Genomic DNA, 143,870 nt, shown 5'->3' with positions numbered 1-143,870 from the left:
ATGTAGCAAACATGGGCTTGCCCTAGAGGCACTTGAGGCCACTTGGATGCCTGCATACTTACAGAGTCCCTGATGGGGGTTTCTGCTCAGCATGGCTCTGAAAGGAGAAGACTCAGAAGCAGCATTCAGCAGGGCTGTGTTGGCTCAGGGCTGGTCTTTTTTGTTTTAAGGTGCATCAGCCTATAGTAGAAGCATCATCCTAAGCCAGCTGGATATGAAGTGTGGTCCCTGACCATGCAGGATCCTCAATGACAGCCTAGGTATCGCCACAGAAAGCACAGTCCCAACTAGCCACACCTATACTTTCAAAACAGGTCTTAGGATCTGGGGCCTTGGCACAGCACCAATTTCTGGAAGTTTCCAGCCACCCAACACAGACTTTCTGGGAGGTGCTTAACAAGGACAGAATTCCTTCGGGCCCAGGCTCCCTGCTATCTCCCACTAGCTACCAAGGTTTCTCAAGTAGATTAGACCTAACAAAAGATTTAATCCTGTACCAGACAGTTGGGTGGGCTAAGGAGGGAATGCCTGGCTTCTGACACAGCCTTGTCCAGAGGTAGGGTCCTAGACTGAATTTCTGTCACTCCCTCGCTGAAACTTGATGGAAATAATACTCAAAAGACACCCTGAGAGGTAGCCTGGGCCTCACCATAGAGTGTGGACACAGGCCCATGGCAAGACTCTAGACTTTCCCTATGAGTGGATAGGTGAAGCTGTGCTTAGGACAGGGAGAAATGGGGTCTTGGGTCTGTGCTGGGGTTCTGAATGACTGAGTATCAGCTATGGGCCAACAAAGGAAACCCAGCAGGTTTCCTCTTCAAAGAAGGAAGAGAATTAGCACCCCCCACTTTTGTTTTGACATGACCTCATGTATCCCAGGCTGTCCTTAAACTCTAACTTGATATGTAGCTAAAGATGACCTTGAATTTCCAATTCTCCTGCCTCTACTTCTCAAAGTGCTGGAATTGTAGGCATGTACCATCATGCCCAGTTTATAGGTGCTAGGAAATGAACATTTAAAAACAGAACTTAAGCTAGGTCATTCTACAGCAGTCAGCTCTCTGATATGCCTGAATCAATCAGAAAAGACTAAAGTTGTTTATACAAGAGTCCTAAAGGAAATCTCTTAAATCACAGTGGAGTCAGTGAGTCCTGGGCCTTGGCAGCTCAACAACTTACCGTTTTACTGTTTCGTCAAGGTTTGTCCTTTGTAGACTCTTACAAAATCAAAACACTATATGTTCGTTATAAAAAAAAAGAAAGGAAGAAAATACTAGATGCCATCCAAAAGAAAATAACCTCATATCTCCATGCACTTAGACAAATGGCTTAGTGTCAAGTATTTGCTGCTCATCTTGGGTCCCAGACTAAGCTAGTCCTGAGACGTGTGTGTGTGTGTGTGTGTGTGTGTGTGTGTGTGTATGTGTGTATGTGTGTGTGTGTGTGTGTGTGTATGTGTGTGTGTGTGTGTGTGTGTGTGTGTGTGTGTGTGTGTGTGTTGGCTAGACTGGCTGGCTAGTGAGGCCCTGGAACCCTTCTGTCTCTGCTTCCCCAGTGTGTGTGTGTGTGTGTGTGTGTGTGTGTGTGTGTGTGTGTGCTGGCTAGACTGGCTGGCTAGTGAGGCCCTGGGACCCTTCTGTCTCTGCTTCCCCAGTGCTCAGATTACAGATATATGTCACTGTGTCTGGCTGTTTAGTGGCTAATTTCATTTGATGTTTTTAGTTTTAGCATTTTAATTTAAGTAAAAAGTTATTTCAATGCTCCTGTTGTTTTGTTATATAGTGTATAAACACAACAATTTAAAATCATGTTTGGAACATCCAAACTCTGTCTTTATTCAATTTTACATCTGGAAGCTAATTTCCTCTTACTGTTTGGCCATTTGGTCTGTGACCTCACTGGAAAGTCTGTATGTTGGGTCTCTACACAAAAACATCAGTTCCAGATGATGTAGCCCCCTCCAAAGGTGATCTAATCCACTTATAGGACAAGACAATCTCTTAGTCAAGGAAACTGCATCAAGAAATTCAAACACCATACAAGAAACCGTCACAAACTAGAAGCCAGTGACAGGTGAAGTGACTATTCAGATGGAGGGACATAGAGTCCAGACAAAGTACAGCACAGTCCTCAGATCAAGGGAAGAATTAACAACATGAAAAGAAAAACACTCTGAAAAGAGAACAACGTAGAAATAGAGTGAGTAGAAATATTAGGGTTGAAAGAAAGAACTATCTTAAGACACAATAAAAATATTCCCACAAGGCTTCAGAAGATCTGCCAGCAGAACCCACAATGAAGTCTCCAAATAAAAAGAAAAATGAATGCAGGAAAGCTGTAAGACACGAGAAGAGAGGGAGAAAGATTAAAACAATATGAAGTTTGTTGTTGACTTTGAAGAAGCCAAAACCACACACACGCAAACAAGGGTCCCAGCCAGACTAATAAGTGGGTGGCAGGGAGTGGATAGGAGAGTGGCCAAAAGTGGGTCTGGACAGGGGTGCCTCACAGTCATGTCAGCCAAAGAAGGAACACAAGAACAGGGAAGCAGGAAAGGCAGAGCCAACCAGAATTATCAAGGTGCTGAGAAAGTCCAGAGGCATTTGGCTTAGGGCTGATGCTGACTCTGGAGGCCCCACAGGGGCCACCTTAGCAGGGAGGGGTACCAGTGTAGGACAGGGCCTTTGTGGGGTTTGCAAGATCCCCTTCATGTGTTTCCCATTTGCCCAACTTCCCCCTATGCTCTCAAGTCTTAGAACTTGCCCTGCAGTGTGGGTGTGGCTCAGAGGGAAGGCACTGCCCAGTCAGCTGAGGGCCTTGTATTCCAACACTGACATTCCTGCCTTCTGTAGCCCTGGCTGTCTCCCTGGCACCCCGAATTAAACGCCCAACTTATGCTTACACAGTGTTACAGAAAGTACCTCCTGTCCTCCGCCTCAAGGGCTCAGTCCTTCTTCGGAACCATCAGACGCCTCTAGGAGGGGATCCAAAACAGCCCATCTGTTACCCCTGCTGTGTTCTACACTCCACACTGTGAGCCACTGTCTCCAAATCCATGACCCTACCAGTGCCCCTGGAGGGTCACTGTAGCTGCACCACAGAGCACATATCCTTTACCTCTGAGCGGGAAAGAAACCCTTCACAGAGCAGAGACTTCTGAACAAGTATGAGGTCTTAACCAGAAGGCCAAACTAGACCACTTCCTGCCCAAGATCTTGGAGCCTTCAGTCTCTCCCAGTAAGAGCTAGAGTCCTCCAGATTCCCCCAGCCTCACTCCTGGCCCAGGTCACCATAAAGCCACTCAGTGTATGCTGTGTGTGAAGTCCCTACTCTGGGCCTTGGCATGTGCTTCACTCCTCGGAGAACTTTTCCTGAGATCTAGACTTAGACCCTTGGTTCCTTCTCAGAGGACTCTCCCATCACCAGACTCCTGGTCCCATTAGCATCATAGAACTAACTGTTCACAGTTACCACACAGCAGTATCTAGTACCATGGAAGTGTGCTCAGTGCTCAGCAAGGTGCCGAGTAGAAGTAAGTGTAACATTCTCCTATTTCAGTATATTGGGAAACGTTTCAGAAGCCCCTCCCCATTTCACTTTCTCTTTCCTTCCTGTCTGTTCCCAGGCCCACCTTCCCAGATCTATTCAGAAGCTAAGTCCTTGTCCTGGGGTCAGTTAAGGATAGTCCTGTCTCTCTGACCTGCATCCACAGGTCAGCAATCCCATTCCTTTTCCCATAGGAACAGGGCCTCTTGGGGCTGGGCCATCATCTCACTCACTTCTAAAGGCTGGAGGGGCTGAGAAAGACTGCCTGCACACAAGGCATCCTGGAGAGCAATGGAAAGCGAGGGAAGCAAGAACAGCGAAGAGATGGAGGAGGATTCAGGGATGGGTTATGGGTTCTCTGATTTAGTGAAAGGCCAGGTGGAAATCAGGCCATGGTGGAGCCTGAGGCCATGGTCCTGTCTGCTGCTGCTGGGGTGGCTGGGGCTCCTGTTGCTGTGGCTACTGGACACACTTGGAGGGAGGGTTTTCAGTTTGTGTCCTGGCCCTAAGGTACCAGAAACCCCAGGCCTCTGGCTGGCTTTTAGCTGACCAAAGACACAGGGTTGTGGAAACTTGTACCTAGGATCTCACAGAAGGGCCCACACCCGGGAGACTGGGGCTAAATGGCTCCCAGCATGTCAACTCAACCCCAGAGGCTCTTTTGTTTCTTTGCCCTCATATGGAAATGATATTGGCCTCATAAAAGATCCAGGTTCTTATTTCAAATTATGAAACAAACATTCTCCTTAGATAATACCATGTGGAGCCACGGTGAAGTTTTGAATTCCAGCTTCAAGGGGAACCTAAAATTAGTTCTAAGCCATAGCGTGTAAGTTTGTAATAAATCGGGGGCCATGCTCTGCTGCCAATTAAAAGTAACTGTTGGATACATTTCTTCAAATTATTTGAATTTATGCTGATGGGATGCCCTTCAGAAACTCTTAAGTTGTGAACAAAAGTATAAGCTTCAAAAATAATTAATGCAATTTAGTGACAATAAATAAACTTCAAAGTCCTGAAAAAAAAAGCACTTCTTCATCAAAGCAGAAAAAACAACCATGCTTCCAGCTCCGATTTGGAGCCGGCAAACGCCTGGTGATTTTGTCTCGAGGGAAGGGATTGCGAAAGACTGTGGAATGCGGTTGTGTGGGCCTTGTTCAATGTCACTTTTTCCTGTGGACAATGAAACGTTGTCATCTGAAGACACCATGTCCCATGAAGTGTCCATGGCTCTAGTTTCTTCTAGACGTCCACCCTTGGACCTCCCAACATTTAACAAACAGCTGTTTAAACTTTTGTTTTAACTGTTGCTGCTTTTAAAGCAATCAACTTCTCTGCTTTTAGAACTTTCTAGCAAACTTCAGCCCAGAGCCTTTTGATTGACAGCTGTGCCTCCCTTGGCCGCCTTTGGCAACTAAAACCAAAGGATTCTCCGACCTGAGGAGTTTGTCAAAACACACAAAGATTAGTGTCAGATGTTTATTGGCTTGATCTTCATAAGGATGGCAACCTCTTCATCCTATTTTGTAGCTTTCCGCTATTGTAGAGATAATTTTATGTGTATAAATAAGAGCATTGTCCTACTTTTTTTTTTTTTTGTGACATCTGGCGCCAAAACCACCCAGCTTTCAGGCCCTCAGGATGTCTGTCTTCCCAACTTCTTTTTCTGGCCACAAATATGACTGCCCAAAGCTGACCAAATATCCTCCATGGAGTCTCCAGAGAGGAGAATAATGGAGTCTTTCTTGGAAATTCTTGTTTGACTGGAGGCTGTTCTCTGTGTGTGTCTCCATGACACCAACACATGAAGTCAACTGAGGCAAAACTTGAATCATTGCCCCCATTGTGTGTCTGTGAGGGGCTGAATGACTGGAGAGCTTGCACTGGTGGGATGTGACATCACTGTGGCTCAGTTATGTCTGGATAGGCATTCCCTTGACAGAGTGTTGACCAGCTTTGCTTCTTCATCTTCACTGGAGCTCAGGCACCCTGAACCTGGGAGCCTTGGTACCCTACTCCAGGGAGGCTGTGCTCCAAGTCACTCAAGAAGATGGACATCCAAGAAGCTCTCAGTATACATGCCTGGACCCTGAATGCCCATACTCACTGTTACATTATTCTTGCCAGGCAAGGATGTGCTGTGGTCCTGTGATGGTCAGAAGACCCAGTTCCAGCTCACAACGACTGGGATGTTCCAACAAGGTCATAAATCTCCCATTCTCTGCCTCTTTTCCTTGCCATTCATCTATCCATCTCCATCCATTCATCTATTGATCCATCCACACCACCAGCACTTAAGAGTCCCTACAATGTGTAGGCACCATGGACTGAGAATCTCAGTTTGCCTGTTTTTGCAAGAGACCCAGAAGCTGAGAAAAGAAGGAAGTGACAGGATGGTAGGGCCCTTCACAGCATCCATTGTCCTATGACCATCTTCCCCCATCTTCTTGGATTGGACCACCAGGAGAAAGACTGTCACTACCCAGATCCCAGCATGATTGCTGGCCCTTACAGCCTCTTCTACAGACACCAGATGGAGCAGACCTGCTGAGTAGACAAGAGAACCAAAACTTGATCCCTTTATAGACACACTCTTTATACCAAGGAGACCTGAATGATTCTCTGCCGGCCAATTTTATTTACAAATTGGAAGAACTTAAAAGTTGACAAAAGGAGGCAAGGTATGCACAGGCATGCCTATGTGTACATGTTTGTGTATACACAGACATACAGTAGGAGGGTGAGTGCATGTGTGCATGTTTTTGTGTATGCATGTGTAAGTTTGTGTCTGCACATGTGCACAGTTTTATAGCAAACTTGTTGTGTTGTCTTCATGAGACTTTCACTTAAGGCCTACTTGTAGGATAATCTTTTTGTACACTGTGAATATATGTCTCTGCCAAGGCACCTTCTGATTTGTTTAATAAAGAGCTGAATGGCCAATACCTGGACAGAAGAGGATAGGTGGGACTTCTGGGCAGAGATAGGCACTCTGGGAACAAGAGAGGGAGATTCCATCAACCAGACACAGAGGAAACAAGATATACAGCACCGAGGAGAGGTAACAAGCCACATGGCAGAATGTAGATTAATATAAATGGATTAATTTAAGTCTTAAGAACTAGTTGGGAACAAGACTAAGCTAAGGCCAAGCTTTCATAATTAACAAGAAATCTTCATGTCATTATTTGGGAGCTGACAGTCCAAAGTAAGTCCAACTACACCTACTTGATAAAGTTCTTGCCTTAAAAGTACAAGGACCTGTGTTTGATACCCATCACACACACAAATACTTTCATATAGACTTCAGGGCAGTGAATGTAATGGTGAAGTGTTCTGGACTCTGGTTTTCTTGGCTCCTGGTAACATTAACTGCTTGGGGACAGTTCCTTGATGGCCCATGACTGACGCCACAGGCCCTATTACTCACCTGGACTTATGGAGCCTTTGGGACTCCTTAGCCTCTGTACTATCTGACTTTAGGGACTTCCTTTGAAACCCTGGATGCCCTGGGTCTCCATTCACTGCTGCCCATCAGTATGAGCTCCTCTGCTTTCATTTCTCTGGGATCATGGAAGATTATTGGTGCTCTGGAGGCAGAGGGCTTACTGGCATTTAGGGAACATGGGGAGCTTACAACAGAGCCAGAGCAGAATCTGGGGTCTCAGGCTCTTATGCAGAATCATCTCCCATCTATGTGACAGCCCTGCCCCTTCCTGTCCTGCTTTTATATGGGGGCACTTGAATCCAGTGGAGATCCACTCTCTTCCACATTCTCCTTCTAGTCTTGGCAGGCAGGGGTTCCCTTTTCATCTAGGAGACCCATGAGAACTTCCCCTGGAGTCTTAGGTCAGTGTTCTGGCAATGACAGGCAAATCCCCATGGCATCACTTGGCCTCACTCGAGAGAGTAACTCCCCTCTCCATTAAGCCCCAGAATTTAGTTGATCTCAGACAATGGTCATCTACTTCCTGCTTTCAGTTTCCACACTGAGTCTATAATTCAAGGGTGTGAACCAGATAGGTAAAAAGGAATAGGGAAAGAAGGACCAATACCATAGTCATTGTCAGAGCAGCAGCAGCAGCAGCCAACATAAGATGTCTCACAATGCACTTCCTGAATAAAGAACACATGTGCAGATCTTACCAAACAGACTTATTCATACTCAGGATGATCTTGAAGGAGAGGCGGGCTGTGGAGTGGAACAGAGGGCTCAATATTCTGGAGGCCACAATTCCTCCTTCCTCCTGAGAAAGGAGGAGAGACGTGTCTGTTTTGCTGGTAAGATGCTCCTGCAGATATAAGCAAACTCTCAGGCACATGATCTGTACAAATGGGAGAGAGTAGGTACTTCATTGGGAATGAATACATGGGCCTGTGGAGATGCCCCACATCCACAAAGACCCCTAGAGCTTCTCAGGAGCCTGCACCTTGACGTTTCTGATATTAGACTCCTGAATAACTGTGGCTCCTGTGAGGCAGCTGAGGAAAGACTGTGAGTATCCTAAAATAAAAATTAAAAAAAAAACCCCTCCCTGAATGGAAGCATACAGATGTCAGTAACATTCAGTGTTAGACTTATGTTTAAGACCTGGGGAAGTGGACTCATGCAAAACAATGTGGGATTTTATCCAATAACCCTTTAAGACAGTCTCCAAAACCACAGGATGACTTTGTGCTGAATCTGAAGGGAGCAGCAGGGAAGGGTGGAGCCAGTCTGCTGACTGCCCAGCCTTTGGGGTATATCCTGGCTCTGGGCCTGGTCTCCCAGCAACTAGTGACTATCTGGAGTCACATAGGTGCCATTCTTCCCGCTATGCATACTACAAGGTGACTTTTAGCTCCAGTACCACAAATCCCAAACCATCTGCTCAAACTTGAGGTCTTCAGGCCTCTGTGAGCTTCAAATTGATGGACTTTCCAACCTGGCAAGCACATCCATCCTGGAGAATAGAAGATGGGGAGTAGAGAAGGGAGCCACCATCATGAGTCATTGGCATCTGCATCCAGTTGTAAGGTATTTTCTAATTTAGTGATCAATGGGGGAGAGCCCAGCCCATTGTGGGTGGTGCCATCCCTGGGCTGCTGGTTCGAGGTTCTATAAGAAAGTGGGCTGAGCAAGCCATGGGAAGCAAGCTAGTAAGTATCTCCACTCCATGGCCTTTGCATCAGCTCCTGCCTCTGGGATCCTACCCTGTTTGAATTCCTGTCTGAATTCAGCGATGAATAGCAATGCTGAAGTGAAAGCCTAATAAACCCTTTCCTCCTGCTTTTTGGTTATGGTATTTTATTGTAGCAATAGAAACCCTAAGACATGAGAAAAGAAGGGTGGGCATTCTATCCATATCCTCTGGTCATAGACAAGCCCTGCTTAAAAGTCCAGCCCTAGCTGGACATGGTGCATGCCTTTACTCTCAGCATTCAGGAGGCAGAGGCAGGTGGATCGCTATAAGGTCCAGGACAGCCAGGGCTACAAACAGGCCAAACCCCACACAGAGGACACTGACAGAGTTGGCAAGGCTCTTAGCAGACCTCAGCACCCTATGCTGCAGCTGCCCTGTGTGAATCAGCAGAATTTGAAACTAGAAGGGTCTGACAGGTGTTAACAGTCCCTTGTTCCCTTTTACCCCTCCCTGCATTCCTCTTCCCTTCCTTCCTCCATGGCTTCCTCCTTCTCTCTCTCACTTCCTGTGACTGGGCACCCTCTAGGCCAGGCAACTTGCCAGGAGGAGATACTTCTGTATCTCAAAGTGCCTTGGCTTGACTTGCTTCCCATGGCTTGCTCAGCCCACCTTCTTATAGAACCTAGGACCAGCAGCCCAGGGATGGCACCACTACCAGCAGCCAATAGCAGCAACATTATGGAGGGAGCTGGGAGTGGGGATTCCCTGGTCCAAGTGGAGTAATAGCAGACAACACAGTCCTTCAATGACTGTGAAGTCTGGGTCAGAACCCCATTAGCTGAGCTGCTCTTGAGCCCTGAGCTAGCAAATTGGCACTTGGTAGCTGAAGAAAGTGCCCATGTGCATTAATAAATAAGAATTAAACTCAACGCCGGGCGGCGGTGGCGCACGCCTTTAATCCCAGCACTCGGGAGGCAGAGCCAGGCGGATCTCTGTGAGTTCGAGGCCAGCCTGGGCTACCAAGTGAGTTCCAGGAAAAGGCACAAAGCTACACAGAGAAACCCTGTCTCAAAAAACAAAAAAAAAAACAAAAAAACAAAAAAAAAAACAAAAAAAAAAAGAATTAAACTCAACTGCTCCAAGAAGCCCAGCCAGAAGTCCCACCTGCATGACCCAATCCAATAGCTTTGCCGTGGCAGCTCACCCTGCTCCTTGTTCACAGGTGGGAGACATGAGGCTTGGAAATATGCGCATAGTCATGTGACTGGGATTGGGGTCCTGCCCTTCCACCCTAAAGCTGAGTTTGTGTGACTGTGCCACTGGGAGGGGTAGGCAGACAGCCCCCCTTGTCTTGCTCAGTGGCCTTTTGTAACCCACCCTGTATTGCAGCATATTCCCTCGAGTGTGGTAATGGTTGCTCTTTTACACATGAGCCCAATCTTCTGAGAAGGATGCCTCTTGCTGTGCCCACATGCACTGCCATTGTGGTACAGTCTTGTCTGGTATGCAATGTACAGGGTGACCATGGGTGGCATCCACACTCATCCAGTGTTCCAAGGCTCTAGCAGTTCTTTGCAAGCCGTCTGGACTGCTGTATACTTCCCCTACTCACAAGCTGACTGGAGCTCCCTGATTTGTTCTTCCTCATTCCACCCTGTTCTCTAGGGCTTGCTAAGCTCTGCGAGTATGCAGTGTGTGTGTGTGTCGGGGGAGAGGAGGGAAGGGAGCTCACTGTCCTGAGCCTGAGCAGCCATAGGATCCTCACTAGTGTGTCAGTAGTCATTCACAGGTACTTTGCAAGCCTGGTGGGCTGTGGGGACCCACAGAAGCTACCTAGTGAGACCTTCCTCAGGGTCAGAGAATCTGGGCTTGATTTACCCAGCAGGGCTGCATAATGGGATGATTTGACCACAGACGTGTTTACCAGGTATTTTGAAGGATCTACACTTAGCTGTACATTGTGATTTCATCTTCAAGGGGAGGTCTTTTTCCTCTCCCCTTGGCATATTATAAAAAGCCCTTTTGAATAAAGGACTGGGCAACTGGGTATTTACTCAGGGCCCTCCTGAGGCTGTCCTGTGTCTCTGTCTTTTTCCTTGTTTCTGTATATCTGATATTTCCTTATTCCTCTCTTCTCCACCCAAGAACCCTTCAAAAGGTCGAAGCTGGTCCTCCCACAGACTACCACAGTGGGCCTGCACCACATAAGCCAAAGTCTGCCTAGACAAGGCTGACAGATGAGGAGAGGGAGAAGCTGGCCCAAACCACAGTCTGGAAGGTGCAGGATTCTCACAGCTGTAGCCTATTGGCCTGCTTGCTTCTCAGTGGCTGTATTGCTCATGTAGGTATTCTTTTCAGCTGTCAAATACCAAAAATCACCCTGGTGAGTCTTTATCACCTCTTATGTATTTCTTTTCATGATTATTTATATTATTATTTGTTCTAATTGCTTTATTTGCCTCTTGCATAGAACCCTGAGACCCGAATTGCAGTGAGTTGAGGCCCTCGTAGTATAGAACAGTGGGAGTTGGTAGGTGCAAATACAATATTCATAAAATCAGCTGCACATGGACACAAGTAAAGTTTGCAATTTGGTTGATCTACTGACAGAGCCAGCCAAGGCAGTATAATATGCTCACTGAACTGGAGGGGAACAGGCTTGTAGGGTAATACCATTCCCAAAGCAGAGGGTCCCAGCTCCTCCAGAGCCTCCTGGATGTACAGTACCACCCACTGTCATTCCATGGGCGGGGAAGAGAGGCTAGGTTGGTAGGTTGGTTGGTAGGTTGGTAGGTTGGTTGGTTGGTAGGTTGGTTGGTTGGTTGGTAGGTTGGTAGGTTGGTTGGTAGGTTGGTTGGTTGGTAGTTTGGTTGGCTGGTAGGCTGGTAGGTTGGTTGGTAGGTTGGTTGGTTGGTATCAAATACTGTGACCACTTGAGCCCTAGGAGACCAGGCATGTCCACTTTGAGTGTGTTGCAGATGTTCTGAGCTGGTCTGTGGCCATTGTTTGGGGGCGTACTCTGTCCCACATCCATTGTTACCTTAGCTGGTGCAACAACAGGGTCAGATCTGTAGAGCAGCTGGCACCTGTAGGGTCCAAGAAGGCAAAGTTGATTGTCCTATCAGAAAGAGCTGAGAGGACCCACAAGGAGATTAGGAGTGCCCGCTCATACCATGAAACATGCTGACGTCTCTTTTTTATCAAACACCTGCGTAAAGATGGGTGGAGTCACCTGCCAAGCTGTCCGAGGTCAGCTCTCTGGACTCCAAAGCTACACGAAGGAGACACTAGGTCAGCTCAGGGCACAGGCCTGGGGCCCGGGAGCTGCCACAATCCAGGTTCTGCTTTTGTTCTTATACCTCACTTTGCATGAACTGGAGCTCCCTAAAAAGGCCCCTTCACAGCACAGGCTGCTTTGAAGGAGATAAACTCAGGTGGTCTCTGGTTTTATTGGGAGTATAGAACAGAGCCTGAGCTCTGCTTTCAGCTTTTTCCAAAAGGGAAACGTTTACATCTGCTTTGTTCTTGCTGCAGTGTGTAATGAGAACCTCATGTCTAGCTGGCTGGGCTGCATTCGTCTGGACACTGGTCAGGGAGTAGCCATCTCCAGAAGGGCCTTACTTGGGGACAGGCCAGAGCTGCTGCATCTGGACTTCTTCCTATATCATGACAACCCTTTTCCCTGTGGGAGTTTAGAAGCGGGGAAGCTCAGAGAACAGCCACCCTCCATCCAGGCAGGGATGTCAAGCTGCTGGTCCACGTTGTTGGGCGTGGAATATGTGGCAAGAGAGCAGGACACTGGCTGAATGGAGTGACCAGTGGACTGTATGGAGTCAGGGGCAACTCTGGAGATGGACTATGTTCAAAAGCAACTAGCCACCATGGCCCAGACTGGAAGGAGGACTGTGAGTCACCCCCACAACAGGTCAGGTAACCACTGTCTCCATGAGATGTGGATGTCAAGAGAGATTTCTTCTGGTTTGATCAGGTGGGTAGCCGCTCTGAAGGCGTTCTCACATTCTGACACTATTAGAAAATAAGGGGGAAGTACAAATGTTGACTGTCTCTAGAAGCTGTGTTAGAGCTGCATAGAAAGCTGCCTGGAGACTAACTCCTCACACAGAGTAGTGCTGGCACAGGGTAGGACTTCATGGTCTGGTTCTTAACATCTCAGATAAGGATAAGAACAAGGATCCAGGGGAGGAGGTGACATTGAAGTGACTATGAGTGGGCTTACCACAACTTCTTGGAACAGAGAGGTCTCTGTCAGGCTCCATGAAATGAAGCAGCAACAACCACACTGTTCAGTTATTTAAAAATGACACGAGACAATACTCACAGGCAGTATACCCAAAGTACTCACCTCTCTGATCTGGGGGCAAATCAGAACCTGAGGGCAGTTGCAGATCCAGACAGATGTTGAGGGGTAGGGGTGCATAGCTGACACTTCAGCTGCCACCTGCTCCCCTATAAGGACAAAGGGGCCTTGGCAGTTTACCCTTTCAGCTGCAGGAGGGGTATGAAATGAACCCAGCTTGCCATGGAGGTCTGAATTTAAGTGAGCTCAGATGAGACTGGAAATCCTCCTTGCTTGAGGATGGCAGAAAGGAGAACCCCAAGACAGAGAGTACTAGGACACTCCAGTTCTATGCTGTGTCCAGGCCTGTGGAGAAGAGGGAGCATCAGAGACTTATGCAAAACCCTGGACCTACAAGTGGGCTGGCCAAGGTGGTGCATGAGATGTGAGTACCAAGAAGGCCTAGGGACTGTGGTAGCCAGCAGCCTACCAGGTGGAAAGAAGCCCTTAGACCTAGGTGTGACCTACACACAGCCCACAGTCACATCCTGTCCTGGGGACTTTATCAGGAAGTTGGTGGTAGATGGTCTGGTACTGAAGGAGAAGGGCCTTACCCATGTGATGGACCCATACAGTAGTCCTGCTCTGAATGGCAGCAGAGGCTAGAAGGAAGGGCAAGGTGATCAACCCAATAGAGATCCATATACCCCATGCCTACCTGACTTGGAGCCCCAGGGGGACTCCTGGTCCTTCCTGTTATATTGGTGCATGCTTCCAGCACCTGTGGCCTGGTGGCTCAGTGGTCCTTATGACCACTGTCCTAGTGATTACCTCCAATCTTATTTAATCACCCAATACTCATAATGTCCCCATTTGCCTGATATGAGAAACTAAGGTCAGAGAAATCTGCTTTATAAGCAGAGGCCCTAAAGCCAGGGCCGGCCATCCGATGTCCTAACCTCACACTGGGGAAGAATTTTTCTGCTTCCAGCTCTGGGCACGTGATGGATGAACAGAACTTGGTTACCTGAGGTGTGGTACTAGCTAGACGGCTAAGTGCTGCCCTTGGCTGGATACTCCAGGGCACTATTCCCTCCCCAGCACCCAATTTCTTTGTCCACTAATTACATTTATCTCAATAAATTTAGTCTCCCTGAGTTGGGTCACCTGCTCATGAAGAAGGGTGGGGTGTAGTCCTTGTATACTTAACACAGTACCCTTCAGAGAGCAACACTGTATGGGAAGCAGGGGAACCAAGGTTACACTGGTCATGACAAACCGATGGCTCAAGTTGCAGTGAGCTGCTTGGCAGCATGATCTGGCCACTGACCCCCAGCAAGCTTCATTGTGGGCACAAGCCAGAGCCATGTCGCCACGGCCAGCACAACCCAAGTCATAACTGGAATTGCCCAGACCTCAGCTACAGAGCTAAGTGTGTACTTCCATGTATTTGGTTTATTTCATCATGAGTTTGGCTTTGGATTAAAGGGCATGTGACACCATCCTTGGCTCTGTAGTCTTCACATGCATAGGATCATGCATGTCTGATGGAGAGCAAGCTCCTGAGTTCCAGCAGCTGGGGAGTCTCCTCTATGTCAGTAAAGCCAGCTGTTGAGGACAGCAAGTGGAAAATGCTTTATTAAGAAGGTTCAAGCAAACACAGAATAGTTGTTTTACTATTGTACAATGTCCTCCCACACAAAAAAGAAACTGTGTAGCCCACAGGAAGATATTGAGCCCTAAGACCGTGGATGGCTGGGATGCAAAGAACTTTTGTGGCCTCCAAGGGATACCACCATGGTGCCACCCAGGTTAAGCCAGTTTGCCTGCCAAAGAAAGGCTCAGAGAAAGCCAAACAGGTGACCCTGCTCCAAACTATGGGAAGCCTCAACAGAGATTTGTATAAATGTAACAATCTTATTAAATAAGAGACACAGAGCCAAATGCAGAGTTAAAAGACCAAGAGATCAGAGGAGTAGCTAAGATCTGATACTAAAAACCCTTTCTTACTCTTCCTGCCACTGCCGTCCTTCCCCTCAGAAAGAGACCTACTTCCTGTGTGTCTGTCTTTATATTGACTTTCTGTTCTGCCTTCTTATTGGTTGTAAACCCAACCGCATGATCTCCTCATCACTGCCTGTCTGTATAGACCTCTAGGTCTCTATGGTTGGTATTGAGATTAAAGGTGTATGTCTCCATGCTGGCTGTATCCTTGAACACACAGAGATCTGCCTGCCATGTGATCAGGATTAAAGGTGTGTGCCACCACCATCCGGCTTCCGCTATGGCTTGCTATTAGCTCTGACCCCCAGGCAACTTTATTTATTAACATACAAATAAAATCACATTTCAGCACAAATAAAATATCACCATAGATTTGGTAATTCATTGCCATCCACCTCCATACTATTGGCTTCTTCATGAGCCTGGGCCTGCAGACCATGGCTTATATCACAGTCCTTACCTAAGAAACTCACTGCAAGAAGAGTGTCAAGGAGTCTCTGGAAATACATCACCATGCAGCTGTATTACAAATGGGGGTTCCCTTCTTTGACCCACACCTTCAGTTCTGGTTAGGGCTAAAGCCACCATACAGAGCTGTGGTCTGCCATTTGTGAGCTGGGCCCTGCTTTGTTGCCCTTCAGAGATGAGGCAGAGGCTGACAGAAAGGGATGGGATAAATAGACTTGGTGAACCATCTTGGAAATGCCTAGCATAAATGTGCCTGAACATGGAAGGTGTAGGTAGCAGAGAAGTCTGCTAGCCACTGCAGCACCCATGCCACAGCCCCTTTGAGACAAGGGCAGAATCCAAACAGTTGTTTGATCCTAAAGTTTGTGATGAGAAATCAGACCAGCAAAGTCACCAAGCCAGGTTAAGACAGGGTGACTGTCAAAGCCTCAGAGAAAGACAAACAGATGAGTCCACCCTAAACTGTAGTATTAATAACAGGGAGTATTGATACCTCCAGAACAAGCAGAGGTGATATCCATCACCTTAAAGCCATCCTTTGAGGGGTAAGAGACTGGCTGAGAGATCCCAGGGAAGTACTCTAGGGGTCTCTTGGCCTGAGGTGAGATCAGCCCCAGGCCCCTGTGGAGCTGCCCCAAGAGTGGGCATCTTAGGATCAAGAAGCTTGTCCTCATTCGGGAGGATCTAACAGGCACCACAACTGTTCCATCATTTCATTATGATACCACAGAAAAGAGGCCTCTGCCGAGCCCCAGTGGGGATTGTGCAGCCCCAAATAAATGGAAAACATTCTAAGAATCTCAGCATCGCAGTTATGTTTTCTATTGGCTTTGCAAAAGTTTAAGGAATGTGTAATTATTTATGAAATGCCATTGCACTGGCTGTGGGGGTACTTTTTGAAGGGATGGCAAGGTACAATGGAGCCCCTCATGCTCCGGGGTCATAGTGCTGTGCATTTCTGCCTCACTGGCCACAGGTATCAACATCTTCAAAATAGGCAGAGCTGGATCCATGTACTTGGTGCTTGCTAAGAACAGGCTGATGATGGCTCTCTCCCATGATGCCCCACCTGTGTCCTCCAGGGTACCTCACACCATTACATTACCTGCAGTCCTGAGCTAAGACTGGCAGAGCTTAGCACTACTGAGTTTCAGGTGAGGCGGGCAGAGCTTGTTCCAAAAAATCTTGGGTATTTACATGCAAGTCCAGAGACTGGGTCTTTCCTGCTGAGCTCTGGAAGGCTCCTTCAGAAGCAGCTTCTCTGGTTTGTGACCCTGAGCTTCTGGAGGGACCATCCTGAGAATGAGCCAAGGGTGAGGCTAGGTGAGAAGCTCCTCAGCCAGTCTATCTCTTACTCCTCCCAAGCCCTGGCATCATTTTACCTTGACACAACAGGAGCAGGCTTGAGACACAGGTTTCCATCCATAGTCACTAAGAGGGACCCATTTTTCAGATGGGAAAGTGAAGATGCAGAAAAGAAGGCACTTTGTAACCATGTCCATCTGGGTGGTGAGAGCTGCCGTGAGGTCACAGACAGACCTACTTCCTTGGGGCCCACATTCACAAAAGGAAGAAGGAAAGCATATGACCACCCTAATAGACACAGGCTCACATCTGGGAACACTCAGCTTTCATTCATGAAAAAAACCCTCAGCAGACTAAGAATAGAAAGGAATTTCCTTAGTTGAATATGAGTCTCTTGAAAAGACCCTCAGCAAACACAGTATTAAGCGGGGAAGCAGCAAACATTCCCATGTGACCAGGGCATGGTCAGGGTGGCTTCCTTCTGACATTTCAGGAAAGGCTGCTGTGATTGTCATGTTAGTAGGAGAGGTTGTGGGGAATTCCCAGGAGGACCTTGATGTCACTCTTGGAAAAGACAAAAAGAAAAATATTGTTTGAAAGTGAAGAAGAATGAGAGGAAATAATGAATATAAGAAAAAATAGATTATATGGTAGAAAATCTAAATGAATTTATAACCCAGTTGTACTTGGATCCAGCTCTGTCTCCCTTGAAGATTGCTGAAACACACACACACACACACACACACACACACACACACACACACACACACACCATGGAGTCTTTCTGACAGTGACCAGTAGCAGAAGTCCCCAGTACTGTGGCCAGGAAGCATGAGGGACTCAAGGACCCTCTTGAGGCAATACACACATACAGAGGCAACAAGGAGCAGGAAATGGGCTGGGAAGATGGCTTAGCAGGTAAAGGGACTTGCTACGAAAATCTGGAGACTAGAGTTTGTTCAACAGGACCACATAAGGGTGTAAGTAGAGAACCAACTCCATAAAATTGTCCTTTGACCTACATTTATACACACCATGGCATGTATATGTCCCTTCCCCACATAATATATACACAATGATTTTATATCTATCTATCTATCTATCTATCTATCTATCTATCTATCTATCTATCTATCTATCTATATATATATATATATATAATTTAAAAGGAGCAGTAGCTGGGTGTGGTAGTACACACCTTTGAATTTTAGTACTTGGGAGGCAGGCAGGTGGATTTTTGTGAGTTTAAGGCGAGGAGAAGGAGAAGGAAGAAGAGGAGAATTCTGAATGAAAATCCAGCATACAGAGTCAACTGAAGTTCTATATCCCAGGAAAAATGTTTTGAAATTTAAAAATTTAATGCAAATAACAATATCAAAGGCAAACCTGTATGAACTCACTGTATTTAAGACTTAAATTCAAGAGGAGCCTGTGCCATGGCACAAATCTCAGTGTTCCAAAGACAGTCACACAACTCTCACCCTGATAATCATTGTTGTAAAACTTGACAAATGACTGTAATGTCCATGTGGATAAGCTAAGGTGAGGGTAAACACCAGGGGGAAAGCATCAGTGACTGACAGGAGACTGGGCTACCTCAAAAGGATAGGGCCAAGAGACCCAAACAAGCAACTGAGCAGAAGGAGTGAGGGAGACAGACGTGTTCCCCCAGACAGAGACAGATGATGGTCATGCTGTGGACAGAGCTTGCAGTGACACTGTGACAAAGTTAGGCATGTGTTAAGAAAAAATTAAGTTGTGTTTCTACTTCTTACCATGGGTATACTAAAGACCCAAATGATACACAAGAAATTAAACAAATTAGAGATGGCATGGGGTAAAATATTATGCCCTCTAGACAGAGGAATTTTTTAACTAAAAAAAAAAAAAGCACAGAACACCAAAGAAGAATTGATACATTCAGTCTCATTAAAATTAAGGCAGTATGTACATCCAAAGACATCACAGGAGCTGAGGAGGTAGCTCAAGCAAGTATGAAGGCCTGAGTTCAATTCCCAGCACTTGTATTTTAAAAAATAAATAAATAAAAAGCTGAGCATAGTGTCCTGTGCTTATAATCCTAAGTACCAGGGAGGCAGAAATAGGCAGGAGGATCCCTGAGCCTTATTGGCCAGCTTATCACCTCAAAACAGTGTGGCAGTTTAAATGAAAGTAGCCCTGATAGGCTCATAAATTTGAATGTTTGGCTACTAGTTGGTGGACTGTTTGGGAAGGACTAAGAAGTGTGGCCTTGTTGGAAGAGGTGGGAGGTGATTTCAAAAGCCCATGCCAGGCCCATTCTCTCTCTCTCTCTCTCTCTCTCTCTCTCTCTCTCTCTCTCTCTCTCTCCCTCCCTCCTGCTTATGGATCAGATAGATGTAAGCTACTGCTCCAGCGCCATGCCTGCCTACCTGCTGTCATGCTATCCACCATGAGGGTCATGGACTCACCCTCTGAAACAGTAAGCCCCAATAAACTCTTCTATAAGTTGCCTTGGTAATGGTGTCTCTTTACAACAATAGAAAAGTAACTATGCCAAAATTAAGTCCCATGTTCCAGTGAGAGACTATTTTAAAAGAAAGAGGGATAGAGCAGGTTGGAGAGATTGCTCAGTGGTTAAGAGCACTGGCTGCTCATCCTGAAGACCCAGGTTCGATTCCCAGCACCCTCATGTCAGCTCATGCTGTATCCTATGCATTTTGGTCCTGGAAACCTGATTGGTGTGACAAGGGAATGAAGAAAGAACAGATACACATACAGAAAAGCCAGGATCCAGTGGGTTGTGCTCACTCTCATGGAGCAGCACTAACTACAGAATAATATCCCCCACCTCGTTACTAACCACACAACACCATCACCACCTCATCACTAACTACATAATACCACTTCACCTCATCACTAACTACACAACACCCCCACCTCATCACTAACTACACAACACCCCCACCTCATCACTTACTACACAACACCCCCACCTCATCATTAACCACAACACCCTCTACCTCATCACTAACCACACAATACCTCCTACCTCATCACTACACAACAACACCCTCCACCTCATGACTAACTATCCAACACCCCCACCTCATCACTTACTACACAACACCCCCACCTCATCACTAACTATACAATAACCCTACCTCATTACTAACTACACAACACCCTTCACCTCATCACTAACTACACAACAATCTCCACCTCATCACTAACTACACAATACTCCTTCCCAAACCTCAGCCCTGTTATTACGTATAGTATAGGAAGGAGGGCTTAGGTAGTATCAGGTGGAGATCTCTGTAGGTGAGAGCAGTCTCAGGTTGCAGTCAATCAGGAGAAGGAAGCTCCTGGTTGATTATTTTTGCACACACTACCAACATTTGTGCTCACACAAGAAGAAGACTTTGTTATCCCTCTGAACCTCACCCAGAGGAAGGCTTTTCTGCTCCCACAGGTTTAATGTCTTTGACATGGTCATGCTCATGTCAAACAATACAGTCATTTAGGACATCTTCCCTTTACACAGTCACTCAGGGTTTACTTGGCTCCCCAGAAGCTTGCAACCATCTGTAACTCCAGTTCTAGGGAATCCAACGCCCTCTTCTGGCCTCCATGGGCACTAGACATGCAAGTGGACACAGACATACATGTAGACAAAATACCCACACACATAAAATTGAATAAAATAAAATCAAGAAGGAAGGCTCCAGAGGAATAAGACTTTAAGTTGACTTCTGGCCTCCTTCAATAAGCATCTGCACACACGCACACACACACACACACACACACACACACACACACACACACACACACCTGCACATTAACAAGCACACAAAGATATCACAGAAAGAAAAGAGGCAGCCATAAGATTAAAAAGGAGAGACCTATAATGCTTCCTACACAGTCCAAATATTCAGAATATGATAAGATGCCCAGCAAAAAGGACAAGCAACTGAGAGCACGTAAGATCTTCAACCTTATTAACAGTAACCAACTGAAGGGATTAGATCATTCTATACGAGCTACTTTTGTAAAAACAAAGAGGTCATGCAATCCCAAGTGCTCAAGGGGAGGTGGACCAGGACGAGATTTAAACTCTTACAGGTGCTTCACAAAACACCTTGACATTGTGGGGCTGAGTTTGGTACGCGATGTGACCATGGTCCACCTGACCAGAATACCACAGAGCCTGCCTGTGATGTAGGAACAAGCCACTGTGTGGGGCAGGGAAGACCTGTTACAACAGGGCTGAATCTACCACAAGCTACACACATACCATCACACTTCTGTGGATGGGTCTCAAAATCACGGTTGAAGTCACCACAGGGTATAATTTCGCACATAGAACAAAGTAAAGTGACACCTAGCTACTCTGTCTGAGGGGGTTTTACTATTCCTTTGAACCTCACCTGGAGGAAGGTTTTTCTACTCCCATGGGTCTAAGGCATGGTCATGCCCATGTCAAACAATGCAGTCATGTAGGACTTATATGGTCTTTACGTACTCACTCAGGTATTCCTTGGCTCTCTTAAAAATGTGCCATCTTGGCCGGGCGGTGGTGGCGCACGCCTTTAATCCCAGCACTCGGGAGGCAGAGCCAGGCGAATCTCTGTGAGTTCGAGGCCAGCCTGGGCTACCAAGTGAGTTCCAGGAGAGGCGCAAAGCTACACAGAGAAACCCTGTCTTGAAAAAACCAAAAAAAAAAAAAAAATTGTGCCATCCAGCCAGGTGGTAGTGGCACATGTCTTTAATCCCAGCACTCAGGAGGCAGAGCCAGGCAGATCTCTGTGAGTTCAAGGCCAGCCTGGGCTACAGAGTGAGTTCCAGGAGAGTCACAAAGCTACACAGAGAAACCTTGTCTTAAAAAAAAAATGTGCCATTCAAATGGTGTTTACTTTTACATGAAGACAGAGAAGTTCATGGAGCAGACCCTGGTGATTCTAGGTGTGGCCCCAGGGCCTTAGATACTGCCACTCTCTAAATTGTATAAGTACTTCTACACAGCTTTGTTAGAACGTTTTGCTCCATAATTGTAAAACCTCTAAGAGAACCTGGGACTCTGGCACCTGTTCCTGAACTGGCTCAGCTCTCTAGTCACTCTCCTTGGCCTCCAGTGGGCTAGCGTGCACCCCCAAGTGTGAGGATTTAATGTCCCAAAGAAGTCTCATTTCCCTTGTAACTAAGTTTTCTGGGGTATCCCACTACCACCACCAGCCTACTCCCCCAGGACATGGTTCCCATCACCCTGGGATTCTGCTGGAAGCACAAGTCCATTACTCCTCTCTGAGAACATGCAGGTCCAGGCCAGATACAAAGCCTGATCCCAGCTCCAAGCTGCTGCCTGACTCCCCTTTCCATTCCAATGGTGAGTGAATCTGGACAGAGCTGTGTTGCAAGGATCATACCATTTAACACATGAGCTAGCCACACTGCTGTGGCACTACTTGACCTGCATTGGGAACTGTTCTAAGTCTGTCCAGCACACTGCCCTGGCAGGAGGGGGCATTTTCACCTTGATCTGAGTATCCCCTTCTGTGTAGGCAGTTTTCATGGCTTTTCTCCCCAGGCTCTTGTTGAGTTTGTGGTCCTCTGACATCCTCATATCTTCTCCCAGACACCATCAATCTTGTCCTTCTTGCTCTTCAACTTGTCACCTGAATGTGTGGCTGGTGATTTCTCCCCACTATGTCTATCTTGTTAACCTAAGCCTTGCACTCCGGGACAGACCTTATTTAGACTTGATTTCACATGTCCATCAGTTCTTGCTCACAGCTTCAGCTCATTTCATGCGTAGTTAGTAGGATTTTTGGATCTTTATCCAAGTAGGAATAAGTGGGACCAAGCCCTTTATTATGGGTTTCCTAAGGCCTCACTTGGGAAGCAGTGGCCATGTGGGACTGGGAGCCAGGCTGCTAGGTTTCAACCTTATAGATTCCAAGCTGCTGTGCTGGTGATACCTGGGAGTCAGGGGTGAGGGATGGCACTAGTGAGGGGCACCCCCAGGGGAAGGCCAATTCTCACAATTAAGAGTAAGGCAAGGGTATCTACTCCTACCGAGCTGTCCAATAGAACAAGGAGGACCTGGGGGTGGGGAGAGCAATTAGGCAACAAAAAGGAATTACATGCTTCTGTATTAGAGAGAAGAAATGAAACTTTTCAGATGACATGCTCTTATAGGTGGAACACACGACGGAACCCAATGACTCTGGTAGAACTAGTAAATGTGTTGAGCAAATGTGATATAAAATCAACACAGGAAAAATATCAAGTCTGCTTCTCTGGGCTGGCAATGACAGTCCAGAAGTAATACTAATGGAGCAGGCTGTGTTCTAATGCCATAAAAATACTTAAGAATAAAGTTAACAAAATAAGTATAAGGTTTGTACACTGAAAACTAAAATATTTTTCAAAGAAATGATAAAAATGTATTTCATGTTCATGGGTTGGAATGCTTAATACTTTAGGGACAGCAGACAGGCATGGTAGTGGATTGGGTTGACAGTGGAGGCAGGAAGGTGATGGAAACGTTTGGAACTCACTATGGCAATGGCTAGGGTTATCCGTGAGTGTGAAAATCCATTTAATCCTTTGCTTTAAATGAACAAACATGTATGTGAACTATTTATCAGTAACTTCATTAAATCCAAGTGTTCTGGACTGGCAAGATGACTCTGTGGGTAGGAGCAATTGCTATTAAGGCTAACGATGTAAGTTCAGTCTCTGAGACTCACATGATGGAAAGAGAATCAACTCATGAAAGTTGTCATCTGACCTCTGCACATGCACCATAGCATGCATTTACTCAACCCCCCACACAACAAATAAATATACTGGCTGCCTGGCCCAAAATGTCTAGTGTCCTGGGCCACTGACTGCCTGGCTGTTGGTAGCACCCACATGGCTTGGGCAGGTCAAGGGTCATGTGCAGGTAGGTACTCCTGAGCTTGGAGTGACTTGGAGCCTCTGGTGACCATGGGTGTCTCCAGAATTCTAAGGTGATCTAGGGTGGACCCCACTGATGAGAACTGCAGAGCTTCAGGTTATCCAAGTCTCTTTGCTCACCAAGGTGAGGGGACTTTAGGGAGTTTGATGATTTTAATGAGGATGTCCCTGAGAGTCTTTGGCATTTGAATACTTGGTCCCCCGTTGGTGGTACTGCTTAGGTAGGTTTAGGAAGGGTTGCCTTGATGGTGGGAATATGTATGTCCGTATGTCACTGAGGGTGAAGAAGGGTTGCCTTGATGGTGGGAGTGTGTCTGTAAGTCACTGAGGGTGAGAAAGGGTTGCCTTGATGGTGGGAGTGTATCTGTACGTCACTGAGGGTGGGGAAGGGTTGCTTTGATGGTGGGAGTGTGTCCGTACGTCACTGAGGGTGGGATTTGAGATTTGGAACCCATTCCTAGTTCTCTCTGTTTGGTGCTTGCAGCTCAGGATGCCAGCCTTCAGCTTCCGCTCCAGCCTCACTGCCTGCCCCCATAGCCTCTGCTCTGCCTTCGTGGACCTAACCCTCTGGGACCATAAGCCCCAATAAACTATTTCTTCTTTAAGTTGCCTTGGTCATGGTGTTTTATCACAGCAACAGGAGAGCAACCAATACAGACAGTATCAGGTAGATTTCATCAATCAGCCATTGTCCTGAACTGCTATGCTGGCCCAAGAACAGATGTAGAAATCAGTGCTTACTTTAATTAACTGAAAATATTTGGAAGTAATTTTTACTTGTTTTTCAGCCACATCTTCATGCTATAGTCTTGCCATCCATGTGGATATTATTTCTTTTTCTTATTATAATGATGGTCATGGGATTAAGTTGTAGTCTGTATGTGGGGTATATGTTGTATGTATATGTGAATATATTTAGAATCTTCAATACAAAAGAAGAGTAGTGGAACATAACAATATTTATAATAATAATTCAGGAATAATTTATAGACATAACAGAATATGAGTAAGACATACAGTACAAATGAACTAGAAAATCATCCCTGAATACTCAGCATTAAAACAGAGCCTAGAAATGGCTGGAGTTTATACAGATGAGGAAAAAAAAAACTATTCAGATAGTGTGATGGTTTGAATAGGAATGGTCCCCATATGCTCGTGTATTTGAATGCTTGGTCATTAGAGAGTGGTACTATTAGGGAGTGTGTCCTTGTTGGAATAGGTGTGGCCTTGCTGGAGGAAGTGTGTCACTGGGGGATAGGCTTTGAGGTTTCAAATGCTCAAACCAGGCCCAGTGTCTCTCTATGCCTGCTGCCTACAGATACAGATCTTAGAACTCTCAGCTCCTTCCCCAGTACCATGACTTCCCACATATGACAATGCTTTCTGCTACGCAGACAATGGACTAAACTTCTAAACTGTAAGACAGCCCCAATGAAAGGCTTTCCTTTATAAGAGTTGCTGCGGTCATGATGTCTCTTCACAGCAATAGAACCCTAACTAAGACAGATAGTAAAGGAAAATATGTCTAATTTATTTACAAAGGAAAAAACATAAGATTGGCTCCAAATATTTTAACAATAATCTTTTACTAGAAAACAGTAGAGAAACAACTTAGAGACTCCAGGGAAGAAACTGTGAGCCAAGAATATTGTGTGCAACTAAGCCATTCATCAAGAACAAAGTCAAAAGCAGTTGTAAATATGCAACCACTCAGGGAATACTGCCCCTACAAGTCCTTCTTGAAGAATTTACTAAAATCTAAACTTTTACCAACCACAAAATAACCAGAAAAGCAAGAGGACTTTCTCTGGGGAATGGCCCAGGATATATTTAGTTGTAGGACTGACACCAGTGACTATGCATTGGATGACAAAAATAAAACATAAATGATACATGCTTTGAAATGTAGAGCCAATGCAGTGAACAAGTAGCAAGTTAATCATTGCAGTCACCATATGAGTATGACTCCAGAGTAGAGTTCACTTAACGGCACATCTGAGGTAGATGTTCGAGTTGCTTTAAGGGTTACACCGAATACCAGTGAAAATGGTAGTGCCTGAAAGTAGTTAAACTGAAGTGAACCGCTCGCTACACGCCACGGTTTGGATTGGCATCCTGTGTGAATTTCCAGGGAGTTGTTAAAGAAATGCCTACCTCCAAATTGGTACAGCACCAACAGACCAAAGAATGACTCAAACCAGTCCAGCTTTGTGAGTAACTGAGTTTGTCAGAGGTTACTTACAGAGCACTGGCTGCCTGGCAGGCAGCTGCACTCACCAAAGCTGCTTTCCTTTCCTAGTTTACACAGCTCCAAGTTTATGTCGTACTCAGCATAGGGCACAAGTAAACAAGACCTGTGGAGGAACTGTATTTAGGTGTACTCTATCCATATCCTTAGGAGAATGTCCAAGGTCTCAGAAACACTGTCAGATGGTGGGAAGGATGGCTTTGTTTTATTGAAGTCTGGCACACAGCCTTAGTGTACAGAACAACTAAATGGAGGCTTCTGAAAAATGAAATTGTATGGATAGGATTTGGAGGACCATTTTCCTACCCACCTTCAAAGGTCCCATGTGAGCAGTGCTGGTAGAAGGTGGTAGAACCTTTCAGAGGTGAGGCCTGGTGGATGGTCTTTAAGTCACTTGGGCATGTTCTTGAAAGGGATTGTGGAGTCCTGGGTCCCTTATTCTTTTTTCCTTCCTGGACACATCATGAGCAATTTGATGCACCATAAGTACCCTGTCTTTGCCATCTGACATCCCCACTAGGGTCCTAAAAGTCTGCTGATCTTGAGCTAGAAATTCCAAGGCTGTGAGCCAAAATAAACCTTTTTCTTTATATGTTAACTATCTGAAGTATTTTATTATAGAGATGGGAAGCTTATTAACACCATAGGAAATGATTAAATCCACAAGGAGGTGGGAAATGAGAAGCAAGGGGATGAAAAATAAAGGGAAAAACAAAGACCAAATAACAAAATGGTGTCCTCTATCCTAGTGTATGAACAATTAAGTCAAATGTAGATTCTCTTAAAAATCCAATGCATAGCAGAAGTGCTGAAAATGGATTTTTAAAAATTACCCAATACATGCTATGTCAAAAAAAACTGACTTGAAATAACAGTAATAGAGGAGATTTAAAATTATTGAAGAGATATATACTGGAAATCAAATAAATGCTGGAGTAAATATGTTAAAGTCAAAGTGGATTTCAGAACAAAGAAAATTTCTAAAAATAAGGATAGATATTATATAGTGACTAACAAAAAAAGGGAAGAAAAATAAATTCAGCAAGAAGACATAATCCTAGGCAAGAGAGATTCAAAGCACATGAGGCAAAAATGAATAAGCTGAAAAGACAAAAAGACAAAGCCACAACTTTAGGATGACATGTCAATACCACATTCTCAAACATTGGTAGAAACAGTAAAAACAAAGCTACCCAACATGTATAGAATAATGAACATCATTGACAAACTGGACCAACTGGCACTTGTAGCACACTCCATGCCACAACTGCAGAAAGCGTGTTCCTGAGGCACATCAAGTCTTGTGTCATAGGAAAATCTTAATGGCACAAAACTGACAGCAGACAGCTGTGTCTGAGTTCAACTGGAAGTCGGTAACAGAAAGATAACAACCACATTTCCTAATACTTAAAAACCAGGCAGCATCATACCACATCACCCATGGGACAGTGGAGTAGTGTCAAAGGGGACTGTGTGGTGGGTGTGCATGTGCATGTATATGCATGTGCAAGCCAATATTTTCTGTGCCCTGAATTAGTCCAGGGTCAGATAACAAATTACCAGAGACCACTGTCCTTGTCTCCAGACTTACTCTTAGTTCTGCTGTGGCTTACCCACAGGAGCTCCTCATCCATCCCCTAGGAATTCTGTACCTTGGTGTGGACCAAGAGTTCCCCTAGCTCTTTCCCACTACCCCTTTCAGCCTTTTCTTCTAGCTCATCTCTAATCCTTTGTGATTTCCACTGACCCACAGAATCACTCTCTATCAGGTACCCTACATCCACCATACTTTTCTAAGACCCTGAGTGGGCAACAGCAATGGAATATTCACCCTACAAAAACAAGACCAAATATCTACACTAAACAACATTTTAAATATCATAACTCCAGATACCTATATCTCAGTGCAAAAACACAATATGAACAGCCAAGAAAATATACCTCCTCCAAAGCCAGTAACCCTACTGTATCAGGCCTTAATAAAAGCAGTTTAGCTGAATTACAAGACAAAAACTTCAAAATAGCAATTATGGCTGGGCAGTGGTAGCCTCAGTACTTGGAAGGCACAGGGAGGCAGATCTCTGTGAGTTCAAGGCCAGCCTGGTCTACAGAACTAGTTCCAGGACAACCAAGGTTATGCAGAGAAGCCTTGTCTTGAAAAAAACAAAAATAAAAAAAATTGTGGATTTTTCAAGGAGAATCCCTAAGGTGTGAAGAAGGGCTGGAAGGACAGACTCCTGTGAGCTGGCTGCAGGAGAACTAGAATAAGTCTGGAGAGACTAGAATGGAAGGCAGGAAGGACAATGGTCTCCGGTCATTTGCTCTTTCAAGGTCTGGTCTTCGTTGGGTGGATGTTCCATTATTATTGCCCATTCAAGGTTCTAGCCAAGTGTGGTGATGTAGGGTCCTTGATAGAGAGGATATGGATAAATGTCCTAAGGAAGATCATGAAAACATAAATAGTTGAATGAAATAATAAAAATAACTCAAGATATAAACGTAGAATTTAACAAACAAAATAGAATCACTAAAGAAAACCAAAACTGAAATAAAACTGGAAATTAAAAACTTAGATGTCAAACAAAAGTCTCAAGGCCACACCTAGTCTTTCCTAAACATTCCACCAACTGGAGACCAAATATTCAAACACATAAGCCTATGGGGCCATTCTCATTCAAACTACCATGGTGGGTGACTTCAACACTCTTGCAGGTCATCCAGATAAAAGCTAAAAAGAGAAATGCTGGAGTTAAATAATACCATGAATCAAATGGACTTAACAGACATCTACAGAACATTCAACCCAAACACCAAAGATTATACATATATATTTTCTTTTCAGTGGCTCATGGAACTTTCTCCAAAATTGACCACTTATTAAGTCACAAAGTAAGTCTCAACAGATATAAGAAAACTGAAATAACACCTTGCAGCCTATCTGACCACCATGGATTAAAGCTGTATATCAACAGCAATAGAAACAGCAGAAAGTACACAAACTCATGAAAGCTCAACTACTCACTACCGAATGAAAATTCAGTCAAGACAGAAATCAGGAAGGAAATTAAAAACTTTTTAGAGCTGAATAAAAAAGAAAACACACACACACACACACACACACACACACACACACACACACACGCACAATGAAAACACAACATATCCAAACATATGGGACACAATGAAGGCAGTTCTAAGAGGCAAGTTCATAGTATTAAGTGCCTACATCAAAAAAACTGGAGAAATTGCATATTAATAACTTAATGATACACTTGAAAGTTCTAGAAAACAAGAAAAAATGATACCCAAGAAGAGTAGGCAGAAAGAAACAACTCAGGACTGCAATCAACGAAAACTAAACAAACAAACAAAAACCCATATACACAATACAAAGAATGAAATGAAGTTTTGGTTCTTTGAGAAAATCAAGATTGACAAACCCTTAACCAAATTAATCAAAAGACAAAGAGAGAAGACTCAAATTAATACAATTAAAGATGAAAATGTACACTTTACAACAGACACTGAGAAAATTCAGACAATCATAAGGACATACTTTAAAAATCTGTATTCTTTCTTAGGGTCCTCTTTACTAGGTATTTACAACTTTACTGTCCTCTTTACTGCTATTCACAACTCCCTGGAGTTGTGAATAGCAGTCTAGTTATCCTTTGTTTTACATCTAGTATCCACCTATGAGTGAGTACATACCATGTTTGTCTTTCTGAGTCTGGGTTACCTCACTCAGGATGATTTTTTTTCTAGATCCATCCATTTGCCTGCAAACCTCATGATGTCATTGTTTTTCTCTGCTGAGTAGTACTCCATTGTGTATATGTACCACATTTTATTTATCCATTCTTCAGTTGAAGGGCATCTAGGTTGTTTACAGGTTCTGGCTATTACAAACAATGCTGCTATGAACATAGCTGAGACACAGGGATCGCCCAAAGACAGAGAAATGGATGAGATCTACATGAGCAAACTGGACGGGGGGGGATAATGAAGGGCAAGGGTTGGGGGAAAGAGATCTTAGAGGAGCGGGAGATCCCAGCTGGATCAAGAACAGAGAGGGAGAACAAGGAAAGAGAGACCATGATAAATGAAGACCCCATGGGAATAGGAAGAAACAAAGTGCTAGAGAGGTCCCCAGAAATCCACAAAGATACCCCCACAACAGACTGCTGGCAATAGTTGAGAGAAAGCCAGAACTGACCTACTCTGGTGATAGGATGGCCAAACACCCTAACTGTCGTGGTAGAACTCTCATACAATGACTGGTGGAAGCAGATGCAGAGATCCACGGCCAGGCCCCAGATGGAGCTTCAGAAGTCCAATCGGCCAGAAAGAGGAGGGATTGTATGAGCGAGAGATGTTGAGACCATGATTGGAAAAAGCACAGGGACAAATAGCCAAACTAGTGGAAACACATGAACTATGAACCAATAGCTGAGGAGCCCCCAACTGGATCAGGCCCTCTGGATAAGTGAGACAGTTGATTAGCTTGAACTGTTTGGGAGGCCCCCAGGGAGTGGGACCAGGACTTGTCCTTAGTGTATGAGCTGGCTTTTTGGAGCCTGGGGCCTATGCAGGGACACTTTGCTCAGCCTTGGTGAAGGGAGGAGGGGACTGGACCTGCCTCGACTGAATCTACCAGGCTGAGCTGAATCCCCAGAGGAGTCCTTGCCCTGGAAGAGATGGGAACGGGGTGGGGGGATGGGGGGAGGATGGGGTGGGGGGGATGGGGTGGGGTGGGGGTGGGGGTGGATTGGGGGGAGGAGGGAGGACAGGGGAATCTGTGGCTGATATGTAAAATTAAATTAATTATAAAATTAAAAAAAATTAAAAAATGTTAAAAAAATCTGTAATCTCCTAAGCTGGAAAACCTAAAAGAAATGGATTAATGTCTTGATATATATGACCTACCAAAGTTAAATCAAGGTAAAATAAACAATTTAACAGTGAAATAGAAGCAGTAATTAAAATTTTCCCAATCAAAAAACACCCAGGGCCAAATGTATTCATAGCAAAGCCTTCCAAGAATAACACCAATACTCCTCAAATTACTCCCCAAAATAGAAACTGAAGGAACATTTCCTCATACTTTTTATGAAGCTACTATTATCCTGATACCCAAACAACACAAAGACCCAACAACAAAAGATTATAGACCAATATCCTTTATGAACACGGATGCAAAAATTCTTAATAAATACTTGTAAACCAATTTTTAAAAAAAAAAAACACATCAAAAAGTTTATCCACCAGGATCAAGTTGACTTCATCCCAGAGATGCAGGGATTGCTCAACATATGTAAATAAATAAATGTAGTCCACCACATAAACAGAATGAAAGACAAAAAATAAAAAAAAAATAAAACCCACATGGTCATCTCAGTAGAAGCGGAAAATTCCTTTAACAAAATCCAACATTCATTCATAATAAAAGCCCTGGAGAGAGCTGGGCATGGTGGCACACACCTTTAATCTCAATTTTCTGGAGGCAGAGGCAGAAGCAGGCAGATTTCTGTGAGTTTGAGCCAGCCTAGTCTACATAGTGAGTTCTAGGACAGCCAGGGCTATGTAGAGGGACTCTGTCTCAAAAAAAGAAAAAGAAATTACCCAAACCCACAGCCAACATCATCCTAAATGGAGAAAAACTCAAATCATTTCCACTAAAATCAGAAACAACGTAAGGATATCCACTCTCCCCATACATATTCAATATAGAACTTTAAGCCTTAACTAGAGCAATAAGACAACTGAAGATCAAGGAGATACAAAAAAAAAGAAGTCAAAGTATCTTTATTTGCAGATAATATGATTTTATACATAAAAGACCCTAAAAACTCCAGCAAGAAACTTCTATAGCTGATAAACACTTTCATTAAAGTGGAGGATACAAAATTAACACATAAAAATCAATAGCCTTCATATATATAAATGACAAGAATACCAAGAAAAAAATCAGAAAAACAATACCTTTCATAAAGCCTCAACAAATATTGGGGTAACTAACCAAGCAAATAAAAGACATATATAATAAAAACTTTAAGGCATTAAGAAGACACCAGAAGATGGAAAGATCTCCTATGCTCATGGATTGGTAGGATTAATATTATGAAAATGGTCATCTTACCAAAAATAATCTACAGATTCAGTCCAATCCTCATTAAATTTCCTATACAATTCTTTACAGAAAATGAAAAAAAAAAAAACACCTTCAAGCTTATGTGGGAACACAAAAAACTTCAGGATAGCTAAAACAATCCCGAGTAATAAAAGAACTGCTGGAGGTATCACCACCCCAGGTTTCAAGTTGTACTAGTAATAAAAAGAGCATTGTAAAAAAAAAAAAAAAGGTTTTGGCATAGAAACAGGTATGTTAATCAATGTAATAAATTAAATATACAGACATAAGTCCACACACCTACACACATCTGATTTTTGACAAGCCAAAAATACACACTGTAGAAAAGACAGCATCTTCAACTAATGGTGCTGGTCAAACTGGATAGCTACATGTAGAAGAAAGAAAATAGATCCATACCTAACACCTTGCACAAAATCCAATTCCAAATGGATCAAGAACTTAGACATAAGACAAGATACCCTGAATCTGATAGAAAAGAAAGTAAGGAAGAGGCTTAAACTCATAGATGTAGACTTTCTGAACAAGACTCCAATAACATAGGCATTAAAACCGACAAGACACGGGACCTCATGAAGCTAAAAGGCTTCTGTACGGCAAAGGACACCATCATTTGAGCAAAGCTGAAGCCTATGAAATGGGAGGAAAAATCTTTATCAGTTGTAAATCTAACAGAGGGTTGGTATCTAGAATACATATAGAATTGAAAAACACTGAACATCAAGAAAACAAATAACCCAATGGGGGGGATGTGGTTTAAAACTAAACAGAAAGCTCTCATAAGATGAAGTACAAATGGCTTTGAGAAATGCTTTAAAATGTTCAGCATCCTTAGCCATTAGGGAATGCAAATTCATGATACAAGGAAGAGCACAGGAGAAGCCCCACTTGAAAAAGAGAGACAGCCGGGCGGTGGTGGCGCACGCCTTTAGTCCCAGCACTCGGGAGGCAGAGCCAGGCGGATCTCTGTGAGTTCGAGGCCAGCCTGGACTACCAAGTGAGTTCCAGGAAAGGTGCAAAGCTACACAGAGAAACCCTGTCTCGAAAAACCAAAAAAAAAAAAACCAAAAAAAAAAAAAGAAAAAGAGAGACAAAAGCATGGACACCAAGGGAAGCCAAGGTCTCTAGCACTTGGAGCTACAAAGAACATCGAATGCAGCCTGACTTGGCTGGATTAAAGTAAAACCTCATTCTAAAGGCCTGTTTACCTCACCTTCTGTGACCTAGTATATCAGATTGGGATGTCAATAAACAAGACAAGGCAGGCCTAAGGCAAAAAAACCCGTCACGTGAACAGATTCAGGCATCAGAAAAGAGTCATGTATGGCTAAGGTTCTGAAACTATTCCACTGTGAATATAGAGTAACTGCTGGAGATACTAAAATCGGGTTCTAATGTGAAAAGTGGACAGCAGCAAGCAGAGCCAGGCATGTTCTCAGAGGTAAGAACTCAGGAAGAAGCTAAGGGATGGCTGCATCAGTGGAAGCTAATGAATGAACACAACTAAGGGAAGAACCAGTGGAAGACGGGTCAGGAAGATCCTTCTCAGCTGAAATGCAGAGGGATTGCATAAGAATCAATAGATGGCATTGGAAAATACAGCATATACACAACTGGATACCAGAAGAAGAAATAGTTGAAATATAGTGGCCGAGAAAGTTCCAAAATTATTAAAGACAACAAACCAGGAAGCCCAGAGGAAAAAGAGTGTAGATTTAAAAATCTCTACACCTAGGTATGCCATTTTCAGAGTGCTAGAAGACAAAGACAAAGAGAAGATCTTGAAAGGAGCCAGTTGAAGGCAACAACTCACCATGAGAGAAGCAAGGGCAGGCATTATGAGGATGCCTTTGCCTCCTGTGAGATACAGATGTAGTACTCCTCCTCTAAAGTGCACAATCCTGGTGTAACTGTGCAAATATCAGACAACCATACTGGAGAAAGAGTGTAGAAGACACCTGGACAGTACTTCTCAAGATGATAAGTAATAAGGACAGCCTGGCCTACCATCACTGTGGGGCATGAAGGGATCAGGACAGGGGCTAAAGTGAGAAAGTGAAAACTAGGGAATGTGAATAAGCTGTTTCTTAGTGAGAAGTGATGACCCAGCCTGGCTTGGCCACTCTTGGTGACAATCAGCACATTAGCCAAGGAACTCTGACTGTGGTAGGTATAAGTGCCCGCTGGAGTATCTGGTCCAAATATTTTAAATGATTTGAAAAACATGGAATGAGCTGGAAAGTTCAGAAATGAAAGGATAGTACTAAAAACTATTTCAAATAAATAAATTTCCTTAAAAGCAACCAAGAATTATGTAGAGAGGAGGAAAAGTAGTGGGCATTTCTCCAGCAAGGGAAGATCACAGACAGAGATGTTGGATGGAAGATAAAAGACTCTAGATTGTTTGACCTTAGTGTCCCCCAAGCTCCTTGGAGTCTCAACTTCATCAGTAGGGAAAAAAAAAGATCATAGTTGGGCAGTGATAGAGAGAGAGGCAGATCTCTGAGTTCGAGGCCAGTCTGGTCTACAGAGTGAGTTCCAGAACAGCCAGGGCTACAAAGAGAAACCCTGTCTTGAAAAACCAAAAGAGAAAAAAGGGGGAAGGAGAGTAAAGAAAAAAGGGATCAGGTGAGCTGATTTTTTGAGCCTATCCAGCTTTGACCTAGACCATTCTAAATGGCTCCTGAAGGTATTAAAATCTTTTCCCTTAAACCTGGGATGCTTTTTACTCATAGGTCTCACTTTAAGGGAGAAATCTCTCCCGCGACTCCTCAGAAAGCAGAGCTGGATAATCCCGAGGCCCAGAGGCTTGTCTTGCCCAGGACTTAGCCTTGCTGTGGATGTGCTACACCTACTGACCAGGCCTGCTCCAAGGTCTCCCCCAACATGCCATATCCCTCAGCCACAGGCTGGGGTACAGTCCTGGGGGTTAGCTGCCATAGATGAACTTCCGTAGCCCCCAGTGGCCAGAACCTATTCCTCTAAAGCTGCAGAGGACATCATGGGCATGGCCAGTTCAGGTGGAAACGTGAGTTGATGGGACTGCATTCCACAGGCCAAGCAAATGTCACTTATACACATTACAGAGTTCCAATGTAGGCTCTCTCACTGAGATTATAACCCATACACTAAACACCCCATTTCACTGTCCCTGAAAGCCAGGTGTGTACAGCAAGTACAGTGTATTAGACTGAAGAGAAGCTACTGTTCTTGTCAGTTTCCTAAGCAGAGTTGAACTAGATATGGCCTGTGTGTGTAGGAAGCACAGTTCTTTTGTTCTGAGCAAGCTCACTGTTCTGGCCCTATAGGAAACACAGTAGAGTAGAAGAGTGCTCTTTTCTCAAAAGCAGAGTGTGCCGGGCGGTGGTGTCGCACGCCTTTAATCCCAGCACTCGGGAGGCAGAGCCAGGCGGATCTCTGTGAGTTCGAGGCCAGCCTGGGCTACCAAGTGAGTCCCAGGAAAGGCGCAAAGCTACACAGAGAAACCCTGTCTCGAAAAACCAAAAAAAAAAAAAAAAAAAAAAAAAAAGCAGAGTCTGTTTCTTGTAAGGCAAGCTAGTGTTTGTTTCCCATTCATAAACGGAGTTGAATCACATGCAGTTTCTGGTCCTATGAGCAAGAGTTGTTTTCTGGTAAGGAAAGTCACTTTTGCGCTCCCATTGCTTACACAGTGCAAATAGCACTCACGTATGTTCCCAGCAAGTACAGTGTATTGGACTGAAGAGAAGCTACTGTTCTTCTCAGTTTCCTAAGCAGAGCTGAACTATATATGGCCCATGTGTGCAGGAAGCACAGTTCTTTTGTTCTGAGCAAGCTCACTGTTCTGGTCCTAAGGAAACTCAGTAGAGTAGAAGAGTGCTCCATTCTCAAAAGCAGAGTGTGTTTCTTGTAAGGCGAGCTAGTGTTGGTCTCCACTACATAAATGGAATTGATTCACATGCAATTTTTGGCCCTACACCTTCCACGCTCAAAAGGGACCCTAAGCTGTGTTTGTAGTGATGCACAGGATGCCATATCCTTTAAAACCATCACCTTCAAGGGAGATGAAGCTTTTTAAGAAAGGGTAGTTTTCTGTGTTGGATGCCATCTCATGTGATGACATCAAGGACAGGATTTCTGAGGGCCATGCAGACTCAAGGGCCTTCTGTGGAATTTGTTTGGAGTAAGGGGTTTGCAATCCATATAATTGCACACAGGAGTCTGTTCTCACCAAAGCAGTTTCTACTGTGCAGCAACATCACAGTCTGCCTTCCAGTCAAGAAACAGCTCAGAGACACAGTCTCACTTCAGATGGTTCTCCAAGGCTCATGCAGCCATCCACCTGGGCCAATAAGAACAGTACTTGGAATTTGTTCTATGCTGACTCACAGTTGTCCATCTCTGAAACAGTTTCCCAGATCAGTAACTGCAGCTAATCAGGGGAGACTTCACTCTACAAGCTTCCCTTATTTCCTGCCCTAAAGCTGCCTGTTGAAGAATAAAAATGTAGTCCATCCTCCTTTTGCAAGAACAGCCTCTTGTTGAAGACAACAAAGGGAAAAAACAAGACTACATGTACTTAAAGCAGCCCACCTGTCTGCTAGGATCAGTTATCAGGCTGCTTTGTCAACTGATGACATGGTGACCTCTTAGCTATGCCTGATGGCTTCAGTGTGGCCAGGTGTGATCTGGGCCAGGGATGCAGATCTTGGATCATGTTGTTTTAATAAAAACGATGTGATCAGGTGGGCTGTCTAATGCAGGTTTTCTAGCAAAGCCTTTCGCTGTGCAGTTCAGATGGGGACACTGGTAAAGTGAGTCTGGGGCATGGCCAGAGTGGTCTACTTTTGGAGCCTCCTGTTGGGCCTGGCTCACAGATGCTATTTGGCTTCCCAGATAAAAGATACTGCAGCTGGCAGCTGTCTCCCTAAGGATGGAGCTGGACTACTGGGAACAGAAAGGGGAGCCCTGGGGGTCCTGGGCTGTCTGCTGGGCTCCAGAGCCCTAGGAGGTAATTCTTGCCAGTTGCATCTGAAGATGAGTTCCAAGGGTGAGGCCCAGCCTTGGCCAGTGACTGTTCTTTCTCCATCTTGCCCTGGGTTGTGGTCTCTTATTTCTGTAGGATCATACTCTTTTACAATTGATGATAGTGGTATCACAACCATCACCATATTACTGTCAAGCTGAGAAGGAACAGTACCCCACCCAGAGGCTGACAATGGAGTAGACAGCCTAGTACTAAGCTCACTTGGCATTGCTGCATAGGAAGAACCTTTCCTCCTGGTGATGAAAGAAGAGCTAGAAAGATCTCTAGTGCTGTGGAGCCTGCTTTCCTAGCTAAATAAGCTCACAAGATGGGTCTGGCACTTGACTCTTTGGGACCTGCCTCTGGATAGAAATGCATTAGTGCAGCCTTTAAGGACCAGGATCCTCACGTTTATAAAGCCCTGGAAGGTAAAAGGCTATCTGTTCTCAGTAATTCCCTGGAACAATCAGGAGAGAAACTTTATTTAAAAATATATATTTTTAGATTTTATGTGTATGAGTGTTTTGCCTACTTGTATGTCTGTGCACCATGTGAATGCCTGATGCCCGTGGAGGTCAGAAAAGGCATCCTAGCTCCCGGAATCAAAATTACAAATGGTTGTGACCTGCTATGTGGGTGCTGGAAACTGAACTCAGGTCTTCTGCAAGGCAACAAATGGTCCTCACCACTAGGCCATCTCTCCAGCCCAAGGAGAGAGACTTTGTGACAAGGCAGCCAAGTCTTGCAGAGAAGGTGGGGAACAAGGAGAGGAGGAGCAGGAGCTGGGAAGGAGAGAGTAGAGAATCAGGGGGAGGAGGGAGAGTGGGGAAAGGAGGAGCAAGGAGTGGGATGAGCACGAAAAGAGGAGACAGAACACGGGAGGAGAGGGTCAGGTGATAAGAAGAGGGAAGAGCCAGGGAAGTAGGGATTAGGAGGAAGTTATAGGACGAGGAATGGGAGGAACAGAAAAAAAAGGAACAGAGATCAGTGGATGTCTTAGTTTCATTCCTGTGGCTGTGGTAAAATATTTTTACAAAAGCAATTTAAGGGAGAAAAGACTTATTTGGCTCATATTTCTGGGTTCTAGTCCAGTATTGCAGGGGAGTAAAGACAGAAGGAACTTGAAGCAGTCAAGAGCAGAGAGCAAGGGATTAATTCATGAATGCTTATGAACTTGCCCACTCTCTTCAGTCCTGGGCCCAGCCCATGATATGGTGCAGCCCACCACATGCGGGATGAGTCTTCTACCTGAGAAGAAAGAGGAGGGAAGCAGTGAGAAGGGCAGAGTGGGGGGCAGAAGGGAAACAGAGGTCAGGGCACAGGAGGAAGAGGCCAAGGATCAAGGAAACAGCCATGTGTTTCATACAACCTCTATGTCAGGGTCTGTACTGGGCTCTGTCCTTGGAGACTCTGCTCACTTTCTCCAGACAGTTCTTCACAGCCCTAGCTCTAGTGGTCTCTCCAGGTGTGAGGGTCGGTCACTTGCCTGCTGAGTGGCTCTAAACTTCACTTAAACATTTTGTGGGCAGGACTGTGCTCATTCCTTTAGGTGGCTTGTCCCAGAAAAGGGATACTTCTGATGAACACAAATTCCCTTCATGGACTCTACACCTCCCCACCACACTGTCTTTGACTTTCACCATATCACCCCCACCCCCACCCCATAACTACTGAAAAGCCCAGACCTCCTGCTTAGGGACTGGGCAACTTCTTTAGTAAAAATACAACTTTACTTTTGGCTATGTGAGTTCTAAATTGTCTTCTGCTTTGTCTAGACATTGAGAGGAGGCAAAGGCACTGAGGACGGTATCACATCTGCCCAGATGCACCGCTCATGCCCCAGGAACTCAGATTCAAGTTGTGTAAAAATGATGAAGGAGAAATGACTTCTTTTTCAAAATGAGCCCAGTGGTCAAGGATTTCTGGTCTTTACAGGAACCACAGCAGCTCAAATCCCATCTGGCTCAGACTCCAGTTTCCAGTCTCAAACGGGTCCAAAACTTGGCCATCTTAGCTTGGTGCCTAGTGACCCCCAACTTTAAGAACTTTGATTTATTTGTTTCTAGCCCCTCACCTCTAGCTTTTGTCTCTGGTTTGGGTCCTGGAAGCCAAGCTCAGGGTGGCCAGAGAATGAAGAAAGGATAGACACACAGACACACATACAGAAAAGCTGGGATGGGGTGGTTTGAGACCTCGGAGAAACCACAGCAGCTCAGGAGTTCAGCATGTTTATTATATATAGTTAAACAGGGAGGCAGGGCTATTGAATATAGATAAACAAAGAAGCAGGGTTTTGTATACAGTTGAACAGGGAGGTAGGGCTAATTTTTGTAGGAGCAGTCTGTAGGGTCACAGTCTTCAGGGGGGTGGCTATAGTGGACATTTTCTGCATACACTGTCAACATTTGAACATGGACCAGAAGGCTTTGCCATCCCCCTGAGGCTCACCTGGGGAAGCTCTGCCACTCCCATGGGTCTGAAGCATTGGAGTCCTTGACATGGCTATGCCCATGTCAGCAATATACATCCACTCAGGACTTCACTTCCTCCCTACAAGCTCTCACATCCACCAGACTAAAGTTTGCTGCAATGGGCAAAGGGCTGAAGGAAGCTGGAGGAGATGAAGAGGCAAGTGTGGTCAGGGTTTCTGAGAGGAGTCCTGCACATGGCCCACTATGAGACACTCTGAAGATCTCTCCTAAAATCAGGAGTCTGAGAGTAGCATCCCCTTCTGTCCAGGGCAGATCCTGGAGCCCCCTCCCTGTACCCTGTATTTTGGGTAGTGGCCTTTCACAGCAATATGAGTATCTGCACTGGCTCCTCCCTGTTTCAAACTGGGGATTGTGACAGACTCAGGAGCACCACCTCTGTGAGAAGGATGACAGGACTAGCAGTCAGCCGGGAGGCAGCCACAGAAGACCTTCAGAATACGGATTTAAGACTTAGCAAACATCCAGACACAGGGAGCAGAGAAAGTGTCTGGGTCTCACCTAAGGCCATAGCATGTTGGGTGGCTGTGGCAGCATCTTCCCAGAGACACTGTCAATCAGTGAGGAAGGGTGTCTTCTGCTTCCCCATCTTGAAGAAACTGAAGCCTGACCAGAGCCTGTCTTATCCCTGGGAAATTTGCCACTCCAATGATGCAACAGCACTGTTTATTTTCTAGAGATTCAGGGTGAATCCCAGAAGAAAGACAATAGGAGATGTATCCAAAGCAAGGCTAGTTACACTGGAAGGATTCAGGGTCAGTCAGAGAGTGGTACCAAATCCAAGGACTAAAGAATAAGCTTGAAGAGAGTATCTCCCCTGGAATTCATAACAAGTCTATGGGCCAACCGAGCTTGCAGCCTTGCAGTCACCTTCCTGGGGATCTGATGCCATGGGCTAAGGGTTTGCTTTAATGTGGTTCAAGGCTAACATTGTTCTCAGGTTCCCAAAAGAAGTAAAATATCAGTCCTCTGTGTAAGGTACCATACTCTCATGCAGGCCTCTTTTCAAGACCTTCCAGATAAGGAGGTTCAAGAAAACTTAGTAGCTTGCAATAGAAGTCCTTAGAAACAGCAGGAGAGGGTACTATTTGTTGATACAGGCAGCAGAGTCCATCAGGGTTGGAAGTAAAAAAAAATAAATGGGCTCCATGTGCTTTTAGACATGTAATAGAGACTTGAAAGTAGTTAAAAGCAAAACCAGGAAATTAAGCAATAATTGAAACTTAAGTCAGAGAGTTTCAGTATTATATTAGACACAAGAACTTGAGACCTGCAGGAAGTCATGAAGAAATCATCTGGAATGAAGCCCAGAGCACAAGAGAAAAGTACAGAGTGACAGTGACATTCAGGACCAGAGCCCTCAGAAAGAAACAGGAGGGAGACTGATAGCCAGTGGCTCCCAAAGTGAACTGAGGCTACAGCTCCCTGGCCCAACAGAAGAATCCTCCCAGGACAGATGAGAAAGACTCTGTCCTAGAATACCCAGCTAGCTGGAGAAATGGCTTGGCTGTGAGGCAGCTGACTTAAGGGAGGAGGCACAGCATGCACTAGGCAGCAGACTAGGCATGCACCAGGGATAAGACAGGCTCTGGTCAGACTTCAGTTTCTTCAAGATGGGGAAGCAGAACACACTCTAAGGAGGACAACACGAAGGTATTCTGATACAGCCACGCAGTGGAGCTAATGCAAGAGCTACCATGCAGGAAGATCTGAAAGGGTGCTGCTGACAAAGAACCAGATGAGGCATCCTGGGAGACAGGGAAGGAAAATACAGAAGGTGATGGAAGTAAAGCTAACAAATGGGTATGAGTGAGTGTAATGCCTGGTGGGGGTCATCAGACCAACATTCCGGGGAAAGTGGCAGACAGGACATTTAGGCATTAGGACATTGAGTTTATTATACCTCAGAGCAGTTCCTACAGAGCAGTTAGCATATGATAACTTCCTTTCCCATCAGTAAAGTGCACAATGGGAAAATCTCTAAAGGAGGAAAAGGCTGTACCAGGAGGGGCAAGTGTCATGGAAGGGGGCTGGCTAGAGCCTTGGGGCTAAAGTCCAAACCAATGGTCATATCCACACAGGGTCCAGGGGCAAAGAAAAATGAGTGAAAAGCAGGATACATAAAAACTAATAACCAGCAAGTTTTCAGAATAAAAATAAGACTAGATTGATTAGACATATGGCTCACTGAGAAGACTGGCAAAGGTCCTCACCACAACCATGGTAAGAAAGCTTCAGAGATCAAGGTCCAGTAGAAAAGAGCACAGTAGCAAAGGAATATAGGTGGATAGCAGAGCCAGGTGATCAGACCCATCTTCACCACGAACTTCACATAAACTATTCCACAGCTCAGATACAGAGGTGGCAAAGCCACAGACATGCAGAGACCCTGTGTGAAGAATACAGTCATGTAGGGACTGAGAAGCTGATAGGAAACAGTCTCAAGTGTGAACCCAAAGCAACTGAAGAACAAGGATGAGTAAATATGTGACTTTCACACATACTGGAGAAAGTGAGGTCCCAACATGGAAGCAGCAAAAGGAAGGCAGAACATGAAGTCTTCCCACACGGCAGCACTTGTGGTAAACCCCACTGCTTCACTGTTTCAGAAGGAAGAACCCGAGTCTGCTGAAGACCATTCCTGAGAACCGTGGCAAGCACAAGGCCTCCAGAGAGATTTTGGACACTTCTGCCCTAAGTTAGGAGACAAGATAGCTTCCCAGGTGCTCAAAATTTCCAGTAAATAGAGGCATTGGTAGCATTGGTATTGAATGGGATTATTGCCTTTTGCATCTCTGTGCTTGAAGTACCAAGACCTAGAGGATACTGGTGTGGTGGTCCTGTCCCTCAAGCCTTTGCTAGTCTTGGAATGGCTCCTTCTCAGTACAACCACCCTTTCAGTGTGATGCTGTAGCACTGCTTCAACTGCCACTAGTAGAATGGAGTCACAGTAACAGGGAAGTCTATGTATAGGGTTTATATAGGAAACAATGGGACAAGTATGAAGGCTACCACACTGCCCCAGGTGGCCTGATATGCTGCACTACATACATTCTGGAGAACTTCCCTCAGGTCACCTGTGAGGTCAGAGATCAGCCACTGTTCCATTATTTGGATGCAACACACCTCAGGTAAAGGGAAAGGAGTCAGCAAGACTTTGGAGGGCCAGATAAAGCAATGTTCTTCTCATGGTCAGATGCAGGCCTCACTGGGGACTGAGAGGTTCCAAACACCGCTGTCTGTAGCAGAGTGTCTGGACTTGTGCTTCACAACACCTAGCTTCCTGAGGACTCCGATGACTAAAGCATTCAGCTCTGTCAACAGGCATCAATTCCAATCCCCACAAATAGGAGCTGAAGGGTCTGACTGGTAGTTATTTACAATGTAAGATTAAAGCTTTTGATCATTTAAAACTGACAGTTTGTCATTTATTGGCTGGAAGTTCAGGTTCCAGCAGTTGAACTCTCTTCTTGCATGTAGACAATGAGCTCTTCCTCTCTGGAGTGGGGTTGAGTAAATATATACAAAGGAATAACAATAGTATGGTTCCAGAAAGAATGGAGACCGCCCTGCCATTGGTGGCTGTTAGAAGTCCCTTCTCCCTTTGCAGGATGTGGCACATTCAGTTTCTCCACTTGCCAGGCCAAGTTCAGTAATAGGTTGTGCTTCATTTTCACTCTAAAATTTGAGCCAAACAAAAACTAGCCAGAATACTTGGCAGTTGTTCTCCAAAAGTGAAACACAAAAAGCATTTCTCTCAGCAAAAAATAGAGCCCTGCCCTGAGTCAGCGTTAGGTCCAGGAATTGACTTTCTGCTGGTGCTCATGTGGCTCTGACTCTCCTTGACACAGAAGACCTGAGTTCTGTTCAGCTAAAGTCAAGAGTCACCTGAGCTGTGTTCCTCATTGGTAACACACTGTAGCCAGAGGTGGAGATGGATTCCTCTCAGCTAGCCAGAGCACCTGAGGAGGATGGATAGATGGTAAGCATTGTCCTGTTGTTGTCTGATTATCACTATTAATTCTTAGATCTGCCTTGGATGTAGATAACAAGGCTGAGGACATGAAGACAAAGCCTCACTCATGCAGACCTAGGCAGCGACCATGTGCAAATGCTATAAGCGCTCAACAACGTAGGTATGTGGCTGTCCCATTCTTATAGTACAGCTATCCTTACACTCCGAAGAGGGGAAGGTGGCTGAAACACAAGGTGTACACTACGGACTCAGGACCAGAGTGAACATGATGGTAGTACTATTTCACACACAATACCTCACTACAAACCCAGCTATAGAAACATGATGCCCAAGAGACTCTGGTCTATGCTGAGTCCATCAGAAATGAAAACAAATGGGGCCAGAAAGAGGTAGCTGGCAGATCACTGCCCCTTACTGCACTCAGCTGCCCTCCCAGAGAGACCTCAAAAGCCCCCTATGGAAAAGACCCTCTTGATGGGATGTGGCCTGATTCCAAACTGAGTGTGATTCGAAGTTTCCAGAAAAGAGCCATACCTACTATATTCAATATTGTACAAGAATGACTGACCAATTTAGAATTTGTGATTGTGGAAAGTTGAAATAGTGAAGATCTAGAGAAGTGGTTCTCAACCTGTGGGTCGTGACCCCTTGGGGGGTGTCAAGGTACCCTTTCACATGGGTAGCATATTAGATATCCTGAATATCGAATATTTACATTACTATTCATAACAGTAGCAAAACTGTAGCTATAAAGTAGCAACAAAAATAATTTTATGGTTGGGGGTCACAGGATGTGAGGAACTGTGTAGCAGGAAGGTTGAGAACCACTGGTCTAAAGCAAAATTACTCTGGGTATTCTAATTTAGTCTCCTTTATAGCCCTTCATTGTTCAATGCTGTCTGACATAATATCTTTGTGACTATTAAGTAAAATTTTCTACCAACCTGAAAGCTAAGAATGTCATTGGATAAAAAGTGAGACCTATAGCAGACTTCATTACTTTGTTAACCTGTCCTACCTGATGTTTCCACCAATGTATTTGAGAAAGACCTTGATTTATGACTTAAAAAATTCTATAAGCATAAAAACTTGGTGAAATTGTATGCACAGTGGTACATGGTTTTTTTTTTTTTGGCAGGGTGGGGGTGGGGGTGGATTTCATGTTCTTGGGTCATGGTCACTCTTACTTGGCACAAGAATTAACTCTTATTCCCTTTCAGATGAAAGCTGTGTTTTGCATCAACATGAGTGATCTGCTTTAAAAGGAAGAGTTGGACCATTTGCTTTGGTGATGTTTTCCTCTCTGGGAAAAGAGCCAGTTCCTGAAGTCCACACCCTGCCCTCCAGACCCAGTTGGTGTACTAATGTTTGACAATGGCTTGCTGTTTCAATTCTGAGAAGCAGCAGCCTCCTAAGTGTGGGGTCAGGCAGCCTTCTATCTTCTTTCATGATACAATGTGAAAGAGCTAAGACTGTTATTTATTATGCACTGCTGTTTATTCATTAAGCAGTGCTGTTTACCATGCGAGAAAAGGTACAACAAAACCCACTATACGAGTTTACTAGGGGAAGGGGAACAGAAGGGATGTGCTTATCCCTATGGAAAGATCGTGCAGGGAAAGAGGGGAGGGATAGATGGAACCTGCTTTTTTTTTTTTTTTTTTTTTTTTGGTTTTTCGAGACAGGGTTTCTCTGTACAGCTTTGTGCCTTTCCTGGATCTTGCTCTGTAAACCAGGCTGGCCTCGAACTCACAGAGATCTGCCTGCCTCTGCCTCCCAAGTGCTGGGATTAAAGGCGTGCGCCACCACCGCCCTGCTTTTTTATAGGTTCCCCCTGCACATGTGCATATGGGCTTATGTAGCTACGCCATGCATGTGCACAAATTATGTGATCACTCAGCGCACAGATTACACAGGATGTAAGCCCTGGGATGACTAAGTGTCTTGCCAGCACATGCACAGCCATGGGGGAGTGCCTATGGTCTATCAAAGACCATGCACCCAAAAAGATACTGCTCTGGATGTGGACCATGTTGAGTTCAAGGCACTCAGAAATGACAGCTATAATAGTGTTACTTCCCTATGTCCCATTCTAAGAACCATAAAATTCCATGGGAAGGAATGCCAGAAAGAGGCAAGCATTTTGTTGTTGCTGTTGTCTTTTTAATCAACAAGGACCAACCCATTCTGTTAAAATCACTTATCTTCTTTCAGCCTCTTTCAAGCCTCCTACTGGTCTGAGTTGGCACATGGGTGTTCCACTAACTGTGCTTTCAGAGCTCCATTTCCTTATGAAAGTTCCTATGCTTCAGGGAAGCTCTAATGAATTCACTTGTATGTTTGGCTTGGTCATTTGGGTCTCAAGCCACCCAAGGCTATGTCTATAGGTAAGTGCATGTGTAGGTGAATGTGCTAGTGGCATTCCCTCTGGACACTGAAGACTTGAGAAGTTCACACTCCAGAGTTCTAAACAGTCGTAAAGTGTACATCCATTTCTAGACATCACTGATATTAGCCAGCACTCTCTCCAGCCCTGGGCAAAGCTTCTTCTAAGCCAGGGGTTCTCAACCTTGCTAATGCTACGTGACCCTTTAATACAGTTCCTCATGTTGTGGTGACCCCAGCCTAAAATTATTTTCGTTGCTACTTTATAACTGTAATTTTGCTACTGTCATGAATTGTAATGTAAACCTGATATGCAGGATATCTGATATGCAACCCTGTGAAAGGGTTGTTCCACCTCCAATGGGGTCATGAACCACAGGTTGAGAACCATTGTTTAAGTATATGGATATGAATTATGTAGTTCATAGGTGTCTATTAGCAGAATGAAAATTTAAGATATCTCAGAAGGTTGCTGGTTTAAACATATTTTTTAAAAAACTAACAAATCAATGTAAAATAACATTATGTTAGAAGAACTCACTAGCAGTTAAACCAACTTTGGGTAGTTTCTGTCCCACAAGAAGCCAGCCGCCACTCTGGCTCCCTAGTAAATGAGTGCTTGTGTTGGCAGAATGAAAGAGTACATGCAGCAGCCAGGAGGAAGGGGAGGGAACAGCATTTTGGAACCAAAGCTAGGTTTGTTGCCCACATGAAGAGTGGATCACAGGCTGGCCATTAAGAGTATCATCAGCTGATGGGATACCTCAAAGTTACTGGAGGCACCTGTTGTAACCACCCTGGGACAGTCCTGAGCCTGCAATCTTCTCTGGGTGGCCAATGGGAACTCCTTCAGAGGCTGTTTTCCAGTGAGGGTCAGCGAGAACCACAAGAGGTTTGTATCAGATCCTAGGGATGTGAGTGTCCAGGCTATGGAATGTCCTGAAGCCCAGTTTCTGTGATCATACCCCAGGTGAGGCTGAACCAAGTATCTGAGCTTAATCTGCAGTCAGAATGGCTATCATCAAGAAAACTAGATGGAAAATGCCAGCAAGATATAGGGGAAGGAGACCTTCATTCACTATTAGTGGGAATTAAACTGTGCATCTACTATGAAAATCAGTATGGAAGTGCATTAAAAAACTGAAAGTAGAACTACCATGTGTTGCCAGATGATTTCCTGTGTCCCGGCCAGCCAGTGGTCGGAACAAATCTCTCCCACTTGCATCCCCCAAGTAAACACACAGAGGCTTGTATTAATTATAACTGTATGGCCATGGCTCAAGCCTTTTGTTAGCTAGCTCTTGTATCTTAAATTAGCCCATGACTATTAGTCTATATATTGCCACATGTTCCATGGCTTTACCTGCATCCCATTACATGTTGCTCCTAGGGCAGCTCACTGGCATCTCTCCCTGCCTTTTTCTGTCTCTTTTAAATGTCCTGCCTGCCTCTAAGCTGCCTTGCCATAGGCCAAACAGCTTTATTTATCAACCAATCAGAGCAACACATATTCGCAGCCTACAGAAAGACATTCCCCCAGCAACCATGTGACCCAACTAGATCAGTCTTGGGTATATACCTAAGTCAATGCACCATAGAGATACATGTACATCTATGCACATTCACAACAACCAAAAAATAGAACCAGTCTAGTCATCTATCAACAGATGAATAAAGAGAACATGGTATATATTCATAATGGAATTTTATGTAGCCATCAAGAAAAATGAAACATGGCATTTACAGAAAAATAGATATAACTAGAAACCATCATGTTGAGGGAAAAAGCAAATTTCAAAAAGATAAACACTGCATGTTTTCTCTCATATATTGAACCCAAATAAAATTATATATAAGTACATATATGCATGTATTCATATATGTGTTTGTAGGTTACAAAATTAAGAAGGGGATTATAAGAGGGGGGAGGAAAATATTTTAAAGATAAATAGAGAGGATAATGGATTCCATGTAAACAGAAAGCAGAAGGGGACTAATTCAAGAAGAAAGAATCAACTAGAGAGGGAAGAAGGAAGTAGATTAGTAGGTGAGAATAACTGAGAACAAAGTGTAAGAAAGCATATGTAATAAGATGCTATGATGAAATCCAATACTTACTATGCTAACTCCTGGAAATAACAATATTATCTGCCATAGGAAATAACTCCTGAAATAGTAGCTTGTCTAATAAAAGGTTTTCAAAATAAAATGAAACAAACAAAAAAAATAGTAAGGTGAGCCACAAAAGGTTTTCAGCCTTAATTCTTATATTTTTGGTTGTGAGCCTAGCCTTTAACGGCTGAGCCATCTCTCCAGCCCTTCAGCCTTAATTCTTACAACAGAAAAGAGCCTGATAATGCCAGTGATATATGATAACTCAGTAACCAAGAAAGGTTTCCATTATTAATAACTCAGGTGGCCAAGAAAGTTTTATTGTAAACTGTGTGTGGTGGTTTGAATGAGAATGGCCTCCATAGGCTCATATATTTGAATGCTTAGTCACCAGAGAGGGGAACTATTTGAAAGGATTAGGAGGTATGGCCTTGTTGGAGGAGGTATGTCACCGGGGGTGGGCTTTAAGGTTTCAAGAGCCCATGCCAGACCTGGTGTTGCTCTCTTTCTTTGCCTATGGATCAGGATATAGCTCTAAGCTACTGCTTCAGCACCTGCCTGCACGCCGCCATGCTCCCTGTCATGATAATAATGAACTAAGCCTCTGAAACTGTAAGCAAGCCCCCAATTAAATGTTTTCTTTTATAAGAGTTGCCTTGGTCATGGTGTTTCTTCACAGCAACAGAACAATAGAGTGGCTAAGAAGCTGTCTGGATGATAAGAATACAAAAATTCTTCAGTCATGAAAATGGCTAAAAAGGACAGTTTTGGTTGAAAAATGAATTCAGATAAGGGGAGCAAGGGTTGCAGTCATAAGCAATAACTTGGGTGTTTGAAGAAAGATTTTTAGTTATTAGTGGTGATGACACGATGAAGTTTTCTGTTCATAGTTATGACTCAAGTGATGAAGAATGGCTTTTCAGTAAAAATGATAACTCCACCAATTAAAAAGAGAAGTCATAACTGGGAGTTCAGATTATAAAGAAAGGTTTTGTTGTAAAGGCAACCCATGTGATGTAGCAGGTTTGCAGTCTGACCAGTAATGACTTAGCTGATGCCTAAGTGTGAAATCCAAGTTACAATTCAGGCAATAAAAAAGTATGTTATCTGGCCAAAAATGATAACTCAGGCGATAAGAGAAAAATGGTTTTCAGACACAAAAATTCAGATGTTAAAGATTTCCAATCATAAAAGAAAATTTATACATTAGAAAAATTAAATTTCAACTCTAAGTTAATGATAACTCAGATGACATTAAAAAACAAAGCCCCCAGTCACAATTAATAAGCCAGGCGATAGAGAAAGAAGGACTCCAGTAATAAATTATGATATGGTGACAAAAGTGTCAATCACCAAATCACAATCAAGTGATAAGTGTTCTTGTTCATGAAAACTTAGAAAATAGAAGAAAAGGTTACCAGTCGTTAATGGTAGAACAGACAAGGAAAGACCTTAGTCACTAATGATCTCTAGGCTGAGATCATTAAATTTGTCAGAGTTAAGTATAACTCAGGTGACAGACATTGAACATTTCAGTCAAAAGTAACAGTGATATCAAGAGAAGGAAGCTTTCCAGGTACAAATAACTAGACAGATAAGGGAAGCTTCTGGAGCTTGACGGATCACCAAAGGCAGAATGTTTACATGGTATGAAAATAGCCCTGGATCCCATTGATAGCACCACAATGGGAGTGGGGAGGGGGACTTCTAGTCATAAATAAGAATTCTTTTGAGAAAAAAAGTGTTCCTGAATAAATCAAGGGACAAAGAAAGGTTTTGGTCACAAGTGACAACTCAGACAACAGACAGAGTAGGTTTCTAGGCTCAGTGATTAAGAGCATTTGCTGCTCTTGCAGAAGATCCAGGTTTAGTTCCCAGCACCCATAAGGTGCCTCACAACTGCCCGTTCCAGAGGATCTGACACCTTTTCTGGCCTCTGCTGGCAACAGGCACACACATGGTACACATACACACATTCATGGAATCACACATACATATAAAATAATAATAAATAAACCTAAAAACAAAAATAAAACAAGGTGGCCAGTGCTTGAGAATGACACCCAGATTGATTCCTGGCCTGAAGGTGCACATCCTCCCACCCATATACACCACACAAGAAAAACAGGAATAAAAGATAGATTGCCAGCCACCATGGTGCACACCTGTAGTCCTGGCACTCAGGAGGCTGAGCAAGAGGATCTCAAGTTTGAGGCCTATCTGGGCTATACAGTGAAACCCCGTCTCAAACAAAACAAAACCAAGAAAGGATTTATTAGGAAAGGTAATAATTTGCTTTGAAAAATCAGACTTTGTAGTCATAACTCACATGATTACTTAATCATAAATAACTGGGGTAAACTGAAAAAAAAGTGCATGGTTATTGGTGAAAACTCAGGAGATAAGAGAATGAAAGTTTCCAGTTGTAAGTAGCTGCTCAAGTGGTGAAGAGTTCTTAATTATATACCACGTTCAGGAGACAGAGGGGCTGAGTTTTCAGGCACAAATAACTAACTCTGACTATGATGGAAAATACCTTAGGCAACACAGGGAGAAGTTGTCCAACATGAGCAAATGTCTCCTGTGACAGAGAAGGTTTCCATCACAGGTGGAAATTCACACGAGAGAGCAAAGTTTTGGTCACAAATGATAACCAACTTGTCAGATGAAGACGCTTCCAGCTATAAACATCTCAGATGAAGTGTGTCATTAATAAATCTTAAGCCAAGTGACAGAGAAAGACTTCCAGCTGTAACTGAAAATTCAGGGAATGGAGAAAGACTTCCATCAGGATAATGGCAGTGGAAAGTGCCAGGAGCAGGGTGCCTCAGCCCATGCTGTATGAACAGCTTGCCGTCCCAGGATGGGATTCAAAAGTGTCAGACCCTAACGCCTGTTAGTCTCAAGGGGACTCTCCAGATCGGGGATCAGAGCCTACAGTTGTTACTCTCATTCACTCAGTTATTCTTCCTGCCATAGTTCCACTTTCATGTCAAGTGAGTAAGCATGGTTTTTTGACAGCCAATCTCAGGACATCGTTCCTAATCCCTGCACTCAAGGGTGGCTGATAGTAGCTGCCCAGAGGTACCCAGACATCATAAATCCCACCTTCCTTTCCCACCAGCCACACCCAACAGTGAAGTTAGCTGGGAAAGGCACAGGTGGTACTTTCTGGCACAATACTTCACCTTTTTTAAAGATTTAGTTCATTTTTATTTTATGTGTGTTTTGCCTGCATGTATGTATGTGCATTGTGTACATGCCTGGTATAGGCTGAGGTCAGAAAAGGGCGCTGGATCCCCTGGAACTGGAGTCAAGGGTAGAGTTAGATGGAAGAATGATTATAGGCACATCAGGGCCCACTGTATACCCTGCTGCTGGAGTTTCTATCTGCTTCCATTTTATTTCACTATCTCAGAAACCCTGTATCCTGGGGCAGCATGTCTAACATTCACATTGGCACAGCTTCACCCAGGACCTATACTTCTCCCAGGTCTAGCTCCTCCTCTCCAACACATCTCTGAGATGTAGATCCTAGAAGCCATGATCAAGGGCTCCTAAGCTATTCATCTCTTGCTGGACATCTGCTTCCTCTGACAACAGTTGACCCTTGGGCTCTTTATTGAGGGTAAAGTGGATGCCACAGCCTACATGAGCAGTAGACTTATGTGGCCTGGTTTAACTAAAGGGATTAATAACTGGATGCATTGCCTGTTCTGTGTCCCTGAAGGGGAAATCACAATTTCTTGTCTCCTCTCAGGGTTCTGCACTAGATTCACCAGAAGAAATCATGCAAATTTAGTATTTTTTTAAATGAGGCATTGGAGGCCCACAAAAGATGTAAACCCCTTATGCTTTGGAGCAGGACAGACAAATAAAGGCACTGCTGGATACAGTCCTGTACACCTGTAATTCCAACTCCGTGGAGCTGAAGACAAGCAGATCTTTGGGGTTCAACAGTCTGCCAGATAAGCTGAATCTGTCTATTATAGGTGTCTTAGTCACTATTCTATTGCTGTGAAACCACCATAACCAAGGCAGCTCTTATGAGTGAAAGCAGTTAACTGGGGGCTTATACACAGCTTCAGAGATTTAGTCCATTATCATCATGGTAGGAAGCTTGGTGGCATATAGGCAAGTGCTGGAGCAGTAGCTGAAAGCTACATCCTGATTTGTGGGGGGTGGCGGGGGAGAGAGAGAGAGAGAGAGAGAGAGAGAGAGAGAGAGAGAGAGAGAGAGAGAGAGAGAGAGAGAGAGAGCACACTTAGGCCTGGCATGGGCTTTTGAAACCTCAAAGCCCACCCCCAATAACACACTTCCTCCAACAAAGCCTCTACTACAAGGCTACACCTCCTAATCCTTACAATCCTTTCAAATAGTGTCACTCCCTGGTGACTAAGCATTCAAATATATGAGCCTGTGAGGGTAATTCTTATTCAAACTACCACAATAGGTTTGTTGTGTCATGAGCAATGAAGGCCTTCATCTGATTTGAGTCTTCCATTCTCTGATAGCAACTAGTTTAAAATCAGGTGCTTCATAAACGTATAGCCCTCAGTAGGGATCAGGGTCCAAGACTCCACTAATGAGTACCCTACTTTGTGAAAGGAGGCTAATTCACCATTGTCCTTGCTGGGAGGTGGTGTTCTGGACCAAGAAGAGACCAGACAACTATTACACCTTCTGCTGATACAGTGGTTGGGACCTACTGGTCAAAGGCATGTGCTTGTTCAGATGAAGGGATTAGTTGTTGTAAATAAGCTAGAAGAAATGTTGAGGGAAGTTCACAAGGAACCATGAGGGTACAGGGCCAGGGAGTCCGTGGACTTAAGAGCCAACGACCAAGCAGATCAAGATGGCTGAGTTTTCTTCTAAGAGAAAGCATACTCAAGACCTTATAGAGCCCAGGAACTCTCAGGCTTGTCCAGACCCTCTGAGGCTATCAAAGTGTCCCACTCCTAACACAAGAAAATAGGGTTAATCTCAGCACAACCCTACAGGGATCTGTTGGATCCCATGAAAGATTGAGGAGTACCAGAGCCAGGAAGGTGATGCTGCTTTCAGCTAAGACTGGGATTTTTCCAACTCACCAGCTTACCCCCTACAGAAAAAAGTAGGGTGACCCAGTCCTACACTACTCTGCCCTGGGATCTGTGGCCCCTGATCTGCAGGTTGTGGTGGTATTTTACTTGTACTGAAATGTGATTTTAATTGTATGTTAATAAATAAAGTTGCCTGGGGGTCAGAGTTATAGAGCCATAGCAAGTGCGTGGCGGTGGTGGCGCATGCCTTTAAGGACCTGGAGGGCGGTACATACAGGCAATGACAAGGCAGTCACGTGTTTAGTTTACAACCAATGAGAAGGCAGAACATCTAGACTATTTAAAGACGTACACACAGGAAGTAGGCCTCTTTTTCGGAGAGCTCTCTTGGCTGAAGCAGGATAGCTGAAGCAGGAAGGGTAAGGCTCTTAGTTCTGACCTCTTGGCTTTCTTCTCTGAATCGGCTCTGTGTTTCTTATTTAATAAGACGGTTGGTTACATCTACAGCAGGTCAAGTCTTATCTGGCTCTAAGATAGCCATGTTCAACCATGGCTTTCTCAGAGAACACTTACTGTTCCCCTGAGTCAGGAGACTCCCCGGAGCCACTTGACTGTTCATCCCATTAAGGATAGGATACGGCTATTCATAAGCAGGGGCTCCACAAGCATTTTAAAATCTACCTGCCTTTCCCTACTGACTGTTACAGGCTCCTCATAGGCAGTTCTTTTCCCATTTTGATGGGTCACTAGATTCTATTTGATGTCTACACAGTGACGTGGGGTGTTCACTGCTTATGGAACTTTTCAAGGGCTAGGCTCACTGTGTGAGGGAAACTGTGGGCAGTCACCTTCCAAAGGACCCCCGTTAAGAGTCAGGCTTCTGGCTATCAAGTCCACACCAGCTCTCTCACATTGCTACTTCACACTCAGGAGCCATCCCTGAACTTGGAAGATAATGCCTGTCCAGCAAGGCCAGAGAATGTCTCTAAGAGCCTGCAAAGGAGCTCAAGCTATTTCTGGTGAGAGATCCAGGTAGCTGTAAGCTCTCCTCAGTCTACCTTGTTTCCTTGGCAAGATCCCCTGCTGTTCTATAGCTATTTCTTCCAAATTTTCTACTGGAGAGAAGAAGGAAGGAAATTCACAAGCAGGATGCTCAGGCAACTTATAAGACTCCCATCTCCATCACTGAGTTTACATAAGCAGCGAACAATTGCTAGTGGGAGGGGACTCTTTAGTGGAGCTTCCTGCAAGATGCTCAAGAAACTCCAATAAGTTTTCATAAATTGGCAGCTATGATGGAGTGGGGCTTTTAACAGTGATGCAGCTGTCCAAGTCACCATTCTTCTGTAAGTTATGCTCCAAACACTGACTTCCAAAGCTATATTTGGATGAAATAATTTGTTTGGGCTGTCATCATGCCGTCTGGGGTGAAAAGATGTTTGTTCATATCTCCCAGGAAATGTCACACAACACATAGAGATGACCATACATGCCCTTGCACTGAACACATAGGACCAGGAGGAGGAAAGGGCTGCAGTTGATGGCTGAGAAAAACTCCACTGACAATGCTCATCACCTCATCCCTGGTCCTGACTGCTTTGCAGGATGATATTGCCCTCTGCTGGTCTGAGAGAGAATTGTCAGAAGGTCTCTCTAGAGAGGGGCTGGCTCTTCCTTATCAGTGCCTCCCCACCTCCTGTCCTTGGCTCTTCTATCGAAGTACCTACCCTTCAGCACATACTTGCATCCTAACCTCTCTCTTCTCGGTTGCCAGACCTCATCTTTTTACCTGGACACTTAGATGCTGGATATCTTTTTTTTGTTTTTGTTTTTGTTTTGTTTTTGTTTTTCGAGACAGGGTTTCTCTGTGTAGCTTTGCGCCTTTCCTGGAACTCACTTGGTAGACCAGGCTGGCCTCGAACTCACAGAGATCCGCCTGGCTCTGCCTCCCGAGTGCTGGGATTAAAGGCGTGCGCCACCACTGCCCGGCGATGCTGGATATCTTAGTTGTAGGAAGATGGTCCTTGACCACTCCAGCTCCAAATCCTAGAGTATGGAATAACCCTCCCTCACCCTTTCCTGATCTTTGTGCCTTCAGACCCCATTCATTATCTCAGGTTGTGGGAACCTGTCCACAGGGTTAGGATACAGCATAAGGGCTGGCTAGAGTAGAAAATGGAGGGGGCAGTAGCAAGCCAACACAGGGATGAGGTCACAGCTACACACATTAAGAAATGATATGTCCTGTGCTTTATCTACATTTGCACAGGTTACATATCCCCAGTATCTGCACAGGTCACATCAGTTAACCAACCTATGGTCGTTAGGTATCTGCCCATCAACAGAGGTATTTACTCTGAGTCATTTTCAGGAAATTTTACCAGGTAGAAACAATCACCCTGAACACTCTGTTGAGCCTATGTTACAGCTTCAGGGTCCTGTCTTGGGTCGTGAGGGCAAGGAGAAACAGCTCAGGGGTCCCCTACCTCTGCTGGACTTCCAAGGATGGTTCTGAGGTATTAACTGAGAATGGCCACCAGGGTTAGGATGCTCGGACATCACTGAAGGCATAGGGACAAAGAAGAGCCTGGAAAGGAACTTAACTCAAGGCACCACTATTTATAGACTATCCTGAGAGCTTAAGTTACAGGAAGTACAATGAGACGTGGGCCTGGCTGTAGGAGTCTTGTCCCAGTTCCCTCCCCAGTCCCTCCCTGAGACTTACCAGACTCAATGTGAGTAGTAAGAAAAAAGAGGAACCATCAGTGCTTTCTGCACTGGAACCTGCCTGTGCTGGTTATCCTGACATGGCTGGCATTCATCATGCCCTGGTACTCAACATATGCTCACACCTGGCAAAGACCCATACAGACACACAAATAAATCTTTTAAAAGATCAGACTCCAAATAAATAATGCATCTTAAAATCAGGCCAAACCTAAAAGCAGGAGGCAGAAATAATAAACAAAACACTGAGATTTGCACCAAGAGAACCCTGTACTCTACCTGCTAGTCTGTACTTTTAGATTTTACCCAGTAGTGAACCATCCTGGAGAAGAAAGGCAACTGCAGAAACTGAATGCTCTTCTAGACCTGGGCTAAGCTGTCTTGCTAAGCAGCAAACCACATACAGCAAGGAGGTATCTCATACGTTCTGATTCTGCAGTCACACTCTTCTTCTGCAGGCTACCGGCTCATCTGTTTCTCAAGTAGGGTTTTGGAATCCTTGTATGGTTTTTCTTTTTTTTATTTCTCAATATAGCAAAGTGCATTAGTTTTCAATATTAAAAGAACTCAAAGGACTGTGAAATAGTTTTACAGGCATGAAACAGTTGCAGCACTCATGAATTCATAGCAGCTGAGATTGCCTGCAGAGGGTCTATATATAAGACTGAACCCCTGAACACTCAGTTATAGATGCAAGAGGAGCTTATAAAGAGCCCAGCCTTGCCCAGGAGAGCTAATGACAGTCAAAGGCTGCTGAGGAAGAAGTCCTTGTCTTCAGTGGTGTGGACAATGATGAGTTACTCAAGCACCAGTGGTTAGCTTTACACCCATCACCATGCAGGTGGTCCTAGGTAAGCTCAGTGGGTCATAAAGTAAAAACAAAACAATCAAACAGACATAAAAGTGGGATGGGTACTTGGTGGGAATAGGTGGACTGTGTGGGTAGAAGGGGGATAAGAAAGGATGAAGGGAGGAGAATGACCAAAGTGTATTATATATATATATATATATATATATATATATATATATATATATATGAATGATATTGTATTTTATACACACACACACACACACACACACACACACACACACACACACACACAGTTCAATGTATATATTGAACTGTAGTGGGTAGCCATTCCAGTTTTGATCTGGAAGTTCCAACCCTCACTGAGGCTTCGGTAACTGTCACGCCTACAAGGCGGGGCCGAGAGAGGACCCTGAAGACCCGAGATCCAGATGGGCCAGCTCTCTTGGATTCTGGACCCAGGACGCTGAAGGTAAACTGAGCAGAGTTCTCCAGAGAACACCGCTGGACTGTGCTTCACCTTTCCCAGACCCTGTAAACTATCCCTTCACTTGTAAGTTACCCCACAAAATAAACCTCCCTTTTAACTATGTGGAATAGCCTTAATAATTTCACCAATATGGAACTGTCAATGGATTAAAAAAAAAAAAAAGAAGAAAAAATAGGTAAATTCAAAACATAAACCAACATAAAAGTAACTTTAAAAATCTAGGAGCTCAAGAGATAGCTCAGCAGTTAAAAGCACTTACTACATAGTCAAGAAAATCAAGAGTCCAGATTCTATCACTCAAATAACAAACCAGACAGTCCATACATACTTTTAAGATTAGCTCTGAAACAGACAGAGATAGGAGGATTTCTGGGATTTCTAGTCAACCTGGAACACCAAGCCTCAGGTTTAGGGAAAAATCCTTCCTTAAAGGAATAGATGGAGACCGAAGAGGAAGATACCTATGTCCCCTTCTGGCCTCCATGTCTGTGCAAAGGCATGTACACCCACGTGTACATCTCTTATAGACATGCATGCAAATAAATAAAGCATTAAAAAAAATCCTTGGAAGCTGGACATGATGCTATATGCCTTTAATCATAGCACTCAGGAGACAGATCTCTGTTAGAGGCTAGCCTGTTCTACATTCTGAGTTCCAGGACAGCCAAACCTACATAGTGAGATCCTGTCTCAAAAAATAAAAACCTGGAAATAAAAGTCTAGGGAAACCCTGCTTTGGTGTAACCTTGTGAAAAGTTTTGAATATATATTCATGAAAAATGATATTTTCTAGTTCTGTGTTTTTGTATCAAAACCATGCCATTTTCTTTTGAACTGACAATTTTCTTTTTCAAGAATTTCTGTAGAGTTCTTGTTAATTTTTTTTTCTTTCCAGTTTGTTAGAGGTTAACTTCTAAGGTAAGAGAATGGTTTAGAAGCATTAGTCTTCCGTAAGTCCATGAATGAGAATAGTCAGAACAACGGACAAATTTCTCCCAGAACAAGGAAGAATACTGGGAATCATGAAACAGAGTAATTAGCTGGAAACCCTGACCAACAGATCAATGGAAAGGATGCATAGAGAGAAGCAGGAAGAGGCCCACTACCCCAGCCATCGCTGTCCCCAGATTCCCAGGGGAAAGTGAAGTCAAAGCCCCCATGGCAGCCCCAGGAATCAAAGAGCAGGGCTCTGCTTTCAATGCCTGTGCCAGGAGGTGAAACTGAGTTAATAGGCAGTAGCCATTGGCCTGTGGTGTCTCAGAAGTACTGCTCCTAAACCTGACTGGCTGGGTGGGCATGCTCCTGCCAATGACACAACTATACTGTGAGAAGTCCTTGGAACATACCAGATTTAATGTGTGTGAATACAACAGTCATTATTAGTAACATTCTCAGCATTTGAAGCAGATATAATAATAAAAATGAGAGCATTCTGAAAACAAGTTTAATATTTAAAAAATTCTATGACAAAGGCAGGACCCCCTTTAAAAGTGGCTTCATGTACAAAGCATCAATGTCAAACTACTTTTAGCAGAAGATGAAGTAAAACATGATATTTTGTGAGGTGCAACACTTACATTGACTTATTTTATATTTGGCAACATGAATTTTCACATGAAATATGAATAATATTACCGGAGAAACAAAATACTGAGCAGAAATTTCCATACATTGCCTGCTTCACTTGACCATACAAAGTATGCACTGCTCCTGTGAACATGACATCTGATCACTGTCAAAGAAGTCCTTACCTGTAATCCTCTTCTCAATTTCTGTATCATAGGAACATGCCTTTCTCACCCATTACACAGCATCTTGTGCTAACTGAAGCAGGCTCAGGCCAGAAAGTAACTGCTCCCTTCTAGCTTGAGCAAAGGATCTATCTTTCTATGCTGTAACTGTGTACTTACTTAGCATCTCTCTTGTTCTTGTTTCTTGATCTCCCTTTATTTTAAACAAATTTTAACGTCTTGTGTTCTGACAGGCTAGAGTCAGGATGGCAATCAATATTTAGATGGGTCTTTACATAGATCCAAACAGAATTTGAACTATCATTTAAAAATAGTGAAAAAGATAGGCAGTTTGTCTTTAAATATGCATTGTAAAAATAACACAAACAGTCCTTCTCTTGACAAAGTTTGCCCACTCATCTGTCTGGCTTGCAGACCTACATGGTTTAGTGTAATTTCTGATACACACTGCGAGGTAGGTGGTGCCACCTACTAGTTGTTCATTGAAAACCACAGATATGGACGTCTGGGATCAAACATAAGCTGAAAGCTTCTTTTTCTCCTCAAACTGCTTGTCCACTGCCAGAGACAGGGCCTGGAGGAAACCCTCAATGGTGACACTGGGAGCCTGAAAAGATACATGGTCATTAATCAGTGGACCTGGGCCTTAGAAGGGCTACCTGGCAGCTACTATCTATACATTTGCAGTTAGGAAGAGAGGCTCAGCTCTATGTGGGCTAAACAAGCCCACGACCTCTCAGGCCCACAACAAGGCACACAGATGTGGTTTGTAAAAGAGGATGTAACTCATTTCCTATGGTTAGAAGAGGCTAACAGAGTAGGCAAGTGAGACCAGCAGTCAACCATCTACTAAAAAAGAAGAGAATCCGTTTGGAAGAGAATGTGGGGCCTCAAGGCCTGATATTTTAGAACCTTTCCCAAAGAGTTCACCCAATGTCCAGGAGTTGTGAGGCACAACACTGCTGCTTTATAACCGAGAATCACTATACAGCTCAGCACCAAGCTCTCCCCTCTGTGTCAAGCACTCATACTCATGGTCCATGGGTGTTTCCTTGGTACTGAAGACCATACCTAGCATAGCAGATGCCACTGGCCAGGTAGAATGCCAGATAATGGATTTAAGAGAACTGTGTGGCTGATGAGCTTGTGTTGGGGGCCTGGCCCTGGGAAAGTAAGGGAATGACTCCAGGTCACCATTGTTTGTAAACAGAACCCAGCCTCATGGGGCACAAGTACTGAGGAATATGAAGTGGGCTTTAGACGCAAGTTTCCAATGCACCACAGTACATGTATGCCCGTAAGTATCACACACATATGCACTTAGGAGCAGACACCTTGAAGAGCCATTTCTTCTCAAGTACCCACTGCCTATGATGGATAGTGTTGTCAACTTGAGAGAGTCTAAAATCACCCAGGAGACAGGCCTCTGGGCATGTCATTAGAGAATTATCTTGATTATATCAATTGTGGTGAGAAGACCTGCCCGCTCTGTTGGCATCACTCGCTGGCTGGGGTCCTGGACTATATAAATGGAAAAGGGAACTTCTCTGCTTCTTGACTGTGGACCAGCAGCTTCAAGCTCTTGCTTCTTTGACTTTCATGCCGTGATGGTTTGTACATGTGAGCTAGAACAAACTCTTTTTCCCTTAAGTTGCTTTTTAAAGATTATTTTACCACAACTAAAAAAGAAACTAAGACCCTACCCCAGAATCCTGTGAACAGTGTGGGGGAGGGACCTGGATATCCATGACACAGGGCCAAGGGAAGCTTACCTGGATGTAGAGTGCATGAGCCAGGAAAGGGAGTTTCCTCAGGACCCGGCCACTGAGGCCCTCACTCTTCCTGTATAAAAATAATCACATTCATGGATGTCAACTTCATATACAAATGTACACAATTCAGGGATAATTTCCCTCTTCCCAGCTCAAATGCTGGCCAAGGCAACCTAAAAGCACAAGCCTCTGTGTGACTCTGGGTACAGCCTTGGCCTCAAAGACTGCTGTCCTCTCTTCTCCCCAACATGATCATCTTTGGCTCCTGCTCCAATTAAGACTCTAGGACTAAGTGCCCACGTGGGAGCATCAGGTGTAGAGTAAGACACTGTGGCACAAAGCTGCCAGCAGAATCCCCAACCATGCCACTGTGTCTTATGTTTTTACAGAAATATCTGAAGTGTACTTCTCATTATTTAAGTCTCCTCTCTAGCAACATTGCATTCTTCATGTTAACCTTTCACTCAAAATCTTCCACATGCTTCATGGCTTCTGAATAAAGTCCAAACTGGCCAGAAAGTGAGGTTCACAGCATGGTCCCTCTGCCTCTCCAGCACTACCACACTGATCTGTGGGGAATACTCCATGAAGATGGCTGCCAACACATTGCCCAGCAGCCTCCTGATGTTCTGCAATTGTACATATAGCCTGTGTTTTGAGGCTCTATGTCAGACTCTTACCTGCCCTTCATCCTACCTTAATCACCGAAGTTATTTCCCTTCTCATTTTCTTTCTATGAGTTGCAGGCCTCTGCTGCCCCTGTGAGCTACTCATGCCCACTTTTGCAGTGCCTGACAGCTCACCTCCAGAGCCTTCTCTGGCCTCCAAAGGAAATCACAATACCTAGTTACCTCAGCAAACCTCAGCAAATAATTTTTCTTAGGTTAAAAAATGACATCAGTTTGTACCTTGAAATTTCACTCAAAAGGAGGCTCAACTTTGACACATTATTTTCAATGAAGCCAATCATTTCCAGCTCTCGGAGGGTCAGCAGCTGCTGACGAGGATATATGATCTGGCACTGTGAAACAAAGGCAGAGTAGTTATGACAGAATCCACAAAAGACAAGGTACAGGAACCATGAGCAAAAGGGCCAGTACTTCCAGAGCTATCAGAAAGTTTTATGACTTACGTAAGTTCAAAATAATCACCTAAATATAGGCACTAGGGAACAGCTTTGTAAACTTTGAACTTTTGTCCCCAACATACATACCTATGCTTCTTCAAAGATCAGGATGTAAACAATAAAGCACAGCTCAGAAACCAGCAGCAAACCAGATACTGAGTTTTTAGCTAAGCTATTTCCTGGCTACATGTCAGAGCTGGGAGGAATGGGTAGGGGGAGTGATGGGTGGTACTGAACTGCTGCCTTAGTTCTAGAAATATGTGTCAAATCTATAGGAGCAGAACTGGAATGCAGAGCCAGGACCACAGCTGTCTTCAAAAGAACAGTCTTGGTTTGCTCTTCAGTTATGACTAGAATGACAGACAAGGCAGTGGTTCCTGACTCTCCCTCAAGGAACTGCACTGAGCTGTCAGAGTGGCACTGACTGCTCCCCCAAAACCTTTCTCTATATAATTTGGAGGTTTGTGGGTAAACTAGGGAACAGGTTTCTGTTCAGTATTCTTATCTCTCTGGTATTACTGTTCAGTATTACTTACTTTTCAGGTTCCCAGAGAGAATGAATTTATACAGGTAGGCACACATCATAAGAGCCCCACTGTAAGCTCCTGACAGAGTGAGACTCAATACACAGTATCTGCCTTCAGGACCAGCCTAAGTCTCATTACAGTGTCTGATTCGCTTGTTCTTTCTTTGCATATGCATGTGTATGTGGCTAGAGGCTGACGTCTTTCTCAATAGGTTCTGACTTGAACCCAGAACTCACAAATTTGATTAGTTAGCTATCCAGATTACTCCAGAGATTTTGTCTCCATTTCCTGACTCCTGCCTGGGATTACAGGTGTGTTTGCCATGTTTACGTGGGTACTGGGAATCTGAACGCTAGTCTTCATGCTTGGGTGGCAAGCATTTTATAAAATAAACCATCTCTGGAACTATCTTAAGTTTTCACAAAATAACCAAATAAGAAACTGGCCTTAGCAACTCCCAAAATCTGTACCTTTAAGCTAAACTTCAGAACATTCCAGATTCATGTTGTAAATGACAAATGTCCTATTATGAGGGTGAAAAGACACATCAAAAGCATCTTTGACCTCGAACATATCCAGCATCCTCACTGGACCTGCCTCACACTAAGCTCTTTGGCAGTAAAGCAGCTCCACAGAGGCCCCCACCCTTCTTCCAGCTACTGAAACTAGACAGGATGCCAATGCCAGAAAAATGCTGACTTGAGCACCCTTACTGGGCTCCTGGCTGAGCTGGCTCCCTATTCCTGCCCAAAAGTGACCATGCCATCCTTGGTGAAGACAGCAAGGCCCACTATTTTATGAAGTGTCAGGCAGGCAGTTGCTACAGGATGTAAGGACAATTCCACTCTGCTGACGAGGGGCAAAGATTTCACCACAGCAATCATAAATCTCTGCCTACTGGCTTGGTTGGTTACTGCCCTGGTTCTCTATACTCTACACTCAAAAGTATGTTCTTGCAGCACGAGCTGTCAGATGCAGGTCTGAGAACCCCAACTTTCAGTCAGTCATAGTTCTGTGAACTATGACCTTCAGTTAGTATAATCCATGAACTAAAACCTTCAGTCAGATGATACTCTGAAAACTTTGGCTTTCAGTCAGTATAACCTGTGAAGCAAGACTTCCATTGTCCTTTGTATAGGCTAAGACTGGCTACTTTTATAGTCCATGGTAGGCTCAGAACCAGGATGTATCTAATAGTCTGCCTTACAACCTTTTCACTAACCTTCTACACACTGGTACCTTAAATACTGAAGTGTTAATCATACTGTACCAAAAGAACAGAAACATTATTAAGGGTATGATATAATGACATACATATATAAAAGTGCTATACAAAAAAAGGCATTATTTTATAGGCTAATTCAAAATTTGGATTTTTTTGTTTGTTTTTTACTTTTACAGGAAATAAAGATAAAAAATACTGAGTAAGCAGGCAAAATTTAGATGCAATACAACTATAATTTTCAATGTAAGATAAGATGCCTATGATAAAATGGCTTATTAGAACTAGTGTATATTAAATTATGCTAATTAACTACCAATATGTACAAAACTAGTGATGGTGATGAGTGAAAATAAACAAAGGTACCTTCATCAGTTCTTCTAAACAAGAGAGGTAGATTCTGAAGATGGCTGCTGTAGAGGGGGGCCCAATGTATTGTTTGATGTCAGCTCTGTCCACAAAAGCCACATCAATCTTCTCAGTGATGTTGGATGTGGTCAGAATCACCACATTGGAATGCCTATTGTCGTGAACAGGCAAGAATCAGGCACAATGTGCTTTAAAAGCCCAGTTCTGTTCCGCCCTATTTGACAGATGCATGGGTAGGAGGAACAGTAGGTCTGTGAGTGGAAGAGTGCTGTGGGATGGTCTGTATGGCAAATGTGCTGCTCTGATTGGTCAATAAATAAATCACTGATTGGCCAGTGGCCAGGCAGGAAGTATAGGTGGGACAAGGAGGAGAATAAAGCTGGGAAGTGGAAGGCTGAGTCAGAGAGACACTGCCAGCCGCCACGATGAGAAACAGCATGTGAAGATGCCAGTAAGCCACGAGCCACGTGGCAAGGTATAGATTTATAGAAATGGATTAATTTAAGCTGTAAGAACAGTTAGCAAGAAGCCTGCCACGGCCATACAGTTTGTAACCAATATAAGTCTCTGTGTTTACTTGGTCGGGTCTGAGCGGCTGTGGGCCAGGCAGGAAAACTCTAGCTACAGAAGAGCCTATCTACTTTATTTTGGTGGCTGTGCTTCATGTCAGAGTAACCCTCCAACACAGCTTTCATATTCTGTGAGCCCTGATCTCTAGTCAGGTCTACTGGCTTGCAGCAGGTCTATGTCCAACAGACACTCCCAAGGCATTTGCTTCTAGAAAGCTGTGGTATACTCTACGGGACTTGTTGTCTCACCTACTTCAACTCTGGGGCAGATCTCACTTTGTGCAACATCTCTGACTACCCACTAAAGGGAACCTGAGGCAATGGAGACCATCAGCCTTGAGCATAATGATGGCAAAAGGGACATCACGGGAGGTGTCCTTCTGATCCCACATCACCTTCTAACTAATGAGAAGGGGATGAGTGCCTCTTCTGGCAATGGGGAAGGAAAGCAACATAATGGGGCACTCCAGGCAGGCAGGCAGGCGAGGAAGATCATAAGCATTATAAGGGATCCTAAGCAGGCAAATGTGAAGCCAAAGAGGGGACCTTGGAAAGGATAGTGGAGAGTCTGTCAGTATGACAGAGATCCTGGGTAGTGAGGTAGAGAACTGACCAGTTTAACACAGGACCTGGGTAGAAATGGTTTGAGACTTAGTATTTATCTAGAGTGTCTATCTGGTCTGTGATGGGAACTTGGCACAAAGAACTGGGAGTGATACTAGAAGAGAGGGTGGCGAGGGAGGGTTTCAGACAGGCCATGGAAAGAACCTTCCCAGGAGACTGTAGGGAGACACTGGCAGAAGCCAAGGTGAGGGAAATGACTATAAAGTCATCTAGCTGCCTGAGAACGAGATCTAAAGCTATTTGACCATCGTACTTCTCTATCACTACTCGTGTACACTCTGTTTATCCCAGTGTTACCTTTTGATCTGATCAATTTGAGTCAAGACAGCATTGACTACACGGATAGCATCTGATGGCTCTGCACCTGCCCTGCAAGCATTTCGAGCAGCTGTGAGACTCTCCACCTGAGGGGACAGAGGTCAACAGGTCAAAATGAGGAGTAAGTAGCACTTCACAGGCAGCTATGGATTGTGTCAATTGATCAAATAGAAAGACTGAATGCATATATGTGTGCTACCTGCTCCCAGAAGCTCAATGTATGGGCCACCAGGAAAAGATCCACAAGAAAGAGCTTGCAACACAGCTGACCAAGTGAGAGGAATCAGGCACTAGTAGCAAGAGGCAATTCAGGCAAAGACTACCAACCCATGAGTGCCTACCTCATCAATCAGCACAAACACCAGCGCTTCCTTATCATCAATCAACTCCTGAATCTTCTGGAACATCCTAGTTACCAACTTGCCACTCTGAAACCAAAACATTCTTATTAGTGGTGCCAATTTGTAGTCAATTGTTACAAGAGCACAAAGGTACCACCACTGTGATGGCCCCTCAGAAAACTCACAGCATCAGACAAGATCTAGAGATGGCTTTAGTGATCAGCACAAATATTACTGCTTTCTAGGAAATGGAGACCTGAGAATGTATCTGTTATTGTTCAGGGTGGCATAGTGTAGTGACCCCACTAATGATCACCTGTGTGAACTTACTCCCCTGGGAACAAGGCAAACCACAGAAACTGATGAGGGAAGATTACAAGCACACTGTTCCCAGTTGCCTACATCACCTACCACAAGAACATTCTGAAACGGGATGCCTTGCTTTCAGGGCTTAGGAGCACCCACAACATCGTACTGGGGTACCCCTTCAGTTCAGATCCAGAGTGCATGAGCCTAAAGGCTGCTTGGCAAAAGGCACAGTCTAAGTGAGACCACAGATTTGAGTATTTGTTGAATGCCCAGTGGGTGTCCTGCCTTACCCAATCAGAGGTCTGGGAAATGACCTTAGAGGGTTTCTTTTTTCAGTTTAGACTGCCTCCAAGTCCTCTAGCTCTGGAGTCCATCTCTGATCATAGTCAGGTACTTTGTTGACTTTCTCATTTCACCTACTACTTTCCAGAAGCTTCTGTGTTTGGAATGCTTGGTCAAGACAGAAGACATTGTTTTCCAACTATGGCTGACAATATCAATAATTAAAACATTTAATACTTACTTCTGAAAACCACTTAGAAAATAGACTGTGGCTATTTATTTCAATCAATTGGCCATACCGGTACCTGGTAAGAAAAGGTAAGGAAACTACAATTAATACACTGCCTTTGACACAACATTCCTCTATTGCCCACATTCTGAAAGTAAACTCCCACTCTTTTTTTTTTTTTTTTTTGGTTTTTCGAGACAGGGTTTCTCTGTGTAGCTTTGCGCCTTTCCTGGGACTCACTTGGTAGCCCAGGCTGGCCTCGAACTCACAGAGATCCACCTGGCTCTGCCTCCCGAGTGCTGGGATTAAAGGCGTGCGCCACCACCGCCCGGCAAACTCCCACTCTTAAGATATGCAGCTCCATATAATTAATAATTGTAGAAAACCTAATAGCATGCAATTATCAAGTCCAGCTGACAGTAAACAAGTTTTCCCATATCCTCATTTGAATCAAATAGCAAAAATCTCATTTTAATCTGCTTATAACTTTTATTTCCATAACAGCACATAAAATAAAATAGAAGCATTAAGAAGTTTTGGCAGAATCTACACATTTTTTTTTTTCTTCCACAAATCCCAGTGTGGCAATTCCTTTTCCCACAGACATAAGCCCTGAAGTGCTCAAAAGGCCAAAACATACTAATGCTGCTGACCAGAGAAAGTCTAAAATGGCATGACCCCCCACTCAGAAATCATACACACTCAGCCTCACTAAGCAAGGGGAGAGGAGGAAGCTCCTAAAACTAACACACACACACACTCTGTCTCTCCTTTTGAAATAGGGTCTATATAACTCTGACTGCCCTAGAACTCTCTATGTAGACTAGGCTTCCCAGAACTCTTTATAGCTCACCCATGTCACAGGTCCACAGAAGAATTTCTTGCTTTTAAAAAGTACCACTAGCATTCTATTTTAAAACCATAGCACTAATTACTTTTACTTCTTACAAAGTGTAGAGAAGGGTATTAAAGACAACATGACAAAGTAAAGAGACTGGGGTGAATATTAAATAACATTAATTATAAAGCACTGTATTTAACAGAATGAGGAGTAACAAATAATTGCAAACATATATACATATATATCTCCATTTCTAACTCACAAGATAAACACAAATTCCCACATTTTTCTAAGTGAAAGTTAGATTTCTCATAAGAATATTTTGCTTCTCTAGTGTTCTAGAAACTTTGCCTTTAGAGGCCTTTAAAGAAAAGATGCAATTAAATCTATCAGAATAGGGCCAAGTTGCTAGACTTAACTGGTCAAAATAAAGTACTCTCATATACCAGTGAATCTCATAGGAATCCCAATTCATATTGGAGTAGCAGAAGTCGAACTTACTCTGTTTAGGCAATGACAAATTAAGACAAGATTTAAAAGTGACATTTGGTAAGGATGTTGTTGAACAGACAGGGAAAGGTGACTCCCAAGGGAAATGCTCTAAGCTAATCTGTCCATCCAGGCTTCTTCCAACTATAACCCAAGGAAACCTAGGCATCATGGAGCTGAGGAAATCAAGGCTGGTGGTTGAGAAGAGGTTCTGAGGCTGCAAGACAGAGTTCCACAGTGGAAGGGAAAATGAAGATATACATTCCTGAAACCAGCATAGGACCCTGTGAGCAGGGGGAGTCCATGAGGCTTGAGGGCCCTTAAAGCTCAGACAGGCTAGAAGAATCCAAGCTCCTATGGCCCAAGTAGAGAAAGCACTGTCTTAACCTTCCAGGAACTCGTAGGCAGAGACCCTAGGCAGAGCACAAGAGAACACACCAGGACAAAGACGAGACTAAATAAACCCAAACCCTTTCCCCAGAATGCTGAAAACAAACCCCAGAAAGACACACTGTGTTACAAGTAGTTGAAAAGGCTACCAGAACCAAGCCAGCAGATTTAAAAGGAATATGTAAAAACCTAGATACTTTAACCATGTTTAGTATTTATGCAAAAAATACATGCTGAATTATTTGTTTTTTTTCCCCATCATTGTGACCCAATACTTGACAAGAAACAAGTTGAGGGAGGAGGGCAAGACTTTTGCTCACAGTTCAGAGGAATACGGTCCATCACGGTAAGGAGGGCATGATGCAGAGTGGCTTGGCCCACAGCATCAACAGGAGCAGAGGAAGCAGAATGCTACCAGTCAGCTGGTTTTTCTCCTTTCCCCCTTTTATTCAGATTAGGACACTAGCCCATAGGATGGTGTTACCCACGTTTGGGGTAGGCTTTCCTTTCTTTGTTAAACTTCTCTGGAGACTCCCTCAAAGATAGAATGACAATTGCATCCTCTAGATGACTCCAAATCCATTCAGACAAGACAATGAAGACTAAACACACATGCCAGGAAGAAGAAACATATGGCCCATAACTACATGGAAAGTCAGTCAACAGAGATAACAATGCAATTGATAGGCAAGATCATCAAAAAAGCCATATATACTGGTTCAGGACTTTAACAAAAACATATGAAGGAAAGAAGAGAAAAAAAAAAGAATCAAAAGGAATCTTCACAGAAAGAAAATAAACTATGAGAAAGAAAAGAACTACTGATTGGGAGTAAAAGCAGTCTAGACACTACAAAAAAAAAAAAAATCCATGAGCTTAAGGGTGTCGTTACAGAATTTGTTTAAAATTAAGTGCAGATATTTTTTAAGATGAAAAAGGGGAGCTGAAGAGCTGGCTCAGAAGTTAAGAGTACTGGCTTTCTTCCAAAGACCTGGGTCTGATTCCCAGTACCAACATGGCTGCTCACAACCACTGAAACTCCAGTTCCTCGGGATCTGATGCCCTCTTTTGGCCTCTGTGGGAACCAGGCATACTTGTGGTACACAGACATGCATGCAGGCAAAATACCCATACACATAATAAAATAATTTTTTTTTTTTAAAATAGAAAGTTGAGATAAAAAGGCAAAGTACATGGGTAGTCTGTGGAACAAAACCTACGAGTCTAACATGCTGAAGAACAGATTCCCAAGTAATAAGTAATCACCACACAGTCTTCAAATGTGGGGAGAACCAAGATGCCAAACAGACAGAATTCATGGAAGAACAAGTAAGTTCACAGGGACATCAAAGTTCTTTTCCTAGTAAATGATAAGCAAATGAACAGAAAATCTGCTCAGTATCTACACCTGCCACCCATGAGCAGAAACACCTTTCTTTAAGTCCATATGCACTAGGACAGTGCCAGGCTGCCACCATTAGCCTCAGGGTATTTTATTAGACTGAATCAACCCTGCTGCATACAGAGGAGTGAAATGCCCTACACCCAAGGAGAGGAACCCATGAATAACTGAAAATAAAAGCTTCAAATATTACAAATCCTGTGCTTGTTGCTCTCCTCTCTGCTGTCACCAAAGTTACCTGCTTGACAGTCTGATGGTCAGTTTCTGTGCTAATGCCTTACAAAGTGATGTTTTTCCAGTTCCTGGAGGACCTGCAATAATAGCCAAGAAAATATATTCAAGCCAGTGCTGTAGTATTACTTTTAAACATAGTTAAGCACTACTGCTGGTATTATTAGAAGTATTAATTGTTAAGTTATAGCTTAAAAGTGCTAAGATCTCACTATATAGCCCTGACTGGACATCAGTAACACAGACTCTCCTATTTCTGGTCTCCCAGCTGACACACTGCTTTCTGGCTCCTAATTTCTCTAAGCATACTGAAAATATACCTTTTCTGGTCTACATCTCAGTGACACAAGCCCTTGTTTCCACACTTCCTCACTGCACTTTTCAAAGAGCAAATACACCTTTCTCAGTAAATGGAGATAGAAGAAGAGTACCATCTCAGGACCATTACTGCAGTGGCATCTTCCACCGTTGATAACCCAAAGGGGGCCTGTATCCCGCATTAGGTCAGAAGAGCAATACCAGTTTAGATCTAGGATGTCACTTACATCCATTTGTTAAAGGTCTGGTCCTCAGTGGTGTTATGGGTGATTACAGAAAATGAGAGGTGAAGTGAGGTTTTAAGTCATTGGGAGTATGCACCTGAAGGGGACTGAGGGGCTTTGGTCTCTTCCTCTTTTTCATTCTTGGCTATGATGTGACTGCTCTCCCATGTGCTCCTCCCATAATATGATTCACCACAAGACCAAAACAGCACAGCCAATTAATCATGGAGTGAACCTCTAAAACTGTGAACCAAAATACATTTTTTTCTCCTTATTTGAGACAAGGTCTCACTTTGTAGCCCTGGCTGGCCTCAAACTCGGAGATCTGCCTGCTTCTTCCGCTTCCTAAGGACTGAGATTAAAGGCCTACTCTACCATATCCAGCGTTTTGTTTTTTTTTTAAAGATTTATTTATATTTTATGTGTAGAGTGTTTTGTTTTTACCTGCATGTAAGTGCACCATGTGCATGCAGTGTCCTCAGAGGTCAGAAGTGGGTATCTGATCCCCAGGAACTAGAGTTACAGATGGTTATGTGCTATGGGATGATCTTTCTGTACGCTGCGAATATGTGTTGCTATGATTGGTTAATAAAGAAGCTGCTCTGGTCTATGGCGAGTCAGATTATAGCCAGGTGGGAAATACAAGAGAGAGACAGAAAGAAGAAAGGCAGAGGTGGAGGAGATGCCAGCCTACTGCCCAAGGAACAACACGCCAGCAGACTGATAATGCCACAGCCATATGGCAAAACATAGATTAACAGAAATGGGTTAATTTAAGATAATAGAGCTAGCTAGCAAGAAATGTGGGCCATTGGCCATACAGTTTGTAATTAATATAAGCCTCTGAATGATTATTTTATAAACGGTTGTGGGACAGCAGGGTTGGGTGGGACCAGAGAAACTTCCAGCTACAGTTGTGAATTACCGTGTGTGTGCTGGGACCTGAATCCTAGTCCTCTGCAAGAGCAACAATTTCTCTTAACTACTGAGCCATCTTTCTAGCTCCTTAAATGACACTTTTAAAAAGATCTTGGGCAATCTCACAATTATAATTGGCATAAACAGGCTAATTATCCTAAGCTTCTCCTTAGCTATAATGTGGTTACTGTCTTGATTTTGTTCCGCCTCTATGCAGTGATGAGTGTGGGATGGGGGTGGGGTACAAATCAACAATATTTCCTTCTAAAAAGGACCTGACAGAATTTCTTCTTAAAACATGGCTTCCGTAGTTCACACTCACGAAATGAAGCAGGGACTATTACACAGAAAAGAAGGGAGACTTGTTCTGTCCTAAGCAATTATGTTCAGCTGGGAAAAATAGCCAATCAATTTATATAAAAAAGGTTAGAAGGAAGCAAATAATTTGCCCTCAAGAGAAAGTCAACTAACAAGTTTGCCAGACTTCAGTGAATCGAATCAGTGCCATGGATACGAAATATCCAAGAACAATTCTGACTTTTTCAGAAAATAAAGAGCTACAACATTATAGAAGGAACAGATATAAATTACATGTCAACTCCAGGCCATTCATTCTATCACATGAAAACCCGCCCACCTCACCGTGCAGCAGCACCACTCGGTTCCAGGTGATCAGGTTGCTGTCCACATTCTTGTCTGAGAACAGTAAGGTGGTCATCACATAATCCAGGAGCTAATAAGGAAAAGCAGAAAGGCAGATAAGGCAGCTGTAAGATAAAGGTTCCCAAAAGGGTTCTTCAAAGGCCTGCTTCTGAACACAAAAGGGGCAAGGCCATCATGACCACCCCTGAAAGGACTGTCACCCCAGGACACTCAGAGACCATCTCCCATCAATGGCTGTCATTCTAGAAGGCATCTTTAAAAGGTAAGAACATAAAATACTAGTTGGTACCATTCTAAGAAGAGAAACCAAGGAATTACTTTTACTTAGAATGACAACATCCAATAAGATGCCCAAGGTACTTATCAGATAGAAAACTCCCTCCTTGAAAACAACACAGCAGGTAACGGGGTATGCATACAGCACATCTGTCAGAAGCCCAAGAAGTGCCTTCACCAAGTGACAGTTTTCTAGTTTGTCCCCAAAAGGGCTCAGAGGAAGAATGCAACTCAAAATAAATTCTCATCCTCTTCTAGTCTCTGACCATTTCCTAAAGGATCAGTTCTATGCTAAGGAACCTCTGATGGATTGGCATTCAGGATGTAGACCACTGGTAGACAGGATTTCCAAAAGCCCACCTGAATCAAGGGACATGGAGGCTGGAGAGTGAGGCAATAAGTACATTCTGAGAAAAAGTACAGCAACTTACATGTGATTTGACCTCCACGTCATACACAAGGCTGTCCCAAAGCCCATGGAATTCAGCTGTCAGAGAGAATAAGACAAAACCCCAGTTTTAGGAAGAACTTGAGCCCAGTGTTTTCCACTGCTTCCAACTGCAGAGCAAGACTGATACAGCAAGTGCACAGTTTTTTTCAAAGTTCAACTTTTCTTAAAATTACAGATCCAATATAAATGTCAGTCATATAATTTTGACAGGTAAGCGAAGTAAAAGCTTTACTCTTACCAAGCTCAAGCCTGTAATCCCAATGACTTGAGAGGCTGAAGGAGGAGGATCACATGTTCAAGGCCAGCCTGAGTAACAGTGAAATCATATCTCAAACAAACAAAAAAAGTACAAAGAGGACCTGGCATGGAGCTCAGAGGTAGGCTGCTCATTGTTTATGTGAGTCCTTGAATTCAATCCCCAAAATAAGAGAGAGAGAAAATAAATTACTCTTCATGTTTTGGGGACTAGTCCTTTTACAAATGAATTCTTCCCATCCCTACTGGCTAACTTTCATAGTGCTAGAAGGTTCTATGCATGCTACTGCAAAAGAAAAGTTATCAATAGTTTTACACAGCTGTGAACCCTGGAAGCTACAATAATGAATGGTCTGACAAGATATGCTCATTGGTGCATTAGTAGACTAAATGTTATGGGAGTAATCAACCATTTTCTGATTGGATTTAAAGCTCACACCACAGGATAGTACTCAACCCTGGTATCATTAACTGGACCTAAACTCCATGGCTACCTAGGCTGTAGACCCTAGGGGAGAATCTAATACTATTTGTTAAATAGACATAGTAATAAACTGCCCCCATCACCCCACCCAGTTTTTCTCTTTTACACCCAAAGATTAGTGCATCTTTCAACCCCCATCAGAGAAGCCTCTTTTTGTAATAGATGTAATCTCCATATAGAGGCAGACAACAGGTGAAGGTGAAGAATAAGAGACTGTGGAGTTCTTAGCTCTAAATGAGACATCTACATCACACATCTTACTCTCAGGCTTAGGAGTCATCAAAGAAGTGGATTTTTTTTTTTTTTTTTTTTAAATTTTCGAGACAGCATTTCTCTGTAGCTTTGGTGCCTGTCCTGGATCTCACTCTGTAGACCAGGCTGGCCTCGAACTCACAGAGATCCACCTGGCTCTGCCTCCCAAGTGCTGGGATTAAAGGCGTGTGCCGCCACTGCCCAGCAGAAGTGGAAAAAATTTTTAAGAGCTGGAATTAGTGGATGTCGCAGCATAACAGTATTTGTTGGACACAGCTCATGAGATTCCACCCCTATCTCAGGAACTACTGGCAATTGATGGCTGCTAGGGGGAGGAGTCAATTTTCTTCAGGGTTCCAGCAGATGTCTCATACCCATGCACATACAGGCAGCACAAAGTAGATTTAGTGGGTTAAAGATTAAAAAAAGCACATGATGTTGGAAGACAAAAATGGTGGTGAGGATGGGGAGGAAACAGAGGGAAGGGAGTGGGAGTTGACTTGATCAAAAAACATTACATGCATGTATGAAATATCCAAGCACTAAAAATATTTTTCAGAAAAAAATTTTCATTGTTTCATTATTTTCAATTTTGCATTTCTGTTATATCCTTTTGTTTTCTCTGTTTTTTTTTTTCTTCCCTCATCAGTTTCCTCTTTCTAGAGGAAAAAGCCCAGGCCATTAGCCTAAGACATTTCTTATTTCAAATGCAAGCCTATATATTTCCATAAATACTGGTACACTGTATTTTTGTTTTCATTGAGTGCTGCAATTTATATTTCCTCTTAGACTTGCCTTTCAAGCTATTTAAAGTGTGTTTTAGACAAAAACACAAATGAGCTCCCCCTACATGGCAGAAACATAAAACTTTGGTGACTAAATTAGAACCTAGTAGCAAAGTCCTCAGAGAAGCATTGATTGTCTTAGGAGGTCAGGACTGACCAGTAGGGGAGACCAGTTGGGCAGGGATAAGGAATGCAAGTGACATCCTTAGTAGACACAATCTCTGAGGAGTCTGTCTAAAGGAACAACAGTCTCAGCCCAGAAATGTATTCCTTCTTTTGCAATCACCCCCAATCAAATCTGTAGTGTTCCCTAAAGGCCCACATGCTAAAGGCTTGATCATCAACATGATGCTACTGGGAGATAGTGGAGCTTTAAAGACAGGGCCCAGAGGGAGGTCTAAAACCATGTCCTCGAAGGGGACAGTGGGACACATGTCTCTTGCTCACTCTCCTGCATCTGGCCATGAAGACAATAGGATTCCTCTGCCGCCCTCCACTCCCTTAATACAGTGCTGTGCCTTGCAAAAGGCACAAAGCAATGGAGCCACTCCTTTGTGAACTGAAACTATAAGCCCAAACAAATGAACGCTAATTGTCTCAAACATTTACTACAGTGATGGAAAGCTAACACAGTAATACCTTTTCAAACATTTCATAAAGGATAAAGCATCCTAAAATCTTATAAAACCAAAGAACCAAATCTTCTCACTAAGTAACTAGGTGACTCAGGTATGACTTAAGCTTCTGACTCAGGCCTTCCTTGGCTGCCTCCCTCTACCACTACCCAACCGTCAGGACCCTGTACCTGCAGGCAGAACCCAGTGACTTGCTGCAATTATATTTTCTGTTTCTTCATCCAAATTTTCACTGGTGGGGCCATCTTCATTCAATTGGAAGATGTGAAGTGCGATGGTGCATGCACTCAAATCAATGGGCTGTTGATGAGGTAAAAAGTAAACACATCTACGTAACTCAGAACACCTCCTTCTTTACTACAATTGTTTGTGTATGCTGAAGTCCAAAATAAAGACCAAGGCATACTGCTATTAAAAAACCAGTTCTCAGATGAGATGAAGTCTAGCATTTCATTTCTGATCTAGGATTGGGCTTAAGGTACTTAACCATTTTTCCCCTCTGAGCTCTTGACCACCCCCGCAACGCCCAGAAACATGGTTTCACTATGTAGGGCTATCTGCCTGCAAGCCCTTATACAGTTCTGGCTGGTCTCAATGGAACAGAGGTAGAACTACTGCATCACTAGCACTGGGATCAAAGAGGTATGCTCCACCATTCCTAGTGAACCTAAGTTTAAGTGATTTTTTTTTAAAACATTGAAAAGTAACGTGTGAGGAAAATGCCAACATTTATATAAATCTATAACCAAACTCAGAGATAGTACAATTACTCACACGAGCCTGAGCAGAAATGGCTTTCCATACAGTGTCCTCTCTATTTCTTTTTCCAGTAAGTTATCTTTATGTTTGTCATTCATTTAGAATAGTTAAATATCTTGTTTCCTCTCAATCAGAGTAGAATTCTGAGTTTCAAAATTAGAAATAAAGTACCACCTCACCATGACATCATGTCAAAATACAGGATACACACGAAGTGACTGATGACTTTAGCCCTAACCAAGGGCATGTTCTCAAGTATGTCCACTGAGAAATTAATGATATCTTCCCTTTTCTAATTTACCAGTTAGTTGTTACCTAGTTTGAAGTGGGATACTAAAGAAAGTCCAAAGTAGAGCAATTGGGTAGGTGGGAGGAACTAAATGATACCTCTTGAAGGGAAGCCACAAATATTCTATGTGTAAGTATCCTACAAAAAAATATTTGTATCTTTTCCTCATTTGCTTATTTATCGTTTACTTGTATCACTAGGGACTTTATATTATTTTGGGTCATGATTCAAAACTACATTATTCACTGCTACTGTCACTGTTATAGATTTGGATACTGGAGAAAATTTAGATTCGCCCTTGTTTTCATGTGGCACATTCTCATCCTGTTGCTTAAATTTGAACACCTTGTTCTGTCACTGCAGGACAATTCAGTCTAATTTGTAATTTGCCTGCCTGACTCTAGATTTAACTATGTAACCAAGAAACCTAAGTATCTATGACTGGATAATATCCAGGACATAGCAGTGGGAAGCTGAGCCTCCACTACCTCCTTCTATCAACAAGACAGTCATTATGAGGACTCAGCAGGTCCATGGAGACCTGAACTTCCACCTCATCAAACAGTATCAAAGGGTCTGGAATGGCCTATCTTTCTTTCCATCTATTGAAAGTGGCCCAATGGGGGCTTAATCTTACGCTTCATTTAGAGGTAAAGAAGCTATGCCAATCTGTGCCCCTTTTGTGAGATAAAGGCCATAGAGCTAGGGTGAAAGAGATCTGCATTTTTACCTTAGATCTTAAAATTACAGTGTGAGCCAGTACCTTACTTTATCATGTCATACCAATAAACAGGAAAATAGTATGAATTAGAAAAGTCAACCAACAATTGAACAAACATGCACACTGAGGTGAATGGTATGTTGTCTGAAAGTTAATGGCTACTATAGTCTTATAAGATGGTCTGTCTGTGTTATATATCCCTTAAATCCCTAGGGCTACTTAGTAATTCATTAGACTGGCAATTTTTAATATAAATGATCATGCTGTGTTTTCCTTCTGAGTGGGTTTAAGTTTATAGACATGACAACAGTTGTGTTTTGGGTCTTCTCTGAGACCTTTATAATGAACCAGATTATGGTCAATGACTTCTCTGAAACTGAGGAAAAGATAGGACTAGAAGAATTTCTAAGCTTTGGGCAGGTGTTTGACAAAGAGAATATTATAGAATATTTGGTTTCCATTAAAGTGACTGAAGTGGCAATTAAGAGAACTTTGTTATGACAGAACTACATAAAAAGAGAATGTGGTCTGTGAAATATTTTGATGCAACATAATTACTAGTAGCTCCTTTAATTGATGTCAAAAGATCCAGTTAAGCATCTGAGATATTTTAAGTAATTTTATTGGATAGGCTGTTTCCTTGACCACAACTCAGCTCCCAAACTAAGTGCTTGGTAAAAGTGCTGCTGTGACTGGTAGACTGCAGGGGTCTGGAAACCACACACAGTTATCCAACTGGACCTTTATCTACTTATTAAAAAAATGGAGACATTTTAAGAAAAAGGGATTATTTTATTTTTTACATGTATGAGTGTTTTATCTACGTGCGTGTGCGTGTGCGTGTGCGTGTGCGTGTGTGTGTGTGTGTGTGTGTGTGTGTGTGTATCTCTGAAGTTAGAAGAGGGTATCAAGTCTCCTAGAACTGGAGCTATGGATGGTTGTAAGTCACCATGTGGGTGTTGGGAACTGAACCTGTGATCTCTGCAACAGCAACAAGTGGTCTTAACTTCTGAGCCATCTCTCCAGGCATAATGTGGAGACATTTTAGATTAGAAAGTAGAAATCTATTTCTTCTTTTTAATGGCAATATCATGTTTACTGTATATGTATCAAATTTGTTTCATTAATCTGATAGACAAACTATCTCAGAGTGTTGGCTAGCAACAATGTGCAACACACATTTGTTCACATATGTATGGAATTGCCTCATTATCAGGTAAGAGAAATTCCTATAGGTGACTCTGTAGTCAGTTGCTGGAACTTTTCAGAGTACCCTAAAATCAAACTGTGCTAATCCGCCTTCCACAGCAGCACTGAAGAGCCCCATCCCAACAGTTCCTAAGCCCTAGCCAAATCAAGAATGACATCAGATTTTAGTATTGATAAAAGTGGACAATATCCAAACATTAGTCTTAGCAAATGAATGAAGTCAATATAGCCATGGCTGGCCTTGAATTCAGTGATTCTCCTGCCTCTGCCTCCTGAGTGCTGAGATTAAAGGCATGTACCATCAAATATGGCAGAAACAAAATTTTAGGCCTAGGGCTCACTTTTCAAAATCAATATCCTATTTTATTTCTATTTACATATTTATTTTCTTTCTACAATACTAACGACTGAACTCAGGACCTTGTGCAAACTAGGCAAGAAATTTACCACCGGCTACATCCCAGCTCTCAAAATCAGTTTTTTATAAGGCAAGAGCCATATAATGCTTACTGAAGCGTCTTCCTTAGGGATACATTCCCAGATGTTTTTATACTGGTGATAGACTGTCCTAGCATACCAACATTGTCAACACAAAGCTCCCAATTTCCCATAAGTGAGATCAGAAGACAGTGGGTAAGTCAATCTGTATATGAGATGAGGAGCTTTCACAAAGCAGGCCCATCCCATTTCTGTAACTTCCACACAATCTACTCTAGGGAGTCCTAACACACTCCGGAGCACACCATGACACCTGTTCACGGACAGAGAAGAATTCAGGTATTCAGGCACAGTCCGATATTCTAAAGCTCTGTCTGTACTCCAACTCTCAGACTGTCACTCTATCTGTTCCCAGCTCTGTCCAGAGCATCCAGATACATGGTATCCTTATTTTAGCACCTAGCTCCAGGACACATAGCTAAGGATTATCTAGTCACCAAAACCAACAGATAGGTAAAGAGCCTGCTATCAATGTCAATATTAGTTATTTGTGACAATTACCTCATACTCCCTAAGGGCTCAGTGACCAGCACTGTGAGCTAGGAATTTACCTGAGGGTCTTTGGCCTTTAATTCTGTGTCAACAATAGAAACAGATTGAACATTTCTGGTCAGAAAAGGCTCATCAAACTCAGTCCATGTGTAATCTCCAAACACAATATTATGCCTGTTGAGCAGTTTGTGAACACTCAGCTTTATGTCTTCTTTTTTTGCAGTACTAGAAAAATAAAACATACATAAAATATCTTAGTTAAAAAAAACCAAAACACTAAAGTATAGCCAGGTGTGGTGGGGCTTGCCTGAAATCCCAGCATGCAGGAGAACTTGTTTCAAAGAAGAAAAAAAAAAGCTCAACACACACACACACAAAGACATTAATCAAGATCAGGCTGACAGTGAACGATCAACTGTAGGGATCAACCTAGGCCTGCAGTCACACCACCGGCCACCCTCAGCTCCTCATTAGAAAAAGGATGAAGATTAATCAAAATTCAGTGTTTGGGACAAACCTGAAACATGATGAGCATTCAATCCACATCAGCAGCTACTGTTAAGGAAGGGCTAGAAGTGCAGAGCTACAGGTTCTAACTTGGAATACGGACACCTTTGCAACAGGAAATCTACCACCAGATACAGGCTTACTAATACTTATGCTCCTCCGTGCTCTACTGACACTGCACTCTCTTGCACCCCTGACTGTTTGGAGATCACCACTGTCCCTCAGCTGGTCAGTCCTACTACAATCACTGTTAGACTCTGCTCCACGGGCCTGTCAGTGGAGAGCTGTGAGGTCCTATTACTAGATCATGTGGGATAGCGGTAGGGTCTGGATGGGATATGCGGGGCTGTGAGGGGTGAATCTCAGAGCAGTGCGTGGTGGACAGAGTCTCGTGCAGGGCAAAGTGGGGTCATGCAGTTCGGGTCAACTGCTGTGTGTGTGTGGGAAGTCATGTCGAATCATACTGCGTGGGTTAAAGTCAGGCTGCTCCTCCTGTTCTGTGAAGTGGGGCCGTGCTGAGGACGCGGACGCTGTGGGGTGGGATCCTGAGAGGTGGGGTAAGGGAGTGCCGTCCGGAGGCACGCGTGGCGGGGTCGGGCCAGGTCGCGGCCCGCGTGGTGGGACTCGGCAGAGCTCACCTGCTGCTGCGCTGCAGTACCTCCACATGGACCGCGGGCGACTCCACAACACAGGGAAGCGCTTGCTTCAGGTCGCCCACCGCCTCGTCCATAGCGCGGCCGCCGGGAGCCGAGGGCAGGCGACCGGAGTGAGGCCGCGGTCGGCGCCCCGCGCCCCGTGGAACAGCGTCCTCAGCGGCAGGAGGGTACGCCGTGGCTGAGCCCGGGTCTGATCCACTTCCGTCGCCCGTGCCGCGTCGCCGCGCCGCGCCTCTCCACCCGCCCCGCCCCGCCGCGCTTCGAATCTGCCGCGCACTGAGCACCGCCCCCCGACCCGGAAGTACTCAGCGGTGGCGAAGGGGCCACTTCCGACTGGCGCAGGTCGGGCTACGGGCAGCCGCTTCTCCCCGCATCCGCTGCGACCGCAGCCATCATGGGCAAGAAGCACAAGAAGCACAAGGCGGAATGGCGCTCGTCGTACGAAGGTGCGGAGCCCGCGGGCGGGCTCTAGGCTGCGGGTACTGGCGGGGGACGGGGTTCCAGGGAAGGGCGTGGTCTGCTCGGGGCGGGGTTGTGGAGGAGGTGCCTGAGGCGGGCGGGGCCCTGTGAGAGGGAGGGGCGGGGTTAGGCCTGGGGAGGGCATCAGCTGCGTTTCCTGGATCGCAGTAAGAGGCCATGGGTTTCTCGGGTCCTGTAGCCTCTGTGGACCTCCTCTCTGGCACCAGAAAGACCCACAGCAAAAAGAGGGGCCTCCGCAGCGGAACTGGGGTCTTGGGTCTCAGGTCGGGGTGATGTACTCTCTCCTGGTAGGAAGGATGCCCTGAATACCCTCAGTGCTGATTATGTGGTTTGAAAGAGGACTGAACACAGCCCTGTCCGTTTGAGAGCCCATCTTTCCCCGTGGTTTTGACATCTCCCTGCTGTCTAGATTCATTGAGACCAGAAACCTACCCTTGTGACACCCACAGGGGTGCAGTGGTCCCCCTCAGCATTTTGCAAGTTTGACTCACGGTCTGTGTGCAGATTACACAGACACACCACTGGAGAAGCCTCTGAAGCTGGTGCTCAAGGTGGGAGGAAGTGAAGTGACAGAGCTCTCGGGATCTGGCCACGACTCCAGCTACTATGATGATAGGTCAGACCATGAGCGGGAGAGACACAGAGAAAAGAAGAAGAAAAAGAAGAAGAAGTCAGAGAAAGAAAAGCACCTCGATGAGGAGGAGAGGAGGAAGCGGAAGGTAAAGGTGCAGTGGCCTGTAACGGGGACGCTGATCATGCCTGGCGATGCCTGGGCCAATGCTGCAGTCCTGGGCTTCCAGGGCATCTTTGGCAAAGGCCTACAGGGTGTCAGGAGTGGGTCTTCTTCCCAGTCTGCAGAAGGCAGAGGTGTGCAGGGCCTGTAGTACCAATCTAAAAAGAGCTCCAGCTGTCCTGTAGCCTCTGTTCTCTGACACTCACAGGAAGAGAAGAAACGGAAGCGAGAGAAGGAGCACTGCGACTCGGAGGGGGAGGCGGATGCCTTCGACCCTGGAAAGAAGGTGGAGGTGGAGCCACCCCCAGACCGACCAGTGAGAGCCTGCCGGACACAGCCAGGCAAGACCGTGTCCCTGGACATGTTTTCTGTCTTGTCTATAGCATGGTTATCCACTTGTTGGGGCATTTAATAACAGAAGCACAGATGCCATAGAGATTAATAATATTGTGTCTCCCAAAACCTACAGTATTGTTTGTTTTTATTTTTTTGAGATAAAGTTTCTCTATGTAGCCCTGGCTATCCTAGAACTTGCTCTGTAAACCAGGCTGGCCTCAAACTCAGAAATCTGCCTGCCTCTACTTCCTGAGTGCTGGGATTAAAGGTCTGAGACACCACTACCTAGCTTACAGTATTTTTAGTCTGGTTAAAGTTGACCAATTTTTAGTCTAGAAGTTTGGCTTTATTTGCTTTACTATTCCAAATAGCACCATCAGGTTAGTGGTCCTTTCATGAGTCACATGAGAAACACATATGGAAACATGGGAATTCTTCTTGGGAAGAAGAGACCCCAACACAGGTTCTCATGGTAGGTCTGGAGTTACTTAAAGTGACCTCAAGATGACATGTAGGAAGCTAGAGGTCTTTGGTAAGTTTCTGACCTGAGCAGCCTGTGCCAGGGATGACATTTCATGGAGTCTCCTGTGTTGGTATTGTGTTCCCCAAAATATTGTGCATTCTAATAAACTTATCTGGGGTCAGAAAACAGAACAGCCATAATATTAAACATAGGTTTAGGCAGTGGTAGCACACGCCTTTAATCCTAGCATTCCAGAGGCAGAGATCCGTCTGGATCTCTGTGAGTTCAAGGCCACATTGGAAACAGCCAAGCATGGTGACTCACACCTTTAATCCCAGAAAGTAATGGCAGGAGGCAGAAAGGTATTTAAGGCGTGAGGACAAGGAACTCTAGCTGGTTAAGCTTTTAGGCTTTTGAGCAGCACAGTTCAGCTGAGAGGCATCCAGTCTGAGGAAACAGGATCAGCTGAGGAATTAGCAAGGTGAGGTGGCTGTGTCTTGTTCTGCTTCTCTGATCTTTTAGCATTCACCCCAATACCTGGCTTCAGGTTTGTTTTTATTAATAAGACTCTTTAAGATTCATACTACATTCTCTGTCTTGGCTCTTAGAGATTTCCTGGCTTCTAGACTTCCTGTATAGGACTCTACAGGCTCTGTTTTTAGGCAAGAATGTCTCTTCCTACTTGGAGAGAAACTGAGGAGGCTGAGTGTCAGAACATGGATTATCAGGAAAGCTAATATTAGAATCAGATTGTGATGGCTGCAAAAGAAATGTTCACGCCTCCCCAGTCTGTGTGGGGATTTTCCTCTTCAGAATTTCATCCTTTGACTGTGAATTTGACCACCCCTGATTTATCAGGGCCACTTGAGATGTCTGTTATAGTCCTTGTGGGAAAGGATGCTATTTGCTAGTATCTTCCACCCCTGAGCAGCTCACTATCATAGTAAATTTTCAGGAAACAACAGTCAGGGACTGTCTTCACAGTGGCACAGCTGCTGACCTCAGTGCACCTGAATGACACAATGCAGTCATTGTGACCTTCAGGGGACTGAAGAGATGAGTGCTGCTGTGGACATACCCTGGACAGTCAGGGACATGCTGTCAGGCTGACTGTGAGGTCTGTGTGCATTGTGTGTCTCTTCTGCTTCATAGTGAGAATCAGTCTCATGTGACTCATGAAAGGGCCACTAACCTGATGGTGCTATTTGGAATAGTAAAGCAAATAAAGCCAAACTTCTAGACTAAAAATTGGTCAACTTTAACCAGACTAAAAATACTGTAAGCTCGGCAGTGGTGTCTCAGACCTTTAATCCCAGCACTCAGGAAGTAGAGGCAGGCAGATCTCTGTGAGAAGTTTCAAGGGAAGTACTGACCAGGGAGTCCAGAATGAACTCCACCCACACTTTTGCTTCTTCCATATCTTGTCTAGAGTACCAGACTGGTCTTGAGACATGCTGTGTATCCCTTTGCCAACCCTCCTATGTTGAGGGAGCTGTGCCCAAGTTCTCAGTTCTTGCTTGGGCTTCAGATGCCGTGAAGTTCCACAAGCAGATGAATATGGAGATTTCTCATGAAAGAAATGAAGTCTTGCTGTTTGATTTTATTTCCTTGCTTTCTCTTTATAAACTCAGCTGAGAATGAGAGCACACCCATTCAGAGGCTTCTGGAGCACTTTCTCCGTCAGCTACAGAGGTAACCCCGTGTCCCACCTGTCATCTGTCACCCATGAGACAGACACCCCACCTTCTCTAGATACCCTAAACCCCACGTCCCACCTCCTGCCTCTACAGTACACTCCCCCACTTTCTCCCCATCTTGAGACACTTTGAACCCTGAATCCCACCCACCGCCACCACAAGATGTGATGCTCCACTTTCTCTAGGCACCCTCAGTCTGGCCGGGTGTGAGAGTACGTGTGTAGGCCACAACTCTAGGGCCAGGGAGCTCATACGCTGCATTCCAACCTGTCTCATCTGAAGTCGGTGTCGTAGTGTTGTCTCCAGAGCATTACCTGTCAGGGATAAGCTGGAACAGTGTCATTTTGTTCTTAAAAAGGCATACGTGTTTTTCCACTGAACTTTTAAGAAGCAAATTTAAAATTTAGTCAGCTGTATAAATTTCTGGATTGTAAAAATTCTTGTGTCACTTAGAAATTTAGACTTGAGAGTTTTTTCATTTCAAAGATATCTTTGCTTTCAGAAAAGATCCTCATGGATTTTTTGCTTTTCCTGTCACGGATGCAATTGCTCCTGGGTATTCAATGATAATAAAACATCCCATGGACTTTGGCACAATGAAAGACAAGATTGTAGCTAACGAGTATAAATCTGTCACAGAATTTAAGGTAAATGAGTTTTACTTACTGAAATAATGTTTGCAAAACTGTGTGTGTGTATGTGCGTGCATGTGGGTATGCCCATGACCACTCACATAATGAATACTGTGTATGTACCTCAAGTCGTTTTTTAAAAATAATTTCTTCTAGATGTATTGTTTTATTTTATGTGTATAAGTGTGTATGTGTACCACATGTATGCCTGGTGCCTTTGGATATCAGAAGAAAGCATATAATCCCCTGGAACTGTAGTTACATATAGTTGTGAGCCACTCTGTCAGTGATGCGGAGCCCCTCACTCCACTTCTCACTTCTGGTTACAGAAGCAGACATGTTGTTTTTTATTCCTATTTTTGTCCATGTTCCTACCAGATAGGAAGGAGGGCTGGAGTAAAGAAGGGATCTTAGAATATTTATACAGTCTTTCTCATAAAATCTACATATTAATATACAAAAGGAAATTGGAGACTTTGACCAGATTTTCACTGGGAAATTCCTCATGCAAATAAAAACTCATGGATCATTATGAAAATCTCTGTCTTCCGAAGTTTGTTTTTTGCTGAATTTCATTCCTTCCCTTTTGGCATCATTTGAAGAGAATGGAGAACTTTGCTGTTGTTACTTATATGGCAAATTCCTTGTATTTTTCTTCTTAGGCAGATTTCAAATTAATGTGTGATAATGCGATGACCTACAATAGACCAGACACCGTGTACTACAAGTTAGCCAAGAAGATTCTGCATGCGGGCTTTAAGATGATGAGCAAAGTAAGAAACCCACTAGAACAATGGCACTGAGCCGAAGTCTTCTAACTTTCTGTGCCTAACAGGCTCACAATGAATGACACGCTTCATCCATCCGCCACACCCAGGTGCTGACCCCGCTCTAGACTGCCCTGTCCTCCAGGCACTGCCCCCTTCTGCACCTTCATACAGCTTAGAGGTGCCATTACAAGGGCTGGTGAAAAGTTCTGGATCTAGGGCCAGACTGGCTGGATCACAGCAAGCCTTGTGGTTTTGCTTTGTGGGACAGCCTCACTGACCTTCAACAGTACAAGCTTATCCTTTGGCCTTTCCAAGTGGCTTCCTAGATCTGTACTGTAAGCCAGGCTGTATGAGCCTCACATAGGCAAGGGACACTTGCTGGGCTCCACCATTCCCTCACCACCATCTCTGGGCCATATCTTGAGTGCTGAGCCCTCGCAACCATTCCCGCTGCAGCGTCTGGGAAGGTGGCGATTAGGCCAGGTGAGGCCGTGGCCATCCCATGCCATCCCATCGTCACGGCTCCGTGGCTAAGGGAGAGGTAAAGTCCTGCTGCTCTGTCCTTTCTGATTCTAGGAGCGGCTGTTAGCTTTGAAGCGCAGCATGTCGTTTATGCAGAACATGGATTTCTCTCAGCAGGCAGCTCTCTTGGGCAGTGAAGACTCAGCAGTTGAGGAACCTGTTCCTGAGGTTGTCCCAGTGCAAGTAGAAACTACCAAGAAATCCAAAAAGCCGAGTAGAGAAGTTATCAGGTAAGGCTTGTGGAGCTATTGCCTGCAAGCAGGACAGCAATGCTTTGCCGAAGCAAGGGCGAGGGGGACCTGTGGCGCATCTCATCCTGGATGGAGGAGCATGGTCTCTAAGGATTCTTAGGTTCCACGAGGCCACATGGTGCAGCCCAGAGGCCTTGAACTGGATGCCTTCCTGGTGCTGGAACTTGAGAGGGCAATGCCATCCTGTTCTGCCTGCCCCCAAATGAGGTGATTGTGTCACATAGCTGATACTAGCCTATCACCTGTGTATGTTTGCAGACTCTGCATCTTGCAGGGCGGTTCTGTGGAGTAAGATAGTCACTTATTGCATGCTCTCATGCCGCCATCACAACTCATGCTACTGATGAATGTGAGATGCACGGGGCCTGAGACCACTCTCTTGTGTGCTAGCCACATGCACTGGGATTCACACACCCGTGGAGCTGGCCCTGTAGTGCATTTTGCTGGTTTGTCATTACCATATGATATACATTCTATTTTCTAATAGTCATCCCTTTAGTATATGCCCTACATACATAGCACCTGCTAATGACCTATGTACTCACCTGTGCAGAGCACAGTTGCAGTGAGCCCACTCTGGTTATCAGCACTCAGCATGGAACAGTATCCATAAGCTGACTTCTTTAGTGCTGCAGGGAGATGGGTAGCCTGGTGATGAGCATCAGGAAGGTCAGGGTGCTTCAGACATAGCTCTCTGAAGCTTTTCTCTTGTCCATCAGGCCACAGCTAATTAAGGGACCTTCAGAGGACATTATCTTTATCCCACACCACAAGGTTTTCATGGTGTCCTTTTGTCTCATGGATAGTGAGATATTGATGTTATCTCTTCAGTAGCAGACCCCAGGGAGCATTTAGGCAATCATAGGGAGTTGGAGCCCTCCATGGTTTTACTGTCCAGCATGTGGCTCCTCTAACTGTGGTTTGAGCTATGTTGGGGGACTGAGTAGCTCAGAATAGAATGATGAATACCACACAAGTAATGGGTGGGAGGTCTCAGTTTTATTTGTGAAATATACTTCTCTCTGGGTTAGTGACCAACCTGTGGCCTAGGATCTCATGAAGTTGAGAGAAGGACACATTTTCCTAAGGCAGGTTCCCTCTCAGCAGACAGCTCTTTGTAGTGCACTGTCCATTGTCCTCTCTAGGACACCTGCTGCCTTCATGTGTTCCTGGCCTCTCAGGTTGCATCAGATTTGCAGAGTTTCTAGTTAATGGCCTTGGTGTAGATGGTCTTGTCACTAAGATTCTTCCCTCATCTGTGGGTTCTATGGCTTTTAAATAGAATGGATAGTTGTGGAGTCTTTTTCAGAATTCCCAGATTTCAAAGTCTGAGTTTCTATACTGAAGTCCACCAAATGCTACAGAGCATGCTTGAGTGTCAGTGCCAGTGCTGTGGGACCCTGATAAGAGACACCATTATCCCTGGGCTGGATTTCCATGGAGCATCTCTGTCGGTCATGGGGCCATTCTCTTGTTGCAACATCTCTTAGCCATTTGTGCCAGGGCAGAAAAGAACCTGCCTACCTGTTTCTACTGTCTGCAGGGGACAGGCTAGCTCCACAGTGCCAGCACTTCTCACTTTGATTCAGAACTGTTCCTCCTTGGGGAGCCCAGGGCTTCTTGCAGCTCTACTTTACTGCAAATGTGACACTCCACACAGAGGGGACTTTGTCACATTTTCTTTAATATCTGTGTAATTTCTGTCACCTTTTTTTCCCCTCTGTAAGAAGACAAGTGTTTCTCTGAGATGTGGAAAGTATAAGGGGTTCTATGTTTGCATTTTTTTGCTCCAGGAATAAGAACATGGTTAGAACACATAGGAATGTTATGTGAAGTGGAAGGATTAAAATCTACCCAGTGCTTCCCTGCTGGCCTCTGCAAGGGGTGGTTCATAAAAGCTACTGTTGGGAAGCAACGGGCAGTGCCTATGATGACACTTGGTTTTCATGCCTTACAGCTGCATGTTTGAGCCTGAAGGGAATGCCTGCAGCCTGACAGACAGCACTGCAGAGGAGCATGTGCTAGCCCTGGTAGAGCACGCAGCTGATGAGGCTCGGGACAGGATTAACCGGTTTCTCCCAGGTGGCAAGGTAGTATCGGTAGCCCTCCCCTGAGGGCCATGCCACTTGGCCTCAAACACTCAAGTCTTTGCAATCAGGTACCACCATCAAAATTGGGAGTGCTAGGGTCTGGCCATAGTACCTCCTGGATGCCAGGAGTTCAGGCCAGAGTCAGATCAGCTCTTTGATTGTCATGGTCTTATTTCCTCAGAGGGGTCTGAGATCATGTTGGCAGGGCTACTCTGAACATGGAATATGGTATTTCCCCACTACATCCAGCTTGGGTTAGGGCCACTTGTGACTGACCCTATTGCTTAGGGGAAGCCTTGATTGCCAAGCTTCCCTACAGGTAAAGCCCCCTTCATAGTAAGTATTCACAGGGTGTTACCAGCATTTCCACCTCTTTGTTCATCTGTGGCTCTGTCCTTTTTGTGAGCCATTCATAGATTATTGCTGCCATGTCTTAATGCAACTGTCTGTGTCCCAACTATTGCCTGCTTCTCTGTAGACCAAGGTGCTACCACTCTCAGATCATCTTTCCTAGTACAAGGTGATCTGGTGCAGAGCATCTGTAGATGATAACACAAGCCCCTGAATAAGAATAAGGGCACATGGTAAGATGAGCCTGTTGTGTTCCACCAGACCTGACATAATCTAAATCTGTCTCAATGTAAGGTCAGTATTAACAGTAATCAGAACTTTACATTCTTTTTCATGTCAAGTCTTCAAAATGTGCATTACTTTTTTTTTTTTTTGGTTTTTCGAGACAGGGTTTCTCTGTGTAGCTTTGCGCCTTTCCTGGAACTCACTTGGTAGCCCAAGCTGGCCTCGAACTCACAGAGATCCGCCTGACTCTGCCTCCCGAGTGCTGGGATTAAAGGCGTGCACCACCACCGCCCGGCGCATTACATTTTAAATACTGAATGTTGAATTTTGGACCCTCCAGTTATAGGAAATACCTTAAGCTAGTTAGAGGTATGGCTTAGTGGTAGTGTCTTGCCTACCCTACATAAGACTTTATGTTCCTTCCCTAGCATTGCAAGAAAGCAAAATGAAACAAAACCCCATAAACACCTTAAACTTAGTTTTGCCGTTTGCTTGCTCTTGTAAATATGCCTTTAAAAAGCTCAGCATCAGCTGTGTGGCTTGCAAGAAGTTCTGTGGGTCGCATTGCACTATGCTCCTGCTGTATTCTACCCCTGGAATTGGTCATTTCTCTGGTGAGCCTTGGTTCCTCCAGTGGGAAACCTTATTTAGAAATGGATATTGTAGGCTGGGCGGTGGTGGCGCACGCCTTTAATCCCAGCACTCGGGAGGCAGAGGCAGGTGGATTTCTGTGAGTTCAAGGCCAGCCTGGGCTACCAAGTGAGTCCCAGGAAAGGCGCAAAGCTACACAGAGAAACCCTGTCTCGAAAAACCAAAAAAAAAAAAAAAAAAAGAAATGGATATTGTCTTAGAGCTTCTGTTGCTGCAGTGAAACATCATGACATAAAGCAAGTGGGGGAGGAAAGGGTTTATTTGGCTTATACTTCCACGTTGCTGTTCGTCATTGAAGGAAATAATGACACAAACTCAAAATAGAACAGGAACCCAGAGGCAGGAGCTGGTGCAGAGGCCATAGAGGGATGCTGTTTACTGGCTTGCTCCCTATGGCTTGCTCAGCCTGCTTTCTTGTAGAACCCAGAACCTCCAGCCCAGGAATGGCACCACCCACAATTAAGAAAATGCCTTATATAACTGGATCTTTTTGGCGGGGGTGGGAGGTCAGTGAGAGGTAGGGTGTTGGAGACAGGGTTTCTCTGTGTAGCTTTAGCTGTCCTGGAACTAGCTCTGTAGACAAGGCTGGCCTCAAACTCACAGAGATCTGGCTGTCTCTGCCTCCTGAGTACTGGGATTAAAGGTGTGTGCCTCTACCTCCTGGCTACAGCTGGATTTTATGGAGGTATTTTCTTAATTGAGGTTCCATCCTTTCAGATAACTCTAGCTTGTATCAAGTTGACATAAAACCAGCCAGGACAGATATCCATGTGGTAGGTAAAATGCTGTCAGGTAGAGCCAGGAAATGTACCTGTGTGGGTATATACCATGTATATATGCAACTTAAGTTGCTATGTTGGTAACTGTGTTTGCATGTACTGAAATCTTTATTGTCTGGGGAAACTTCCTGTTCCCTCCAATACCACAGGCCACGTCGTGTCTCTTCCCTTTTAGTTTGTAGTACTGCATTGAGAAGCCTGACCCTAGTACCCTGGGTTTATTGTTGGTGCCCTCTATCCAGGATCTGCACCTCTGCTGCCTCTGCCCTACTTACTTGCTCTCTGACATTCCCCCTTTACAATCACAAGAGCCTACTCTTCATGCATCTGGCCAGTTCCCTGCACATCTATCTCATTTGCACATGTACACCTTCCACACCCTGACATACTGTCCCTGTATGAGACTGCAGGTGACTGTGGGGAATAGTCAAGGCCTTTTGTGGAAGATTTTTAGTGGAGTAATGTTTCTACCTACCTTAGAGATGGAGGTCTATAGTATGCTATGATGCTTTTACTTAGCTGGCATTCTTCTCATTTTGTTCAGGCTTAATGGATGGTTTTTAATATTTGCTTCTGGGACAAGGCTTTTATTTCAGAAACTCTTTGGAAGGGGTCATGTGCCTAAGCAGTGCTTTGACCGTATATAGGTGTCCTTGGTCATAATCAGGTATATTTAATCATGAGCTGGTGCCGTCAGTCACAAGCAGGCCAAATTTCAATCCCTGGACATGTGAGAAAGCGTCTCTGGTTCTTTCTCATGGAGAAATTGGTGGAGAAGTGACTGACATGTCACGTGTCTCTAGTAGATGGCACAAGGTTTCCCCTGGGGAATGACATTTGGATGCTACTTCCTTGCAGATGGGGTACCTGAAGAAGCTTGGAGATGGAAGTCTGCTCTACAGCGTGGTGAATGCAACTGAGCCTGATGCTGATGGTGGGTGCTCTTGCAGGGCTTGGTTGCTTGCATGTTGTCCTCTAAACTCTGTACATACTCTGAGCATATATAACACATTCACAAGTCACTACTACTGCTTGCCTGGCTTCCCATTTCTACATACATCCTTGGTGGCATATGTGTGTACAGTGAAGCCTGTATGTGTCATGAAAGGGGCTAGGATGTCATTGGACCTCCATTGGGTTTCTCAGGGTAGTGATAGATTCTTTTTTTTTTTTGTTTTGTTTTTGTTTTGTTTTTTTTTTTTTTTTTGTTTTTGTTTTTGTTTTTCGAGACAGGGTTTCTCTGTGTAGCTTTGCGCCTTTCCTGGAACTCGCTTTGGAGACCAGGCTGGCCTCGAACTCACAGAGATCCGCCTGGCTCTGCCTCCCGAGTGCTGGGATTAAAGGCGTGCGCCACCACCGCCCGGCTCAATACATTCTTAAGGGCTGAATTTCATTGATGATGTAGGAAGGTTTTGTCTCTTGAGTTCTGCCAGTGCTGCTTCCTCATGGGCCAAATGCTGACCTACACACTTGAAGCTCAGAAGTATTCTGGAAGGAAGGTTGGATCATGTCAGGGTAGGTCTTAGTGGAAATGTGAATGCCACCAGGCGCACCAGCCTGGAGGGGCATTTCATTCATCAGAACATCTTGAGAAGGTAGCAGCTGTGCCTGTGAATGAGTCCCTGGGATTGCAACATGTCCACAGACACACTTGGAGACCGTGAGACACAGTGGATGTTGGCTCACACTTTCCTGCTTTGCCCTTGGGCCTCTTGACATTCTTCCTCCCAGCCCTCAATCAGCAGGTTGTTTCATTTTCTCTAGTGTGTACAGGATAGACACTCTGATTTTAACTGTTAGTGTAAACAAATTTCTGTAGTCTTCAGGAGAAACTAGATGAGGTAGCCCATACTTAGGCCAGAAAGTCAGTGTGGAAACTGAGGTTCCTGCCAGGAGTGGAGAAATGATGTGCATGTGAAAACCAATAAGCAGATGTATAACCAGATGAGCATGTAGAAGATGGCCATTAAATGTTGTTAACAATAGGTGCTGAGTGAGCAGTTTGCAAAGGTGTAAGTATTGCTGGCATGATAGCCCACAGACATGAGAAGGACAAGCCCGCACCCATTTCTACTTCCCCAGCACTGGGATTATAAGCATGTAACTTTAAAAAAAATTTTTTTTAAAGTATAGATTTGGGGAATTGAACTCAGAAGTTCATGCTTATAAGGCAAACACTTTGCCAATGAAACCATCTGTCTAGCTCCAGACATGATATTTTTTCATGGTGTTGACTTTAGGGCAATTACAAAATCAAATTGAAATGGTGTTAGTTTTAAGAATTATATTTTGCGCTGGGCGGTGGTGGCACACGCCTTTAATCCCAGCAGTCGGGAGGCAGAGCCAGGCGGATCTCTGTGAGTTCGAGGCCAGCCTGGGCTACCAAGTGAGTCCCAGGAAAGGCGCAAAGCTACACAGAGAAACCCTGTCTCGAAAAACCAAAAAAAAAAAAAAAAAAAAAAGAATTATATTTTGCTTTTGCAAAATGATTTTTAAATGGGCATTGTAGAGTCTTTATGCCTCCACCCCTTCCCTGTCCAAGGTGCTATAGAGAACAGGCTCATCACTGCTGAGGCCAAGCTAGCTTGATCATTCCCTCTGTCCTGTGTATTCTGCAGAGGAGGAGACACACCCTGTGGACCTGAGTTCACTGTCTAGCAAGTTGCTCCCAGGTTTTACGACACTGGGTTTCAAAGATGAAAGAAGAAGTAAAGGTAAGTACAGTGACTGGTGGGAGCTCTCAGGAGCTGAAGGGTAGGGCTGGGCAGGCGGTGGCGATGATGAAATTGCCAGTTCCTCCTCTGTGATTCTCTTCATGGTTTTGTTACTGTGACTGGATTCAGATTTCAAGACAAATGAAGTTTAGATTCATTAAAGTAGATGGATTAAAGTCATACTGGGTGGAGAGTTCCTGCTTTGCATTCTGCTCTCCACTAAGGGTGAGTTCAGACTGAGCTCCTAAGCTTCCTCACACAGGCTGCCATCCCCTCTCTCCATAGGAGAGAGGCTCCTGCTAGTTCTTATGGAGGAGTTCATTTCTTACATCAGACTTACATTTTAACCATTTGGAGGGTGATGGAGCTGCCTGGCAGCCAGGAGACCTAGACAAGGTGGTTGTAGGTAGCAGCATGGCATGCGGGAGGAGCAGGTATATTTGTGTTTGTGGGGTCTGCATTTATAATTGATCTATTAATGTGTTTTGGAACGTGTGTGGTTGTACGTACGTGGTAGTATGTGTGCTTGGGTGCTTATAGGACTTGCTTTGACCTGTTCGTGTGTTATGTATGCCAGAAGACTTGCTTTGGTGTATGGTATCTATATGTGCACAGGTATGTGCTTAAGACTGGAGAGAATTCAAGCTGAATGCTTTGTGGGTCTCAGCTAAAAGTATTATCACTTCCTTCTTCTTGAAGGCACAGTAGCCATTCCTGGTCTGAGCCTAGCTGTGCTTTGATGACATTTCTTCTGCCTTTACTGAAGTATAGAGGTGTTTTAAAAACATATGGAACACTTTAGCATGTTCCCCTTAGACTTGGCATTTCGTTATATTTCCTGTCTCTGTAGTTAATCCAGACAGATTGTTTCTTGAGTGATGGTATAGGGGCAGGGATGGGATTGTCCTTTTCTCTGTCTTTGCTTTTGTTCTCCTTTGTTGTGTCCTGTGGCCCTCGCTTTTACTGTGGCTCAGTCACCTCTGAACCATAAGCTTTTACCATACTTCTTTATCCCCTCAGTCATACACACCATCTGCTTTTCTTGGTATTCACTCTAGGTACAGGGAGGCTTGGTACCGCCTCAGTAGAGGGCATTTTATTTCTGGAATGGTGTTTTCTACATCTCTGAATATGAGAGACCAGCCTGCATTTGGACCTTCTGTTAAATTGTACCTTCTGTGATGTGTGATCTACCCACACCTGCTTCCATCCCAACTTCTCTCTTGACATTGCTCACACTTTGCTTTTGAGATGTTGCTTGTCTTTGGTTCTTAGCTCAGCAGTTTTGTCCCCAGGAGGCATTTTTATCACAGGGAAGAAGAGGGTGTGCAGCTATTGTCCTACAAGAGAGAGGGAATGCTATAGCAGAGTGCAGGACATAGCCTAACTTCTACCCATAGTGTCTGTCAATAGAGAAACACAGCCATGTAGACATAACCTGGTTTACTATTATAAACCTGGGTAAGAGTGTATTCTGTATTGGTTCAGCTCCTGGTTCTCTCAGAGAGGGTTCATGAACTGACTGGTCCCAAGCTCATATTTACCCAAGGGTCAGTCTTTGCTTTGTATCCCTTGGTCCACAGGTGTGAAATGGGGTGCTGAGTAGACACTGCAATTATCCATGGGCAGTTTCTGCTACTGAGTTTGTGCTCAAGCAGGAAGAAAAAAATTAGAACCAGGCATGGGCTCAGGTTGAGATCACCTGGAAGGAAAAATAGCTGTGGCCATGCTGGCTGTGCAATGAGCATGACTCTGACCTTCCCTCTGCTTCCGTCTCCTTAGTTACATTCCTCTCCAGTGCCAGCACTGCACTTTCAATGCAGAACAACTCTGTGTTTGGGGACCTGAAATCAGATGAGATGGAACTTCTGTATTCAGCATATGGAGATGAGACTGGTGTGCAGTGTGCACTGAGGTAAGCCAGGTCACACATATATGTGAGATCTGTTCCCTAGTGAGTAGCTTGGCATTGCTGTGCACTCTGGGAAATACATAACTGGCTGGCAGCAAGGTAGTGTCAGCAGAAACTCCAGGACTATTTGCCACTGTCCATTCCTCTGCCTTAGGCCTGTCTTGCAGTTCAGCGCAGTTTGAAGAAGGCAATGATCCAGGCTATAGCATAAGTATGTGTTAGCAAACTGTGTATACTTAACAAGAAGTTTTTTCACAATTGTTTTGAGATATTTTTCCTAGAGACTGTTACTCTGCTGGAGCCATAGTAATCAAGTTCTAACATCAAGGCCTAAGGAAGGCCTCACTGTGCTGAAAGCTGGAGGTCTGAGGACCAAGATTTGGCAGTCTTGGTTCAATACAGGCACTGTCTTCACTCCTGTCTCTTCTTCTATGACACTAGTCAGGATGGATCAACAACTACCCTGGTGGCCCCTTTTTACCTTAGTCACTTCTCAGAAGACTCCATCTCCAAATACAGTTACATTCTGTGGTGCTGAGGTTAGAACGGCAACTGATGAACTCGGGTGGGGTGAGGTGGGATGACATAGGCAAAATTCAGCCCATAATACAGCCTAGAATGTAGCATAAAAGTACTTTGTAAAGCTAGAGAGATGGTCTAGTGATTGGGTGCATACTGCTCTTGCAGAGGACCTGAGTTCCTAACACTCAAGTCAAGCACCTCATAACTATTGTAACTTCAGTTCCAGAAGGTCCAACTCCCTCTTCAGCAGGCATCTACTCATGGTCACATACCCCACACAGACATGCATGCACACGTGTAATTAAAAGAAACAGTAAACTTTTTTAAAAACACAGATGCAAGACTGCATCTTCATAGTGTCTGTTTTGTTTTGTTTTCTGTACAAAACAGAAGTGGGCCGTCTTTATAGAATTAAATTTTTATGGATAATTAAACTTTGCTAGCCTCTAAAAAAATAGAATCTTTGAAAATACAAAACAGAAAATTTCCATTTAGTCCTTAATAAACGAATACTCCTATTTTTGTGACCAAAGAGGCAGTAAAAATAGACATGAAAAAGGGGTTTCCTTCAGGAGAGAAAGTGTGACAGGTCAACAGGCAGGCTTACGTGCCACAGTCAGAGCACATGCTGGCCAGCAGGCCACCTGGACTGAACTCTACTCCTGGGGGGGGGGGGGAGATGGAGGACGGGGGACGGGACACACACACACACACACACACACACACACACACACGGACGGACGGACGGACAGGGACGGACAGCTTGTCCCCAGGCCATTAACATCCCATTCTCTTCTCTAGTGCCTGATCCTGGAATGTGTTTGAGTTACACATGTCACACAGAAACATTGGGTTCCAGTGTCCTACAGAAATACCTGAAGATGGCAGCACCTCACAGTTGCAAGGGCAATATAAAAACAAATGCCCAGGGGCTGTGGGGTCATCAGGGTTGATCTGTGAGCACTTCAGGTCTCCATCCTCAAGATCTGCCCTCTGTACACATGGTCAGAGTATCCCAGATAACCCTGTGTTCTGTATCTGTATCCCAGATACCCTGTATGCTGTATTCTGTCAGCAAATGGGTTTATCTAGCTTTATAGCTCTAGGCCAGCAGCCTTGCTTCTCTCTCTGAAGGCCTTCAAGGTCTAGGAGTCTTATGAAGTCATCCTTGATGCTTTATTCTAGGAAATTTTTGTTCTTTGACTACATCTTGAATTTTATTTATTTTTAAGCTAATATATTCATAGGATTCAGGAATCAAAATGCACCAAAAGGTATGCCCTGACTCTTACCCCACCCTCCATATCTGCCCACTTACCACTTCTACATCCCATGCTGCCTATACTTTTACATGTCAGACTGGCAGATACAGACAGCCTTCTTTAGATTAACCAACATGTCTTACGATTTTATGTTTTTATATGGATTGTGAGCCTGCGTGTGTTACTCCCTTTTGTTTTTCCTTTTATTTTCCTGGAGACCTTTTAATCTTTTTTTTTTTTTTTTTTTTTTTTTTTTTTTTTTTTTTTTTTTTTTTGCCATGAACCATTTTGAAATTGTTAAGAGCTGTCAGGTCCAGTCCTCTACATATACCTAGGGAGCTCCCAGAAGGCTGAGGAGAGGTGTTGGCAGTGGATTTCTGGAATCAGAATCATTGTCACTGTTGGGGGTGAATCTTGAAATTGGAATGTGATGCCTTTTCAGCATATTCCCTTATACGATTCCTTTCTAGCCTGCAGGAATTTGTGAAGGATGCTGGGAGCTACAGCAAGAAAATGGTAGATGACCTCCTGGACCAAATCACAGGTGGAGATCACTCAAGGATGATCTTCCAGCTGAAGCAGGTGGGATTTGAAGTTGCTGTGCCTTTGTGGGCACAGGCTCTTGGTGCTACTCCAGTACAGAGAGCCCATCCAGCCCCCTAGGGTCTAGGGAGGCAGGCTCTGGAGGTCATTGCTGGGTGTTCTTGCCTCATTGAGCTTTAAGTTATGATTTTAAAAGCTGTCTTTAAAAAGGTTTGACAGTTGCTTGTCACGGCTTTCTTAACGTATGCCCATGTTTCTTTCATTGGCCATCATCATTCCTCCTGAAAAATAGGCTGTTTTCTTACAGCACAGATCTGAAGACTGAGCTCTTCTCTGCTTTTGTGTATCTGAACATCTTTGCCTTTACCTTTGAAACTTGTTTTCTCTTGTCATGGGTCTAGGTGGACTTTTCGTTCTACTATAACACAGACTAACATTGTTTCTGAAGAAGCATCTGTGACCCTTTGTGTCTTTACTTTCTGTTTGTGATGTGTCTATCTGTCAAGACTAGGCCTGACACACCATAACCTGAGGCCAGCTCAGATGCCTAGTGTATATGTTCACAAGCCAAAGATGTGTTTATGTTCAAATTAGACATGTGTGTGCAGTAGTTTCTGCTGGACAGTACCAGTAGGATTTTTTTTCCATTACTAGGGATCAAATACAGGGCTATTTACAGTCTAGACAAGTGTTCTACCACTGAGGCACACTCCAGTGCAAAGATGAGAGAGAGAGAGAGAGAGAGAGAGAGAGAGAGAGAGAGAGAGAGAGAGAGAGAGAAATGTGTGTGTGTGTGTAGTGCATATGGACGCCAGAGGTCAGCCTCCAGTGTTGTTCCTCAGTTACTTGATTTTGGGTTTATTTGTTCGGTTTTGTTTTTTTTTTTTTTTTTAGATAGGGTCTCACACCTGTCTCCATCTTCCCAGTGCTGGGACTACAAGTATACAACATGTCCAGCATTTTCTGTGGGTTCTAGGGATCCACCTCAGGTCCTCATGCTTGTGAAGCAAGTATCAAACAAAGATTTTGCTTTCTTCATTTGAAGAACGTTGATCTTCATTTTTGACAGGAAGTTAAGTTACTTGTGATTTTTGGTCTAGGGCAGACATCATTCCAGGGCTGTGTGACCATAATGCTGAAAAGTGGTATTGCTTGCTGGGTCTCTTCTCATGGTCAGAGTTTCCCAGAAGGTCTCTGCTCTGCCTGGGGGGAATTCTAAAAAGTATCTGTCCATATTAGCTCTGAGACTGTTTTGGCCTTTGGCCCCCATAGCTCTTGGTTTGGCCTGGTAGCCTCCTCTTTGTCTGAAGAGAGGAGCATAGAAATCTTGTGCCTCATCCAGAATTCAGGCTTACCAACATGTATTTGGCTCCTGTTCTGGTTGCCATTCTTCACATATGTTTCTTTCCAGGCAAAAAGTTAGCTTTAACACAGGCCGTTTATTTAAAACCTTTTTCTTCCCACTTTGTGGATGTATAATGTCTGATACACATATGAAGAAAAAAGGACAAATTTTTGAGAGTTATCTTCTTCCACTATGGATTCCAGGGACTGAACTCAGGTTATCAGCCTTGAGCAGCAAGTGCTTTTACCCACTGAGGCATTTTGCTGGCCCAGCACAGGCCATTTCTAGTTACGTTTTGTCTGGTATGGCAAGAAATTGCTCTCTCTCTCTCTCTCTCTCTCTCTCTCTCTCTCTCTCGCTCTCTCGCTCTCTCGCTCTCTCGCTCTCTCGCTCTCTCGCTCTCGCTCTCTCCTCTCTCTATCTCTCTCCTCTCTCTATCTCTCTCCCTTCTCTCTCGCTCTCTCGCTCTCTCGCTCTCTCGCTCTCTCCTCTCGCTCTCTCCTCGCTCTCGCGCTCTCTCTCTCTCTCTCTCTCTCTCTCTCTCTCTCTCGCTCTCGCTCTCGCTCTCGCTCTCGCTCTCTCTCTCTCTCTTCCTGAAATGAGGTTGTGCTGTTGGTGAACTCTGGGTTCATTGTCTAAGGGTGAGTTCTGTCAGTAGGGTTGGATAATTTCACATACACAGCAACCCTAAAACTGGCACTGAGTACTCAAAGGAATGATGCTAGAGGAATGTTCTGCAAGGAACAAATGGTAAAATAAAGGCCATATTTCTAATTAAAAGTTGGTGAAAAATAATTGCATAACCAAATCTCAGAAACATTGGGACCAAATTCATGGATGTGGAAGTACATACTGACTCACCCCTTTTGAGGAATGCACATGAAAACAGGGTGTTTTTAAAGGTGTGCTCTTGCCAGAGCACAGGACAAAGGTACACGGGGAACATGCAGCTCATCCCATTTCAGCAGTGAAGTAGATGTCACCACTGCCTCCATCACACCACATCCAGTCTCAGGTACTTGGTCATGTTCCAGACTAAATATCCAGGCCTGTTTTTCTCAAGCTGCCCATTTTTGTTTGTTTAAACATTGGCTTCGATATAAATTTGGAAATCCTCTTACCCATATCCCCCTTCACCCTAACCCCAGCATGGTATCTGAGCACTTGGCTGATATGGAATGAGCTGACCAGTCATGGTCTAACTTCACTACCACCTGTGAAGAAGAGTCCTATAAAAGCCCTGCTTCAGCCATGGATGTAGTAAGGTTATAATGAGAACCCCAGGCAGTGAACAAGCCGCTGTTAGTGTAATGTGAATGAATTACCCTGCAAAAGTGATGGAAAAACTTGTTTCCTGTCTTGTTACTTGGCAGAGGAGAAGCATCCCCATGAGACCTGCAGATGAAGTAAAGGTGGGTTTCCCAAGCAAGGGAATAGAAGAAGCTCGGCTCTCGGGTTTGTGTGGCTACTAGTCATGGCAGTAGGTGGCCAGACAGCCTCTTGTCATTCCATTTGGCAGCTGCTAGTTTCTGAAGAGGGGCTTCAGTGGCACTGCTTCCTGTCACCTACTTGTCTTAGTGAACTGAAGAGAGGGATATAATCTAAGTTGAGAAACAAGTTGAAAGCAATCAGCGAGGCACTGTCCTCAAGGAGGGTGGGGACCCCGTTCCCTGTGTGACTTGACATGGTAGGCAGCACTATGGGCTTGTGCTGCAAAGTTTATCCACTGGCCAGCAGAGACCTGCTCACCTGAGATGATCAAGTGTGAGGTTGAGTCTCAGATCCCAGGGAATACTGTGAGGCCTTAGTATGAGGACACGAGCAGAAACTGGGCAGCAGGAGCTCCCAGAGCCCTGGGAGACTGCAGTCTGCCCCTTGCTGGGAGAGAAACCTTTGGTTTCGAATCTGCCACATTGCTCCTGAAAAAGGTGGTGGAGGGCCCTTGAGTTCCATGTATGTGCTTGGTCTCCCTGTGGCCTACCTTCTGTATTCCCGTAGTGTTAATGAATTCCCTAAAAGGTTAGCAAAGGGTGTTTGCTCTTAGTAGAGACTAAAGTTGTCAGAGGTGTGTTGATCTGAGTAGGTCCCTGGACATGGATTTGCACTTCCATTAATAAGCTTAGATTCCATGTTCCTTGGACTGCAGCCTCTAGAATGGTGCTCATTTATGTTACTGAGAGGTGGGCTCAAATTTAGCACATCCTGTTGACTTACGTGGCTGGCATTAGCTGACATTTGTGCTGTCTGTTTAATCAATATTTTTCTCACCTTCTGCAGGTTGGGGACCCACTGGGAGATAGTGGTGGCCCTGTTCTGGATTTCATGTCAATGAAACCGTACCCTGATGTCTCTCTGGATGTGTCCATGCTCAGCTCTCTGGGTGAGGCATCCTGAGCACTATTTTATGTGGCTTCTCACATGGACTCCATCCCTACCTGTGATATGTGATGTAGTAAGAAAACATCATTTGGTTTCTCTGTGTTCACAAGCTGCCCTGGCATATAACAGCCAAGAAGAATCTGTGGGGTTAACTTACCACTAGTCAGAACAAGAAACACCCTGGGGCTGTGGTTAGGGCCTAACTGTACCTCAGCATATGGGATCAGATGCTGTCTCCAGGGGACAGTGTCAGAGCTAGAGGACGAGGGCACCCAGGTGATATCTGCTGGTTGCCCTAGGAGTTAAAAACCCAACTGAGACTGGTGTTAGAAGTACTGTGTAGCTCAGTGGTGGAGTGCTTGCTTAGCATGAACAATGCCCTTGGTTCAATTCCTTTTACTAAAAATACCAAAAACAAACAAAAATTTCAAACTAAACAAACCACCAAAGGCACTGGTTTGTAAGAGACTAGGAAATAAAACTAAAGTGTGTCTTCAGATTCCCTTGGTCAGACTGCTAGGTTTGGCTGAACAGAAATGACATCTGTCACTGACCCCAGACAGGTCTGGTACATGCCAGAAGCCACAATTAGCTCTTCTGACTTGAAGCTGTACCTTTTAGTAGCTGAGATGCTTGGGTTATAAAGCACTTTGGTTTGCTTTTCTTTAGATTTATTCTTCTCAGACCCTGGGGTTTCCATATCCAAATGTGGAAATTCCTGGCTATAATTCCTTCAGTTACCAGCCTACCATCTTATGCAAGTAAGCTCCCTGGTTAGTGTCCCTCAGTCTGCTGCGGCTGGCCATGCCCTCTGCCAGTTGAGCATCTAAGGGCTCTCCTCTCCTTTGCTCTGGTTGTGTCTCAGCACAGATGCTGCTACCCTTATCTTGGGAAGTCCCACTCAGCTTGCCTGCCTTCTCATAGTGCAGTGCATTAGCCTCAGGTGCTCTGTTGAGTGCTTTGCCTGCTAACTTTATCTCAGGTATTTGTACCCTTTCACCCCCATGGTTTGGGACATGTTTTCTTGCTGCCTTATAGGTTCATTTACAGGTGTCAGAGTTTATGTCCTGGGTGCTAGGTTGGGTGATGCTTTGGATTATGGTACCCTGTGCTCTGAGACCAGTAAATTGTTTGAACCCCATGGACCATTCCCAGGTCCTTTTGGGGTTTGTTTGTTTGTTTGGGGGGGGGGGTTGTTTGTTTTTAATGTTTCATTTTATTTTTGAGATAATATAATTATAAAATTTCTTCTTTCCTTTCTTCTCTCTAAACCCTCTCATGTATCCATCTCCACTCACTTTCAAATTCATGGCCTCTTTTCTTCGTTAACTGTTCTTACATGGTTATAATGAATATGTATATACATATATATTCCTAAATATAATCTGTTCGGTCCATATAGTGTTACTTGTATTATGTTTTCAAGGCTGACTATTTGGCATTGGACAACCAGTTGGTGTTCTCTTCCCTGTGAGAGACCACCTCTCCCCACGTCCAGTTTTCCTTAGTTGCCTATTAGTTTCTGATATTATTAGGAGACACAATCTCCCAGCATGCTCCCTGATCCTCTGACTCTTACAGTCTTTCTCCTTCCTTTTCCATAATGTTCCTAAGGCCACTCTTAATACAGGGCAAAGGTAGGCTCCTGGTTCCTCTGGCTAAGCTGTGTCCTTTCACAGGTTCAGGGTAGTTCTTTACTGAGACAAGTCAACACTAGGCCCTAGTTTGTTCCTAGACTCGGGATCTGGGTGAAGACCCTGCTCAGTGTACTTACTTGCATACTCTGTCCACTTTTTTTGTTTATGGCAGGAGGCCAGCATCAGACAGACACATCTTCCCTGTTGACAAAATTGTCCATAGTGTTGGTACATTGGGTGGCTGAGATTCAACATGGCTTTCTGCTTGAGTGAGAGAAACTGGGTCTGCTCCCTTGCATACTACCAGCCCTGGCCTGTCATCAGATGGGGTTCCCTCTGCTGTGAGCTCCTCCAGCAGTGGTGCTACAGAACAGTTGTGCTCTGTGTCTGGTCTGTGTGTGCCGACTGCGTTCACCAGCATTGCACCATTTTTGTCACATAGGGAAAGTGAAGAAGGAGCTGGACCATGATGATAGCCACTTGAACTTGGATGAGACAGCCAGGCTCCTGCAGGACTTGCACGAGGCACAGGCAGAGAGAGGAGGCTCCCGGCCGTCCTCCAACCTGAGCTCTCTGTCCACCGCCTCTGAGAGGGAGCAGCACCCTCCAGGTAAGGGCCTCACAGGGGCTAGTAGAGGGAGCCTGCATGGCCAAGATGGTGGCCTCCGCACAGGGGTTTATTCTGAGAGGTCTACATCTTTGTGCATGTGTAGGGCCAGGACATTTGTTTTATATTGTAGATTTGTTACCACCTGTCTTCTTCCATTCCATATTTTATTCTTTGACTGTATTAATCAATGGAATGTTCATTTTCTGTTGGGAGAACATGTAACCATCCCTGGTGAGGGGTTTCTGTGTTTAAGGAGAGATGAGCCATACCACTAACACTCTGAGTGTCCCAGCTACATGTAGGATCTCAGGTGTTGGCTCTGTAGTTCCTTGAAAATGCTTGAGCCTGTTATATGAGTTTTCCCCAGATGTGGCACTGACAGCAGCCCAAGGAAACAATTTTACCCAAGTATGTCTTAGTGACCAGTGAGTTTATTGGAGTTATTTTTAGGAACATAGGTAAGTCATTCCTTTTGTCTCTCCTTCCATGGTGTTCCTTAAGCCTTGGAGTGAGTAAATATGATTATTTTCTTCCATCTGTGACTGATCATTGGACCACACTATGCCACATCAATAATCTTTTTTTATTCTTAAGAACTGAGGCTGACAGCAATAGTGCTCCATGGGTGTAAACACAGATGTTTCAAAGGCAGATTAGCAGACATATCATATCCATTTAACAAAGCAATAGTGGTTGCTTCCCTATTGAGACCTGTGACCTCCCCAGACACTGGCGTTTGCCCTGGATTACAGTACTATATGTGAGTTTCTTCCTGTGTTAATTCAATCAGAAAGTAGGTTGTTGTACATAAGTTATGTCACTATTCTGTCACTGGTTACACCTTGTGTGGTGTCTTAGTTACTGTCCTGTTGTTGTGAGGAGACACATGACCAATGAAACATAAAATAAAGCATTTAAAGTGCCAGGCATAGTAGCACTCACCTTTAATCCCAGTACTCAGGAGGCAGAGGCAAGTGGATCTCCATGAGTTCAAGGCCAGCATGATCTTTGTGGTAAGTTCCAGGATAGCCAGAGCTACACAGAGAAACTCTGTCTCAAAAAAAAAAAAAAAAAAAAAAAAAATTTTTGTTGGGGGCTTACTTACAGTTTCAGAGAATTAGTCTATGATCATCATGGCAGGGAGTGTGGTGGAGACGGGCAGGTAGTTGTGGCACTGGATCAGTAGCTGAGAGCTTACATCTTCACACACAGGCAGCAAGCTGAAAAAAAGAGACATTGGGCCTGGCATGGGCTTTTGAAACCTCAACTCCCAGTGACACACCTCCTAATCCTTCGCAAATAGTTCCACTGAGGACCAAACATTCAAACATATGAGCCTATGGGGGGCATTCTCATTCAAACTACCACACGTAGCATGTTGGTTCTGTGGCTGACAGAGTCCATAACCAAGCAAGACTGTTGATGACAGTTATCTCCAAGTAGTAGCTCACCTACCTAAATCTAGCACTGTGAAAACCAACCATCAGGAAGAGAGCTTGCAGCTCAGTCTCAGCCTGATTTTTCCATTACACAGCCACAGTGTGTGTGTCATCAACAGTGGATAGAGAGTACTGTCTCGTTCTGGATGCAGCTCACAGCAGTACAGTGATGAAAGCTTTGTGGTTGAGGAGCCTCAGGACCTCCTCTCCAACAACTCTGGGTTTCTCACCTAACAGCCTCATGGTTTCTGTCCTTGATAGTCTTTCTGTTGCTGTGATAAAACACTAGCCACAAGTTGGTGATGAAATTACTTACTTCATCTTAAACTTCACAACAGCAAGAGAAGCCAGGGCAGGAGCTTAAGGTAGGAATCTAGAGGCAGGAACTGAAGCAGAGACCATGGAGGAATGCTGCTGACTGGCTTGCTGTTTCTGGCTTTCTCAGCCACCTTTCTAATACAGCCAGGCCCACCTGCCCAGGGTTGATAGCACCCACAGTAGGCTGGACCTTCCTGCATCAGTTAGCAGTGAAGAAAATGCCCCACGGACATGCTCACAAGCCAGTCAAAGTTCCTTCTTCCCAAGTGACTCACAGGAACCAGCCTTCATTCAGACTCTTAACTTTGCTGCTTTCACCTTCCAGGTGCTTTTCCAAGTCTGTGAGGTACTCAGCCATTACATAATGAAACCTTTTAACAGAGTAGGAGCAAGATCTCTGAAGACCTACCACAGTCCACTCCAAACAGTGGAGTATCAAGCCAAGTAGGTCCCAGTTGATCTTGGCTGGCTAAAGAGCAACTGAAAAGGAAACATTAGAGCAACACGACCTCATCCGTTGTGTTGTTTCACCAAAGCAGTGTGTGGGGACAGCACGGACGGAGACACTGTCCCATTTAGACCTCCACAGACACAGTTGTTTTCCGTGAGCCGTCAGCCCTTGTCCTGGAGCAGTGCTGCCGTCATGGGCCCCAGATAGTCTTGGTTGGGCCAGCTTGTGTTGCTCATTTTGGCATAAGACCAAGGGAAATCAGGGCTGCACCCTTACCTGCCATGCCTGCCACTGGAACTAGATACCTAAGTTATGACAGGCTCTGAGCTAGCCCCACAGCTCTTGTCTTCCATTGGCCATACTTGACTGTTGAAAGGACCAGATCTGGGTTAAAAAAACAACAAAGAAACCCCCACCCCAAGTATACTTTGTTGTAGGGGAGAAATACACACCGTAACCTCTGGGGGATAATTGCCCATCCCTAGGACAGCTTAATTTTTTCATTTGAAGTTTTATCTTCTATGAACTGTTGCTTAGGGTTTAAAGCCTTCCGGCAGCTTACTAACATAGCGTTTGACTTCCTGTTGGTTTTTTTCCTTGTGAATTCTGGCTTGACACAAATCTTACCCTATTTGCCTTTGAGTGACTAGATAGACTCCTTTGTTTGCTTTCCCTTTTTCCCATCACCTCCTGATTGCTTTTGCACTTTAAAATTTACATGCTGATACAAGTAACTGACATCCAGCAGAACCTCTTCTTCCCACATGGGTCCCATCCCATCATAGGACTCAGCAAAGCCATTATAGCTGCATATCAATCCTGAGATCCCTGCTCAGTCAACATCTTAACTCTCTGTGAACATATTGCTGCTCAGTCTGGTGAACACAGCATCAAACACTGCCTCTTGCATGCTCGTTTCTTCAGTAATGTCTGTCTTCTCTGTGGTCTTCTAGTCCCTGATATTTGTGGGAACTTGAGCTAAAGATAACCAAGTCTGCCTCATAAAGCAAATGAGCTCAGCCTTTAGGGGCACCTTTCCTTTGCCTCCACTGCCCTCTGTTCTCTTTTGACCTCACATGCATCCTGAAGTATTCTGCATACAGAATGAATCCTGATCCTTTCAAAGGAAGCCTGGCTGCAGCTGCTGGAAAAAAAACTAAGATTTTTTTATTCTGATCACCTTGTGTATCAAGCCAAGTAGAGCCTGAGGAGGTTGCAGACATCCCTGATTCAGATTGGGATACAAATGCACCTGTGTCTGGTGCCGGGAAGGGCATTTCTCTTTGTAGATATCAGTCACACATGTTGGTTTTATAAGCTTTGCAGATCTGTTTGGTGTGCTTAAATGCTGTGTTCTTTTAAACCTACAGGAAGTCCTTCTCGCCTTAGTGTTGGGGAACAGCCGGATGTCACCCATGACCCTTACGAATTCCTTCAGTCTCCAGAACCTGCAGCTTCTGCCAAGAACTAACTTGTGGGCTTTCTAGATGTTTTATATTTTTTTTTCCTAAGTTTTATTTGATATACAGTTTTTGTCACAAAACAGAAACTTTTGTCTCATCCTCTCTGGCATGTAGCAGCCAGAGGAAGATGGTGGCCTGTCTGTACTGTTATGTCCACAGTAGAGGCCCAGCAGCACTGAGTGGTGTTCCTTAAGTTCTGAGCAGTGACAATAGAACATAACAAGGGTTGGTCTCTTCTGAGCCCCAGAAACCAAACTTGTTTATGATAATGCGCACAAAGTCATTCTACATGAGTCCTGCACAGCTATCTTGCAGTTCTCTAAGGGGAGCTTGCAGAACAGGCCTTCAGAGGGTAGCTTCTATTTTCTCTTTGGTCACTTGAGGATGGAGTTGTCTCCATGAAAAATAATGAACCACCCCACATTTTAGAATGAAGTATTCAGAGCCATAAAATGTTTCAAAACTGGATGTATTTGCTGAGTACCTGTTTGTATTTGTAAAATACATGAACACGGGTCCTAATAAAGAGATGCCTAAGGTGGTGACTCTATGATCATCTTGTCTGATGTGATGGTGGGGACACCTGTTGTATCTTGTAGACCAGTTGGGCACCCTGCTGCTTTTCAGGAATAAAAAAGCAAAGAAGACCCCACCTTCACAGGCCAGCTGCAGATGGACGTTAAGTTTTGAGAGGAGAAGGGCTGTGGCTGGAGGGGTATAGTAGGTGGCATTCCTGGTATAGGCAAGCAGGGCTGGAAGCAACTGTGGTAAGTGATTGCAGCTGAGTCTAATCTGAGCCAGGAGCTGCACTGGTTAAAGACTACCTGCTTCCTGGGACCAGTGTCCATGTCCCTTGGCCTTGAGACTGCCACCTCTCTGTTAAGGCTAACTCAGCTCTAGACCAGTGCTCCCACTGGGAGGGAGACTGGGAAAGTTGATTCTGGGTCTGCAACATGTGATGCACTGCGCTGCTCCAGTCTCCAGGGGGCTCCCAAGCCTAGGCAGTTCTGCAGCATGACCGAGGGGCAACCTCCTAGGAACAGAGATTTTCTTCAGGGCCTTTCTCACTGGTACACTGCCCTAGGTCTTCTACACATGACCAGTGTGGCCTCAGTGTAGTGAGCTAGAATGGGAGCCTGGCCTAGCAAAGGGCATTTGGGCTGCACTCTGGAGGTCCGTGTCCTGTAGTCCCACAGTAGGAGGACTACACATGAGCCTTGGGAGATGCTGTTGTTTCCTGGGTCTCAAGCCTAAGGTACAAGTAGAGCCATGGGCACACAGACTGTTTTTGACAGTTGGACATTCAGCATCTTTTCAGAGGAAAGGAAGAAAACCCAGTGCCTTCACTGTTGAAAGACCTTTTATCTTTAATTTGCTGACATTAACACTATAAATCTAAACCATTTACCATTTATATTACATAACTCATTTGGCACATGTATGTTATGCAGCCACTACCCCCATTAAGTTTCAGGACATTTCCATCACCCTATAAAGGAACTCCATGCTCACTGAGGTCACCAGCTCATTCTCTGGATATACCAGTTCTGGGTATTCCACAGTAGTAGGATCTTGTATTTGCCTCTCACTGTTTTATCTTAGAGTCCAACCTTAGGTGACCTCCCCTTACCAGATACTGCAGCTTGGCCACTGTTCAATACTGGGTACTGGGGAGGCCCTGGAAGCCAGACATTTCTGGCCAAACCAGAAACTCATAATAGCTGACTAGGTAGGGTACAGGGTGAATCTTCACCCTCACTGACTGGATGTCACCCATAGGCTTGCCCTGTACCTGCTTCTCACTCCTGTGAAACCATCAACATCTCAGGAAAGGAAAGGTGAGATCAAGATGTAAGATAGTTGAAACCCACTTTGCATCTCTTTTAGATTGGAATTTTATATATATATATATATATATATATGTATATTTATATATACATGTATATATACACATATATTTGATTCATATATATTCATGAAATCTCACAAGTCAAATGGAAGGTGTGTGTGCAGATGAGGGTTATACAGATGAAGATGTGTGCAGGTGAAGGTATGTATATGTATGTGTACATAAAGGTAAGGATAAGTACTGGGGTGTTTCTGGGTGAGCATTACACAGGTTAAGGTATGTACTACTATGTGTGCAGATGAGGATGCATGAATGTGAAGTATATACAGATGTGGGAGTGTGCCGGTGAGAGGTGTGCAAATGGACTATGTAGAGGTGGGATGTACAGGTGAAGATATGCAATCAGGTGTATGTACACAGGGTACATTTCTCCAAATCTTCAAAAGGAGAAGAGTAAAGCAACATTGGTACCACCTTTTGCTCTAACAAGAGGGCCAAGTGAATACTGGTCAGACTTTGGGCTCAGCAGGAGTCCTCAGTTTTCATTAAAAATGAGGAAGTTTTACCAAGACTAATTTCCAGCCCTGCAGAGGTCATGAATACATGGAGAGATCCTGAGAGCCACACAATAATGTAAGGGGAGATGCATTCTGGGAGGTTTACTGTCACCTTGAGAATCCAGCAGCCCTCAGCCCCAGACTGTCCAAAGCAGAAATTCTGAATCCCAAGAGTTACAGTTGGTGCCACACCATACCAGACTGGTTCTTAACCTCTTCTGCCCAGTGTCTTCAGTACATTACAGTCTCTTAATAATGTGCTTCCCATACACTCTGGACAGTGGTTTCAGGTTAGACTGTAGACCCTGGTCTATGTGGGCACCTGGCAGCAGAGCCAGACACAGCAGCCTTCAGCCACCAACAACATCCTCCTGCAAGTGGCTTTCTGGGGGTGATGCATGCTACGTTAGAGGCGGCTGTGGATGGAAAGGGTTGTATCCTGTCCATCCCATCTCAGTCTCAGGGGTGCATCAGCAGTCAGCCCACACTGGGAGCATCCACATCATTTTAGGAGTCCACAAATAGGAACCGGACATTTCTTAAGCTAAAATTTGAGGCACTGAGGGAGAAGACTTAAGTAGTATTGTGTTTGGAAATTTTCAGGAGAGCATGGGGCTTCAACTCACCACTCAGCATCCATAGTCTAAGAAACATCACTGGGCCATCCAGACCTTTGGCCACCAGAGAGGAGTAGGCTGCAAGCAGAAGTGGTCAGGCTCAGAGTTTTGTGTTTCTCCATGAAACGTGTGCCCCTCAGCTTCTATAGCAGAAAATGATGGGGATCAGGTGTGAAGAAGTTGGAGTTGGAAGTGCATGTCAGAGAGGCCCCCACACAGGCTGATGGCCTTCATTAAGAGATTACGATAATTTTCTAGTCAAAAATCAGGACCAAGTAAAGCCAATTCAGGTGTAGGTGGTGAAGCTGGGCTCTGTCTTCAGAGTCCCATCTACTACGCTACCCATTTTTCTCCCACCTCTGTTCTGTCCCCCAGCCAGCATCAGGTAGTCTCCTTGGTTGCAGGGGCTGTGGCTTTATGAGCTGTGGAACCTTCCTTTGTGAGGTGTTCCGTATCTGCTTTGTACGTGGGAAGGCCCCGCCACTGTTTAATGTGTCGACACTGAGCAAGAAGTGTCTGATCTTTGCTGCTCAACATGATGAGAGAGGTGAGAAGGCAAGAGTAGACAATGGCCATGGGTACTGGGATTTCACCTCGTAGCTCTCCAGATCAGGGCCTCACAGATAGAGATTCAGCCCATCACAGACCCCAGCTATCACGGGACCTGTTTGGTTTCTTGGAGCTGGCAGGATTTCTGTCTGATGAACCTCTCTACGGGGACATACAATGAGATGTCCAAGACTGGGAAGGCTCCTCCTGAGAAATGAGGGTACTGATGGGAAATCATGAGCAGGATGGGTGGATAACAGTAATGTTGGACAGTTCAAAGAGAATTGTGGGAGGCACCTAAGGCTGGATGTAAGGACAGAATTCATGACTAACACATGCAGAAAGCTCTGAAATGTTGGCTGTAGCTGTGTTAGCCATGGCTGAGTCCCGCACTGAAACCTACAATGAAAGTTGGGGGTATAGAAGCAAGAGACCTGAGCCAAAATGGTCACACATGCTGCAAGCTCTCAGCACCACTGCTTCCTGAATCTGAAATCACAGCTCACCAGACTCTGCTGTTGATTGTTTTTCCCTTTTGAGGGGCTCGCCACCCAGCTCCCAAATAAATCACACACAGAGGCCTTTTCATAGTTATAAATGCCCGGCCTTAGCTTTGGCTTGTTTCTAGCCAGCTTTTCTTAACTTTAAATTATCCCTTCTACCTTTTGCCACTGGGCTTTTCCCCATTCTCTTACTTCTGTAATCTTACTTTCACTCTTACTCCACAGCTGCTGTGTAGCTGGGTGACTGGCCCCTGAAGTCCTCCTCCTTCTCTAACTACTTCTTTTTTCCTCCCAGATTTTTTCCTTCTATCTATTCTCTCTGCCTGCCAGCCCTGCCTATCCTTTCTCCTGCCTTGCTGTTGGCCATTCAGTTCTTTATTAGACCATCAGATGTTTTAGACAGGCATAGTATCCACAGAGTTAAACAAATGCAGCATAAACAGTAGTAACATACCTTAAAATAATATTCCTCAATGAGGGTCACAGACATCCTTAGTCTTCAAATTTTGAGAGGATCAATCACACTCTTAATGAAATGAGTGAATGAAGGGACTCCAGTTCAGATGGTGGGGTGCCACTCTGAGGGAGGCAAGCTGAGATATTGGCAAGTATCACAGGCAGAATATGGACAGATGCCTGGCAGAGGAGACAGTATGGGCATGCCAGCAAGAGGAGGAGTCCACATGTCCTAAGAGCTGTGTGATGCACATGTTTGATGTGGGGAGTAGTGTCCTGTATGTGTTGAGCTGTATGTTCTATGTGTGGTGTGTAGCTTTGTGTGGTATGTATGGTTCAAGAATGTTCTCACACAGCAACAATATCAAAGTTGAACTTCGGGCCTGTTAGGAAGATGAGGACTCATGTTATTGGCTCACTGCCTGGGCCCTTTCCTGTAAGATCAGTCTACTGTGCTTTTCCCCTTGTCCCAGCCCCCTTTCTAACGTTGTCCCTTCATAGCAGCACCTTTCTAGGAGGGAGTATACTGGGCGGTAAGGTCCTAGGGAAATGGATGAATTTGAGTTCTTGTATAGGATGGCCTCAGTGTTGTTTTCTTTATGTATTTTCTGATATTTGTCACTTGAACATTCAGGACAGAATTGTGTCAAGGAGAGAGGTGGTACTCTAGCATATCTGATCCAACCAGGGGTCTATTCACTGATAACTGTGCCCACAGAGGTGGGATAGACATACCTAGCCTTGTGCCCACTATTTGGGTGGGGTGGTGCTGCAAACCTACCTGTCATGTCAGGGATCTCCTTCCAAGCCTAGTCAGCCATACCAACCTGCCATACAGATATCAGCTTTTGGTCCAGGTCCTGGTGACCCCCTGACAATGGCAAGTGGTATTGCAGGCCACTCATTCTATGCACAGGGACAGACAGCTTTGTGCCCTTTCTGTCTCTCAGATGAACGTCTGTGGCATGAACCGGAACCGGGTCCTCCCAGAAACCCAGGCCAACAATGTGAAGAAGATACTTCCACGCCCTTTGTCCAGGGTGAATGGCTGGTCACCACCCCTCCACTCCTTCCAGGCAATAACCTGGACCACCTATCTGGCCATGTCCATTGTCACCTTTGGGATCTTCATACCCTTTCTACAAACTAGCTGGAAATATGCTGCCTATGTTGTATCCTTTGTGCTAGTGGGGTGGGGTCCTGGGCTGCCTGCCTCATGGAGGTGGAGGGGCTTCTGAATGTCTTCAAGAACCCCATCATGCCTATGCAATGGGCTCTGTCTCTGCCTAGACCACTCGTTTCTGTGGCCCTGAAGTCAGTCCTGTGACTCCACATTCCTGATAGAAGGGGCTTTTGCTACTGTGAATGTAGAATCTGCTAGATACAAGGTGACAGTAGGGGTCCTGGAAGTGGTGACCCAAGGAAAGGGAAGCAGCTACAGACTCCAGTCATATTATCTTTCTTACAGCGCACAGAGGCCCCTCTCTGTTGACTCACAGAGTAGCTAGATCAATAAGAAAGGACTTTAGAAGCATATTCTTGGCTGCCTCCAACCCACATCCTGCCAATGTGTTTGTATAGCCCTACAGAGTCTAGTCCTAAGGCATGGAAAGGCCTTTAGAGATGGTTCCACAGGGAAGTGGGAAGACCTATGCCCATAAACTGACTTCTTTGTGGTATGGTGTGTATCAGAGTGGCCATCTGGGATCTAGCATCACACTTAGCATCTCATCAGAGAAATCAGGTCCTTACGCAAGGGTCCACATTAGAGCCAGTGCCAATCTGCTGCAAAGTAGGCCTGTGCCCAGAAAATTACATCCACAAGCCATAGGTGAGCCTGGATGACCATCTTGGTGAGAATGTAATCTGGCTGTAGGCTCTAAGGGGCACTTTGCTTTGACTGACATTCTGCAGGCCCTGGAGTCAGGAGAACCAGGCAGACGTGAGTAGTGGTTAGGAAGAAGGGAGTACAATACACAGGATTGAGTAACTGTTACAAGAGCCAGACCAGATACTATGATGTCTTGGGGCTGCTTTGCTGAGACTGGGTATGGTAGTATCTCACAGCTACCCACTTCAGCAGTCAGGCCTGGCCAGGTTTCCATTTTTCATATGCATGTTCAGGGGATATTCTTTAAAAACCTCAGATGTGAAAACTATCACCTGTAAACGCTGTGGTTGATATCAGAGTCTGGCTTTTATGCTCATAACCACCATGCTATCATCTTGCAGGAAAAGCATGCAGCAAACTCTGTCACTCATTTTTCAGTGTCCTTATTGCCAGCACCCCTATTTTCTTTATTATTTTATGGTGAGTCCTGGGGTTGAACCCAGAGCACTCACTGTTCCATAGCTTGTAGTTGCAGCACCCTAAAACTTCCCACAATGTGGCACCTCTAGGTCTTTGGTTGAAGAAACTGGGGCAGAATATCTCCCAGTTTAGCTATGGCTGATTCTTTTCTTCTCAGTGGTAGAGGTTTATCTGTGGGAAGGCTCTTGATAATGAACTCAATGTAACAGGTAAAAAGTTACTCAAGTTTTCTGTTTCATCTTATGTTCATTTTAGTAAGTTATGTTTTTCATGAAATTTGAATATTTCTTCTAAAATGTCAAATTTCTTGGATAAAGTTATTCACAATATTGCCTATGCTTTTCATTTCGTCTCTGAAGGATACAAATGTATTTTGGATAGGTTTTTCTGTATAACCCAGTCTGGCTATGAACTAGTGATGCTCCAAACTCAGCCTCTCAACGGTTAGATATGTGCTTTACCACTACTTCTGGCTTCAGGACATGTAGTAACATATCTTCTTTGACTTCCCATCTTCCTGTCTTCCTTCCTTCCTGCCTTCCTTCCCGCCTTCCTTCCTGCCTTCCTTCCTGTCTTCCTTCATTCCTTCCTTCCTTCTTTCCTTCCTTCCTTCCTTCCTTCCTTCCTTCCTTCCTTCCTTCCTCTTTTCTTCCTCTTTTCCTTCCTCCCTCCATCCTTCCCTCTTCTTACCTGACATTGGATCTCTCATGCAGCCCAGGCTCCCCATGAACTCCCACTTCCTTCCTTCCTTCCTTCCTTCCTTCCTTCCTTCCTTCCTTCCTTCCTTCCTGCCTTCCTTCCTTCCTCCCTCCCTCTTTTCTTCCTCTCTTCTGTCCTCCCTCCTTCCCTCTCTTCTTACCTGACACTGGATCTCCCATGCAGCCCAGGCTCCCCATGAACCCCCACCCTTCCTGCCTCAGCCTCTCAAATCTGGCATCGCAGGTGAGCACCACTACCCTGACTTTCTTGTAGAGAAGAATCACCTTTACAATTTATTACTTTTCTCTCCTGTTGGCCTCTTTCTATTTTTAATTTTTCAGCTTTTATTTTTATTATTCCTTATTTCAACTAACTTCAAGATTACTGTGATGGTCTTCTACTGTCACTCTTAAGTGGAAATACAGGTCATTGGCTGCCTCACCAGAGATTTAGAGTTCAATCTCTGGGCCTTGTAAATGCCTTATGCAACTACACTTTCCCCAAAAGTTTGGACCCTATGCTGTCTAGTTTTTATGTCAGTTTGACACAAGCTAGTCCTTTCAGAAGAGGAAAGCTTAATTGAAAAAAATGCCTCGATAGTATTGGCCCATAGGCAAGTCTGTGGGTCCTTTTCCTGATTGATAATTGATGTGGGAGAGCCCAGCTCACTGTGGGCAGTGCCTTCCTTCCCTGGGCCAGGCGGTCCTGGATGGCACGAGACAACAAGGCAAGCAAGCCATAGCAAGGAAGACAGTAAGCAGTGTTCTTTCATGGCTTCTGCTTAAGTTCCTGCTTCCAGGTTCCTGTCCTGCTCAAGTTCCTGCCCTGACTTCCCTCAGGGATGGACTGTTACCTGGAAGTATACAATGAAATAAACCCTTTCTTCCCCAAGCTACTTTTGGTCATGATGTTTTTATCACAGCAATAAAAATCATAACTAAGATAGGCCCCATTCCTGTACTCCTGGAACAGGCCAACGCTAGTTGACCATGCAGTCTTTGCTAGTGGTTGGAGACTTATTTTTAGGGAGAAACTAATGATGCCCTTGGCAGGCACATTGTGAGCACACACACATCCTGGCAACACATAACCCTGGGAACACACATTCTGGAACACACATCATGAGCATATATATCTTGGGTACTTACATCTCAGGTACATTCACTCTGATCATATGTATATCTTAGTACATATATCACAGGCATACATGCATCCTAGGGACACGTATGCCTGTGCATACATGTAAACACACACACACTTCTCAGATGTAAGTAAGCATCCTGTGTACATATATCTCAGGCACACATGCTTCCTAGGAAGACTTCATCTACCCTGTATCATGCATCCTGGGGACACATATGCCAAGCACATAAACACATATCCCAGATACATATACCCTGGGCATATGTACATTCCAAACACACTCGTATTCTTGGCAGAACCCCACCCCCACCCCGAGCACATGTACCTTGAATATGTACACATCCTGGGCACATACATCCCAGACATGTGAATCCTGGACACACTTTTACTCAATCCATCTTGCAACATCAGGTCCTGTTTGGGGAGATAGGATGAGGATGGCCTGTAGGTATCAACTACAGGTACAGTGAATAGCTTCAGATCCCTGTCTGCCCCATGTTCAGGATCCAAATAGGCAGCAACATGCTCTTCCAAAGCCCAGGTTCTGTCCAGTCACCAGGACAGAGTGAGCATTTGAGCCATGCAGCACTAAACCATGTAGAAGTTCAAGTGTCCACGAGGGAGGGGACAGGAAGCTGTAGTTGCCTGAGTCATGCTCTTCAAACACACAGCACTCCACCAACCTGTTCCCTTCCTCTCATCAGGGTTACAAGTGCCAACTCTCAGTGGTGGCCCATCTCACTATACCTAGTATGCATCCCACAAACCCTGCTGTACCTTCCTTGGTCCTCCAGAATCTCCAGACCTTGTTGCTGGCCTACTGAGCCTCCACTGTGTCCTGAAACTCAGACCCTCTGCCCTCCAATAGCCTCTGTCTTGGGTAGTCCCTCTTACCAAGAGCCCTCTAATGCCTCAGGTCTGCAGAGTTGAACAGCAGAGCTAGTGGTTCTGTGTGCTCCTCAGTGTAGCCTGTGGGCCTCCTGGGCCCCCAATCATGATGAGGGATAAGAGATGATACAGAAGTCATCAGTCCCATAGCTCAAGCCCCGGCTTCTGTCCATGCAACACCAGACAGGGCAGCCTCACTAGATGTCCTCAGCATGGGTGGAGAACAGGCAACAATTCAGCAATTTCTAATGTCTCCCAAGAGAACTTTTTTTTAAAACTATTTTTAATTTAACTTTATTTTACATGCATTGTCGTATTGCCATGGATGTCAGGTCCCCTGGAACTGGGGCTACAGACAGGTGTGAGCTGCCAGGTGCTTGCTGGGAATTGAACCCGGGTCCTCTGGAAGAGCAGCCAGTGCTCTTAACCACTGTCTCCAGCCCCTCCCAAATGTACTTTTATAAGAGTTTTCAAAGCCCAGAATCTAGACAGCTCTGAGTCTTAAACATGAGGATAGAGCCTCTCTGTCTCTTTAGTGGAGCATGGCAGCTGCCAGTCTGATCTTGGCTGAGCATTTCTGAGATGTCAGGTAACCTGTGGCCTGTCAGGTTGACAAGTGTTGGCACAACACACTGTCATTAGGGTGTAGCCCCTGTGGGGACATAGCTACAGCCAGTGCTAAGTCTCTAGATATGCCACTGAGCTAGCCCACCTATGCCCTGTAAAGGAGGGCTTTCCTTCTTACTTCCTACCTTCCATCTTGTTTCCTTTGTCCTGTATCTCTCCATCAGTTCTGTGGAATAATGCGTGTGAGACCTATGGCTGTCTTAACAGAGCTACTCAAGGTGTCTTAGGTGAGAGATGATGTTTCTCTCTTAGTTCTGGGGTAGCAATCTAAGATGAAAGTGACCGAGGCCACAGTCTCCTGAAAGGCACTGGAGAGTACTACGTCACCTGGTCCTTGGCCTGGGGATGCATTCTTCTCCCTGTGTTTATCCATCTTCTGTCCTGATAATTCAGTCTATTGTGCTTCCCATGAAAATGTTATTTAGTAGTAGTAGTAGTAGTAGTAGTAGTAGTAGTAGTAGTAGTAGCAGTTGTGTGTGTGTGTGTGTGTGTGTGTGTGTGTGTGTGTGTGTGTGTGTGTGATTGCACTGTAGTACGTGTGTGGAGTTCAGAGGACAATTTTCAGCAGCTGGTTCTCTCCCTCTACCTCAGGATCCAGGTTGCAATGCTTACACAGAAAGCTCTTTCAGCTATTGAATCATTTTGTCATTCTACAGTTCCCATTTTTATAAGGTCTGTGATCATAGTGGATCATATTGTTCCCATTGACCTAATTTACCTGGTTTGTGATGAACCTATTTTGCAAGTGAGGTCTGCCAATTTTGGTGTCAGGACATGGATATGTTTAGGAGATATGTACTGCCTCATAATCACTGTTTTCCTTCTTACTTTTATTCCTAACTTGGCCCTATTTGGCCCTGCATCTTGTCTGGTGGTTCTGTGTTTACTGCAGTGGGCCTGAGCTTGTCTTGCTATCTGCCCCATTCCTCCTGCACACCCAAATGCCTGACCTCCATTTCCTCCCAGAGTCCTGCTACACCCACTCCATAGCTCAGTGCCCAGTCAATGTCCAGAGATGTGCAGCTCCAGCAGCTTTCCTGGCTTTTCAGGTCAGGCTATTATCTCTGGAATCCTTTCACTAGCCTGTCCCCAGCCTGGCTACACTGGCATTGTGTTCAAAACAGCAGCACTAAGTGCTAGTTAATGGCCACTAGAGGGCACCAGCATCACTTGGCACCTGCTAGGCACCAAGAGGAGCTGGGACGTGAGGGTCTGGGTTAGGAGAAGAGCAAGGGCTTTCTGTGGAGGGCACCTGAGGGAGCTAGAGACAAAGAAAAGCCTGAAGATCCCTCTTGTGGTACAGAAGAGAAAAGGCCCACCATTCTGGTGGCCCATGAGGGTCCTTTCGCCAGTGGGAATCTCACCTTGCTGACAAGGGAATAAATATACAGTTTAGATAACAGGGCCCACTGTGTAGTATCAAAATTTAACCATAGAATTCTCTTTTAGAGTCCTGGGTTTGGAACAATGTGAATTAGAAGAGGGGACATCAAGCAGGGTGTCAGGCTGCTGCTGTGGATCAGCTACAGAATTTGCCCTGGAGGAATCATGAGCCCAGACAGTACCAGAATGTTGGCTTCTCCTGGGCCTCCCCTCTTCCTGCGGAAACAGGACAAGGGAGAGGTCACTAGTTTGAGGAGACTGAGGAGGGTGGTGTCCTGAGCTGGCGCCCTTCCCTCGTTTGTTTACTAAACACAGATTGTTGCTAGGGAATGTTCCAGCCAGCTGTGGTTCTCATAGGCTCCCACATGGAAACTTCCAGAGGGAGTTGGAGGGAGGCCTCCATGGAGGATGCCTCACCCTGCTTCTTTCACATTAACTATCCACTGAGACAGGCTTATGTGAGGGCAGGGACAGATCCTGGAGTTTTTCTTCTGGGCTCCCTCTTGGGATTGTCACCTTGGCGTGTGGTAGGGAGTGGCCGGCCAGGTCATTTGGGACAAAATATAGTATAGTAAGGTCACCAGCAAGATTCTTTTGAGTGACAGGGTTATCCTTGAATGGTTCAAAATTTACTGGCAAAGTGTTGCTGAATAAGCTTTGCACAGGAAAATGTGATTAAAAAGATGTGCTGTAACTGTCTTTCACAGGAGAATTCCATTCCTAGAGGACAAGGGACAGTTATGTCTGAGGTCTGAGTCCCCGTGGGACCAGAGTCTTTGTGTGCCATATTGGTGCTTTTAGGGTGACCTCCTGGTACTGGCTGCCCTTTAGTGTCTGTGTGGCAGGTCCAGGTTCAAGGGAACCTGGCTCAGTTGCACCTTGAGAACGACTTTGCAACCATAGCCTCCTTATGATCGGCCTGTGTCCCAGGAGTTTCCAAGAGTGGGACTTAGTGTGTGAGCCAAGAATGGATACTGGTGGTTTAGAGAATATGTGAGGGTATCACAAGGTGTGGTCACAGAGGGCCTAGGCAGTTTTCCTCTCAGACTCACCTCATTTGTTCCTCAAAAGTTCTCTTGGGCTTCCTACTGCCTACTGGTTTCCTTTAGAACAGGTCTAGTGTTACAGGGAAAGAGTTAGCACCTAAGCAGTGTCAGAATTCCTGTGTCCTTGGACCTCATTCATCAATGTCCCAGACTCTGAACATGCTCCCCTCTACCCATCATCATGAGGGCAGCACATCAGCCCTCAACTCAGCCTCAAAGGGTGGGAGCAGCTGCTGGGCCATGCTCATGGTCATGGTAGTATCAACAGCTGTGAGTGACTCTGTGCCATGTCCCACTGGCCTATACGATAGCTACAATCTGTTCCGCAATAGACCAGGTGGTACTGTCCTCAACACTATGAGGTCAGAGTAGCCATAGGACGGGCTTTGGGTGTCTGTCACGCCTCCCTGGCATGGCATATGAGTCCACTGGGGCTCAGATTGCCAGATGTACTGCCTAGCCACTTCTGCCACACACTCACACAGCTCCGCACCAGCTCCTACTCTGGTCATCCTGGAATATAGCTGTCTCTCTTCCTCACAGTCACTTCTCTGTGCTCTAAACCTGCTTCTCAGTCCTGTGCCCATGCCCAGAATTCAGGGCAATAGCCAGCTCATGCTGGAAGATGAGGTGAGCAAGACAGGATCTGCACCAGGGTATGTGTCAGTATCTGGGCCTCTTACAGGCTTGTCCTACATCATTGATTTCTTTTTTTGGAACCCTCATTAGGGCTTCCCTATGCCTACGGCCTTATGTCTATGTCTATGTCCATGCCTATGCCTATGGCCTTTGTCTTGCCTGGACACAAGGTAGCCTGACCACTGCATAAGCTTAAGCTGTGATGCATAGGACCCTGTTGGCTCCCTCTAGAGATGCTGTAAATGCTGTCACACCAGGCCCAGAAGGCAAGGCAAGAGAGGAGAGCCCTATGATCAGTATCTCCTTTTATATATTATCCTAGGGACAGGAGGAAGAATGGAGGGGACAAAAACCTTCTTCTCATGGCCATGTAGGCTTAGATGGACAAAACCCAAAGGTGCCTGAGAGTCTGGTGTCCCCAGAAGTTCTAACTCAGGTTGAGGTTGGGAGTTACCCTCCAACTGCTGACTAGCCTTCATATTTCTGGTGAACATAGCGTTCTCCTGTTTTGTGGCTCACAGTAACTCTACTGCCAATGTGATTCACATATCCTGCATTGGCTGGCATAGACTGGTCTCACTTATAGCCTAGCCCTTTCCCACCTATGAAACATCCACCAGCAGGTAAAACATTTTAGGCCTCTGAAGCTATCATTCCAAGGTATAAACTGCCATTTTCCATAGCGCTTCCTTGTACCTGGTCACATAAGGCATTTCAAGGCTTGTGCACACTGTGGCCAGCAGTTGGCTGGCTTGGCTAGGTTCCTGAAGTGACTGTCCCTATGGGATCTGCTCTTGGGTGCTGCAGACAGCAATGACTAGGAGTTCCAGGGTCCTTCCTTAGTCCCTGACACTGTCTGTCCCCCAGGAGACACCTTACATCATGTCAGCCAGGCCCAGGGCTGTGTGTTCCTTGACAGCCCAGGTGATGGGTGTGTTGTCCCTGTTCCACCTCATCGTGCACTTGATTGCAACTACCATCGATCCAGCTGACACCAGTGTCCGACTCAAAAAGGACTACTCGGAGCCTGTGCCGACTTTCGACCGGTCCAAACATGCACATGTGATCCAGAACCAGTACTGCCACCTGTGTGAGGTTACTGTGTGAGTGGGGTATCTGCTGAGCAGTGGAGCAGGGTTGCTTTTAGGAGTCTGGGTATAGAGTACTGTTGACCCACAGCCCCACAGTCGGCCAGCTGATCCTGCTGTTATTGGGCACTGGCCCTTTGTGGCACTCCATGGAGGGCTCAGTCATGTGTTCACAGCCTTCCAGGAGGCCACAGTACACTGCTCTACCCTATAGACTGACAGTTCTGCCTTCTGGTTCCCAAACCCCTCTCCCTGGGGATGAAGACTGCATGGGAGACCCAGTGTGCCATTCTCAGGTCCTCTTGTACACACAGGCCCTTCTTTGTAGTAGTGGTTGGTGGACAAGTGTGCCACTTCCATGTGTTTTTTCTGATAAACTTCACATCCCCAACTGGGAAGGAGGGAGGGCAATTTCAGCTGATACCTGGTGGATATCAGGACCTGAGGAGGGCAACACACTGACTTGGCTACAGGAAGGCACTGTAGGTACTGGGTGAGATACCAGCCTTTAACTCCTAGGTTTTTAGGCTCCCATCTAGCAAACAAGCCTACCTACAGGGAAGTCTACAGTCTGCTTTACAAAAACAATGCCCATGGGCTCAGGCTCATCTCTCTCCCAAGATGGCCCTTGTCTTTCCTACAGACTTCCAGTGCCCTATTGCCTTCAGATGGAGGCCCCACCCTCCATTTCATGGTAGACATTCAGTTCCCTTGGTGCATTTGGGGCCAGCAGGCTGTTTCTCCCAATTTCTCTCCCAGGAGCAAGAAAGCCAAACATTGCAGCTCCTGCAACAAATGTGTCTCTGGCTTTGACCACCACTGCAAATGGCTGAACAACTGTGTGGGCAGCAGAAACTACGGGTGAGGCACTCTCAGGGTCAAGGCCGTGACCTGAGGGAGGGATCTGTGGCCTGGGATTCATAGGAATAGATGGCAGGTGACAGAGTGGAGGGGGCCGTCAAGGCTGGGAACAGCACAGGAAAAGGGTGACCTTTGGGCCATGTCTCTGTTTCCAGCTATCGCAGAGCTCAGTGCCCATGTGCTACTGGTTCTGATGTGTTGGTTATTCCTGAACATGTGGAGCAAGCTCACACTCACAAAGTCCATCATTAGAGAGCTCATTATTGACAGTTGGTCAGAGCCTGGCTGAGCCTTCTAAACTTTCTGCTTCAGGCCTATCTACCTTCTCAATGCCATGACCACCAACCCAAGAACAGTGGCTAGACTCTTGAGCACAGGAATGAACATCTAGGCCACCCTCAAGCATTGCCTTGGTCATGAGTGCAGAATCTAAAGAGCTATTGGACACCAGGTCAGGGTGTAGGACAGTAGTGCTCAAACTTCCTACTGCTGCAACTCCCTAATGCAGTTCTTCATGTGTGCTGACCCCCAACCATAAAATTATTTTCATTGCTACTTCATAACTGTGATTTTGTTACTGTTATGAAACATAATGTAAATATTTTTTGAGATAAAGGTTTGCCAAAGGGGGTCTCTACCCACAGGTTGAGAACCACTGGCCTAGGCTTTCCATCAACCTTGGGAGTCCTGAAGATGAACAGGGTATAGTAGCTCCTTACCCCCAACTCCATGCCTTGCTCTGCCCTGACAATACACTGGGCTGTGGGGCCTCTGCCATCCATCCAGTGAAGTGCCTGGGGCCACAGATTTATTTAGGTTTTGCTCCTTCCTGATTGAGCTTTTGAGCTTGAAAAAAAATGCAGCCACTGTTACTAGGCATTCCAATGTGGTCTGTTAGTGGTGTGTCACCATGGTTCTGGCAGTGACTGGGTTAGCCAGGAGACCCTTGACCACAGTTCCTTTGAGTGTCTCACACTGACTTACAGAGAATCAGGAGGTTCTTCAACTAACCAAGCATTTCTGGGAAGGCAAATTGGAATAGGTAAGGGTGTGGCCTGCCCATGAGTCAGGGGAGAGGACAGAAAAAAGGCACACTTAATGTGCATGGTGTTGAGAGATAGCCTCTGTGTGGTGAAATTGGGGTTGGGGAAGAGCAGAGGGTGATAGGTACCACCCATTCTCACTAGATAGCCCTTGAGCCTTAACATCTTCACTTCCTGTCCCCTCATTCTCCAGGGTCCAAGAAAGCATGAGAGGGGACAATGGCATTAAAAACATTTTAAAATTTATTTCTATTCCATGTATATGGATTTTTTTTTTTGCTTGAATGTATGTCTGGGCTCCTCTTGGCCTTGGAGGCCAAAAGAGGGCATCATATCCCCCTGGAGCTAGAGTTACAGACAGGAACCATGTGGGTGCTGGGAATTGAACCTTAGTCCTCTGGAAGAGTAGTCAGTGCTCTTAACCACTGAATCATCTCTCTAGCCCTGCAATAGCATTTGGCACCAGGGCTGAACAGAAGCCCTGAAAGAGAGTCCCATGTCTCATAGTCCTAATAAACGGGAAGCCAAATGGGTCTTTCAGAGTGGGGTGCAATAAAGGCTGCAGGAGGTCAGTCCAGTGCATGGGAAGGTAGTGAAGGAAGAAGAGTCGGGGGGAGGGAGGAAGAGAAGGAAGAGGAGGAGGAGAAGGAGGAGGAGGAGGAGAAAGAAGAAAGGCTGTGATTCCTGAATGGCCATGATTAGAGCGTGCTTGGTGGAAGAGGTTCTGTCTGCCTAGGTGATAGTCTGCCATCTTGGGGATTAAATTTTCCCATCGGATGGGAATGATATTCTTGTCCAGACTGCAGGATGGAAGGATATGAGGGCTCAGGCAGAAGGCTATAGGGAATGTGGAGCACGACTAATACAATCAGGAGCCAGCATCTGCCTAGGGTATGTGAAAGACAGTAGAAAGAACACAAGAGGGAAGAGTAGAGAAGGCACCCATAGAAGAGTTTGGGTTCTGTGCTTCCATGAGATTGCCCACACCAGACCTGTGTGTTGACCTCATATGCTTGGCTAGGTGTTAGTCTGTCCTGACCTCTCACTCGCTCATCTCTGAGCAGGATCTCACTCCTCTCACGCAGGTTCTTCTTCTGCTCTGTGGCCTCAGCTGTAGTTGCCCTGCTTGGCGTGATGGTTATCTTGTTGTACATCTTCATCCAGTACTTTGTCAACCCCAATGAGCTTCGCACAGACCCCCGGTATAAAGGTACCCTTCTGATGCTTAGGGACTGCTTCTACCTGGTCCCCATGTGCCAAGGGTTAGGCTTCCCAGTCTCACCCTCCATGTTCCCTCACTCTCCAGTTGACCTGAGCTCCTCTGAGACCTAACATCCAGAGATTAGAGTGAGGTATACCCTGACCCTTCTGTCCTTTCAGTCAGTCTTGAGCACCTAGACAGCGGACCCTTTAGCAGTGCTGGGTGGAGAAGGCAGGAGCTTATCTTGTAGGACACAACTACTTGTAGAGATGAACAGCAGAAAGTGGAGCTATTACGTTGAGCCACAGACTCTGAGGGGAAGCTCAGAGATTATATGAATAAATAGGTCCAGAAGCACAAGTCCATGGCACAAATGTCTGAAATAAGAGAGAAAGGGGGTGGGCTGAACATGGCCTCCAAAGTGTCTGAGTCCTGACCCAGACCTGAGGTAGCACATTATTTGGAAAAATGATCTTTGTGAATATGATTAGGAATTCTGAGGTGAGGAACCTGTCCTAGGCCCCTCATGTGCCCAAATCCAATGCCAATGTCCTCAGGAGAAACAAGAGGAAATGCTGACTTGCAAAGGACTTATGGAGGTAGGAGGCGGAGGCTGGGTCATATGACCACGAGCCTGAGAGGGCCTGTGGCACTCAGAGCAGGAAGAGGATGGAAGGGTTGTCTCCTGGAGCCTCAGAGAGAGGATACTCTGATTTTAGGCTTGTGGTTTATAGATATGAGAGAATTATTGTACTGTGTAAGTGCCACCAGCTTATGGCCATTTTTCACAACAATCCCAAGATACTGACCCAGGTGACTGAAGTGGAATGTTCCTTTGCTGGTTATCCTATGGGCCAGGGGGAAGCCTCCCATCTCTGCTCTAAGCATCACAGGCATTATGTTAGGACCTGTGTGCCGCTCATCTCAGGGCATCCCTGGAGCCAACATGACAGGATGTTCTTTTAAGAAAGGGCTCTATGAGTTCCACGTGGAATCACCTAGGCTGCTGCAACCCCTGTGACCATTTACAACTTCCTGGTACTCCTGAGCACTCTCTGGAAGCCACCACTATGGCCTCTTTATTAGTAACGTGTCCTTTCCTAAAGACTCGCCATGCTGAGCAAGCAAAGAAAAGGACAAGGAAGGAAAGAGGATATTCAGAGTGGTGGTGACCTGGCTGTGGCTATTGACCATGGCATCAGATGTGGTGCAGGGAAGTGGGTCACATTTCTCCTTGGAGCAGACTTGTGGTTCTGAGTGTGGGTGGAGGTTACTTCCTGGCTTGCCATTCCAGGACCCTACAGAGTCCATGGCCTGAGTTCAGAATCTCATGGGCTGGAGTTTACGCCATCACATTTTGAGTTGACATCCCATGGCCCAGCCCACAAGGCAGCATGTAGTATTCCCTTTTCAGATAGCACACCTAAGAGTCCATTCTAGAAAGAGCTAAGCTCCTTTCTGGAATGTGATATGGATCAAGATGCTTGGGTTTGGAGTCTAGTCCTCTACTGTTCAGTCACACAGCCTAGGAAATCCCTGTGGTCTTCATTTTGAGGGCCATGGTGGACAGTGCTCAAGAAATGCACCAAGAGGGCTCAGTTTTCATTGATGTCTGTGAGGTGATTGATCTGAAATAAAAGGTCAAGGCTTTGGGGAAGGGTAGGAGAGGGACTGGCCAGTGGGCCCATGGGACCTACAGTAGAGCAGGGCAAATACAGGGCAACAGCGCATCCATTGGCTGGCTGTCCTCACTTGCCCTAGCAACCTCTGTTGCTCTGCTTACCTGACTGCAGGTGCTGCAGTGTGGGTAGGTGCTAGATGGACATGTCTCTTTGTCTTCATAGAGATCAGCTCTGAGAACACATGGCTGCTGTTCCTCCCACTGTGGCCTGTGCCTGTGAAGATCCCCCTGGTCCTTTTCATCGCGGCGGTGGTACTGCTGCTAGCCATTGCCAGCTTTGTGCTGCTTGGGCACCTGCTCCTCTTCCACGTCTACCTGAGTATGTACCCACTCTAGACTTGCCGCTTTAGCTCACTCGTTTTGAGGCAGACAGTGCCTTGGGAAACCTTGCCAGATGTGAGCTCATAGAAAAAGGACAGACTACAGGAAGGAGATACTAAGAGAAGGTCAGCAAGTCCAGCAAGAAACTGAGCTCATGTTCAAAAGCCTGCAGAAAGCACAGGAGAGACTAAAATATACAGAGACAAAGGAATATGACTATTATGCAAGAACAGGCCATTAGGACCAGGAGGATTTAGGAGAGTACCAAGTAGAAATTATAACAATGAAACTTAAGCTCAAGGGACTGGTTTTCCTCATCCAAATAGAGCCAAAGAGGAGGCTCTATATCCACAAATATGTGTCGGACACCTGGTTGCACTGTTAAGATCCTCTGCCTAAGGAAGTGTTTCTGTTGAGTTAGAGCCACCTCGTCCCCGGGGCGTATAGTTTGTTCTGTGGGAACTGGCCATGAAGCCTCTCTGGTTTCTGGCAGTGGTAGGCCAGGCTAGAGGGCAGCAGGGCTACTCCTGCAATACTAGTTTCTTACAGGTTGATTTACCCAAACCTCAAGGACGGTACAGACTCTGCCTGTGGCTGTGAGGACAGTGCCTGGCAGAGTGCTGACCTCCTCCCATGGAAAGACCTCACGTATGTCCAATGGTTCTTACCAGCAGCAGCATCCTGAACCTACAGAGCATGCTTCTTAATCTGTGAGTGTGTTTATTAGCACACGTTCCTGACGTCAGCATTGTAATAACTTGAAACTTAGACTCTCCTCCTCCTCCTCCTCCTCCTCCTCCCTTTCCCCCCTTTTCCTTTTCTCCTCCTCCTCCTCCCTTTCCCCCCTTTTCCCTTTCTCCTCCTCCTCCTCCTAATATAGTGAAAACCCCTGAACTAAATCTTGTTGGTGCAATTTATGCTTTAAGGTTTTTGTTAGGAACAACCTGGTTCATTTCTATTTACTTGTGTTTAGATGTATCTGTAGAGTGGGGTAGAACCAAGTCTCAAACCTACATCAACTGAACCTATATGTTTCAACAGAACACCATGTGCTATTTTATCAGTAACAAGGCTGGCTGGGAGGGCACCTCATATTCCCTGTGACTTAAACCCTCAGAATGGTGCATCTTTTGGGTTACCTTTAAAACTTTCCATTGCTTTTATAAATAGGAATTTATAAAAAACAAAACATTTACTTTCTAAGCTTATCTGGAATGTTTTCTCACGTCTAAATGCTTTCAGATTTATCAGTAATGCCACCTTTCCTAGCACCTGACCTCAGGTGGAACTCATTTTCCTCTGTATCTGGTTGTCCCCTTCTCTCAGAGCTAGGTCCAGCAGCTGGTGTCACGTCCAGTGCTTCCTATGGAACCTACACCTATAGGCCTGAAGATTACTGGGGCCCATCCTGCCCAGGAACACAAATTTGGTGTTAGTCACTTTTCCTCCACTTCATAGTAAGGACTTTGTGCCTACCATGTGAGGCGCAATGGTGCCTACCAATGTGGGGGGGAGGCAATTCTGCATCTGTGGATGAGGTTTGAAGGCACCCACATTCTGGTAGTGAGGGGGACAATGGCATTGAGGCACATGGTGTGAGCAGAACTTCCCTGAGACATCCTTTGTGGACATCAGACTGCAGTGAACTTGCAGTGAGGTCTGAATGTGCTGAGTCCAGAGTAGTGAACACAACAGGCTTCTTCCCACAGAAGGCCCCTAAGAGGGATTGTGTCCCCTGGAATACGCCAGACACCATGAGCTGCTTTGTCCCTCCTCTGCCATGTATGAGACGCTCAGCAGCAAGGACCCAGGAGCTATCAGCTGTCCCTGTCTGTACTTTTTTTTTTTTTTTTTGGTTTTTCGAGACAGGGTTTCTCTGTGTAGCTTTGCGCCTTTCCTGGAACTCACTTGGTAGCCCAGGCTGGCCTCGAACTCACAGAGATCCACCTGGCTCTGCCTCCCGAGTGCTGGGATTAAAGGCGTGCGCCACCACTGCCCGGCTCCCTGTCTGTACTTTTATATAGCAACTCTTTAAGACTAGGTTCTGGGACTGCACAGTCTAGACCACACATGAAGCTACCAAAACTGAAGCTTCAGAGCTTAAAACCTGCACCTCTTCCTCCTTCACCCCAGAACCCCCAGGAGGCCAGACAGTCTGGGTGCATTCCCTGTTGCTCATTTAGGCCGAAGAACAGCCCGAGGACATACTGACAGCCACATCCCCAGTCTTAATGACTCATTAAGCCATATCTCATTAAGCCAACGGATGGGGGGGGTCTAGATATGTCACACAACACTTCACTGGTGTCAGAAGAGTTGTGTCATTGATACTCATAGACCCAAGCCTCGCAGATCCACATGCTTTCTGAGGAGTGCCAGTTTCAAGATCCAGTCAGGATTTTGGCTCCCAGTTCTCTCATCTTCTACCACCATGCCTGCCCTCTCAAACAAGCTTCATAGACAAAGATACACCATAGCAGCTTTTGTCATGACCAGAAAGAGTGAGGAGGCCTCACATGACCCAAGAAAGGCAGACGTGCGCAGTGATGCCCTGTAACTGTCCATGATATCGTTACCTGGCTCTGTGAACGTAGACCTCAGGCTGAAAACTGAAGAAACCAAGGCCTCCATGCAGGGAAAACTCCTCCACAGATGGAGAGGAAGGCATGGTGCAGAGACCCATGACTGGATCTTTAAGGCCCTGGCACTGGGCCAACATATGCTTGAGAGGAAGGCACAGACAGGAACTTCTGATATGACATCTCTGACTTGACTCCCAGGACAACTTAGACTGCAAGGTGACTTTTCTAACCTGGAATTCCTCCACTTTTTTTGAGACATCCTTGGCTGGCCTGGAACTCACTATGTAGACCAGGCTGGCCTAGAACTCACAGAGATCTGCCTGCCTCTGCCTCCAGAATGCTGGAGTTAAAGGTGTGCGCCACCATATCTGGCTTCCTCCACTTCTTGACAGCACGTCCAGCTTCAAGGTGTACGAGACTGGCCACTTACTAGCTTTTGGCCCCAAGATCCTTGATGCTGAAAATGACTTGTTCATAGTACTCAGGGTCAACCAGGCCTCTCAGGAAAGGGTTGTTATGCTGCTATACCAGCAAGGGGAAGGTGGCAGAGGCCAAGAGAATATTGCTCAGCCCTCATGCTCAAGTGCCCTCAGCAATCTGCTTTTCCCTCCCAGAACACTGACTAGGACTTGCTTTCATCTCTCCTCTCCAGAAATGTAACCAAGATATGTGATAGCCAAGGTAATTCCATTGGTCAGCTGCTCTGAAGCCAAAGGCCTGTGAATTGGCTGGAAATGTGTGTGGGGTGGCCACAGATCTAGACTTCTGTTCTTGTACCTGCTGATATGGTCTGGCTTTTTTTCCCATGGTGAGCTGCAGTATGCCTGCACTGTTCCTTATATGATGGGTAGGTGATTCATAGAGAGCCAGATTGCTGTACTTCCTGAAGAATGGCATGCTTCCTTTTGTAACCTCTGAGAGAAAGTGGTGCTAAAAGGGGGCCTGCCATGGCCATGAGAGCATTTCCAGTTCAGGGCATTCTCTGCGGGCCAGGGACATGCACAGAATTGGTACCAAAATTACTCTTCAAAAGTGTCCAAGTGTGCCATGTGTAATACCACATCTGCTGCACCACGCCCCGGAGAACAAGTCAGGAGCAGCCAGCCACTGAGACCTGCTGCCACCACTGTTACTTATGACACTAAGATGGGCTCAGAGGGCTGAAAGCAGGACAAGGTGGAACTGGTGGCAGCTGGAGCTGGAGTTATATTAAGGATAGGGCTGTTAACAATGAAGGGACTGGAAAGTGTTCCTCTAAGATGGAAGAACTTGTTTTTGTTTTGTTTTGTTTTGTTTTGTTTTGTTTTTTTTTTTTGGTTTTTTCGAGACAGGGTTTCTCTGTGTAGCTTTGCGCCTGTCCTGGAACTCACTTGGTAGCCCAGGCTGGCCTCGAACTCACAGAGATCCACCTGGCTCTGCCTCCCGAGTGCTGGGATTAAAGGCGTGCGCCACCACCGCCCGGCCTAAGATGGAAGAACTGAAGTGAGACTGAACATGTTGAGTTCAGGTCATTTAGACATCAACTAGTTCCAGGCTTGCTCCACACTGTAGCTCTCACTCATCACTGTAGGGCCAGGGTAAACACAGCTCAGCTGGGTGCTCTACTCAGGACATCCACACTGGGCTTCAGTGGTCACAGTGCCACCATAAGATTCTTCTTCTGAACTCCCTGCAAGGTGACTGGCAGATGTAGCTCCTCTAAGTCACTGATCTGCCACCTTGCTCTGATCCTTCCTGGGTGGACTGCAAAGTGTCTCACAACAGTGACTGGCTTCACGTAAGGAGCAGGACCGAAGAGTACCCTGGCCATGGACAGGGCTCACTGATAGCTCAGTCTGTAGATCTAGCCCGCACTCAAGGACTGGATCTCAAGGTACGAGCATCCATGTGGATTGCCCTCTATGAGGCACCACTTTGAATATGGGCTGGAGGTTCAAGGGCCCAATGCCCAGCAAGTGTGGGAGGATAAAGTACCTGCAATAGAGGGATGAGGGTGTGTGTGGTCATGCTGGGGGAGGAATAATGTGTTGAACCCAGTATAGAAAGGGCAGGATCCATATACTGCCAGAATTGGCTGTTGGTTGGTACCTTGTCACCCTAAAGGACACACAGAGACATTACTCAGTTTTGGATGTGCTCATCAGTTGGCTTGAATGGCATTTCCATAACTCTTGGAAAGAAGGGAGGTTTTAATTAGAATGTTAGCAAGTGCAGGCCCACAGGCTTACTCTGACATGGGTGCTAGAAGCTGATGAGACTGGATCACAGCTGGGTGGGCCTAGGGAGATTCATCACTCCAACAACACAAAGCCAAGTTCTGTAAGAGCTCTGGATTGGGGCAGCCCATCCCATCTGCTTCTTGAGCTACAGATAGGGCCATTGGGTGGTCCTGTAGCTCCTCAGAAATACTTGTAAACCACCTGCTCCCGTGTGTTGATTTTGAAAAGTCAGACCCCTCCCTAGAAGCACAGAGCTGAAATAGGCACTTAGAGCTCTTTTCTCAAAAACACATCTGGTCTTCTTACAATAACCCAAATTGCTTCTGCTAAGTGTGGTTGCCAAAGTCTCAACCTGAGCTGGGGTTGCTTGCCATGCCTCACATTTGTTAGTAGCCCTGTGTTCTCTGAGGCAGAGCATCTAGGGTGAGGTGGCTGCATGGGGTGGGGGGGAAGCAGGCATAGGGTGGTAGGCAGCCGGCAAGGTCAGCTCAGGGATTCAGTACTCCTACCAGGAGGACTTCTGTTGCTTCTAGGCAGCTACTGCTCTGAAGATGAAGGTTTCTAGAACCCTTATACAGAGTAGTCTCCCCTGAGCCTGGCCTTTGGGCGCCATCCCAGGAGGTTCTGGAGTCATCTGTCATGATGCAGAAAGCAGGGGACCCATGAGAGGTGCCACAATCCAGTTCCTCTGGGACACCCACCTCTGAGCTTAATTAGAGGCTTTGCTTTGGGCAACAGTAAACAGTTAAATCCTGTCACTCATAAAATGTGCAGAGCGTAGCTTGTCTGGTCTGAAATACCTGGTCCTCCTGGTCTCGGGACATGCAAGGCAGGGCAGTCACTCCCTGGCAACAATTACTATTTTTAAATACTTTACATTGGATTGGATTGCCATATATTGGATTGTCATATAAAAATGACAAAAGGTAGATTACTGAATCGAAAAAATACTTTTAAAAAGGAACTACTTGTTTTAAATAGGATAAGTAATGAAATTTTTTTGTCTGAGTTTATCAAATGTTACTGGACTGGACATTGTTATATATTAATGGAGTTTTTTTTTGCCTGAATCTGTCAAATGTTAATGGACTAGACATCGTTAATGTAATCTTGACTGTGTATATTGTATATACTTATTGGATATAATTTTTCTTATATTAGTTATAAGCTTTTTTTAATTTTAGACAAAAAAAGGGGAAATGTGGTGGCATTGTGTTCCCCGAAATATTGTGCATGCTAATAAACTTATCTGGGGTCAGAGAACAGGACAGCCACAATACTAAACATAGAGGTTAGGCAGTGGTAGCACACGCCTTTAATCCTAGCATTCCAGAGGCAGAAATCCCTCTGGATCTCTGTGAGTTCAAGGCCACAAGGATACAGCCAAGCATGGGGACTCATGCCCTTAATCACAGAAAGTGAGACTTTAATCCCAGGGAGTGATGGCAGAAAACAGAAAGATGTATAAGGCGTGGATATCAGAAACTAGCAGCATTTGGCTGGTTAAGCTTTCAGGCTTTTGAGCAGCAGTTCAGCTGAGATTCATTCTGGATGAGGACTCAGAGGCTTCCAGTCTGAGGAAACAAGACCAGCTGAGGAACTGTCTAGGTAAGGTAGCTGTGGCTTGTTCTGCTTCTCTGATCTTCCAGCGTTCACCCCAATAACTGGCCTCAGGTTTGATTTTATTAATAAGACCTGTTAAGATTCGTGCTACATCGTGACATTGTGCATGGCTGCTGCATGACCTTGTCCTTTTCTGCCCTTCCCTTTGCAGTTGCCAAGAACCTGAGCACATTTGACTACATGGTGCAGACCCGATTCCAGAGGAATTCACGTTCAGCAGAGAAGAAAGAGCCACCTCTGCGGAAAAAGGGGAACCTTTCCCAGGTGTGCTGGTCCTTCTGTGTCATGCTCGTGGGAGGGCTGAGCCAGTGTGTGGATGCACCCTATACAGGGACCTCCCAGCTTTGCACTGAGTTTCACTGTTGATGCTGTCCTAAGACTCATTGGAACTGTGTGGTCTGTAGAGTGTTTGTAGATACAGTACTTAGAGTGTATGTCTGCATAGTACATAATGTGTATGTGCATATGTGCTCATGTATGGTATGTGTTTCCATGTGGTATGTAATGTATGTAGTGCATGGTGTAAGTGTAGTTTGGTTGTGTCAATGTATGATATGTGTGTCTATGTATGGCATATAATGTATATATGTTATGTGTGTAATATGTGGTGCATGTGTATGGTGTGTGATATGTCTTTGTGGTGTGGGACGTTTTTGTGTTGTGTGTAGTGTGTTTATGTGACATATGGTGCATTATGTGGTATGTCTATTTGTTGTATATGGTATCTGATGCATCTGTGTAGTATGTGGTATGTCTGTGTCTATGAGTTGTGTTTGTGTGGTATGTGATGTGTATGGTATGTGGTATGCCTGTGTGATGTGTGGAGTGTATGGTATGTGAGGTGTTGGTATATTTGTGTGGTGTGTCTATATGGTGTATTGTGTGTGAGGCATTAGTATGTTTGTGTGATGTGTCTATGTGGTGTCTGGTGTGTGGTGTATGTGGTGTGACTGTGTGGTGTGTGAGTGTATTTTGTGTGACCACATTCCAGGTCAGGCTTCATTCTCAGGAGTAGTTAGCCAATACAAATCAGACTCCATTTCTTTTTTGTTTTTTGTTTTGTTTTGTTTTTATTTGTGTGTGTCTTCTTTTATTTTGTTTTTAAGAAAGAGAAAGAACATGAAGTTGAGGGGAATCTGGGAGGAGTTGGGGGAGAGGAAAGAGTTTGATCAAAGTGTATTGTATGAGATTCTCAATGAAAACAAAACAAGAGGAGGAGGAGGAAGAAGAAAGCACACGAACTCAGATCACAGAGGAGGGAGTAACCCATTGAGTGACACCAGGATTAACTGGATACTGAAGCCAGAAAGTATCAGCGCAAGAGAAGACTGTAGTGAGGCAAAGATATTCAGTAAATACAGGCAAAACCACATAAAGCATCATCAAACTAACACGTTGTAAATGCACACAAAGGATTGATTGTACACCGAGAGTAAATGTGTGTATTCTAGAAATGCATTTGTTTAACATCTGTGAATCAATTATTGTAATAAAATACTAATGGGATAAGGGTCAAGAACCTTTTAATCATATCAACCCATAAAGAAAATAAATGAGGACTCTGTTAAAACCCTATTTCCAGTTAAAAGAAAATACCCACAGCCCAAGAATAAAATGAAAACTATGAAGAGCACACTAGCCTGTCATTTTCATGGTGGAAAAGTGACCCTTGCCCCGCTAGCTGGGAACAGGCAAGGACATACACTCTCACCACCTTTGACATCATAGTAAAGCCAGCACAATGATCGCTTAAGGCATACCGTGAAAAACAGGAAACTGTTTATGGGCAGCATAATCCTTAAAAATGTGTAAACTCATAGCTTAACAGCTTTACAACAGCCATGTACCAGATGGCTGGAATAAAGGCCCAGACTTACACCTTTCGTTTCTGATCAGCTTGTGTTGAACAAAGATAGCAAGGTTAACTGGGGAGACGTGCTGGCTTCCCTGCCTGGCCCTGAGCTGAATATACCCAAGACTGAGGGCCATTTTGAGTCTTTCTTTATTCCTGCAGAATATCCAAAGCCAACCACAAGTCTAAGTTTGAGACCTAAATTATAACATTTATAGAGAAAACAAAATCTTTGTGACCTTGAACTCAGCAATTTCCACCAATACAACAGTAAAATCAATGTCTAGATAAATGATACAATGAAATGTATAAAATACAAAATTTTATTTTCAAAGATTGTCATTAAGAAAATGAAATGGAAGCCATTGCCAAGGTGTTTCTAAACCACACACTTGTACCAAAAAATACTAAGAGCTTTCTAATGAAATGGCCCTAAATCTGATCAAATCCTTTGCTGAGGAGAACATGGATGGCAAGGAAGCCTATGGAAAATGGTAGACATCATCTGGTAAGACCATAAGATACCCACACACCCAACAGTTAACTTCCTCCAAAAGGCCCAACAGTACCAATGTCAGTGACAAGCTGAGGGACCAGACAGCTCATCCCAAGGAGCAGAAATGGGATTACAAACTCACCGGTGGTGAAAACAGCAAGTGGTCCTCAGAAAGCTGCATAAATACTGCCACCCGGCCAGCTGTCGGGCCTCTCCCACCCAGCCATGGGGAAAGGAAGGCATGTGCACATAAAAATGGTTCTGAGGAAGAGTGCTGTCTGAGGAGGGAACTGTTCCCATGACGACCTCCCTAGGTGCTGTCTCTCAGAGTTGAAGACAGACTCTAGTTGTGAGCAGCAGGCAGGAAGCCCACCGTAAGTAGCTTCTTGTCTCACTTCTGCATTTTCGTTTGCTCTGTAGGAAAAGAGTAACAACTTGAGCTGGTCTCAGGCCTCACCAAGGTGAGTGGCAGCTTCCTGGAGGTATTTTATCTGAAAACAGCTATTGCCTCTTAGCTCGAAGGGCTTTAGAAAATAGTTCATTTGTGGTGTGATGTTTAAAATGATGGAATGACATAGTATAAAATACGGTTGCTTCACTTAGCTTGCTGACATCCATAGCTGTTTATGTAGTTGTGCAAACTGAGATATGTCCTTCACAGCTGTACTAATGCATAAAATAAGGATGCTTCTTTGTGTGCATGCGTGTTTATGTGTATGTGTGTGCACATGTATATAGAGGCCAAAGATGGATGTCTTCCTTGGTTGCCTTCTGTCTTATTTTTTGAGACCCAGTATCTCTGTTTCTATCTTTGTCTCTCTGTTTCCCCAGCCCCACCCCATCAGCTTTCTGACTTAGGTTGGCAGGCCGGTGAACCCCAGTGCTGAGATGGCAGGCATGTGCTTCCACACTCAGCTTTTCCCACGAGTGCTGGGGATGAATTCAGACCCTCGCGTTTGCAGGGCAAGAGCTTTCCCACTCAGCTGTTTCCCCAGCTCTATTTGTTTGTATAATACATCCACGTACAGCCACCCGGGCAGATGGGTACCTATCAGTCTCTGACCGTGTTTGGCTTAGATTATAAGATCCTGAGGGTCAGAGCTTGTTGTTCAATTCCATCTTGAGCCAAGGAGACACTGAGTAAGAATGCTCCCTAGTGACAGCTCTGCCTGAAAGCAAGGCACATGCCACCAGAAACGTGAGACAGAAATTGGCCCTAACACAGAGGGGAGACACACATTTTATAGTGTTCTCTGTTCTCATTGTAACAGAGACATGGTTATACACACTAACTGAATGTTCCACCTTGGTTTTCTGTTGTTCTTTGCTCCTCACACCATAAGCCCAAATGCATGTGCGTTTTGAGGAGTTACCACACAAAGTATTTTTCAGACTTGTGAATGTTGTATTTTTACTCTCCCATCTCTAGGGTCTACTAACACAAACTAAAGGAAAACAAGTAGACATTCACTTGAGCCTCCTCAGACAGACACACATATGCAAACCCCCATCCAGCCCTCGGTCAAGGTCCCCCAGCCAGGACACTGCAGGTGACCATGTCTTCTGAGCAGGCTAGGAGCAGCTACTCTGGGTGTTCACAGGTTAGTGCCCTGCACAGGGTGGCCCTGATCTGCATCGTGGCTTCTGTAGCTTCTTCTCTGCTGTCCAAGCCTCAGGGGACTCTGTCATGAGCACAGGACACTATTCTTCTGAGGGGAAAGCCATGGCCTTTCCATGAAAGGTAGCAAGAAGTGGCAGGCCAGAGGTAGGGACAAAATAGGGGATGGAAGAGAGAATCTCCACTCATGTCTGTTGGAGAAAGGATACATCTCCATGATTCTCTGAGAATCAGCATTAGACACTCCCTTTTCTTGAGGAAAAGCTGGTGTTTGTCCAGAGAGGAAGAGTGAAGAGGAACAGGCTGGCCCTGTGGCCCCTTCCCACCCTCTGTGCCCAGAAAGTTTCTGTCTTACAGAAGCTTCCCATTAGTCAGCCCATTCCTCCCTACAGTTCAGGGTCAGAGGTACTCCAGGGCCCCAGGACATAACTGAAGTTTCACACTTCATTCATGCAAATACTGAGAGTCGCTTTAGTTTTTTTCCGTCTATTGGTCAGTGAGAACAGCTTATTCTGAAAAAACAAAATCATTTTCTTTTAAAGAACTAATTTTTTGGTCTAAATTGCCTTTCTTAGAAACTTGATCGGCAATACTATTGTGTAGCCAAATCATTGGGAATGTTGGTTTGAAATGCTGCCTAGTCTTTTAAGCAGACTTCCAGAGTGTCCTCTCTCTCTCTCTCTCTCTCTCTCTCTCTCTCTCTCTCTCTCTCTCTCTCTCTCTCTCTCTCTCTTCTCTCTCCTCTCTCCCTCCCTCCCTCCTCTCCTCTCCTCTCCTCTTCCTCTCCTCTCCTCCTCTCCTCTCCTCTCCTCTCCTCTCCTCTCCTCCTCTCCTCTCCCCTCCCCTCCCCTCCCCTCCCCTCCCCTCCCCTCCCCTCCTCTCCCTTCCTCTCCTCTCCTCTTCCTGGAAGGCTGGCAAAACCTAACTGTGGCCATGACTATAGCTCCACTCAAAACCACTTCATTTTGTTTCTGATTACCAAGTAGATGCACATTATAGACAATTTTGGAAATTACAAAATTTTATAAATAAAACTTATTCCCTCACCCAAGTCTCCTGCCCGAGAGCATGGTTATTGTCTTAGTCTTATCTGCAGAAAACATTAGCACAAACTCATTGTCTCTACACACAGCTGGGTTCTCCAGTGTCTCACAGGCAGCATTACCCAGAGGGATTGAGGAAGAGTCTGGCTAAGTACATTCAGGAAGCTTCTGGAATTGACTTTTCCTGTCTTTTCCTGCTTTCACCCTCCACACTGTTGGCAGCATGGCTAGTGCCATCATTCTCCTATGTTGAGTCTCTGAGTTCTTCTGCCTTCCTATGCTTTAAGGTGGTTACACTAGAGCTCCCTGGATACTCCAGATCAGCCTTCTATGTTAGCTTGCTGGATCTGCTGCAAGAAACTCCCATGAGTTGGAGATGCTGAGGGTGCACAGAGTGACCTTTTATCCATTTGCAAAGACTGAAGATTAGACTTGGCAAAATAGAGGTCTGACACAGGGCCCACACAGTATGAGGATGTACCTTTCTATGTATACCACTGGCTAGAAGTCAGGGCCCATCACACTAGAATCCAATCATGGATTCCCACTGTGTAGTACACATGACTACAGCCCCAAGATGCTGGTATGAGATTCTTCGGCCTCAATTATGGGGTCTCCCCCAAGCTGATGTGTCTGTCTTTCCTCTTCAGAGTGGAGCCCCAGAAGTTCCTGCTGTCTACTCTTTCGCAGCAGTCAAGTATGTGTTTTAAGGCTCCAGCTCCAAAAACAACTCCACAGTAAAGGTGACTATAGCGTGCTGACTGGGGCTTCAGGACACAGGCCTAAGTCACCTGTAGGTCCACAGTCCCCCCAACCTGAGGAGAGAGCAATGCACTGGACTCCTGTTTGACTGATAATAAGTTTTACAGTTGTGGGATGGTACTCAGAGGCTAAAAAAAAGTGAGAAACAGAAGGACAATGGAGCGACAGAAATTCTCAACCATAAGGTGTCTGGGGGACAAGAGGAAGTGGGGGTAGAAAATGAAGTAAAAAAGTCAAACCACTAAAACTGAAGCAACATTTGTACATGTTAGTGAGGCACACCGGAGGCTACAATTGTAACATACACCCGGAAATAAGATTTGCAGTTAAGTGATTAAAACAGATGGTTAAGTGGCCAGTGATGTTTCCTGATGTAACGGCACAACTTACAAGTTTTTGATTTTGATATGGTACAAAATTAATATGAGAAACCGTGCTTCTAATTTGGTATTTTGATCTTTTCCAGGGCTAGTGACAAGTATGAGCCTCTCTCAGGATAGCAGTATCAGGCCATCAGCCCAAGATCATGAGGAGACACCTCTACTCTGTGGTACATGATGCTGCTGAGCCGTGCTATTCAGTAGAGTATATGTATTATGTGTATTTTGGACTTAAGATGTCTTCAATTTATGATGAGTTCCTCAGAATGCAAACCCCATTGTCATTCAAGAATCATCTATATAGAAGAATGTTAGCAATGATAGAAGCTAGGTGTTAAGTACATATGAATTTTCACTTTCAAATTTTCTAGATGTTTGAAAATTTTCACAAAATAAAATGTTGAAATATGAATTGGTAAAAATAAACATGGCAAAAGTTCATGTGTTATGTGTGTTATGTTGTGTATAATGTGGTCTATAGTACATAATGTATGTGTGGTTAATTTGTGTGATATGTGGTGTGTGATACCTATACTATCGCTGTATCTGTATGGTATATGGAGAGTTGTGTGTGTGGTATTTGAGGTGTCTGTGATGTGTCTGTGTGGTATGTCTGGAGTCTGATAAGTGATGTCTGCTGTGTGATGTCTATGTGGTATGTGGTGCATCTATGTAGTGTGTGATATGTCTATGATGTGTCCTGTGGAGTGTTATATGTGATGTGTATTATGATGTGTATGCTGTTTGTGTCTATGTGTTGTATAATGCATCTGTGAGGTGTGTGATATGTCTATGATACATCTGTATGTGTCTGTGTGGTGCATGATATCTAACATGTGATGTGTGTGGTGTTTCTCTGTGGTGTGTGATGTATATGGTAAATGTATCTGTGTGCTGTGTGGTGTGTCTGTGGTGTTTGATGAATGTGGTATGTCTGTGTGGTGTGTGATGTGTATGTGCATGTGTGTCTGTACGGTGTATAGTGTGTGTGTTTACAAAGTCTCTGTCCTTTCCTGTGGAACAGTCCAAGAGAGCTGACTGGGTCAGACCCATCTACACTTGTATCCCTTCCTCTGGGGGCAGCTGCTAGTGGGTTCCTGGTGGTGGTGGCTGAAGAGGTATGAATTTTGAAAAATTTGAAGGTTTCTGGAGCTTCATTTTGTGAGAAGGAATTCACTTTGCTTCAGTCACTAATGGCTTCTGAAAAAATGCTTCCTAATTTGCAGAGGGCTCCTCAGCTGCCTGGAGTGACCCTGAGGCTGCAGCAGAGTCCTCAGGGATTCTTTTATGGACTTTTCTTGACACATGGTAGAAATTCTGTTGTGGCCTGGCTGACCTACCCCAGACTCAGCCACTAAAGTGATGCTGGGTTATGCCACATCATAGCAGGTAGCTCTGGAGCTTCCTTACTGCTTTCATGATTATGAGACCCCCTGTCCCTGGTTGGTACCTGTCCTGGTGTTATCTCAAGTGCTCCATCTCAGGAGTGTCTGGTTTTAGTGATGAGTTACTCAGGAACTCTAACTTTAACCCACTGTGATGCCTGGTATGACATCAAAAAGCAGCAGCTCACATCTAAATCCACAAATCCTCATAGGCTCCAGGCATGCTAGAAAGGACACTGAAGATCATCAATGCTGTTAATGGGGAATCCCACCTGCAAAATGGGGCTTCCGGCGTGCCCCATCATGGATCTGAGTTGTGTATGAGTTTTCATGGATGTGAAAACAGCTTCATGGTACATGGTGCAGGGTACAGCACAGTGTTTTTATGGGGTCTTCTGGGGTCACAGGGAAGGGCATTTACAAAGGGGACAAAAGGTTACAACAATGTGTGATGAGTTCCTAACTATGAACTGTACCTGAACAACATTGCAGAGCTGATGTCTACAAGTATCCCCCTTCTCATCTAGTTGGGGCACCAATGAAACTGTCACTTAAGGCCACAGTTCCAACCACTGCTGCTGAGTGTGGCAACCGATTGCTGATATGTACCAGTACAAGTAGGTCTGTGTCCCTCAGCACAATAAACTTATTGCTTCAATGGGATGGCTTTGCTGGGAGTCTCTCGGGCTACTGGGAGAGATGAAATCCACCTAGGAAGGATACACCTGGCCTGGTAAGTTTACTCTGCAGCAATTCTTCTTGAACCCAGAGCAAAGATAGTCCAAAGTGGGATTGGATGTGACTGACCAAATCCTAATACATACATACCCCTAGCCCGCTGGAGTCTGACACGATCTCTCCCAGTCACCAGTTGCTCTTGGGTCCATCCATTGTGGGGACCCCATACCTTCCACTAATGGAGCCTCAGCCAGAACTAGACTCTGGGAAGATCAGTGTAGTGCTCTTCTCCAGGCACAGGTATACCTGAGGCAGTAATAAGGCCAGTGCTGACAGCACTGCCTTTGAAGAGCTTATCGGAGTCCATCCCCAGTTTCCCTAGAGTCTCACAGAGAAATTTTGAGGAAGCAAGGGACAGAATGTATGAAGTTGGCTGTAGGTCACTGAGTTAACACTTGCATCCAGATAAGCTAGCACAGATATTCCTCTGCGTGTCCTGCAGCAGACAACTCATGCGGGTTGGAGGAGGAGCAGATTGAAACTCAGCCTCATCTGAGATGTACATTGCCTGTGTAGCCATTATCTGCCTCTTGCTTATCTGTTATCAGGTATAATTCTGATAAATTATAAGTTCTCGTTGCTGCCATTGTGGTGGTTAGGGCTAGATGATGATACCTATCAACCTGGAAAAAGACCCAAGAGCTCACAGTTTTCACTCCACCTGCTGTGGGACAAATTTTCATCTGCATTTAAAAACGTGAATGCCCAATACCTGACAGCAATATGCTAAGGTAGGCACAGTGATGTTAATGGATCCAGCCTCATAAATCTCTATCTAGTTCTAAATTTTTCCAAGTTAACTGTGTCCTTTCTAACTGGCACAAGTTGCTTTTCTCAGGCAATGAACACAAATTATTATTGTGGGTTCAATAAGATATAGAAAATTTTGTTGTCTATATTAGGGAACCAAATTGCTGATTTGAATTTTTCACCCAGTGAAAATTCTGGCTTAATGATTTGTGAATTAAACAAAACAAAATTTTAAGTAATAATACTTTATGTAACCTCTTTCAGGAAGTGGAAAAGGAAGAAAAATACGCCAACTCATTCTGTTTCCATCTGATACAACGACTCTGTAATGTGGTCATTAAAAGTGCCCTAAGTCAATACTTTTTATGAAAATCTAGCTTTGGTGAGCTATAAAGACAAATTCCTGAGAATGTGGGAAACCTATCTCCAAATGTCGCACCTCGGCAGGTTTCCAAACCTGTGCATGTGTGATGAGCATAGAGACTCACCTGAGTGAACATTAGTGGGTGTCATGAACAGAGAGGGTTATGTATTTCATGGAGACTCACCTGAGTGAACATTAGTGGGTGTCATGAACAGAGAGGGTTATGTATTTCATGGAGACTCACCTGAGTGAACATTAGTGGGTGTCATGAACAGAGAGGGTTATGTATTTCATGGAGACTCACCTGAGTGAACATTAGTGGGTGTCATGAACAGAGAGGGTTATGTATTTCATGGAGACTCACCTGAGTGAACATTAGTGGGTGTCATGAACGGAGAGGGTTATGTATTTCATGGAGACTCACCTGAGTGAACATTAGGGGGTGTCATGAACGGAGAGGGTTATGTATTTCATACTGCACTCCTTTCCACGCACTCCTCAGCCTCCCTATATTGTGATCAAGGTCACATACCTGAGCTTTGTCAGGGTATTGTAGACACAATGACACCATCACTTCCAGGTCACCCTCTATAAACATCCCCTCACCTCAGTCCACCCTGGCTTCTCATATCCCACGGCACTACAGTGCAGATGTCTCAGGATGGCCCCGGGAGTCATCGGTAGAGGAAGGTCACTGTGACTTCAGACAGAAGGAACTTAACTTTCTATCTTTAACTCATTGTGTTTTCCATAAATGGAAGCATCAATGCTATTCTCACCTTCAACTTGCGTGCTTTACATGACTAGAAGTATCAGTGCTGTTGAAAAAATGAACAAAACAGGAGTACCTTGAGCCTGGCACCATAAATATAGTAGTACATGCTACAACTGATTTAAATGTATTCCAGAAATGTAGAATTGTCTTAAGATACTAAAAAACAATTATGAGGCATGGGGATTATGATTTCAAGGTCAGCCTGGGCTTTCTCTAGAAAGAAGGGAGTTACGATAATCAGAGTTATGTGTATGACACCGGCACCGAACATGCTCAGTAAAAGTTATTTTAAAATTACAGTGAGATACCATCTCACACCCATTAGGATGATTATATATTTAAAAATAATAAAGCCCAGAAAAATATCAAATATTGGCGACAATGTAGAGAGCTAGAATTCTTGTACCCCTGACTTGCACTCAGAATCACTTTGGCTACTATGAATTCCCACATTCACTTTAGGACTAACCTCTCAGTTTTACTTTAAAAAAGCCTAAAGAAAATTCAATAGGGATTGTGGGAGATCTACAATTTTAACAGCATTTTATGTTCTTTTTTTTTTTTTTTTTATTTTCTAAGATTTATTTATTACATATACAGCATATATGACTGAAGGCCAGAAGAGGGCACCAGATCTCATTACAGATGGTTGTGAGCCACCATGTGGTTGCTGGGAATTGAACTCAAGACCTTTGGAAGAGCAGTCAGTGCTCTTAACCTCTGAGCCATCTCTCCAGCCCAGCATTTTATGTTCTAATCCACGAACTATAAATAGATGTCTCATTTCTCTGAGCAATTATTTTTTGATTATGTACAAATTTTATGCCAGTTTTCTTAAATTCATTGTTTTCAATGGTATTCTCAGCTGAATAATTTTGTAATAATATATTCAGTCTTTGACTTAACATATGCAAATATAAATTGAATATTTGACTTCAATT

The 143,870-nt window shown here is 44.9% G+C and overlaps 3 protein-coding genes and 1 long non-coding RNA gene across 6 annotated transcripts; 2 read left to right on the top strand and 2 right to left on the bottom strand.

The window, feature by feature from the left end:
- Positions 1-58,551: 58,551 nt before the first annotated feature.
- On the bottom strand, positions 58,552-80,742 carry Trip13 (thyroid hormone receptor interactor 13). The gene is made up of 13 exons (XM_059276443.1): positions 80,288-80,742; positions 79,202-79,367; positions 75,345-75,474; positions 72,744-72,799; positions 72,016-72,106; positions 69,921-69,993; positions 66,573-66,636; positions 65,741-65,827; positions 65,379-65,485; positions 63,886-64,039; positions 61,553-61,665; positions 60,645-60,714; positions 58,552-59,479 (listed from the first exon to the last, which is right to left on the bottom strand). Exons 1-13 carry the CDS (start codon positions 80,377-80,379, stop codon positions 59,384-59,386), a joined length of 1,299 nt encoding a protein of 432 aa, XP_059132426.1. The 5' UTR covers positions 80,380-80,742; the 3' UTR covers positions 58,552-59,383.
- Positions 80,582-107,433, top strand: Brd9 (bromodomain containing 9). 3 transcript variants are annotated; one of them, XM_059276442.1, is made up of 16 exons: positions 80,582-80,751; positions 81,290-81,504; positions 81,727-81,859; positions 83,949-84,009; positions 84,517-84,661; positions 85,309-85,419; positions 86,056-86,168; positions 88,147-88,279; positions 91,144-91,219; positions 92,904-92,999; positions 94,782-94,914; positions 97,166-97,277; positions 99,957-99,995; positions 100,861-100,963; positions 103,042-103,209; positions 106,788-107,433. In XM_059276442.1, exons 1-16 carry the CDS (start codon positions 80,700-80,702, stop codon positions 106,886-106,888), a joined length of 1,791 nt encoding a protein of 596 aa, XP_059132425.1. In that variant the 5' UTR covers positions 80,582-80,699; the 3' UTR covers positions 106,889-107,433. The 3 variants fall into 3 exon arrangements, with proteins under 3 accessions (XP_059132425.1, XP_059132423.1, XP_059132424.1); XM_059276440.1 differs by having other exon boundaries at positions 85,993-86,168; XM_059276441.1 differs by having other exon boundaries at positions 80,583-80,751; positions 86,053-86,168.
- On the bottom strand, positions 87,174-110,270 carry LOC131921712 (uncharacterized). The gene is made up of 3 exons (XR_009382072.1): positions 109,913-110,270; positions 104,315-104,429; positions 87,174-88,840 (listed from the first exon to the last, which is right to left on the bottom strand). It is a non-coding gene; the product is annotated as an uncharacterized LOC131921712 (long non-coding RNA).
- A 79-nt stretch (positions 110,271-110,349) lies between these two features.
- LOC131921775 (palmitoyltransferase ZDHHC11-like) lies at positions 110,350-139,358 on the top strand. The gene is made up of 10 exons (XM_059276532.1): positions 110,350-110,450; positions 112,362-112,583; positions 121,072-121,250; positions 121,995-122,096; positions 124,225-124,349; positions 126,185-126,340; positions 132,918-133,030; positions 135,535-135,575; positions 138,426-138,518; positions 139,004-139,358. The coding sequence occupies exons 1-9, from the start codon at positions 110,439-110,441 to the stop codon at positions 138,514-138,516; spliced, it is 1,041 nt and encodes a 346-aa protein (XP_059132515.1). The 5' UTR covers positions 110,350-110,438; the 3' UTR covers positions 138,517-138,518; positions 139,004-139,358.
- The last annotated feature ends 4,512 nt before the right edge of the window (positions 139,359-143,870 follow it).

Source organism: Peromyscus eremicus, chromosome 11 (assembly GCF_949786415.1).
Source record: "Peromyscus eremicus chromosome 11, PerEre_H2_v1, whole genome shotgun sequence".
In the NCBI taxonomy this organism is placed as follows: domain Eukaryota; kingdom Metazoa; phylum Chordata; class Mammalia; order Rodentia; family Cricetidae; genus Peromyscus; species Peromyscus eremicus.
The sequence above is the reverse complement of the archived record's forward strand: the minus strand, read 5'-3'. Positions and strand labels throughout refer to the sequence as shown.

Bases quoted from the DNA above. Each gene is read 5' to 3' on its own strand.
- Trip13 (XM_059276443.1), bottom strand. From the start codon at position 80,379: ATGGACGAGGCGGTGGGCGACCTGAAGCAAGCGCTTCCCTGTGTTGTG. The intron at 72,800-75,344 runs GTACAGGGTCCT...TCTCTCTGACAG, and splicing joins TCACTGGGTTCTGCCTGCAG to CTGAATTCCATGGGCTTTGG. The intron at 61,666-63,885 runs GTACCTTTGTTT...TTTGTTTCACAG, and splicing joins GTTTAGAAGAACTGATGAAG to TGCCAGATCATATATCCTCG.
- Brd9 (XM_059276440.1), top strand. From the start codon at position 80,700: ATGGGCAAGAAGCACAAGAAGCACAAGGCGGAATGGCGCTCGTCGTAC. The intron at 91,220-92,903 runs GTGGGTGCTCTT...TGTATTCTGCAG, and splicing joins AACTGAGCCTGATGCTGATG to AGGAGGAGACACACCCTGTG. The intron at 100,964-103,041 runs GTGAGGCATCCT...TTTGTCACATAG, and splicing joins GTCCATGCTCAGCTCTCTGG to GGAAAGTGAAGAAGGAGCTG.
- LOC131921775 (XM_059276532.1), top strand. The intron at 112,584-121,071 runs GTATCCTTTGTG...TTGACAGCCCAG, and splicing joins GGAAATATGCTGCCTATGTT to GTGATGGGTGTGTTGTCCCT. The intron at 121,251-121,994 runs GTGAGTGGGGTA...TTTCTCTCCCAG, and splicing joins CACCTGTGTGAGGTTACTGT to GAGCAAGAAAGCCAAACATT.